Source organism: Hetaerina americana, unplaced genomic scaffold, assembly GCF_022747635.1.
Source record: "Hetaerina americana unplaced genomic scaffold, ioHetAmer1.1.p SCAF_27, whole genome shotgun sequence".
Taxonomy (NCBI): domain Eukaryota; kingdom Metazoa; phylum Arthropoda; class Insecta; order Odonata; family Calopterygidae; genus Hetaerina; species Hetaerina americana.
In genome coordinates this window covers 894,764-1,038,942 of record NW_027286841.1, presented here as the reverse complement: position 1 = coordinate 1,038,942, position 144,179 = coordinate 894,764, and the positions used below count along the sequence as shown (strand labels likewise).

The window sequence follows — 144,179 nt, the reverse complement described above, 5'->3', positions numbered from 1 at the left end:
CTGCTACCTGCAACGTTGGGTCGAATTCCCTTCCTTTTACTGTCTCTTTGGGGGGTTGAGTGTTTTGTGGTGCATTTTCATGTGGTAGTGATGTTTCACATTCTTGCTTGTTGTGTCCTGGCTTGCGTGTTTTAGGATGGCTTTCGTGCTGTATCCTGGGGTGCAGTTTTTTTGTTGTTTTGCGGTGTATGTGTTTGCATGAGTATTGGATGGAGGGAGTTTTGCATGAGTGTGTGCGCTGCTGGGGTGTAATTTTCCGTGTTGTTTTTTGCATGTGGTATTTTTCGTTTTTACGGTTGGTGACCTAACACCCCCCGCCACACGCCCTTGCGGCGGCTTGCGGGGTATTATGTAGATGTAGATGTAGATGTATCAGTTAACATAAATATATTTCTCATGCTTCCCGCACTTTTTAATGTTTTTTGGCGGCTCTGAATGTACACGGCTTGTATAAAAAATATCAATAACAGTTTTTTCCTAATATTTGTGCGTGAAGTGCTGCAATCAGACCGTCGGTTAAGTGTGCGTATGATCGCAAATCGTGTATGGATTTTGACATAAGATGACAGTGCACACACCATTATATTGCCGAATATTTGACGATGCGAAAGATCTGCGCAAAACTCTTCTCGAAGGTATTTGTACGGCCGAGGACGAGAGCGGAGTCGAGTGTCTGCTTCCGAAGACGTTCGAAAAAAGGCATCGCGACGATTTCCCAACCCCCTTACACTCCCGACCTGGCACCAGTAGACTATTTCCTATTCCCAAAAGTGGAATTCTCCCTCCCTAAAAGGACACCACTACCATGGGACTCTAAGTGCCGTCAAAGAAGCTTGCACGCTTGTACCCTTAAGGACCTTCCGCCTACCAGGGAGCGTTCGAGTCGTGGAAAAGCCGCCGACGTGAAAATCTGTCGACGCAGAATGAATGCACTTTGCAGATTTTGAGGCATTGTAGCAATATGCAAAATACTCGTAAACCTATTTTACCGAAACTTTTCCCAATACTTTTTATACAAACCATGTAATGCAGAGCGCTTCAAATTCGCCTGGGAATACATTACAAAGAGCGATGTCCTCACACTTATTGCGTTTAGATTACGTAAACAGACGTGTACACGAATTATGAGCTCCAGTAGGATCTGACGCAACAGCTTATAGATATGCCATCAAGAGGGCAGCAAAGAGTACAGTCGGACGGCCGGCCCTCGACCCCCGGCCCCTGGGACCGTGCCTCCTCCCAGGCTACGTGCCGCCGCTTCACAAACCCCGCCACTGGGTGTGGTCACTTCTGCAGCCACGCTATGTCACCATTTCCAAATGACACCCGATGACGAAACGCACTAACCGACGACGTTAGAGGTCGCCAGTCGAACGCGGAGTCTTTGCTTTCGTGAATCCGCGGCCAGAAGTAAGAACAAATGAAGAGACGCTGATAATTTAAAATGTCACCGCCCACGACTCGACCTGCGTCGTCGCCGCACCGCTGCCCAGCGGCGGGGTCACCCAGGGGCCATCGCGTCCTTCGCGGTGGTTTAAACTCTGGTTGACCCTTTGATGGCGGCTCACGGATTTGGCGGACGAGCAGAAGCGACACTCCCAAAGTAGAACCTCGACGGCTCCTTGCAAGAACGGGCCTCGTCTTCATCTACGTGCGTCCACACATCTTCATCGGACCTGCCAACTCCAGGGTGTGAGGCAGGGGGGAGTCTACGTACACCAGACATGGACAATGGTGTAAAAATGCTTATGGCTGACGAATTATGTAAAAATTTATTCACAAATAGAATTCGAAAGATATGGATAAATTTCGAAAGCATCAATTCATTCGCTTCACTATCAAAGTTTGAATACTAAGCTTACGAGGAAAGATGCTAGTAAGGATTGCAATAAAAATAAAGATAGAGATAATAGGCCGACTTAAAATAAGACAAAATACCTAATCTATTGTTTCATGAGCACCGTATATGGTAGTTAGTCTGATCCGTTGTACTGGGGCAATTACATTTTAAACTGTCGTGTTCACAGTTGTATCTATCTAATCTTTGGCCATACAATGCTTAGCTTATACCCGAGAATTGCCAGAGATGGAAAAGCAAGGAGAAATTATAATTCAACGGCATATTGGGGGAACAATTACAACGAGGAATGCTCAGACGGACTACAGCATTTCCGAAAACAATGACTGAGGTATTCACTGAGGTTCACAAAATATAAATTCTAAACACAGTATTCTCATTCGAAGTGCTGACATTTCTTTCCTATGACATTATACGAAGGATGTCCATAAAGTAACTTACGTTTCGGCCTATCGTGGCAGTGGGAAATCTTGGTGTCCAAACCACCCTACACTCAGTACCACGCAATCTGCTGTGGTAGTCTGTGTGTGCAGACTGTGGTTCTTCTTCTACTTTGCTCACATTTCGAGCTGTCAAAATGTGCGCTGCTATAGAAAATCCCGCGAGTTGTGAAGTGCGATCTGTGAATAGGTTTTCACTGGCAAAAAACCACACACCAATTGAAACCCATTTGCTACTTTGTGAGTTATGTACAGAGAAACAATACTGAGTGAAGGTGGAGTGAGGCAGTGGTGTATTTAAAAATGTTCACGCTCAGTTTAAAAATGGCCACGGCAACAATATTCGCGACGAGGACACCGCAGTGGTCGGCCTAGTCTAGGGGCAAATGAACTGACGGTGGAAATCAACGAAAACATTCGTGAAAATCCCCGCTTTATAATTACGGATAACTCGCTAAACGTGACTTACAACACAGCGCTTTGACAGTGACGCAGAATTTCATACTGGTGTAAACAAGTGATTGAAATGTAAGACGGCAGATTTTTCAAAGAGACGGAATTGAGAAAAGCTTGTGAACCATTGCGATAAATGTTTCAATTTGAATCACCACTGTGTATACAAATAGTTTAAGAATGTGCCTTTCAAATATACGAGATCTTACAACTTTTTCTGGTCAATATTTCATTTCAGAACGTAAGTTATTGCCTAGACAGCCTTCATACATGCATTCTTAAACAAAAATATACTTGTAGGACAGCTTCGAAGGGCTAGACAATAAGTGACAATTAAGTACACTCACTTTGAAGTAAAATAAGTACTTTTTAATTCTAAACTGGAATATATACTACAAATTTAATTAATTTTTTAATTTAATTACTTAATTAAAAAATTAAAATTTTAATTAATTAATATTTTTTTAATTTTTAATTAATTTAATTTCCCACCTCTTGGAGGAATCGTCAGCGGAATTATTAAAATCTCTTTCTTAACTCAATGCATAACGTAAGAGTCGTCTGCATCTACATAATACCCCGCAAGCCGCCGCTGGAGTGTGCGGCAGGGGGTGTTAGGTCACCACCCGTAAAAAAGGATAAAACCACATGCAAAACCAACAAAGTCATGCAAATCTACACCCACCGAGAAAAATGTGATATTCATGCAAAATTCTTTACAACTTACACGTAATCAAATAAATATACGATCAACTAACAAGCACATGAAACTACGAATAAATCTTATGTATACGCAGCATTTAATCTTTTCCTAACTTGTAAATCGAATGTATTTAATATTTCCATAGTGACTTTGGTTTATTGCTGTTTAGATTTCTGATCGTCTGGGTAAAGAACGAGTATTTGTATAGAATGAATATTTCAAGGCTTAAGTCTCGCTTGTTCTCTTCGCATCTCAAGTGGCTCCCAGTCTAATTTCCCTCAAAGGCCTGTCACGCTCTTATTCTTATTGTAACAAGTTTTTGGTGGATCGCGGTGTGTAATGTGCATGAGGAAATAGAGGGAATACATGTAGAATGGCTGGTCACCTACCACCCCCTGCCACACGTCCTTGCGACGGCTGGCGCTTTGTTGGATAGATTTCATGCTGCATCCTGGGGTGCTATTTTCTGATGGATGATGGTGTGTGTTTGCATGCGAGTGGGATGAAGGGATTTTTACATGAGTGTGTACGCACGCCACAGTGGGTGTAGTTTTGCGTGTATGTGCTGATTTTGCATGTGTTTTTGTTCCTTTTTATGGGTGGTGACCTAACACCCCCCCCCCGCCACACGCCCTTGCGGTGGCTTGCGGGGTATTATGTAGATGTAGATGGTTGTGCATATGAAGATGTAGATGAAAAAATTTTCACGAATATGGCGGATATTCTCCGGACTTAAATCTATATCTTTTTGACGTCGCCCCGAAGTAAATGGCGAGTGAGCAACCGTTCTACGTACTCCGTGGAGTTTTTGGATTCGATCTAATTGTCGCCAGTGAAAAACAAAACTTCTTATACATTGGAATGAACCGATTGGACCAGGACTGGCGTCCAGAGTGAACTTCCCGCCCCCCTTTCAGCCGCTCGCCCGAAGCGAAAGAAGGCAGTCCCCGGATTTTAAAGAAGTGGAATTAATTGGGGTTAATTCTGTTTTTGAGTCGCGTTCGGGGGAGTTGAACTGTTGAGATCTGGCTCGGGACAAAATAAATATCACAGTCTGGACTCCCTAACTCCTGGTGCCGCTCATTCACTCGCAAGGTCGCCGAGTCCGACCTATGTCAAGCCCGCCTTCCCCCTCAGACTACAGGGCACTCCCCCCCCCCCCCGAGGGTCACGGCGACAAATCATCCCATTTGTGCAGAGCGACGACACCACAGTGCCTCCGACTAGACTGATGGAAGTCCTACGAGCCACACTCCTTCCCACGGGCGAGGAGGGACACTGAATGTCTGAGAGGTGACGAAGGCGAACCCGTAAGAGCACCGCAAGCGAGACGAAATTTGCATGGATGACGTGAGATACGCAGCCAAGGGCACCGAGTCTTGATCAAGGCCGAGGACGATGGTGATATCCACCAAAGCAGCGGTCAAGTAAGAACCCCGGGAACTGAGTGCTCAAAAAACCCCTCCTCCGAACATTTATATTCCTCGCGTTCTACTCAAAATTCTCACGAAAACCACATGAATATTGATTATTCCGATTAATATGACGTATGATTTGGCGCAATGATTGCTACGAAAGAATATTTAAGTGAAATCGTATATAATTGTTTGGTTTTTGAGGTAAACTTAACGATTACTCTGAACGGTAATCTCAACAAATTTAAACAAAATGGATAGAATACCATTTAACAATATGAAACATGGCTAGTAATAATAGGCGAAAACATAGGAAAACTTTCGCTATCTTGAATGCAGGAGCTCAACAGTAGAAAGTTGTGAGTTATGAAAATAGATAGGGTATCTGCCTAATCATACATAATTATTATAATACTTAATACATACATATAAAATTACCGAATAACTAGAACCTACATTTAGTGAGTGTAGATTTGCATGAATTCGTTGGTTTTGCATGTGGTTTTATCCTCTTTTACAGGTGGTGACCTAACACCCCCTCTACATACCCATGCGGGGTATTATCTAGATATAGATATGAATTTAAATAGAATAGAGCTGAATAAAGTAGTTGTTTGGTGAAATATTTTTACAAACGAACAGAAATCGATGAATTATGTTTGGCAACCTGGATTGGGGGCATAGATGCACGAGTCAAACTATTAGATAAGCACAAATCATTCAAGTACAACAGAGAATGTAATTTTGGACCCTCGTTCTATTGGTCGGTGAGGTCACAATGAGAAGCTATAAGCTGTGAAGGGTCACAAACACTCGACTGATGTTCAGGGCGCAGTAAACACCACGTAGTATCACCTCTGCTTAATTTTTTTTCAAATCTCATATTTCCCCACATTTAGCTTGATGAGCCCTAGTTTCCTCTAATGCAGATGTCCCTTGTGTTTTTTCCCTTTTGTTGGGTCTGATGATAGTGTGGATCCGAAATGTAGACCTAGATTTAGATGTATTGAAAGTAATGTCAACATGTTTCAGTTCATAGCAGCCAAGTGGAGGTTCGTATGATATTGATGCCATATGAACTCTGACTGATGGGGGCCCACATCACGACTGCAGCTTTTCTTTGTCTGCATAGACGAATGCAGTGCCGTACACATTTGGCACAATGGAGGGGCACGAAGTCAAAATTTCGAAGGGATCCAATGCAGCCTGCCTTTATCGAACCCCATCATGATGACCCCATCTGCATCATTCAAGGCGGCCTTGAAAACATTCTGAGAGGAAGTCGTTAGGCCAGTTTCCATGGGGTTATTTATGGGCATTCCTGCATAAGGGAAGCGGCAGGTAGTCGGACCCTTTTCCGGGCCGCTTCCCCCCTTTCAGGACCCCTTATACTGCCCGAGCAGGTCCGGGGCCGAACAACTAAGGGCGCCACGGAGGTCACCAGGTGGCGAATCGTTGGAAGAAGCCTCTTTGAGCGTTCGTGTTCTACGTCCCTTCGGGTGTCCCACAGGGATGCGTCATAGGCCCCATTTTATTCATATTATATGGTACTTCAATGACTAAGCCAGTACAAGCAAGAGAAGGACTCCCCTGTTTGCTGACGACGCAGTGGTGCATCAGCATTTCGGCAGCCAGTCCGATAAGGATGCGTTCGTTTATGGCCTAAAGGCTATTCAGGAATGGTGCAATGTATGGCATTTCGTGCTAAATAGTTAAAAATATTTTGCTATGAACAAATGGAAACGAACCTGCTCTCTCTTAATTTCTTACAGCAATAATAAGAGCGAGTGAAAGGTAAACATTGCTCTTGAAAATTCTCATCACATTTATCCAAAACTATAATAATCAATCTTTATTTCCTGCCAGCTTGTACACGTCCTCCCAGTATATTACTCCAAGCAGCAGGATCGCGTGGTGCCAGGTGCTTGAGGAAATAGAGGGAATGCATGTAGAATGCTGGTGACCTACCATCCCCTGCCACGCGTCCTTGCGACGGCTTGCGGGATATTGGGTAGATGTTCCACCTAAGAGTAATCTTGAGTATTAGGGAAACGCCTAAGTATTTAATCGAGCCTACACATTCTATTCCGGTTTTCCTGATGCAGTAGGCGTTCGGGAGGGAAGGGCTTTTATTCCAAAAATTCATCACTACAGCCTTCTTTAAGCTATATCTTATTCCCTCGGGTCGCGCCATTATTATATTGTATTCAATTCATCTGCGAATACTATTTTATACAAATATCTATAAATGCCTCTGTAAACCACTGCGTTGAAGACAAATACATGTATTTTGTTATTAATCGCAGCTCTAATGTCAACAGCGTGAAAAAGTAAAAGAGAAATCCAACGATACTTCCTTGAGGAACACCTAATTTTACGGCGACTGTATTAATAACTACGCCCATCTATAACTATCCGTTTGTACACGGCCATGTAAAAATATCTTTTATCCAAACTGGGACATTTTTATCCCTGATTGAATTGCTCCTGCCGAGAAAGAGCATTTAGTTGCTAACAATGAATACCAAGCCCAGAATATCACCAAGCATTAAGATGGACGGTGACCCAATGCCAAATACCACACGCCCCCGTTGCTGCCTGCAGGATGCCACATGGGATTGCATACTATGCTCCCTCTCCCACCTCGCTTCCCTTCCCTTCTCGGGGCATCCGCCGCAAGTGCTCCCGGTCGTGGTCGACGGCGACAACCGCGTCGGCCGAGAGTCGGACTCCCTGTCGCCGCCATTCGTAACTGCGCCTCCCCTTGCTCTATTAAACGGGGAATCGGATCCGGGTATCCTTGTCGTGTTTGCCGGCTTGCGTGCGAGGCGTGGTTCCCAGTGCACCGTATTGCGCCATTCAAGTGTGAAGAGCAGGTCGCGGACACGGCGGCGGGCCAAGAACGGCGCCCAGAGGCACCCTCGGGGCCATCTCGATTGATACGCCGGGGCCCTCACTATTGTCCACGACTTCCGAAGGCAGTTTCCGCAAAACTTATACGGAAAATTGGAGAGGGGAAGTGGCGGGCGGAGTTGGTTCACCAACCGCCATTAAGAGAATAGGAGATTACAATTTTATTCTTGGCTGATTGCAATGTCTACCTCAATGTTTCCTCTAAGTAAGTGGAAGAGGATGCCTTATAAATCAGTCTGCTTGAATGCCAATTCATCTTATAACTTAGAGTTGCGGTATTTTCTTGATACAACTATGAGCTTCGCGGATGGAGTAAAATACTTGCCAGCATGGTTCACCATTGCATCGGATCTTTATTGGGGAAAACACTTGCGCACGATCTGTGGAGGGGCGCTAAAAGAGCTGGCATACATCAAACGCATAGTCGGAAGGTGTAGCGACGGAAAGGTGAAGGAAACGTGCTATTTATCTTAAGTAAGGCCTCACATGGAGTATTCGGTGAGCGATTGGGATCCTTTTCAAAAAACATTAATTAGAGAATTGAATAGAGTACAGAGAAGAGCCGCTAGGTCCCTGAAAAACTCGTACCAAAGGATACAAGGCGTCGCACATTTAATTCAGAATCTGGTGTGGGAACCTTTAGATGTGAGAAGACTGAGGGCTAGATTAAACTTGTTACAAAGATATAAAGCATGCGATCTTGCATCTGACATTGGAGACATAATTAGGCCCCCTAAATTACATTGGCTAGGCCGACAGTTATTAAAATATTAGAAAGTTAAATTATTGAATTGATAGATTCAGGGAATAGTTTTTCCCGCGCACTATTTGCGACGAAAATGAAAGCGGTACACCTAAAAAATAATAAGTACAGGCTGTCGAAAATAGTGGTTTACAAGACTAAATTCCCACAAAACACCATTCAAGTCTGGTGTCCTAAGGCCCCCAGCCGTGCGCCCTCGTGCCAAGTGGGGTGTATGTTAATGTATATAAAGTCTATTATATTTGTGAATTGTCCGTCCGGAATGCGTAGAATACGAACCGGTAATAAGCGTATGAATTGCATGGGTGCCTGCCCTCTTTTAACGTATTTTTATGTCCTCTTTGTGTAGGCATAGGAATAGCTGCTAACCATGAAACACTCGTGATATGTGTAGGCACGTTGCATGACTGGTGTTCGATCACCCCTTTTCCACGCGGTAATTTGGTGGATCGCGGGGTGCCAGGTGTATCAGGAAATATATGTAGCATGGCTGGTGACCTGCCACCCCCTGCCACACGTCCTTGCGACGGCTTGCGGGGTATTGTGTAGATATAGATGTGTAGAACTACAGAGATAGAACACTCTTTGTTGGACTTTTTTTCCACTCTTTTGGATATTTTCCTGGCGCACGATTGTGGTAAAGTATTCTTGGGTATTCCACCGGGCCAATGTTTCAGCAGCAGACGTTTCGATGGCTAAAACCAATATTATATATATATATATATATATATATATATATATATATATATATATATATATATATATATATATATATATATATCGTGTTCAGAGCGTTGAAATAGTCTGAGGACGCAATTGCAACGTCTGCAGCTGAAACCCTGACCCAGTGGAATATACCCGCGAATACTTCACCGCAAAAATGGGTTTGTTATTTAATTTACAAATGTGGGCATAATTATCTTGATACTGTTGATAAATATTGGCCGTTTTTCATCTACTCAACTAAATGACATCAGTAGTCTCGACGAACAATGAAATGTGACACTAATGTGACAGGAAGAATAGGCCAAGACGGGACGTGTAGGCCAAGAAAAGAATGGTGTTCGAATTTGATGTTAGGCCGGATACCTAATGGACCACATGCAAGCGTCCGAGGTAGGGGAAGAGAGGAGGTCCGCAGTCAAACGGTATTAGGGTGGATTTTGTCATGCTTCTAGTCGTTCTCTTTAAAGTATCTGTTTTTAGTCGACGCCACGGTAACAGTCTAAATAGAGCTATTTCGACATCGACATAAACACTCCGCTATCCACCAAAAAAGTGTGTGTGGCAGGGGGTGCAAACACTCGGTGGAAAGGTTGAGTGGTAAGGGAGGATACAGGGAGAAGAATGGAAAAGGGAAAACTATTCGTTTAAAAACTATCCAATAGCGAGCCACTTTGTAAACATGCTGGTGGAAGACTTAATTAAAAATAATCGTTTATTCATTCACCTAATAAATCAATTAGTTTTTATGCGATAGAAGAGAATAAAATGAACCGCAGGCCTCCTGCATAACGAGACAGGTCATGCAGAATTGGAAAGTAAGAGGGGGAAATTCTAGTGGTACGTGGACGAGCCCCTCATAGTCCCTAACCCTTAAGTCACGAGTAGGGACACACCGCTGAGGACAGCGGATGACGCATCCCTAGATATCTCCCAGTAAATCACCGAGCATCCTAATCTTACTTTTCACTACACGCTTCAAATCTTTTACAAACACATTTTTAAAATCGTTTTACATATTTGACAAAACAAAGACATTTCGCGGTAGAACGTTAACTACCCCATTACAAAAACTGGATGGCATAGAGTAAGATGCATCATGCTCTTTTTATTAAATACGAAAAACATTGAAATTCACCCTATTGTGTCAATATTCAGTCGGAGACATGCACGAAAATCGCATTAAACTGCCATTAAATCTTATATTTTGAATTCCCTAGGTGCGCATTGGCAATGAACATGAGTTTCAAGTATAGTGTCCATTAAATGGCTTCGTGAACAATCGTTACAACAAGAAGACAAGCGTGACAGGCTTTTTAGGGGAATTGGGCTGGGAGCCGCTCGAGATGCGAAGAGAAAAAGCGAGACAGACTTATAGAGCGGTTCAGAACAAACGAATTCGACAATGCCGCTAAAGGAATTACTATGGCCCCAATCTAATTAGGTAGATCAGACCACAAAGGGAGAAAGATTCTAGTACAGATCGATTCAAGTACTCATTCTTTCCTCAGACAATCAGGAATCATAACAGTAAGAAACAGAAGTCACTTAAGAAATATTAAACACATTTAATTTACAAGTCGGAACTAAATTTAAAATTGCAAGGATATCAGGTATATTTGTGGGTGCATGTGTATGTTAGTTGATCATATATTTATTTGTATGCACGCAAGTTATACAAGTGGCCGCATGAATATATAGGCATTTGTAGGCGTACATTTGCATGAATTTGTTGGTTTTGCATGTGGTTTTATTCCCTTTAACTGGTGACCTAACATTCACGCCACACACCCTTACGGCGGCTTGCGGGGTACTATGTATGTATGTGTATGACAGAGGCATTGGTGGTACGATAAGATCTAGTATTGTCATACCAAAACATTCTATTCAAGAATTAGATAGTTTGAGGCTTAACTTGGTGAAAATTCATGATCACTGATAAAATAAACTTTTTATTTTTCGAAGCCGTTTGTAGTATAATAGAGTCTTTTTTGTGTTAAAAATACTAAGTTTTTTCTTTCAGTAATTCTATTCAAATCCAATGGTCAATGTGATGAAAAATGCCGAAGAAGTGTACGTATTTCGGGTCGGAGCAAGTTTCCCGACGCGGGAGAATATCGGGAGGAAAACGGAACAGTGGACACTAAACGAAGCAGTGAAACGTAGAGAAGAAAGAGCACGTGGTAAGTAAGAGAAGACAGATACCACGGCGCATGCATGGGCCGAGACTAGGAGGCGCGGAGGGAAGAGGAGGAGAAAGCGAAGTGGTCAGCAGATAGGAGAACGAAGGGGAGGGGCGCCGACGCACGTTTATGAGATTTGCTGAACGATGACAATCGTCTCTGTCCAGGCCTCCCTCAATCGTGGACGGCTCAACGAACTTCCCAACGGAGGCTATCAGGGGCCACGGAGGTGACGGGGGGGGGGGGTTACCCCGGGCTAAAGTAATTAAGGAGAGAATTATTTTTAACTGCGAGCTTTCAAACGACTTTTCAATGCAAACACTTTCTCCGTAGACTAAAGTTTATAAAGAACTGAGGCCTAAACTGGGTCGGCAGAGCCCAGCGGGACTGTCGATTCCTTCTACGCCTAGAGCACTCGTGGAGAGTGAAAATTATCCGTGATCGCCACTAAACATCTGATGAAACAATTCTACACGAATGGTACCCTGCAAGCCAACGCTAGGGTGTGTTAGGGGGTGATTTAGTACCAGTCGTTCAACATGAAAGATTAGGATTTTCTTCATTTTTAGTTACAATATATACAAGGTTTGTTTAAAAAGTATCGGCAACATTTTTTTTCCTGACGTGTGCCATAAGTGCTGAATTCAAACCCTCGGTTAAGAGTGCGCATGGTCGCAGATCGTATGTTGGCATTGATAAGATGACAGTGTACACCATTATATCACTGAAAATGAAGTAATGCGACAGATCTGCGCTAAACTTGTCCCAAAGATCTTGAGCGCTTGAGGTTCCAGGGTAACCGAGTACCTGTTGAAAAACAGCATCGCGACGATTTCCCGAACCTCTTACAGTCCCGTCTTGGCACCATCAGTATATTTCCAATTCTCAAAATTGAAATCCTCCCTCCCTCAAAGGACACCACCATGGGAACCTAAGGACGGTCAAAGAAGCTTGCAGGAGTACCCTGAAGGACCTTTCAGAATCCGCCTACCAGGGAGCCTTTGAGTCGTGGCAAAGCCGCTGGCAAAAGTGTGCCGACGCTCAAGGGATGTATTTTGAAGAATTTTGAGGTATGGTACGAGCAATATCTGAAATAAATCTATTTTTCCGAGACTTCTTCCGATGCTTTTTATACAAACCAAGCATGATGAAAGAAGACACTTGGCTTTTCCACGTAGAATTTTTTTTATTACAACCTAGGTTTCGTTACGGCATAACATCTTCAGGTTTTCAGCCTGAAGGCTTCAGGTCAATATAAAGATGGTGCCCTGTGACGAAACATAGGTTGTAATAAAAAAATATTGCGTGAAAAAACCGAGTGTCTACTTTCATCAGGAAGAATTTCCATCATGTTATGCCGGAAACCTTGTCATTTAACAAGCCATGCATGTAAAATTCAATTGATATAGACCAAGAGGAACTTCAGGCACTATGGTATCTAAGGACTTTTAGTAAGAAGAAGGAAAATAACTAAGGTTAGATGAGTTGATGTCAACTTTCTGGGCTTCTTTGAATGAAAAAAGTAAAATATTTCCCCACCCCCTAGCTCGGACGGACAACGTTATTCTGGTCCCTTATCGTTCGTTTGAAAAATGGCATCTCAATGCACTTAAGCTCTCCAATTTTATTTGATGATCTCTACTACCATAGTACGATGATTTTAATGATACATTTTTAGCATCATCCCTAAAGGGACATCTTTCTAATTAACGCTAGAGATTTAATTAGTGATTTGACCCTGGCTCCGTCAATGATTCCCTATCTAGTTACTACAATAATCCAAGGGCTACGGATATCTCTGTAAACCATTGCATCGTCGACAAATAAGCGTGAATTGCTATCAACCGAAAATTCACAGTGACCAGAGGTACTCTAATTAACGATACTAAAGTATGAAGTATAACCTCCCCTGATTTAGTTGATTAACTTACCTCTCTGAAGGCATTCAAAGTAAATCAATGTAAGGTCTAAAACTTTTAAAATTATTACATTCCAATACTTTTCACCAGGAATTGAATTAAAGAAATCTTATTTTTGTTTTAATATTTATATGTAAAAATACTTATGAAAATTAAAATTGCCGAAATAAGTACTGAAAAGAATGCACGGTAAACGTTTTCCGAGGATCTAGAAATAGCTGTTTGCCTGAGAAATAATATTCCTCAGGCCGTTGAAATATAATTAAAGTTTAGGCGAAAGGCAGACGGTACTTGATTTATTTAATGATATGCCGTGGACGTCGTTTGGGTGCCGCAGTAGCCTGCAGGAAATCAGGGTGACGGACATGCGCCCAAAGACAATTTGCTCGACCTGAAAACCATCGAAATACAATTATGTCCTGGGGAAAACACATTTGTAAAATTTGCGGAATAGCTAATAAAAAGTTAGGATTCACAAAAATAATACTTGAGAATTGTAACGAAAGGGTCAAGGAACTTTGTTATTTCACATTAGTTAGACCCCACCTTGAGTATGCTGCAAGTGTATGGGATCCTCATGAAGTAGGCTTAATTTTGGGACTAGATCAAGTGCAACGTAGATTTGTGAAAAGTTGTTATGTAAAAGGTAGCAGTGTCACAACGCTATTGGAAGAATTAGGATGGTAGCCACCAGTTGACCGTAGGCTTAAATACAGGTTATATTTACTGCGAACATTTGAGGCAGGTCATCTGAGGCAGGTGTGGGCATCTGAGGATATTAAGGACATATTACAGGTCCCGACTTACTAGATCAGATCACTAAAGTAAAATCAGGGAGTAGCCGAACGGATAGATTTAAAATGTCCTTTTTTCCGCAAACCATCATAGATCTAATTAGATAGGATAGAAATCGCGTATGAGATAATTAGAATTGGTAGCGAATACATTTGTCGATATCTTGCTTGTTTCTTCCTGCATGTTATTCTTTTTATTTCGTAGATCCATCTTTTTAACAGTTCTACAGCATGATTTGAATGTACGTATCCTGTTTTCAAATATTATTGCATGAAAGTACTTTCTTCCGCGTGATTATTGTTTTTCGAGTGCATGAGCAAACTGATATTTGTGTAGAGGTAACATAAGTTGGTTTTTCGTGTGGTTTTGCTCTCTTTACGAGTGTTGACCTAACAACCCCGGCTACACGCCCTTGCGGGGCATTGTGTATTTTTTTTTAGGTAATCTACCGGTTAAGGTAGGTTTTTGGATGGACACAACTACCAAACAAATATTTTATTACTCCTAACAAAACACAAAATCAATCATCCTACTCTATATCAGGTCCCTCTTCATCTCTGAGTACTTTCTTCCTCCCTTCATCCCGTCCAACATCCCTATCCTGTTCCTTCCCTTTCCTCTTTTGCCCAACATTCTACCCTCTATCACAGTCTTCAACATCCCACTGCCGGTCAACATCCCCTTCATCCACTTTTCCTGCCTCCATAGGATTTCTCCCAACATACCCCTCTCTTCGCCCACCATACCAAGTACTTCCTCATTTGTTTTCTTCTCTGTCCATTGCATTGTGTATATGTAGATGAAATCCTTCCCCCACACTATCCACTTCTCCAGCCCAAAGCGTCGATTTACGGCACTCGCCGAGAAAATCCAGGAAGTTCAGTTCAATGCCGATGATATTAATGACTCGCTTATTACGTTGCAAAATTCAAGAGCCACCAAGAGATCTGGCAAGACCTTTATAAAGATGGAAATCATCCGAGTTAGACATGGCCTCGATGGAATCTTCGGACCCCCACATTATATACGTATGGGGGTGTTACAGGTAAGTTAAGTTGTCATTAAGCTTTCTTCAAGTCTTCATCCTTCCTCCTTTCATCGTGGCACAAGAGACTTCAAATCCCAACTCCTCCAGCGCACCCGTCCCGCACAATCTTTTCTCGTAGCGACATTTGAAAGAAATCTATGGATACGTATAAAGGAAAAGTTCGATAATTACAAGCAAAGCAAGTGGCCTGACCAATCACTGACATTCCAACTGTGAAAATATTATCGTGAAGTACCTTTTTCTTACTCAATTTACTCAACTCTTAAGATCACCTCATAAAGATCTTTTACTCGAGGTTACTTTTGTCTCTCCAACACTCGTCTCACGATCCACATACAGGAGGCCCTTACACTGACTGGGTAATCCAAATACAGCTCATACATTTACGCTCTTATACGTAAGATATTGTCTCAGGTTTAACTGAGTGGAATTTCTCCATATTCTAAGGAATGGTTGAAAGAACTCTGTAATTCTAGAATTCACAATTTATTTGTCACTCTCCGTGTGTGATACGATGGGATAAATAATTTGTGATTACTCAATGACTAATCTACGGGGTAATCACAATTCACAATTTATTTACTACTCTCCTTGCGTGATACGATGCGATAAATAAATTGTGAATTTTGATTACCTGTAGATTAGTCATTGAGTAATCTACGTCTACATGATACTTCACAAGCCTCCGCAGGGGCGTGTATCGGACATACCTGTATGCACCTACGGATATACCTTATGCCTAGTGTTTTTACTTGAATTCATTTTGCTACCTGAAGATCATGTAATACATAGAAACCCGGTCGTACTGTTAAACTTATATAATGGAACATCTTTTCTTTATTATGTTCGAATTCCACCACATCACGCCTGAAACTACTCAATTTATAGTGACTTTGGTTTCTTATTACTTTCTTCACATTTTAATACGTTTACATTCAAAATGCCCTCGCGCGTTTAGCATCACGATTTCTAAATCTCGAACTCGGTCGTGGGCGATGGATTTTCAACCCGACCACTCCTGCCGACGATAGACTACCCAACGACGATGTCTCCCGTGCGAGTTGAAGTCTCCACCTTTGAAACGGCGTGTTCACCCCTGCATGTCATATTCTATACACCTGTGCTCGAGGAAGAGTGAATATCTCGGACCGTTTGAACTCGAACGAGTCACTGCTTCCAGTCAATGACTGCATACGTCAAGTTTCCCGTGATTAACTTTGCGTGGGTCTTTGGGAAGTGGGAACGTTTGCAGGCATTTCAGTTGCTTTTTTTTAAATTTACGCAGGGCTAGCGAGGAGACAGTAAAGGTTTGATCTAAGGTTTTTGGTGCGCCGTGTGACTTCGGGTCGTGACTTGCAAAAAGATTCTCGTACTGACGCGATAGCACGCAGGAAAATAAATGTATGTACACACAAGGTTGGCACAAGAACTCTTTTCATGTTTTATCTTGTCCTCTTTGCGTAGACACAGAGGTCTGCCGCTAACCGTGTAATACTCGTAATATGTGTGGCCATGTTGCATGATGATTGGTGTTCGGTCGCCCCCTTTCCAGGAGGTTTTTCGGGGGGATCGCGGGGTGACATGTGCATGAGGAAATAGCGGGAACGCATGTAGAAAGTCCGGTGGCCTACCATCCCCTGCCACACGTCCTTGCTGGGTATCGCGCAGATGTAGATGTGAAGGTTAACAATATATCCGTCCCCTTGTGTGTGTACCTTAATCCTTGCGTACGCATACAGAACGGAGTGCTTGCCGCTGCTTAACATACGTTGCCGTCGCTTCAAATCTTTCCTCGCCACCGTGTTCCCTACCTCCTCGCAAAACCCCCTCCAGCTACTCACCCTCCAATGCGCCCCATCGAGGAAGAAAAGAACGCGAGGAACAACTCGGATGGCGTTTCTGAAAGGGGAGTGTAGGTGAGAGAGAGAGAGAGAGCAGGAGGGAAAAGGGGAGAGAGAGTTGTGGGCAGGGAGGGAGGGCGCGCGCGCGTGTGTGGGGTGAGAGGCACTCGGAGGAATGCCGAAGGTTCTGCTAGGCGGCGTGGTGGACGGAGTGACTGGGCGAGAACGCCCTGCCCTCTCCCCTCCGCCCCTCCCGACTCCTCCCCCGACGGCGACCACTCTTGCTCCCGTCGGCAGATTGTGCCGGTCCGGGCGACTGGCAAGACGTGCGACCGCGAAGGCGTAAGGCCCATGTCCTTCCGAGAGCGACTAGTACCAGTCTCATCGGCGCCACGGACCTCATCCAGGCGCCCCCCCACCGACCCTCTTTGACATACTCGAATCGGCGTGCGAGGGACCGCGAGAGAGGTCCCCGGAAAGGGGGCTTAAGTGAGTTTTTTTTTAAGATCGTTAGTTCCCACCCCCCATCAATTTACGCCGTGCGCCCTCGTGAATTCAAGATTCTTGTCCCCCCCCCTTTCCTCCGCCCGCACGGAGGCTTCAATCCCTCGAGAAAAGAGGGGGGGCGGGGTGGGGCGATCAGGGGGGGATGCCGCCCTGCAAACACTATGGAAGAAAGCCGGAGAGGGGTGTCCTCGTGTTCGTGTTTGTGTGCGAGTTTTGAGATATTTTTCGGGGTTGAATAGCAGAGCGTATTAATCTGGCAACCTTGCAAGGAGGGCAGCTGTGCGTCTTGCCGAGCGAGTGGAGAACGGCGGCTGCCGAGGGGAGTGCGAGAGGTGCACTCGCCTCTTTCATCAATTCCTCTTCGTCTCCGCTGTTGTTCTGCAAGCTCCCCCCCCCCTCCCCTTCCCCCAGGTCGTGTCGGTTGCCTGGGGAAGGGAAGAAGACGTTTATTTAAAACGTGCTTTCCAAAGGAGAGGAAGGGATTACACAGCGATCTTCAAGGTGGTGAATGAGAGAGAGTTCCGGGGTTCAGTGAGTGATGCTCGGTGCCGTGTTCCCGAGTGCGCGGTGAAAAGGAGCGGAGTCTCTTCCCGTCGTGACGCGGCGGGCCAAGTGTGTCCGCCGGGCGTGATTTACCTCGCGGCCGCCGCCTCGGTCGACCCCCGCGTTATGCGTCTCCCCTCACGCCCGGAGAGCAACAGATCGCGACCCTCCGAGCGCCGCATCTTGGTGGTACCATGGCCCCCCGCACCCTCCCCCTCCTCCTGGCGACGCTGCTGCTGGGCGTCGCGACGACCGCCACGACGGTGAACAAGTGTTGCGCGGAGGGTGAGATCCTGGACCCCTCCACCCTGGCGTGCAGACCGGCGACCGGCGTCAAGGAGAAGGAGGCTTCGTGGACGCCCGTGGTGTTCTCGCCGGCCAAGGGCAACTTCCTCGTGTCGGTGCCGGCCGAGTGGCTGATCGCGGCCCCCAAGAGGCCCTCCTCCTGCCGCTGGCCCTCCTTGCACCGCGCCGACCCCTCCGCGCCCTCCTTCGTCCTCTTCACCAACGGTTCCCTCGGCCCAGTGGCCACCTCGGAGCTCCTGCACCCCGATGACTACTGCCTGGACGCGGCAAGAGAGGCGTCGCCGTCCGCGGAGATGGAACTGGCGGCGCTCGTGTGCACCGGCGCCGCCGAGGAGGGTCCCGCGAGGGGCGAGGGGGACGACCAGGAAGAGGAGCTAGGTGAGTACGTGCTCGTTGCCAGACAGGCCGGAACCGAAGGTTCATTGGGTTATCCCAAACCGTACGAATCCCAATGAAACAGATATCGGGAACGTTTTCATTGGCACATATGTTTTCAGTTCCAAATACAATACTCTTCGAAGTTCCATCGTATTTGTTTTCGAAGAGCGTGCAAAATTACAACTACATACGTAGTGCCCCGCAAGCCACCGCAAGGGCAGTTGGCGGGGAAGTTAGGTTTTAACTCGCAAAAGAGAATAAAACCGCATGCAAAACCAACAAATACATGCCAATCTACGCCTACAAAGGCGTATATGTATATTCATGCGAACACCGTTATAACTTACACGCATGCAAATAAATATACGATCAACTATCATACACATGCACCTACAAATATATCTTATGTCTACGCAACGTTTAAATCTTGTCCGGACTTGTTAATTGAATGTTTCTAATATTTCTACGGTGACTTTGGTTTCTTACTATGATGATTCCTGGTTGTCCGAGGAAAGAACGAGTATTTGTATATATCTGTACTGTAATATATCTCCCTTATTTTATCTTTGTGGTCTGATCCACCTAAATTGGGTGGGGCCATAATAATTCCTTTAGCGTCACTGTTAAACTTGTTTGTTGTAAACCTTTTCAAAAGTCATGTCTCGATTGTTTTCTTCGCATCTCAAGCGGCTCCCAACCTAATTTCCCTAAAAGGCCTGTCACACTGGTCTTCTTATCGTAACAATATTTCACGTATCGTGCGGATTTTTTCTGGACTTGAGACTTATGTTTCAGAACTCGTAATTGATGAATAATATCGTTCTGAATAATGTTATTTTCTACCGGAGGGATTTCGGTGGGAGGGGGAAAACTTATGTCAACACAAATTGAGATGTAGCGTTTCGCTAAAATCAAATTAATCCCAAATGGTAATGCTTGTTAATTTGCAATGTGTTTTATGTGGCCGAATAGAAGAAATATCATGGCAGGTATTTCGGTAGGGGGCATGACCCATTTGGTATTGGATCAATGTGAGAAAGTGTTATTCAAAGATTTTGGAAACATTTCAAGCGAATATCCCTCTGATTTGCAATATTGCTTCGAGAAAAGGTGACGGTATGTCGAGGGAATAAGATGGGAGTCTCTAGTCACTCGAAGATAGCAGGGATGCCAGACTTTTAGAGGCACAGATTACCCAAATTAATTTGTGGCACCGGGTGAATTATCATGGCCCCACGTTGTATTGGTAGATTAGACCACCAGGGTACAGCAGAAGAGATGAGCACACGCAAAGACACTCATATATTTGATATTCCAATGCACAGAACATAATCATAACAAAAATCAAGCGCAACAACTCCCTGCTTATTTAATATATATTTTTAAAGACACACTCGGGCGCAACTGCATGATATAGAGAGGCGTGTATTTGTATAGTGCATGTGTATTTTAAATACGTAAATCATAGCATAGTTTCATATTTACATATAAAAGGCTGGTGCTTTAACAACCCTGCCACACGCCTTTGCGACGGGGGGGTACTACGTATATGTTGATTATTCGAATCACCCAACATTAGATGAGGAGAGTGAATGGTTTCAGATTTCACTGATCCCCCCGTGGTCCACGCCGTCGTTACCACAGGAGATGTCTCAACGAAACGATGCTTTATTCTCAGCTCTTTGGCCCAGTTGTACGTACGAGTAGGCAGTCACGTCTGGTTTGGGAGGAAGGGTTGCACTGTGAGCATCATGGGTGAACGGGGTCGAATTCGAGGAATGTTGGAAGTGACTGAGGTGGAAGAAATCATCGAGTTCTGTGTCACTTGAGGGAAAATAGTTAAAGGGGTTTCGTCCCTGAAAAAAACCTAAAATCAGGCTTTTTTGACAGCCTATGCCGAAAGGGGGCGGCATGAGAGGTGTGCAATCTGACATCTGGAAAATATGTCGCGTAAGATCAAATCATCTGCCTGAAAAAGAATATGTAGTTTCTCACAATCGTGAACGATATGATAGCAATTTGTTACGTGTTTATCATTATTAGCCTCCTAATGTAACTAATGGCCCAGCAGAATTGATATCAGTGACCAGATAACCATGATGCCTGCTAAAAAGTATTCAAATTTAACAGTATCTCGTGACAATGTATTAAATGGCGTTTATACACCAATTAACGTGAAAAATCTTAAAATATTTACGCTTTTTTTTTTAATTTATCAATATCTGCTGGTTGAAAAGGGCACGTTATATTTTTATTTAAGACAAAAGCGAGTGTAACTTTCACCATGTCAACAAATATCTACTAAAACAGTCATACTGATGATCCCTTGAACAATATGTATCTTGCCTTGCAAGCCACCACGAGGGCGTGTGGGAAGATATATTAGGTCAACAGCCATCGAATTACAGTAAAGAGCAGCTCTGAAGTAACACTGACTTGCTCAGTTTACTAAATCGTCATTTTGGAGTATCTATGTCATCAAATCTAGTTCTGAGGAAATTGTTACATAGTTTTATTTGCATGAGTATTTAGTTTAGTTCGGTTAAAAGACTTCTCGTAGCCGACAATACCGAAATGCGAGTAAAGGCAACTCTTATCGCTGGGAATTGACCAACTTACTCTTGGGAGGGAGGAAATGGAAAAATCGCTACACAGAAACGCCTCCATCTACGAGAGCCCTCGAGCACCTGGTGAGCCTGCGAGTGGCCATACCGTTGTGGAGAGGTATTTCAAAACAGCGACGTAAAGTCAAAACAAGTCTCCGGACCGGAGAAACACCCGCTAGAATATTAAGCTTGCAGAAGAAATCGCCCCTTACTGAGAAAGACGATTCTTTCAATCAGCAACAGAAACTCGCGATTAGAAGGTGGTTAATGCCATTCCTTTCCACAAATGTGGCAATAGATATGGTTTGTGAGTAATTACAAACCGATGTTAGAATATATGTACATTACTTTGAGTACCGTGATGCCCTGTCTAGGCCTTAGGAAAGTTAAAGAAGATCGAGGATTTCAACCCATTAAAATGCAATTGGTTTAAGTTATATTACTTGAAAACTAGGGATAGGGAGTAGACAGGTGGACCGTTGGTATTTCATTACGGAGGAAGCTAATATCTAAACTAAGTTCTCACAGCTAATTGACGCCGAAACTTATATTTCATCTTGTTGCTATACGATAGTGTTTATTCACTGGAATGTAAAGGGGTGACAACCGTTTCCGTTGACCGTTCTTTCCAGGCACGCCCCCAGCGTCCGCGTCGTCGACGGCTGTTGTGAGGAAGTGCTGCGGCGACGGAGCGGCCTTCAACGAGACCTCAGGGGCCTGCGTAGTGGCCTCCTCCCGGACGGGGGCCTGGTCCGCCCCCGCGCCCCTCAGGACCCTCGCCGGCTTCCCCAGCTGTCCCGGGAACGAGGGCTACGTCCTCATGCAAGAGGCCGAGGAAGAGTTCAAGGTGTCCGCGGAGGACGGTTCCCTCAAGACGGCGACGGCGGTCATCCCGGCGGGGGAGTTCTGCGTGGAGAGGATCGTGGGCGGTGCGGCGGGGGCGGTCGAGGGCGCCCCGCCCGCCCCGAGGATCTTTGCCTGCTCCCGGGCCATCCCCTCGGCGGCCCCTCCCGAAGTAGAGCGCCTGGACCACTTCGACCTGCGCTACACGCTCTACCCCATCGCCCTCATCCTCTCCGCCATCTTCCTGGCCGCCACGCTGGCCGCCGGGTGCCTGCTGCCCAAGGCGCACCACGCTCTCCACTGGAGGTGCCAGACGGGGCACGTGGCCAGCCTGCTCGTCGGATACGTCCTCCTGGCCACCACGCAGATCGCCGGATCCTCGGTCAAGCCCGGCCCTTGCGTAGCTCTAGGTGAGTCCGCCGCACCTCCGCTCGCATTCTCCCAGCAGACGGCTTTGGCGGTAGAGAGTATGTCCTACGCCATAAGCCCTGCAGTATTTGTTCACACGTTCAGATTTAGAGAAGCGTTCTGTGGTGTTCCTCATAAAGTTAAGGTGTCAGAAAATGATTGGATATGAGCTGCGTGTGAACAGAAAAAACACCGTTAGATTTGAATCTGTGACTTTTTCAATCAGTACTTTGATGCCCTCCCCTCTGGTCCATTGCATGCAGTAGTTGACCTGAAGATTAGTTAGATGGGCGATGGTAGAGCTCATCTCGTGCTAGGTCCTGCATTGCTGTAAAAGTCCCTGGTAGACAGTGAATAAATAAGGTTCCTTTCACTCTTTTGCCCATAGTGTGGTTTTCTAGGAAGATCAGGTACTCATGAAAATCATTGCATTTGGGCGAAACTGATGGAGACCAGAGTTGTCACAAAGAAATACTGAAGCCAAGCCCTACCATTGATAGCTGAATACTATAGCACTAGAGTTGAGTAGTTCATTCTGCTGTAGAGAAGTGTCTGTCATGCAGAAGACATCTCTTGAAGAATATCTTTCATGTTTAAAATAGTCATTAAAATAGGATTGAGCTAAAGAAACTATTCCATATTCTGCCATTACCACTGAATGAATATAGTATTAGTATTTCTTACTTCAGAGGCTCACAGATCCCTCGGAGGCCATTCGCTTGTTTGAAGGTACACAATCAGGAATAAAACTGAAAAGCATGTTTTATATCATCTTTTGTATAATGTCCTGAGATAGCTCTACCATCCAAAAATATATCTCTCGTTACTAGATCAATAATGTGTGTGTAATTAACTGTAGAGGACTTGTGAGAACCCAGTAAAGATTATTAAAGGTAGAGGATTTGTGAGAACCTAGTAGCTTTAAACTGTGCATACTTTACTGAGGTGCCAACTGAAATGTCGCACAATTATTTCATTTGTTTAAGAGTATTCCAAGGGTCCAACCCATTTATGATGAAACTACCTCTATTCTCCCACAGTTCCCCTTTGGTGACTATAAAAGCAATGCCATCAGCAAAAAACAATTTTGTTCAAGGAGGAAAAGAAAGGAGGTTGTCCATCATTATCGAAAAAGCATTGAGACAAATATTGATCCTTGATATACTCGAAAATTTTTAAAATTTTTGTTCTTTATCATATGACTGCATAATAATTTCATTTTCCTTTTTTTTGTAGGGGTATTCATGCATTACTTCTTCCTTGCTGCTTTCTTTTGGTTGAACACCATGTGCTTCAACATTTGGTGGACATTTAGGTAAGTTTTTAGGTTTTATTTTAGGCTTTTTTAAAATATTATTAACGAAACTGCTTCTCACCCCAAGTTTGGTTAAATAGGCGAGAGTATATTTTGCCTTTTGGCACCTTAGTGACAGTGTGAACCAGCTGGAGCTGACCAATTCATCCCGGTCAAGGAAAATGATTTTTACACTTTGAAATTATTGCATTGTAATGTGCATTAGCACATGACTCCATGAAAAGTTACCGCTGCAGCATCCCGTGCAGTTTCTTTGAATATGTGTATTATGTTATTAGCTGCAAGCAGGTTTCTTAGAAAGTTCTCAGCAAGAAAATCATTTACCAGGTAGTGTCCCGAGGCCTCCCGTTTTAACTTCAGATTAGAACCTGGAATTCCCCTTCCATTGCCAAATACTCCACCCATTGAACAACAGCTGCAGATACTCCATTTTTGAGAGATAGGGTGGGAGGGGAGGCATCCCAGGTATGGGACATAACCCTGTGGTGTAACACCCAACAATATAATTATGTGGTCAATAAACATTTTTCTGGAATATATTTTTGCTGAATAATGTTGGGTGCTTACTTTCTTGGTTATTATTCTCAGTTAATTACTTAGTAAATTAAAAAAGGAGTTATATTAGGTGAGTGTAAAATGAAGAGTGGTTACGGCACCATTTTGGTGCAGCTTTTAAAAATTTGTCTGTTAATTTTCATTTCTCCCGGGGCATTTAGAGGAATATTTTTCTCCTCAGCTCTGACTTGAAATTATTTTCCTATCATTCCTTCTGGTTCAGTGTACACTACTCCCTACATCCTCTAGGCTGTATCACTCCATTAGGCAACCATTGATTATTAATTAATGTTACCTTTCTTTCAAATCCATCATTTTCATACCTAATAAGTATCATTTCTCCATAAAATGTCTGAAAATCTGCAGTTGCGTTTAAGTATGCATTGCAAAAAACTACTGCAAAGGAGTCTAGTTCCCTGAAATCAGCCGGAAAATAGTTTCACCATAAATGAGAGCATCCGTAAAATTAACAATTATTGCAAATAATAATAATATACCATTTAATTCAACAGGGATCTACGCCCAGCTAGTCTAGACAAAGGACAAGAACTCTGTAGGTTTCGCGGTTACTCTCTATATGCCTGGGGTGCACCTTTGCTGATTTCAGGAATAGGATTGACATTGGATTTGGCAGCTGCAGGAGATAATTCTGACGGACCATTGAGACCGCGATTTGGGGAGCGACGCTGCTGGTTTTACGGTGAGCAGTTCCAACAGATATGGTTACAACATCAGTTGATGTAAATCAGAACTCAATAGATACTTAATCAAACATGGAATCACACATGACATATTCGTGATGTTTAGAACAGTACCACATTTCCCTATATTAACTCAAACTCTCTTCAAGGGCTGTAAGCATTATGTATACCCTTACACCGAAGAAATGGGGAAGGGACCAGCAAAGTTGGTAGTCATGAATGTATGGTTACTCAAGAGCTATAGTCCATAATATGGAAGCATTAGGGAGTCTAAAAATAGCTGGGTTATCACATGTGCAATGCGATTTACCAAAACCAATTGCATGTTGTTTGTTATTACAGGACAGATGATACAGAGACCAGAAGATTTGTCCTCGAGGAGCTCTAAATTATTGATCCCTAATGGTTTTGTGATTGTGTCACTATTTCCGCTAGTTTTGAACTTGTTAAACTATTCATTAAGGCTGTAATACCCTAGTTCTGAGTCCCTGAATAAGCCTCCAGTAGTCTAATCAAACCTGCCATATTTCTTGCTTTATATCTCACCATAGTATTGCTTTGCCTCCTCCATCAGTGCATTTCTCATGGGAATCAGATAAATATCTGCAAATGCAGCACAATAAATGACTGAAACATTGAGTGTCTTAACCGGGGAGGAAGGAGGGATAAATGGAAAAGATTCCCGTGTGTTTCCCACCAGTTTTTAAATTTTCACACTTTTTTATTTCACCATGGGCAGTTTGGACAAATCTAAGAAATGGAAACCAATGCCCAACAAGTACTTCTCAACACATTCAAAAGTAGAAGTCCATTTATCATGTTTTTTCCATTTCCCTATATAATATGCAAATTGTCTGAAATTATCAACTGGTTATCCCATTGAACCTGCGTTACAAACAAAGGATTTGCTTTCTGGAAAGTCTGTGACCGAATGATTACAGCAGGCCTTCCGATCAGTTTGGTGTTGCACTTTGCATAAAACTCGTGTACAATGCAGTGTTGCTTTGAAGAAGCTTAAGTACTGTCAGCACTTTGAATATTGACTTATACTTACATAAAACTGTTCAAACTATCCAACGTGAGATAGACAAATATTTTGCAGAGACATCTAGTCAGAGTGATGTGTTGAATAAAATAAATACTTTACTTCAATAGATAAATTTTTTAAAATATTGCAAATGAGTAATAACATTCCGACATGCCAAATTGTCTGTGGTTAAAATAGATGATTAGAAGTCAACATAAATTGCGAATGCTGATTAAAAGAGTAATCTGCGCTTTCTCATCACTTATTTATGCTACATTTTCTCTCTGCCTAAAACAGTTACCATAATTTGTATGTCAATCGGTGGAAATGTGGTGTGGTGCAACATGATTTCTTATTGACATGACATGGAGCTTAGTGACATGAGTAGGAAAGGAAATACTTTACTTTTCCATGCAATACTATGTTGAATACAAAAGTATTTTCTTTCCTATTTTTTTCTCAAGAAGAAAGTAAATTTGTTTTTTATGAAACCTATATGCCATGCAGTTTTAACTTATATTCATAGGTATGCAATATGAAAATACAGATTCACAACCAATGGCACCCTGATGGAATGATGACATTAGATGCTGATCCCTCAGTGGCAGTTAATAAAAAGTTAATTTTCTGTCTGCAGAAATAAGGAGGAGGTAAACCGGTCAAATGGTTAAGATTCGGTAAAAACGTTATATTTGTAATGGCTTTTGCTTATACTGACACATACGTGTGATGGTCCTCAAAAACAAACATCATTATTATTATTAGGTAATCTACCGGTTAAGGTAGGTTTTGGATGGACACAGCTACTAAATAAAACATATTGTGACTCCTAACAAAACACAAAATCCAGAATCCCACTCTACATCAAGTCCCTCTTCATCTCTGAGTACTTTCTTCCTCCCTTCATCCCGTCCAACATCCCTATCCTGTTACTTCCCTTTCCTCGCTTGCCTAACATTCTCCCTCAATTACAGTCTTCAACATCCCACTGCCGGTCAATACCCCCTTCATCCACTTTTCCTGCCTCCATAGGATGTCTCCCAACAAACACCTCTCTTCGCCCACCATACCAAGTACTTCCTCATTTGTTTTCCCTTTTGCTGTCCATTTCACCTTCTCCATTTTTCTCCACACCCACATTTCAAAAGCCTCCAATCTACGTCTATCCTCCTGCTTCAATGACCACGTTTCCGCGCTGCACATAGCTACGCTCCATATCAAAGTTTTCACGAGTCTTTTCTTAATATCCTTACTCAACGTCCCTGTCATCAACTCCCTCCTCCTCGTGAAAGCCTCTTTGCCTAGCGCAATTCTTCTCCTTACGTCCCTACTACTTTGACCGTGTTGGTCCAAAACACTACCGAGATACGTAAACTGTTCTACCTGCTCTAGTTTTTGCCCTCTTACTTTAATGTTCAGCTTAGCCTTTTTCTTTCTAGAAAATCGCATACCTTTGGTTTATTAATATTGATTTTCATCCCATACCTGTTGCACTGAATTTCCAATCATTATTGAAACTAAAATCATTCTCACAGGCCATTCTTGATTTTGTATAAATTATTCCCAAATTGTCAATTGGAGCATTTTCTCAATACTTTAAAGAATTTTAGGAATTCCATACTCTTTCCCAAAGTAGTGGCCACCTTTCATTCAAAACAATGGAATGGAAATAGCATATCTTGCTGCATTGAAACATTGACTTTTATGCATTAACCATTTTACAGTTCTTACATAATGAAATTAACTGATTTTCCAAATGGCTTGACTTTTTTTTCTAATACTCTATATATGTACTTGATTTTTTCTGGTAGGTGACATGGAAATATTTGCCTACTTCTATGGACCGGTGGGAGTACTTTTACTGGTCAATTTAATGCTCTTCTTGGCCACTGCAAGAGAGTTAACGTGCGGCCTATGGCGGAGGGAGGTTGCCAAATCTAGTCCCCATGGAGATGGAGCCGACAGGTTAGTAGGCTTGATTCATTTTGTTCTCTTGCAATTAAATTTATATGATTTTCTCATTTTGGTTGTTTTCCAATGAAGTGACTACTTCAGTATAATTTGACTAGGAAATTAGATGCAAATTTCCTCAAAAAAAGTACATTTTCAGAATAGTTTGTGGAACAAATATAATATGCATGCATATTACTGCAAAAACTATTTGCAAGGCTGCAATGTAGACATTTGGCAACGTTGAAGTGCCTGTGGACAAGTAGTGGACATTCTCAGGATTCAAAGCAGTTGTTTTAATACTTTTGAGACTAAGTCCTTCTAGCTTTTTTGTGAAATCATCAGCCCAGATGAAGATCATCAACCTAGACGAAGGTCATAAGCACTTTCTCCAAGGGTCATTTCTAGTTTATTGTTTGCCACATATTTCTGTTTTAATATTCCAAGTACTTTTTCAAAGATTCTTTACTTCTATGTATTCCCAAGACAGAACTAATTTGAATTCTTAAGCAATTTCATTCTATCTCCAAATTATGATGCCCTTTCTCTATGAACGATCGGTATTTTTAAATCAAGCTTAATTTCAGCGGCACAAGGTCATTCCTACTGAAGTTTGTACTTTTTGATAGTTCTGGTTTACATTTACAATGCATAAGATACAGCTTGTCAAATAATTATACCTTGTCAACCAATTTGGGGATGAGGTAGTCCAGGGGTAGAGCTTTGGACTACTTATCAGAAGGCCTGGGTTCGATTTCCGGGCACCCTCAACTTCACCTGAGCTGTCTGATTTGATGAAGTGCGAGAACTTATTGGAAACCTTGGGCCTGATGTGTGAATTTCACTCGCCATCGTGCTTAATACTGGGTCGACTCAACCAAGACCTAACAAACCTATTTTCAGGTTGATTACAGAGTTTATGTTTTTTATTTAGCAAAGTTAAGATTTTAAGTTGGATGGTCGCAAGTGGAAAAAATGATAATTTGGTTAAATTAAAAGGAACCTTAACAGTAATTACAAAGTTTGCCATTACTAACTACTATAATGTTGATAAGGATATAAGCCCATACCTAATACTATTATAACTCATAAGCGTTGCTATCTTTTCCAGGGCAACCCTGAGTCGTGTTTGTCTGAAGTTGGTGGTTGTTATGGGCGTTACATGGATAGCAGACATAATCTCATGGGCAGTTGGTGGTCCAGCACATGCATGGTACATCACGGATCTCATCAATGGCCTGCAAGGTGTGTTCATCTTTGTGGTTGTTGGGTGCCAGCCTCAGGTATGGGCTGCACTGAGGCGAATGTGGTGTTTCCGCAAGGTAGGAGGCAATGGTGGACTAAGGCGGAGAGAGTTGGGCAATGGAGTGGCCCATGATGATGATGACGACTATGATGAGAGTGGCGCAGTCGGCCAGTTCTGCCGTGGTGGAATGGGAGGAGGAGTGACATCATCTGGTCGTCCAGTGTCCACGACGACATCCGAGGCGGGGCCTTTTGGAAGCAGTCCACCCCACTCCTTAACGTGGGAGGGAGACATCACTCATAGTCAAAGCGGCAACCAAAGGAACATCATCACTGGCACTAAGTCCAATGAAAAAATAGTTGAAGACAAAGAGACATTGTGCTAAAGACTTTCGCACTTCTTTTTGAAGTAACAAAATTTCCAGTTCACCATGAGGGCTTGGAGAAAGAACTATTTTGTAAGAGATTTCCATTTGACTTCCTTTGTGTCTAATCACGGAAGGATTTAAGGAGTTATTTTATTGTGACAAATGTATTTTTCTAGCTATTTATTTACCTATTATTAATCATTAGGATAGCTCTGACTTAGGAAGCTGAAAGTGAATACTTGTGTTCCAAATATTTCATCTGATTAGCTTAGAAGAACAGCTCATGAGATGAATTTTTAATTGTTAGGGCCACTCAATATGGTAAGGGGAGATTAAATAGATCTGCTTGCATAACTGTTCATACAATGGTGACATACAGACCTTTTTAATTTCCTATAAGTGCTGTGTCCACATGTTGTCACATTGCGAGAGGCCAATGTGTACTAAGGATTTATCCATAGTGTTTTAAGAGTTCCTAACCTGTTCTACATCATGGATTTCATGATTTGTTAGGCTTAAAAGTTTCATATACAATAATAATGCTTTTGACAGAAATACATTTCATTATGTTTTCATTGCGCCATTTTATTCCATTACCATACCTTTCAAACATGCCAAATCACTCTTAAGATAATGTATTGCATGTCGATGAATAATAATTATTTTATGAAAGCTATGCATCACATTTCAGACTCAAGCTATAAAATTTCATTCCTAATTTTGGTAAAAAAAAATGTCACTCAATGAGAAGTACTGATATAACAAACTATGGTAATTGTTTACATATAGTCCAGAAACAGAAAAAAACATCTTGCAAAATAAACACAAATTAAACCATACTTTTAATGTGCAATGAAGATTAACTACCGATCAAAACAGTTCACCAGGAAAGTGCTTAGTGTTGTCATATTACATCACACAACTTCAACATAATAATTAATACACACAATGCACATGAATATTGGAGCACCAAATTACTTAAAAATTTTGTAAAAGGGAAGTGACAATTTTGCATGTATTCTGACATGTGAAAGTTTTCCCTAGCAAGTTGAATAGCATGTGAAGTGGAGCATTTGCATTTGGTGTGATTGCATCCCGGGGATGCAGGTGAACCTGAGTGGCTGATTGGAAGTGGGAGGGAGCCTGGTGGGAAACAAGTATGTGTTGTAACCCTGGCCTTACATTTACATGGATACATGAGAGAGATTGAAGCATGGACAAGGTACAAGGGTAAGGTGAAAGGTTCTCGGCCCTACACAGAAATGGCGTTCAAATCGGCGAACATTTAAGATTACTATCAGGGTGCACTTGTCTGTGTACTTCTTAAGACAAGTATCTACGAGTTCTGTAAACTAGTTTGTTTACACATATTGCTGCAGTAGATGTCTTTCATTTTTTTTCATTAAAAAACTTGAATTTCATGCAATCATAAAATTCTTCGTTTTGGATGGATTAACCCCCAAGGAAATCCATCTCAAGTTGACAGAAGTGTACAGGGACCACGCTCCTTCAATGTCAACCATTAAAATGTGGGCAGCTGTATTTAAACGGGGTTGCAAATCCCTCAAAGATGACCCAAGTGAAGGACGGCTAAAAGCTGCAAACACACTGGAAACCATCGAAAAGGTGCATGATATCATGTTGGACAGTAGGTGAGTGAGATAGCTAAGGCCATGGAGATATTGGAATAGAGGTAGCAAAAAATCCTGCACCAGGAATTAGGGATATGAAAGCCCTGCACCAGAAGGGTGCCCACACTTGCTGTATGCCGATCATAAGTAAATGCACCTATGATTTTCACAGCAATGTTTAGACCGATTCAAGAGAAACAGATTGATTTTGTGAGGCAATTAGTCACTATGGATCCACCACTACACACTAGAAATGAAACAGCAGTCAAAGCAGTGGAAGGGTGGAAGCCAGTGGTTGAGCATCAAAGAAAGCTAAGTCGATGGCATCGACCCGAAAGATGTATTTTAGGATGTGAAAGGGATTATGTCAATTGATTACCTTGAATAAGACAGACCAATAACAGGCTAATACGAGGTCTATCCAATGAATACGCCAACTGGTGCAATCTGGAGGCCATGACACAGATTATAGCCCCGCCCACAAGCGGCGCTAGTTGCCCGAGACCCAATGAGCCATCTTGTGCTTGGGGGATCATCGAGCTGTGCGTATGGTGCCAGCTATGTTTGTTTCTGTTGTCCTTGTTTTGACTGTTAGTCCAAAATGAAAATAGACAAATACACGGAGTAACAAATCAACAAAGTGTTTGGTGAAGTAAGGTAAAAGTTATCATGAAATAACTGAAATGTTGACAGCTCTTTACGGTGATAATGCTCTGAAGAAAACATCCATTTTCAAGAGGATTCAATCAAACCAAAAAATAAAGAAAAAGCCAATCGAAAATCAAAGTCATGCTCCTGGTTTTCTTTAATGTCGAAGGTGTTGTTCATCTAACATTTCTTCCTAAAGGACAAACAGTAAATGCTGAGTTCTACCTTAAGAGTCTGCAAGCTTTTGAAAGATCATGTGCAACCAAATTTGACTTGGATCTTTACCATGACAATGCACCTCCATATTCAGCATTGATTGTTCGCCAGTTTCTGGCAAAAATTCAATCACAGTCCTTGATAATCCTCCTTATTCGCCAGATATTACCCCCTGCCACTTTTTAATTCCCAGAATGCAAAAATGTGATGAGGGGACATCACTGGGAAGATGTGGACACAAAAAAGCAAGAAACGACTAAAAACCTAGAAAGCCTAACTGCCGAGGACTTCAAAGGGTGCTTCAAACCGTGGACAAGAAGATGGAATAAGTGCACAGCCACGAATGGAGAGTACTTTGAATGTGACAAAATCGATGTACACTATATTTTGCAAAATAAAGTTCTTATAGCCTCAATTCGCGTATTTATTGGACAGACCTCATATTACTCCAGCATTCTTGACTAGCTGGATGCCATTATTCGTCAGGAGGCATGCCTTGAAGAAGGGAAGAAATCATCTTTCACCAGGAATATGCAGCTGCTCACTAAGGTTCGTGGCGATGGGAAAACTAGAGATTTGGGATATGATTTGCTTGACCATCCTAACATCTCTACTACTCTGATTTAGCACCCTCAGACTTCCATCTGTTCCCAAACTTGACAAAATTTGCTTCTAGGAAGCATTTTGAATCCAATTTGGGAGGGGCGTAGATGGATATTTTCACAGCCTTCCACACTCTCACTTCCAGGAAGGAATACTGATGTTAGAGAAACACTGGACCAAGTGCATTGAAGTCGAGGGAGATTATGTAGAAACATAAAATAATTTTTCAACTGAAAATTGCAGTCTTTCACTGTCAGGCCGAGAACTTTTCACCTTACCCTCATAATGTCATTTTTTGATAACCTGATGATACTATTGTCATAAGAGCCTACAAGTCGTACAAGGAACCCTGATTGGCTCCAGGTGACAGTGAGAGTGTGACTGAAGGAAACACATCCTCCAAACCAAATGCAGCAGTTTGAGGAGAATTCAAAGGGGGAGGAAAATAGGTACATAGCACAGAATGTACATGAAGGTTTATTGCGAGGGGTGGGTTGTCATGTAAGGTGAAACAAAAATATAATTGCACTTTAGATTTGGTGTTTTGACAATGGTATAGCACAGAATGACAAAAATATTTCTATCCATGCATCAATATCACAAAAAAATACTATACAATTTTATTTTGTAGGGTTCCTTAGTTACATTAATGTGACTGGGTTGAATGCTCACTTGAAAAAATGATGAAGCAATTATGCACTAATAATCACCAGACGTGGCATGCAATGTCCCCTGATGAATATATGCTATGAATGAAACAGTTTCTGGCGTCACTTGGTGGAAATTCTTCATATTGAAATTAAATTTTAAATACTTCGCCTTTCCACATAAACCACTTTTATTACTACCTAGGTTTCGTTATGGTATAACATCATCAGGTAAAAATACAAGTCAAACACAGTATATATAGTCCTTGCTATAGCACAGTATATATACCAACTTGCAGTCATCTAATAAAATCCTAAAAAAATAAAAGACTATAAAGCCTTGCTGTCAATCAAAGACACAATTTCGAAAGAAGACCTTATTGTTTCCAAGGCAGACAAAGGTAATGCAGTAGTTGTCCTGGATAGAAGTGACTACGTAAAGAAGTGCGAAGATTTCATCTTGAAAAACAAAGCAATAGTGTTAACTAAGGACCCCACACCCGAATATCAAGAAGTGTGCAAAGCTTCCATCAACTCCTGTGAAATGATAATAAGCCCCCGGGAGAAACGCAACCTAATACAAATGAATCCATCAGTGTCCAGATTTTTTGGTCTGCCAAAAATCCACAAAATCAGTGTAAACAATCTGTGTAGCAGTGCTCCTATTCGGCCTGTGATTTCCAATGCTTTAGCCCCAAATCACTTATGGGCTAATAAGTTAAACGTCTTATTCAAAGCTTTTTCCAAATTTTCCCCGAAATTTGGAATAAAAAATTCACAAGAACTGGTGGATGTGTTGTCTAAAGAAATAGTAACCCCCAAGTGCATAATGGTATTGTTTGATGTTACAAATTTATTCCCCAGTGTTCCAAGATCAGAAGCTTTAAATCTTGCAGAAGTTACCCTTGTTAAAGCAAGGGTTCCAAACCCTGTAATTTTTTAATTGTGTTCTTCCTTAGAAATGTGTGTAGAACAAAACAGTTTTGTGTTTAACGGCAAAATTTACCAACAACAAGACAGCTTGGCTATAGGCTCTCCGCTTTCCCCGGACAATTTTGAGCAACTATTGTTGTCCTCAGAGAATCCCCTCTTAAAGAATATCCTTAGCTGGTATCGATATGTAGATGATGTTTTCTGCGTCTGGACGGGTTCTGACAGACAATTAGACAGCTTTTTAAATTTCCTTAATTCTAGAGATAAACATATAAAATTTACAAAGGAATTAGAAGCAGATGGATCCCTCAACTTTCTAGATTTAACTATTAAAATTAAAAACAATAGGTTTGATTTTTCCATTTTCAGGAAGAAGTGTTATACAGACAAAGTCATTCACCATAATTCTAGGCACTGCTTCTCTCAAAAATTATCAGCTTTCCACGCCACGGTACACAGAGCATGTTCTATCCCCATGTCTAAAGAGAACACACTGAATGAACTCAACATCATAATACAGATTGCGGTGAACAATGGGTATAGAGAAGGGTTAATTGATAAACTTTACAACAAGAAACTATCCCATTTAGCTAAGCTAGCCTTGTATAGTTCTCCCACATCTGCAGAATACCAGCCACAGTGGCGGAGATTTCTTTTTCTTGGCCACTTGTCATTATAAGTACAAAGAATCCTCCCAAAAGAAAAGGTGAGACCGGCCTTCTACAATAAATCTAAATTAATCAACCTGTTATGCCACACGAAGGACCAAGTAAAACCTATACACAAGAGTGGGGTGTACAAACTCCTCTGCAAAGACTGTAACTGGATTTACATAGGCCAGACGGGAAGGAGATTTGAGACGAGAATAAAGGAGCACCGAGCATGCTTTAGAAAACACATCTCCACGTCACTTTTCGCCAAACATCTGAGAGACTGTGGTCACAGCAGTGATTTCATCCCCGAAATCCTGTACTTTGAGAAGAAAGGCCACCGCCTCGATGTACTGGAGCGTTCCCCGTTATTGTATTTTCCTCGCCCATCTGCCAATTAAACTGACACCAAGCTAAGCTTTTTCAACAATGAATTAACTCCTCCCAGCCTGCTACTTAATCACCTAATTACCCAGTGCCGTTCGCAATACCCATTCCCCCACTCCTCTGCCAACTAATCGACGCCAAGAAGATGTATATATATATTTTTTTTCTCTCCAACAATATTTGTATAATTTTTTTTCTCTCTCAACAAGGTATATTTCTGTTATTTTATAGTTTCAACAATGTATCAATTCCCTCTCCCAGCCTGCTTATTTTTCAATGTTACCATTCCTCCTCCGCCCCCTCTTCCTACCTCAACCAATCCTCGCTTTCCTCCCTCTCTCCTCTTCCACTCCGTCCAGAATTATATATACTGTGTTTGACTTGTATTTTTACCTGATGATGTTATACCATGACGAAACCTAGGTAGTAATAAAAGTGGTTTATGTGGAAAGGCGAAGTATTTTAAATTTAATTTCACTATGCTATGAAATCAAATTTAACTGTCTTCAGGAACTATACAAGAATTGTTCAAGAACATTTAAATTTTGAGCTATGTACATTCTAACACAGGACAAAATTCTCTTCTCCCAGGAAAAAAATGCATACGTATAAAGTTAGCTCAGAAGATGAAGAATGCTCAGGAGGTAAGTATAGAGGCTCTGGGTAATTAATCCTAGTTTCCACAGCAATTTGAAGCTAACAAATACAATTTTTTCATGCTAAATTCTCAGTAAGGAATCATTGAATAAATCACTTGCATTTCTTCATGGAATAAAACACTAGCAAAAGAGTCTTTGGGTCATGCATTTGCAATACATAATAGACAAATGGGCAAAATATTTTCTTTAACATCCATTCATAAGCTACAACCTATCATGTAAAATCTATGCCCTCCATTCCATGAACATATGTTGATTATTATAATTTGGAATACTTGCAAAGAACTGCAGTAATATGCTAAATACAAAAGCACATCAATTTCCACAGATTAGAATCAAAACGGTTTTCAGATTCATGTCAAAATTTACTAACAGCTCACACATAAATTATGGATCTCAATTTGGAATAAAGAACTTCTGATCCCATGTAACTTTACATATGCAATTAAATAAGAAATTTGGGATTTACAGTCACTGTATGGCGGGATTAGAAAAAGTATTGATTTCATTTCTCCTAGCTGAGCAGTTTCATTCCAACCAACAGAATATTAACAGATTCTCTATCAACAAACTGAATCAGTAATTTTTTCCATTAAAGCATATTATTATTATACTTTTAACTAACCAAATAGAATAATAAGAAACAAAGGAAAGAGCTGTTATTCAAGGAGTAAATAACTGTCATTATAAAATAGCATAATCCATACTGCTACTTTATCCTTTTTTACCAGACAAAAAGTCTAGGACTATAGTCAAATTCAGGCATTCTGTCATCAACAGTAACTAATGTCTCAAAAGATATTTACGGATCATCAATTGAAATGGAGTATGTCATCACCTGAAAAATCAACATCAGGGCCAATGGAGGCCACATGAAATAGTCATTAACTATAAATTTTGTTTGGACACATGACCTTTTAATAAAATTGATCTAGACAGAATTATGAAAATCTAGAGTTAAAGAGTTAACACGGTATGCATAAAAACCTTTTACTAAATATACTGTATATGCTAGCAATTGGATTGTCTTCTTTCGGCCACAAAATACAGCTGAAATGCAGGGTGCACGTTATGCGCTAGTAGTCAAAATTATGAGTTAAAATTTGTGTTTGAATTTTCAGGTTTATAAAATATTTTACTGCCTTTTGGCATATAATGGATTGAAATAAATTTTCCCATAATTTTGTTTCAGTTCTGTAAAAATAACAAGCTCCAAGATATGTACAGGTATGTTGCTTCATTCTGAAAGAGGGAGCATTCAAGTGAAATGAGTTCAAATCCACCGACATCTTCAGTCATACTAGTATCTCGAATACATGCGTGTATGTGTCATTCATTGAGGGAAAACCTGATAAAATCATGTCTTCTATATGTGAATGGTGGAACTTCCAACTTTAAGCTAGGGGGTGCACCCTAGCAGTAAAGCTACTTTCTTTGTTACTGTTTGAGTTTTGGTAAAGCACTTGGTCCTTATCTGACTATTGTAGGCCAGTTTTATAATTCAACATTTAGGGAGTGATGCAGTAGCCACAATGACTGAGCCAATCGCACATGTGCAATCTTGGATAACCTCAATCATCCCACTCATGTAGCAACAAAAACATAGAATGAGCAGGATGTTATTTTGTTATAAAAAAATGTATTTTAAATGAAACATTTTATAACAAATCAAAGTTTTTTTGCACGTTGAGATTTCATGGCAGAGCATTGCTTAACTAAATAATGCTGATTTTGATAAAACATCAAATTAGAAAAGTAAATACATATCCCAAAGAACACAGAAATGGCAGCCGAGAAGAATTTTGAGTCACTGCCAAACACCAAAGATAAAAACTTAGTGAAGACGGGGAACGAGGAACTACAAAAAGCTATTTTTAGTAAACAAACTGAGATATGGAAATCCAAAATGGCCGGAAATAGAAGAATTACAAAAATGGATATGAAGCAACATTAGATTGGGACCTCCAGTTTTCACAAAATGACTACTCAACATGCAGAAATGATTGCTGTGAACAGTGTCTCTGCAAACAAATTACAACCCAGCATCCCTATCTACAAGCCCCTCTTCATCCCTGTGTACTTCCTCCCTTCAGTCCATCCGACATCCCTATACTATTCCTTCCCCTTCCTTATTTGCCCAACAACATCCCCTTTATTACAATCTCCATCATTACATAGCCAATCAAAATGCTCTGCATCCATTTTTCCTGCCTCCTTAGGATTCTCCCAACAATCCCCTCTCCACATTCACCCTTCCCAGCACTTCCTCGTTGGTTTTCCACTCGGTCCACTTAACCTTCTCCACACCCTCATTTCAAAAGCCTCAATCTACGCCTGCCATCTTGGTTCAATGACCATGTTTCCACACAATACAACAACAGGCTCCACATCAAAATTTTAATTATCCTTTTCTTGGAGAATGGATAAAAGGGGGATGGAGGTGAAGAGATAAAATGTGGGTATCCTGAAACCTGGCTAGCATGGATGGGATCTTTTTTCTTAAAAACAAACATAGAAAGCATCTTATATGCCAGCAAACATGGTACTGCACATTTCAAAGGTCAAAGAGATCCTAAGTAAGGACATCACTATTAAACCACCCACGAGTCCATCCAAAACCTGGCCTGTTTAACTTTCCACATTATCACCCCAGCATAGCTCACTACAGAGGTGACCATAATACCATCAAACGACTGTCACTTTTTAGTTGAACTAGAATTCTTCTAAATCAAATTAGAGTATGTGCGATTCAAAATTTTTATCCAAACCATTCTAATGTACGACGCATACTCACCAATTCCCAATAACTTTTGTGGTTAGCATCATCATCATCATGTATCACTATATAATAAGTTAATTTTCATTCATCCTTAAGACCATTTCAAAACTCAACAATAATAACTTCGACAAATTCCAAAGAAACTGCGGGAGATGCCGCAACAATAACTTTTAACGGAGTCATCCGCTAATGTGCATTTCAATGCAACTATTTCAGAGCGTAAAAATCATTCGCCTTGACTGGGACTCGAACCCAGATCCCTCAATATCCGGTCGAGTATCTAGTTCCTTTAAAAGCCCCAAAATTTCCGAGTTTAAGAGGACGCCTCGGTAGCTTAAGTGGCTAAAGCACTCGACCGGATATTGAGGGATCTGGGTTCGAGTCCCAGTCAAGGCGAATGATTTTTACGCTCTGAAATAGTTGCATTGAATAATAACTTCATTGGCAGATAGGCAAGTGATTTCTCTGCAATTGATGTGCCTCTGGGAATTTTTTCTAGATATCAACAGGGCTATTATAACTTCTAGCTTCTTCATCTGACTGTTCACCTCTTCATTCCTTAATAAGCCTGAATTATGACATTCAGTAAACCTTATATAAGGAACCATGTTAACTCAAGGAATTGAAGTAGACACCATTTAAAAATTGATTCACATGGACCACATACAGGATCTTTCATGTCGACAAACAACTCCCTTCTGAACATTGAATATATTGATGGCATGGGCACACAAACCCCACAGCACACTTTTCTTTGGCAGCCCACAGTAAATAAATTTCATCTTTAAAAATAGTAGTATGATTGACAATAGACTGAGTTCCAATTGTATGCAATTAGATAGCTGATATGAGCTTGGCATATCTCAAAATGGGAATTCTCACGAAAAATTCATTTGAAGATCCTGCAATTTTGCGAAGTTCACAAGTGGCAGAACATCAACATCAAACATAATACGATTACTTACATGACTTTTTTAAACTACAAAAATACTGCAATTAAAACTTGCATTGCTCAAACCACACCAGTCACCATGTTAACACTTTCTATTGGATTTCTCCAGTCTAGTTAAGATAAAAAACTTTGTATCCTCAGCACATATGAGATATATGCATGTAACAGTGCAAAAGTAGGATAAATCGCTGGCCTACACAGATCCTTAAGGTACACCAGTAATCAAGTTTGCAGAAAGATAAGCGATTCTTCAAACCATCCAAAAGGTGAGATAACAGACCCTAATTAAATTCACCTGATAAGAATGTTTTCCACCACTTCACTTTGGGTGAAAAAAATTAACCTTTTCTGACCACGCACATCACTTGTGTTTGTCATTAAATATTTACCTTTAAAGTCTTCATTCAGAGACAGTTTTAACTTCATCTGCAGATCACAGACCAAGCCTATTTCCATTTCACATTAGTATACTAAGTATAGGAAAAAGTGAGAAATATACTAACTAGCTATGAAGTTGCTTGAAATCCATACACATTACAAGCAAAAGCATGCAGTGCAATTAACTGGCTCATCTAGCTCCTAAAATGTATTCCACATCCTAGTAACATCAAAATTTGCTTTATTTGCCCAAGATGGTATTAATACAAGACTTCACTTTTCCAATAAGCGAGATGTTTTTGATCTAATCTGCTCCTATAAAAAGCTCATTGTGAAGTACCAAATGAATATATTGCTATTCAAGATGCTCACATGACCAATAAACATTTTTTAAATGAATACACACTTCATATTAATAGCTACCACCTTAAAAAATCTCTTAACACATGTCAGACTTGCATGCTTCATGTTATATTTACACTAACAAAATTGTTTTCAAACTACCACACCTCCATTCATAGTTGATTTTCAATTATAGAATAAATAGATAAATATATGTTTGATAGTCAAGTTTGCGTATATTTACATCAGCATCAAGTTGCAATAACTAATGCAATTTTAGATGCTTTGAAGTGTGACCTATCTACCAGAATTTTTAGATCACTTCTAATCAAAAATGAGTTTGTCACATTCTTAATTTTTATTTTTCTTGAAATATGGGTTGGTAATTCAGTGTACTTCACATTCATACCTGCCATTGCTAATAATTTGTATACTGCTGCACCCTTTAGCAACATCACCTGCAGTTCACACAGGGAATACTTTTACAGAAAACTTGCAAATGCTTTTGCAAAGATGTTACTTGGGAACTAAATCATACCAAATACATACGATAATAAATGCCCATCAGATGCCACTCTAGAAAATCGTGAACACTAAAATTACTGGAAGAAAATGTTACAAGACAAATAAAAGTAAAACAATTGTCAATGCAATAAAGACTTGTTCAAAATTTTTTTATTAAAAATGAGAAAAATTGAGATACATGCACTGCCACACCTAACTTTACTATCGATGACTAAGTGCAATGATCGATTCCAGAAAATAAACTTTCCTATGGTTTTTAATTTTCTTCTCAAAATCTATTAACTTGGTATCATATCCACAGGATATCCTCGTCAATACCTTATTCCATTAAAACCACCAAACAATGACTACTCTAGAATTATCAGTCAGTTCTAGGAGTATACGCAACCAATCATTCCACAGACAAAGTTTTAAAAAGAGTTTTATCTAATGTCTACGTAGACAAAATTTAACTTTCAAGAAATACAGGGTGTGGCAACATAACTTCCTTTTTTGAAAGGCTTCCTCACTTGAAAAAAAGAAGTTATGTTGCCACACCCTATATATTACTTCTCCATTTCTTTTGCTCCATTAAAATGAACATAATGGCAGTCTTCAATTTATATCACACTTTTAAATCATTTATCAAAGACCTGCTGAAAAAAGTTATTAATGTTACTATATGATTGACTTTTTTCACACAAAATTTAAGCAGGTAAAATTATAACGCATACAAACATATGATTAGTCTACACCACCAAGAGTTATTAAAAAATACTTTTAAGCTTAAATTTAAGGTAAAATCTAGTAAAGTGACCATAAAATGAACATTATTTACTTAGTTAACCATTCTAATTAAACTAAATTCAAAACACACAGGGTAATATAGAGCTTCCAATGGCTTAGTGGAACCTCAATTACTAGCACGGCTAAAATGTATGCCAGTGCTTATTCAGCCAGTCACTGATCATGCTCTCTCCCCAACTAAAGAATATTATTTCATCAAGCATGCCTTAATTTAATAAAGCTTGTTTCCACTTCTTGGATTAGTCCTAATCACTCCCTGATAATTTTATAGATAACCTCTTCCACAACTTACACCTTCCTTCAAAACTTATGTTATCCCTTTTTCCCTTTTCTCTCTCTCCCTTTTTATTTTTGTGAAATGGGTCAATGAGACAAAGCCTCATAGGAGCAGAATAGATAAAAAATAATAAGACAAAAATAACAAAATATAATTTCTTGTCATCTATTAGGAACATACGAAAATTATGTCCTGTACGTAACTATGTTGCTGAAACTGCAATCTCATGACTGGAACTTTCACCCGCTTATCAGTCTCCTCCTCTGTCCAAACAACCTAAGACACTGACAACTTCATCCAATCGAAGTTTTAATAACTGTGCCAAAAAAGTTTCTCCATAATCTTGCCATAAAATAATAAGTTCAACATGACCCCTTGTGGATGATGGTACAATTTCCAGTAAAAACATTTATGATAAGGAGGAATTCCTAATTTTTGACTGGCCTAATATTTGAAAGATTATTGTAATTAGAGCTGGTTATTGTTAAGTTTTTGTGACATAGTAAGCCCCTCTCACATCATACTGAATGACACTTGATTTCCCATATCTCAATAGTCTTGCGCTAAAGAATACCATCTTCTCTCAAATGTAATTACTTGGCAACCACAGACAATTTTCTATTTGACATTTAAATGACTTTTGATATTTATTATTAGTTGCCATAGATTAACTGTGTAGTTTCTATGAATTAGGCAAAAAATACACATTTCAGGACTAACTGCCAACAATATAAAACATTATTCGCAGACATTTTCAGGTAAATGCCTTGTTTCCAAAAAAATTCTTACTCTGCAACTGTGATACACAATATTTTCTCCTTCAGCAATGTAAGAGACATTATTTATTATTATTATTATATAAATACTGCTATTTTTAGTAATGAATCAACTTCAATTTGAAATACAAAGCAAAAAAAGATTATTTATATACTTAAGAGCTGCATCTGGGCAACAATAAACCACCTTCCCTTTTATATTTGAACCTGGGTAACACACCTGCACAATTGCCCAGGGAAACTCAAACCTCCATTTCCTGGGAATAAATCCTCACGGCACATAGGGGAAGCGACCGTGCTATGTGTGAATGCATCATAACAAATGTATGAAACATGAAGGCAAGCCACCCATCAGACAAGTTGCAGGCTGAACAATATATAACCACATAACCATAACTAGTCCCATTATATTTATTCAATTGGACTTGCATCGATCAAAATTGTCCCATAAAAATCAACCACAATCCAAGAAAATGAAAAGACTTCATGACACTTCAATGGGTTTATTTAAAAAGGAAACATTACATGCAAATAAGATGCAAGCGTAGCTGTACAACTTACCTTGATCAGGATCAGGAATGATGATCTCAGATGACCGTATAACTTAAAAAGAAACAATATGCCACAACATCCCATTACACTCCTACTCCCAGGCCACACAAGACCACGAAAATTTTATCAGAGATCAACTTTATCTCGTTAGGGGCGAGCAAAACTCGGGGGGGAGATTCGCAATAAAAGAATATGATCACTTCATGCATCTTAACATAGCGGACCCGATTTCCCCACAAAATGGCACATTGGCAAATTCTAAGCCACTTATAAAAGGGCAGTAAAAATAGCATTTCACAGGCATCCAAGGCCATATAAAATGCAAATCACTCTATCAACCCAACCAATGCCTTATCCTATTAGGGTTTTCTCTTTAATATGCACAAATTTCAATTACTTGTGACGTCTTCACGCAAAAATTAGGAAAAATGACCCATTATGTATCACTTCCCCTTAACTTACTGTCTTCCATTCAGCTTCAATCGACCAATTTCCATTACCAATATTCATTCTTCATTTCCTTCACGTTAAGCATTTTCAAACTTGCTTGTTTCTTGACTACTACTTGAAAAGGCAACAAAACTCTTCTATAAGTGACCCAGGCTGTGGAAGATTTTCGTTCTTGCGACTGAACAGCTTAAGATTTCTGATCATATTCTTTTTTGAGTTAGCTTCATTAGATGCCTTCATTTTTGGTCTTCGCTCATCCCCAAAGACAACTTGGAGATCCAAACAACTCCTACATTTTCACACTTCATACTTCATCCAATACCCCTCGCTTCATTACCTTATAAAAATAAAAACAAAAACTGTTAGAAGGTGCTCTTTCTTTATTAATACATAAACCACCTGCCTACAATGTTAAGAGCAAATGAAATATAATGAACTGGTAGAGTCAAATTCAATAGTAGTATCTAATGCAACATTCAAAACACTTAGATTAAACAAAACATTTTGTAATTTCTATGCAAATATGCATTCGTCTTATGAAAAATGAGAGCTTTCACCAAAGCCAAATACAAAATGAGCCAATGTTTATCTTGAATAACACAAATGTAGGCTAGCAAGTAGCTCAGTTACACTTCAAATTTTTCAAACTAAACAAGTCCAGTTTCTGCATGGCTAACTATCAAGAGTTCCTCTCACTTTGAATGGGAACCGATTAACATATCTCACATATGTTTTACACTTTGAAAATACCACCATCAACTGCAAGGTTTAACAGATTAAGTCAATCTGAGTTACAGAACTGTTAACCCAACAGTGGGGGCAAATTTATTTAACGTAGTTCCCACAAGACAATGTGAAGTTGTTTAGGAGCCCCCACAGTGGTGCTGTTAATATCGACCTGAAAAGGGATATGGCAGAAAGTACAGAATTTGTTCACAGAAGTTTAGAAGCAGTGAATGGGATCATATCACACATCACCATGGGTATGAGAAGGGCAATATGGTAACTGAAAAAACATTGCCACTTTAGTAAAGAGATAATCTTATCCCAAGTTTTTAAACTAGCAATTAAATAACACCATAATTTCCTGTACACGAATAAGAAACCAATTGGCATCAAAGCTAATATTTTCTAGCGTCAACTGACCAAGATGTAATTTCTAACACACCAAAATGAGGAATTAAAAATACTTGAATTTATTCACTCATAATTATTATTATCTGCTAACTCAGAATTCGATTGTTGACCTCCGTGTCTGCCATTTATTTCATCACTTAGAAGCACGGTAAAATTTTTGAAAGAAAATTTTAAACCGAACGGGTCCTTCGTACTTTAATAAGATGCACAATAAAATGGCAATTTGTCACAAAAATAATGTATTCATCAATTGAGGATAAACTTAATTACAGCATTTAGCAGTATTGTTAAATGAAAATTATGGCATTGAATTTAAAAGCTAGATCATAATGTCAAAAATGTAAGCTACCACCCATAGTGATGAAGTTTACCCAAAACTTATTAAACCACAATTAAAAAACCTGATTAGTTGCAAAAGTTTCCAAAGATATTTAAAAACCAGGATCTTAAGCAACACACGCGTTCATGGCACAGAATGAAATATAACGACGGAAATAAAATGTACTAATCATTTGAAGACCTCAAGTCGACTTGACTAGGCTTTGCCTCTGGCACATATCAGAAGGATATACAAATTTCCTCAACAATTACATTACCTCAATAATGGAAAATAGGTACCTGGAATTCAGTCGATCCAGAAATGTACAAGAAAATTAACTTTGAATAAAATTGCCAGAATCTTTCTTGCAGGAATGCATAATTAATCAATGTAAATTTTTTCAAATAAGGGTCTATTCTCAGCTGAATATCTTGTTTAAATTTTTCCAGGTTGTGATATCACTTAAAAGACTGCAGCAGAAAATAGCATCAAATTAACAGAATAGCAGGTTACATGAACACACAAAAAGATGAGCAAAAACATTTAATACACTACCTTTTTGAACTTGACTGAAAATGACCAACATACCAAATAAATTACGATGAACTTTTTAAAATAGTAACATTATTGTACACCTCTTTCTAACGCCGGTATTTAACTATTGGCTTCCTGAGATTTTCAGCGCGCTAAAAATTAACTTGCTCATATATATATATATATATATATATATATGCTAAATTTTTCATATATGATAACATGTTAGCTCAACTTAGCCGCAATTGTTCCATGAACCATGACACTGAACCATGAACTCTTCTCATTGTATCGTAGTACATAATCTAAATTAGTTTCACTTATGCTCAACAAATTTGCTTCGAGCTTTCAGAAATAACTTGGGCGAACCATAAAGATACTCTTGAATAAATGTATTTTACTCTATAATTAAGCCTTTACAGGTTGAAATTGGATTTCGAACGGTTTCAGGTGGAATACTTTTAGCAGAGGCACTTGAATAAGACATCAGTTTGAAACATGACACACTGCATACCTCACTAAAAAAATTCATCCCGAATAACTGGCACACAATAAATGCTACAATTAGTTCAAAAAGGTGGTGTAGACATATAAATGAAAAGACATAATGCTTTACAGCTAAGAGGAAAGGAAATAAACAGTACGAATGAAAACAGAAATAAAAGCACCGACAACTTTCACAAATAATCCAAAGATGGAATTGACTACTAACAGGAAAAACATGGCGCAACCCCAGACCATTTATGGTTGACCTTCAACTCGGCTTTTTAAACTCAAATAATCATTCATTACAGTAAGCCATTAAGGAAATTTCATTAACTCATATCAGCAACTATACTTGCAAAATTCAAAGAGATTTTCTTAAATTTGATGAAGCTTCCACTTACTACCGGGAGAAATTTCAAACCCTACAGAAATTTGCCACGTTACAAAATTTAATGAGTTTCTTTTTGGCACTAATTCCAATACATTACAGTCACACTGACTCAGGAAAGAAGTACAGCAAATGCTAGATTTTGCCTAACGTCTCGATTCAGTTACTTTTTAAGTCACATTGAGAAGTTTTACCCCTAAATAAAGCATGCCTTCAATTGGGAGATCCCAATGCAACAAAGCAGTTTGATTCATAAACAGTATGCTTTCTTCCTCAGTATCATTTACAAAACTAACACAAGTATGAAACATAACATTTCAAAAAATTATTAATTAGCCAAACCATTCTGCTCCCAATCGATATATTTGGGGAAAACCTATACATTCCAATCAATGCATAGAGAGAATTTAAGTTAGTATTAAGGACTAAGAATCAATGTGGAGTAGGAATATCAATGACGAATCAGCCATTTCTTCCTCTTCGAGAAATGCCATGCTAAAACAAGTGGAGCATCATTAAAATGTTACATCAAAGCTCTAAGTAAAAGATATTTAATGTCAAAAATGAATACATTGACCAAACCAATACCAAAATCTATTGAGTTTCCTTCTTAACTTATGGTTTTAATACTTTTTCCTTAACAGCATAATTGAATTAGCTGTGCTGTTTTAGGACAAATTGTCTTCTTTGGATTTATAAGGAAATCAACGTTTAGTTCTAATTATGTGTAACATGGCAGCTCTCCACAAAATGCTCTTCAATGCAATACTATCCATTATAATAGCAATGAGTCAATGCTTTATTCCCAGTCAATTATGTAACTTTACCTCATTTGATAACTAAAACCACTATCCTCTTGAAAAATAGACATTTCTAATTTTTAATGAATTTATTTTATGCGCAGCATGACTCCAAATACAATACGTACGGCACACAATTTGGATCACAATGTAATGACAAATACCTAAAGCAGTTTATTGCCCCATGATATGCACACACACTGGTTGTTTTTAAGTGATGCTCGGAGTTTCATCAGCATGGAAACCATTAAACTGTATCCATATTTTAAGGACAAGAGAAACTATTTCTCACCACACATTTGAAATCCTAAGGCATACACAAAGCCTTTCCTAACCCATATTTAGACCAATGCAGTCATTGCCAATTAACAGACGGGTTCATATTGTCGAGATCCAGACAATCTATTCTTTTTGCTTTATTTTGTCAGCAAATATAAGAGCCTATGATTAAGGTATTATAAATCTAATAGATTCATATGCACCCCCAATATATTAAAAACTTTCTCTTGAATAACAAACCTGGATCAAAGAAAATGATTGCCACCATAGCAAATAAATTTATCGCACTCTTATTAACACTATTTTTCAACTGATGCATTTTGTTCCTTGAAATTGCCTGCTTGACCTTCATAAAACTTTACACTGCAATCCCCTAGCAACATGTCTGCTTCCCCAGCAATGTGACACCCTGTGACCCAGTTAACTGGGTGAAGAATGCAAGGACCCTATCGCAAAATGTGTTGGCAAAGCCTTGCCTCAACAGGGAAGGTCATCGCCTTGATGGATGAATTTATCGCACGTGGACAAATTGCCTCTGGGATCTCATCCCAAACAATAATGCCTTTGCCATTGGAATAGTGCCCACCAAATGTGTGTGGTGACTTCGGAGTATACTTGCCATTGCAGGAGGTTGAACATGATGAATTCCAGTATTAGGAATGCTAATTGCAAATATTGCCCCAATAAATCAAAGACCTCTACAATGAAATTCAAAGTCATGATTTACTCCAGCAAATATATTCATTTTTAATTCTTCCCAAATGGCTTGAATTGCCATGTAATATTTACATATCATGAAGTTTCTTGGATGTACTCTTGAAAGATGTAACACCTTTCGGTTCACCAATTATCCCCACAAAAACTATTCCTTCATTTTATCTCTTCTTTGATCAGTTAATCAAAAATGTGAACATAGCATGCAATACAGCTGGAAAGAGCATCTTAACCTTAAATCTTTAGTGGTGGTGATTATAGGATGGGACATTGAACTGTGGGCCCCACTGTGCTTTTCGACTAGAGTTGGCTAACGCCCATGCCAGTTTCTCCCCACCCTTTCCCATCCATCCCTGATGGTGCAAATGACCTTAGCTGTTGGTCGCCTCCCATAAACCTTCTGCTTCTATAATAATGGTAGCAGAGGAGGATAATAGTGAAGGTTTATGGTGTCATGTTCCAGGAGTTCTTGGGATATCACTCCCAAGAATGGATGAGAGGAGGATTGCCACAATAATAGTTGTCTAAAGCTTGATGCCTATCTTACTTTTCTGACGACAAAGAACAGTAAATCATGCCCATTCTCCATAAAAATCAAAAGGAAAAAGTTGTTTCAGTCTTTCAGAAAGCACAGTATATACTAAGCCATAAACACAGTTGTCAACCCAAGGGTCGGTTTGAGACGTGATGGTAGAGTTTAACACCAGTACTAGACCCAACAATCAGTGAAATTCATACATTAGGGCAGGGGGGCCAGTTCCTTTTCCCTTGGTTTCCCAGGAATATTCGGCACCCAAAAATCTAACAAACAAGTGGAGCTGAGGGTGTCCAGAGAGCCTTGCCCAGGTCCCCTGGTCATTAGTCCAAAGCTCTTACCCTGGATTACTACATCCCCTGTAATAATACTACACAAAATTAAAAATTTACAAACTTTTGTAACAGTGTTTAGGACACTTCAAAGACTAGCCCTACCATACTATAAACTTCTTCCACGTCAATTCAGTTCAAAAGTACTTCCATGTTATCATGGAGATTCCAACCAATTGATAACTTCAGGGAGATAAAAATAGTGCGATGAAAAATGTATAATGCAACGGAATGAAGAATTAGCTCAATATGGCAATAAAGAAGAAACGTTTACAAACTTATTATCCCTTAAAATTTTAATCAAAACCAAAAATGTTTGCTTATATAGTAGATTATATGCATCGAGTTTTTCACCCAGGAGAATGTTATTCTTTAATGAAGGCAATGTGTTGTGACTTGGTACAGCTGAGGTGTATGGATAATTGTCAGAAATGTAAATATAAGTGGATAGTTACCAAGAGAGAGAGAGAGCTATTATCATTTATTCTAGTGACTATAAAGTGTATTAATGTGTAAAAATATATGCCAATAAAGAATTTTTCTCAGCTGGATATAACGCATGTAAGCTCAAGTTAATAAACATCTGACACTATTCAATCCAAAGGTTGCTTCGATAGGCAATCTTAAGAGCTTGCGGCCTATTAAGGCTACATTACGGAGTGTAGAATTCTCATATGCAGGGTAGAGAGGCAAGTTCTTTTCACATGCACTGCCAGGGGCTTACCAGGAAGATCTGCTAGCCGAACAACCCCACAGCATGGGCAAAGCTGAGGGTACCTAGGGGACTCACCCAGAGTTGAAGCTGGGCTCTCTATTTACCATACTATATAATCAATAGTCTGACATTCAACTTATTAAGCTACCATAATTCTTAATGAAGAAAATACACAATAATAAATGAATGAATCTAGGCTATCCAATGGATGAAAATAAGAATTATTTTACAGGGGAATTCCACACCATACAACAAAACAATGGTGCTTGACTTGCCCAGATGTAGACCACATTCTACTTGTTTGCGTCTGGTAGGATATATCATCACACCCAGAACTGTTTACTAGTCATGATGTTTAAGAGCATACAAAGTCATGACAGTTGCTGCCTTGCTAGACGATGAATGCATATGATTTCTCCAACGATATACACCTGGCCAGCAAAAGCATGATCATCTTGTGGAATTGAAAGGGAAAAAAGTGTTCGTCAGGAGAAATTGTCAGATTGGAAAGTGGGTGAATCACCTATGACATTTACTTTTATGGAGAATAGAGTGGGTCAAGCAGTGGACTGCCAGGTCAACACTAACTTTTGATTCACTCTTCTGCTACAACTGATCGTAAACTACACTAAATTCTACCCCTACCTCAAAGAGAGCTAAGGCTAAGTTTCTACTATCTGCACTGAGTGAAATATTATTTTACATTTTTCACGACGTAAACAAAAGGAAATCATAATTTTTTTGGAGTAATAAAATTTCTATAGCAATAAATGGTTCAACAGAAAAATGCCTTTAATGCATCCAAGAAACTTAGCAACATCCAAATGTTTAATGGAGTGTAAAGATGAACTCCCAATAAACAATAATTGTGTGTCACAGGAACAGACCATGGCACCGAATTCCATAGCAGACTTTTGGTAATTTATAGCACAATAAATCAAATTCACATATTAGCCAATAACATTTCCAACCGTCCATATATTCTCCTCCACTGCATTCATTGCAGCATGTGCATGTGATTGAAAGTGCAGAGCACATATGTTTAACATCCTCTCTCCACTGACGAGAAACAACTAAAGGCAATCACATATAATTGGTATTCAATCTGCCAAGAGCAAAGGATTTGTTCCACCAAAGATGAGATTCCAGAGCCACCCTCTCCGTGCACAATCACCTCACCAATCTACATAAGGCTGAACTAGAACTCTGGTCATCAGGTCCTTCGGCAACTGGCAGTCGGATAGCCCAGTTAGCATAGCCAAAGGGTTGTCACATCACTGGAGAAGTAGGCAAGTGGTAAGATTAAGAACCAGCCACAAAATGAAATTATATCCTGAGTAAGGAAGCTGAAAATATCACAGTGAGAGGCTAAATAACAATTGAACCACCCTTCAAACTTTAAATTTTGGGCACTGAGATGATGTCCCCATAATAGCAACAAAACTTGGTTGAAAACATTTTTTGGTCCACTTAAAGTATCTCCCTTGAAACAGCAAGCGATTAACTTAAATTACGAAGCTAATTACCAAGAGAAACATTATATACTAATGGAGTTTGTAATTTTCAGTTACAACTTCATATCTAATAAAAGTTTTGACCAGGATTTGCCTCCATTTTTGATGCACTATATTAAGAAGTGAACAAACTGAAGTAATGTGGAATGTTATTTGGAAATTCTTACACCAATAATACTACAAAATATAGGATAAGATTACATATAAGTAATTGTGAAAATATTAATGCAGAATGTGAAGAATAGAAAAGTAAAAATGCAATATGGAGCACTCCAAAGAAAAGAGGAACAAAATCAAAGGGGCAATCACACCTTTAAGCACAATGGATTAGTAATTACATAGCATAAGGAAGCAGATGTCAAGAGAGAAAAGTTTCAAGGAATTACTTATTGATGATCCTGCAGCAATATCCTTACTATGGAAATCTGCTCTTCAAATAAAGACCAAAATTGCAATGTTGTAAGTTGCAGTTATTACTCCCATACGTTAATAAATTCACCAAAACTTTTTAACTACAAATCATAAAATCACTAAATTTTTCGTAGAAAACATTCCCTAAACTTTTTAGTTTCATGGAATTACAATGAATTCCTTAAGCTGCAAATATTACTCATTGTTACCTTTATAATTAAAGAAAATTAGGAATGCCAAATTTATCCGCTCAAACCACAGTAATAAAAAATATATACTTCTGCAATGAGAATAAATCATATTACAAAAGCATAACTCGTATTCAATAGATATTCATTGGTAAAGTACCTAAATTCAAGGATGAAAGTCAGTCAACAAAGTCAAGACAGTACCATCACTAACTGTTTCATTCAAGTAGATAACACACTTGTGCAAACTCTAATCATCCCTGTTGATTATGAAACCTATGCTCATTCTACACACACCTTAACCATTCTAGCAAAGGGCCACATAATTGACATATTTAGTAAATTTGATGTGCCTAGTCAACTGCAACCAAGCAATGGGATTACCAATTGAGAACATACTTAGTACTCTCCATTCAGCACCAGATATACCAGAAAGTCTGAGCTCTCATGGCCAATGAAAACAGCACGGAGAAACTAGCAAGTAATGAAAGCAACCCTGCCATATTTACTAATACCAAAACTATCTATAAAGAGCTTTTACCTCCCAAAATATATAGCTCTGACTACCATGTCAAGATTTCATAATTGCAGAGAAGGCACATCGTCGCAACAGCAATGACATCAACCATTCCTATTTCCATCACATTTCCACGGCAATTCCATCAGCATAGAAAATTGATCCTAAATTAATACAGACGCCGAGACTTCACCACAAGAATACTTACGTGGAGAATACGAACGAGAACGGGATCTATCATAGCGCCTTCGAGATCGATAATATGGAGATGGTGATCGGCGATAACCTCCACCTCCACTCCCACCACCTCCACGGTAGCCCCCAAAGTCACTGTAATGAAAGGAATCAGCAAATTACATGTGAAAACAAAAGACAACCTCTCTGCATGAACTAGCGCCGAAGTATCTGCGAACTGTCTACAATTTCATTAGATACTGGAACACTGGTGGACCCAAGGTGCCTTCAGCCTTCAGACACACATCCTAGGGGATGAAATGTGTTGCAAGTATAATTCCTGCAAAAAGGAAGCCTTAATTTTCACCAAATGGTTTTACCTAGTTAATACTGACAGAACTAATGACAATACAATTATAAAACTTAAAAAAAGAGGACTTAGCTTAGGTCTGAACTGAGCAGTAAGTAACAACAACGGTGGTAAAAAGAAATGAATAAGTTATCAATAAAACTTATGAGGATGCTGCACATGTCTAACTCCTCATTTCAATTACAATTTAATTCCCTAAATGTACAGATGTTAAACTAAGCAGAGAGCAAAATTGAAAATGCAAACTCACCGATTTCTTCAATCATAAAAGTCATACAAAACACTATATACTCTTCTGCAGCTTTAAAAAGATAATCCTCCAACAACATATGGAATATTAGCATATTACATTTGGAATAATTCAAATAACTTACAGCAATTAAATGTAATAAGAAAGCCGATGAACCTACAGCACAGCAGAAACCCTTGGCTATAGGTAAGGCTTCTCAAAATCCTAGAAAGAAACTTTCAACACATGCACAATGTCATTATCAAACCCTTGTGACTAAATAAGTGGATTGGGTGCAGCCAGCTGCCAATATTCTCAGTCCATATACAAGTGGTGGCAAAAGTGAAACAAGCCAACTGCCAATTTACCAATCTTATGATGAAGTGAAACCCCATCCGGAGCCCTGAAAAAGCTCTTGAAATATTATCTGCAACAAAACCAAAACTATCTAATGAATTTGGTGAGGTGAGCTACATTACTCTTACTGGAAGCATTAATTTATTTAGCACACAAAAATGCTCACTGGAATGAATCTGAGTTAAAGAATCACACTACCTTTCTGGTTTAGAATGGCCACCATTCCACTGACGTCCTTCTGCCATACTGAAAAAGAATTGCTGACTCAATTCCATTCCTTAATAACAACACTAAGGCATAACAACTCCCCTAATTTTAGAAAAGAACAATACACTCAACATGTACTTACTAAGTTGGTTTCCCCATGTAAATTCCAGGCGTTGGAGTGTGGGCACGCTGTGTTATTGAGTAATCAACACGAATTCTGCGACCATCTATTTCCATCCCTGTGCACTGCTCTTTAGCTGCTTTGGCATCTTCAGTACTTTCAAAGTACACAAAGGAAAATCCCCTTGACCTTCCAGTCTGCAATTAGACAAAAAACCACAGTCAAAGAAGAAGCCTATTACTTCAATTACATATATATCTACATTTTATATACATGTACACACATATACACATGTTTATACACCACAGTAATCAACCTGAAGGTCAGTTTGGTGGGTGATGGTAGAGTTCACCCAGTACTAAGCCCAACGGCGTGTAAAATTCACAATCAGGGCAGGGGGCCAACAGTTCTTTTTCCTGTGCCGGTTATGGTTTCCCAGGAAGATCTGGTACCTCACAAAGCACATGCATCCCTGAAGTTGTCAATGAAATAAAGGGTTGACCACTAGCTACAGCGGTTATTTAGAGAATATGCTTATGTACACAAACATGCAGGTGGAAAAACCCAAGGGGATCCACTCTTGGGTTGCTGCCTAAAAACATGACGGACTTAGTGACTAAATGTCAAGTAAACAGATTTTAACTGCATGATGGAGAAAGGAGCATTTCTCTTGTCGTGGACTAAGTGCTGGTATAGCAATATTCAATGAACATCCTCTGTGGGCAGTAGAATATACTAATGTTACTGCTTAACTTTTCCCTATGGCTTCCATTATTTTGGCGTATTCAAGATGCAGGAAAATTCGTATGGTTTACTAGTGCTCAGTACAAACTCAAGACAGGAAATATTAGAAAAACAATTGCCAACTGTGATTAATAATTTAGGACCCATCAAACTGAGTTATTCTATGTATTCTATAGTAACATACTAAGGGGAAGACTGAAGAACCTGAAACTTGAAATGTGAAGAATGAGCCTAGATAGGGGGTCTGCTATCCACCTTTCGAGAAATCTCCTAAGTTTACCAGTGAACCAACATCAAACAAGTTCGTAATTGAAAAAATATTATCCACTTGCTTATAATTGACTGCAGGTATCAGAAACAACAAAAAGTCTGGTTTTAAATCTCACTGTGGTTCTCGGAGTGTATCATAGTGCAGGAAGTACATGTATACACATGAAGAACATTTCATATAAGAAGAATATTGGGTAAGCATAACATCATGATCAGAAATTCTCAAGAATTGCAAGTTATTCATAGTGGGCTGTCCCCTAAGTAACATGGATTTCCGGGAAAATCACAGCAATATTCCTAAAATGACAATGTTGAATGTTACTAACTATAATCAAGTGAATCTAATGTAACCAAAAGCAATTTGCAAACTGAAATCACATCTGCAAACAAAAACTTCCCGGCATTAGACAAGAGTGTTGTTCAGTAAAATAAGAACTGCAGTTGTGTTTTGCATGTTATCAGACTGTTTCCAAGTAAAATAATTATTATTCACCGTTTTGCTGCTGTGAATGTAACTAGTATTTTCGCACAATAGCCTGCTATGAATTATGTACCTTTTCACCTTCTGTGGTGCATCATCACACTTTAATTTTTTCCAAAAATTATGTACGTTACAATGCATTAATAAATATTTTCCATTGAATAAAAGGTGAACCTAGCTTATTTTATTTTTTGGGAGCAATTAAGGATACTTAGGACACTATACCCTCCATTTTTGCCACATACGAGATGTAGGGTTTTGAATAGAGAACCCCAACGAAAGAGCTAATACCTGGGGCATATTACTTTAAAATAATACAACTGAACATTGCACGATCTTCACCTATGAACAATGGACTTCATTATATGCATGGCAACTTCACTTATGCACAGAATAAAATGTCATTTTACTACAGAACGTTAATGATTTCATCAACTGATGTGGTCTCAATAAACTAATTTTAAATTGCTTTCAACTAAAGATGTGATTAAACAGGGAAATGATTGCACTGGGCCATATTACTATTCATTCATATTAATCCAGTAGTTTCTGCGGAATAGAAAAACAAGAACTTAGTGTCACATATGATTTCACTACGCAGGAAAACAATGAATGGCTTAGATACACAATTGGCATCCCAAATTAATGCATTACACATCCTCATATTATGTAGTTGGAAAATCAATTCAGCCTTAGGAAGTTATTTCCATTGGGTCGCAAGGCTGCCTTAGGGTACATACATGGTCTGTGTAACAAATGCACAATCTGGTGCAATCTGGCGGCCATGACGCAGACTATATCCCCGCCCATTAGCGGCGCTAGTTGCCTAAGACCCAATGAGCCATCTGGCAGATTGTCAAGCTATGCATATGGTGCCAGTTATGTTAGTTCCCGTTGTCCTTGTTTTTACTAGTCGAAAATGGAAATTGAACAAATCACAGTCCAACGAATCAACATCAAGTTATTTGGTGAAGTGGGGTAAAAGTTATCAAGAAATTACTGAAATGTTGACAGTTGTTTACAGGGATAATGTTCTGAAGAAAACATCCGTTATTTAAACATGGCCAACAAGACGCCATGAGTGATGCAAGGCCGGGACGACCTTCAGCCACCTGTATTGATGACATTGATTGTGTGCGGTCCCTTCTCACTGGTCATCAAAACACTGTCCAAATGATAGTTGATGAACTTGAGGAAAATCAATGGTGCGCACTATTTCAACTGACATGATGATGGAACCTTCACCATGACAGTGCACCTGCACACATTCAGCATTGATTGTTCACCAGTTTCTGCCAAAAACTTCGATCACCATCCTTGATCATCCTCCTCATTTGCCAGATATCGCCCCCTGCGACTTTTTCTTATTTCCAAAATGCAAAAATGTGATGAGGGGACAACACTGGGAAGATTGGGATACAACCAAGCAAAAAAAAAAACAAGAAAACTAAAAAGCCTAACTGCTGAGTACTTCCAAGGGTACTTTAAGAAGTGGAAAAGAAGATTGAATAAGTGCATAGCAATAAATGGATGGTACTTTGGAGGGGACTAAATCGATGTAGACTAAATTCTGCAAAACTAAGCTTTTATAGACCAGTTCGCATATTTATTGGACAGCAGTATAATTTATTTCAAGCCGTGGGCCTGTAGTTTGAACCACTCCAGTGTTACTGTGAAGTCTTCCTAATGTTTTATGGAACTTAAAATAATATTCAACAACAGAAAATAATTGTTATCCTTATAAATTCCAAGACTTTTTGTAAAATTGACTTGCTACAATGAGGAGATAAGTCGATAGTCATCACTAGGGCCTCCTTCCTCAGACTAATTGCTCTCCACAATGCACCTCAAGTTGGGATCCGGAAGACACTGAAAAATATCTACTGTCTCCAGGAATCAAGCCGGGGCCCTCTGGGTGGGAATTTAGTCAGGTATCTACATCCAGGCACACCAAGAGTACTTTAATTACTAGCAAGTTTTCAAAACTAAATTCCAGTCAATGGATGAACCCTGACATTGAGTACAAAAGGTAGTAATCATGACAACAACAATATCATATGACACATTCATAGTAATAATGGGATAGTCTCTAAGAAAATCAGGGACTCAAAAAATTTTGAGGCAAAAAAAAGGGACTGTTTCCTTAAGAATATAATGCCTAAATATGCATTTCTTATCTTTATTTGAAAATTTGTACAGGCAAGATTCTAGAAGAGTAAGCTGATGAAAGAGGAGACGATTGTGCCATAATGGAAGTTTTGTTACCCTACGTTTGTTTAACATCTACAAATTCTCAACATAGAACGGCTAAAAAATTGCCATAGAAGATCATTTGCATGAAGTTTCCTAAAACAAGAACAGCCAACTACATACTAATATTTATAACAGCAGGTTCTAAAGAAATGTTCTTGACTTTAGATATCCCATTTCCATGATTCATTCAAAATATTACAAAAGAAACAAAACTTAACAGCTGCAGTCTCTTCAACCATTGAAGGCCTTTTCTATCAAGATTAAACACACAAGGTAGCATTTCTCCTGGATTTTGCTCCACTAAATGGAGTTGAATAAAAAGAGTCTTATGCAAGGAAACATTCAAGTTTGATTTGCACCTATAACATATGATTAGAAAAAATTCAGAGGTCTGGCATTCATATGGGATCTTAGATGTCTTCAATATCAGGCATATGATCAATCCCCAAATTTTTAGATATCTCTGTATTCTGCATTTTTGAAGAGCTTGTTTCGATCTAATGTCAGCGACCTGGCTTTATATGGATCATGCTACATTAAAAATGAGACATATTCACAAAAAAAGGTGTTGGACCCCACAAAATTTGGGTACACGAAAATTTCTTCCAGTTGATGACAAGACAAACCACTCGATTCAATTATTAAATAAACATTTTAGAAATTCAATGGACAATATTTCCTAATGAATTAAACCAATTTTGATCTGTCCATTTACAAGCTTGAATATGACAATTAAATTCATTTTTCAAAATCCACATGCATTATCCCACATTTCTACTAATCTATCTAGAGTTAACTTAATCATTTAATTCACGGGTACCAATGAGTTAAAAATAATTTAATGCACTACAAATACCCGAAACAATATCAATCAGGACAACTATCAATCAGGACAACTTACACAAGTATTGTCCGGCCACGTTTAAAGGAAAAGGACACCACACACAACATCAAACTTCCCAGGCCTTATCATTACCCACTACTTGCAATTTATACCCTCCAACCAAATTGGTAAATTCAATTTCTAGAAAAGGAGCTGCCTATTGTGTTAACTGAGTAGAACCCACGACCAGAGTGGAGAATTACTTCAGGAAGATAATATGGTAGGCAAACAAACACTGTCAGTCCGAATGCTGGTAATAGATGTTTCTACATTGATGATTAAGGCAGATCCATTTTACAAAATTTAGGAATAGGTGGAAATTCCCTGATCCTCCATTGCAAACTTCAACAATGACTACCTCAAAACCTAATAGTACATCAATAAGAATCACTATTTCATAAGTATTATACTTTCAATTCCAGAGACCCTAAGCATTTCCTCATTAAATTCACCAAAACGGTCTCAAATGTCTACCTTAATTGTCAAACAAAAACTACTAGAATTTGAAAAAACAATGCTAGGAAGAATATATTTATTGTTACGCGAATTCACATATGCAGGAGGTTCAAACAATCGCCCACCGAAACAAAATACTTAGATCCACACGAATTTCCTTTTGTTTCGCCCTGCAGGAATTAACTTCATCGACAGTATTCCAGGGCGCTCGGAGTAACGAAATGAATTCATTGACGACTTAAAATACAACTAACTGAAGTGCCGTGATTCCCTCATAGCAATTCATATTTCGAGTCCCGAAGGTAACAAGCCAAAACTCGTATAATAAAGTACAGATTGTCGCTTAGAGCAGAATTAACTAGATTCGGCGTGGAAAATAATAGTACCAGCATGTGCTGAATAAAGATAATGCAATTTTATAAGTGTTAGGAATGATTACATACACCTTAAGTAAACTATGAATTAATATCAAAAGCAAAATATAAATACATGAATTAATAATAGTCTTGCTCACCTTTGCATCTATTACAACTTGCACTCTTTCCACGGGTCCATACTTGGAAAAAATGTGATGAAGTTGTTGTTCTGTGGTATAAATACTCAGACCGAAAACACCCAAACAGCGACTTGGATTGGGATTGTCCTGATGAAGAAGTAAGACAACATTTGAAGGAGAGCATGAAAAGGAAAGTCAAAACTTAGCTACACAATTTCATGAAATACTAACCCTACTCCCAACATGCCTCCTCCTATTAGACATGGGGCTTCTGGAGTGACTTCGGTAAAATTCTCTCCTTCGGTCACTATATCCGCAATATTTCCCGCGTGGACTGTAGGACCGTGACCTCGAATGAGAATACCTCGAGGACTTGTAGCGTTTAGGGGAACGTGAACGGCTACGTGACCTATACCGGCCTCTGTACGACATCCTCCTAGAGTAAGAGTAACTCCTATAATATTCAAAATGGATAATTAATATGATAATTAACTACAGCGTGCACACTCCACATTTTCCCCACCTGAAAACATGTCGACATACCTTGACCGTGAATACGAACGTCCTTGGTGATGTCCTCTTTGAGGGCTATTAGATCTTGACCGGCTTCTACTTTGCTCTCTAGACCTCGACCTTGTAGGCGAAGGAGATTTATCATTTGCTGGTGGACTATGATTAGAACCACTATGAGTCGGGCTGCGCTGTAATAAGTAATAAGGCTCTCAAACCACCATGAAGCATGGCTTTACTATTTTTACAGAAAATGCTTCTTTTCTCCTCAAATCTTGTCTATTTTAATACAGGGTGGATGGATTATTACATTATATCGCTAAAACATGATCTAAAACACGGAATTCACCGAATGCTCCATTATTGATCGCAGCACCGCGTTAACTGAGAAGAACATTTTTAAACTAAAGCGGCCCATTGCATACTTAAAAAAACTTTGTTAATGACAGAAAACCTTATGAGATAAATGTAATACTGACCTCCCTGTCACTCATGCCTCGAAAGGTTTCACGCAATCCAACACCCTTCCTTCGGGGACATATATTAGCCTTTTCTCAAAATGGCGATTCCTTGACTTCAGAGGAGAAGGCAACGCTTCTTGGGCGATTGTAGTGTCCTCTACGTGAGCTCCGATTGGCAGTTTCACGATAGTCGCTCTTTGGACTGTTTATTCGCGGTTTGATCAATATGCTCGGCGGATGGATAATGAATAGTAATCCCCAAGCTATTTCGTAGGATAAGTGCCGAATTGTTTCATTTCCTATGAACCTTATAGCATTTACATATTAAGTTTGTTCAATTAAGTAGTATCAACAACAACCATTCTTACGCAACAAAGAAAATAATTTCCATGCCATCATAATAATCCATTTCTTATTTACTTAACGATGATGTGTGTTGTGATTGCTGCAAAAGTATATTGTTTTGAAATTGACGCTCGTTCAGTTCAAATCCAGCCTAATTGTGTGGATTATGAAACAATGGGGATTCTTTGTAAATGAATAAAATTACTTGACTAAAGTTGCTTCCACTCCATTGAAGAATTCTTGGAGGCTTGATTTCATATCACCAGAGTAAAAGAATTTACTGTTCTCTCATATCCAATGTTTAATACATCAATTCCTTGGATCAATAAAATATAATACTTCTAGTTACAAATACCATTTAATGAGACTACCCTTCTGCGACGATATCACAATCTACAAGAGTTTATTGGTTTAAACGATTAAGAATGCGGACTATAATGTTTCGTATCTAGTCTCAATCGAGGAAATATTTTCCCTTATCCTGGTTTTAGGAAAAAAAACTTTATTTTGACTGTATTGATCTTCGTGAAATATGAAAACCACGAATGATGTTACCACATCAATAGAAAGAATTTTGAAATTGACTTCGCGCCCAAACACTTCCTGGTGATTCAAACCGTTTCAGTTCAACCACTTCCCAGATGTATCAGCATAGTCGCATGAATTTACTGTCCTCTTCAGGCACCCAAAAGTACTACATGAGTAACTTCGTTCTCTCCTGTGTTTTCATCCAATGAAATGTGTGGAGATTGATTTAAAAGCATTTTAACGGGAAGTTGGATAACGACGTTACGAAGCTGAAGCCCATAAGAACCTTAATTCAGTGAATTGGTATATTCGGTTGAGTGAAATACGGTTGAAGAGAAATGGCGTTGCAAAGATTAAGCAATATTAAAAAATTATGGCCCGACTTCGACATTACGGAATCAGACATGAAGGAACCTACCACAGAATTTGTTATGAAATTTTTCGAGAAAATTTTAGAAGAAATTGCTCTCCTGGAATTCGCTTTTGAGGTATTTTTAACAATTTTGCTGACTGCTGTATCAAGAGAAGACTTAAAAATAATAATACTTCCTTAGTATTTTATGTATAATATCAATGTACCCATGAAACACCCAAAAGTTGTGATTAAATTGTTTCTGCCTGGCGTTCTGACGTGTTCAGTCTCCGTGTTATCCAATTTTTAATGCATATACAAGATGCAGATCGCTTCGATGCTAGGGTGAGTGGTAAGGAATATCTCGAAAACAAGCTAGTCAAGTCGCTGCTGAGATAAGTATCCTTGCGTATTGTTTTGATTTGCAACTAACGTAAACCCACTTGCTAATAACAATTTTTATGCTCTTCTCTCATTATGATGTAGGGGGCCCTTGAGTATAAGTGATATGACTCTTATCATACCAGTTCACAATTTTTTAATCACACATCTGTTACAACTATTTGTTTCTTTTATCATTCCAAAGTATTTCAATCATCACCAATGCCATCATCATTGCAAATCCTTTTCAAACCAACATATATATTCCAATTATTTTTATTTTCAATGTGTGCGAATAAGCAAGTAACAGGTGGAAACCTGTCATTATAATACTTTCCTGAATGTCATTACCCATATAGATTCGCTCTCCGGTTTACTTATTTGAATTATGGGTTTCACATAAAAACGTAATTTCGGTCTCTTTTCCCTTTAGTCCACCTTTATATTCTCCATCAGCTGCATCATCTAACCGCACTCTCCTATCCAATCTCTGGATGAGTTGGAAAAACTACGAAGTATTGAGATCAGAGTGCTTGTTGACTTAAATTCCCACCCGATTAGCTCCAGCTCACCAGTTCCCTTTCTTGTCTAATCCCTGTATCTGTCAGGGTTTTAATTCGTCTAGCCTCAGTATCTCCCAGGTATAAACTTTCTTGTTGACAGTTATGGTAATGTCTTTATAATAGTAGATATGTTGGGTATTTTACTCTTGTAACCGACGTAGTATTGCTAGTGTTCCTTTATCTTAGTTTTAAATTTCCATCCTGTTTAGGAAATATAATGTGTCGCAGAGTGAGCGTTGCCGTTTTAACCTCTCCGCTCTTTACAAGCATGTCATCTATTTTCTCTGTACAGTAGAGTAGATTACCTAAGGTCTATTGGTTGCAAAATGCTGATCTCGTCTTTATAGGGTCGTAATCGCTGTGCTGGGATAAATTTTTTTAAGGTAGGAGAATCTCTGCTTACATTTATGTGCCATTCTTAATTGATGGTGCATGAAAAATCTCCACCCGGGCTGTTATGGGCTAGTTTTCTTGTGAAGAGCATGGTGATTATATTTCATTTACTACTACTTTTTCTGATATTTGATAAATTTTAAATAGTTATTTTTATTCAAGGAATGCATGAAACTGGGTGAATACTTGTTGAGAAGTTTATTACAATGGATTGTTTGATGTCTGCAGTGAATAGTAGTCCTAAGTAGTTATTTTCTGTATGCCATGTGGCGTACTATCAATGCGTATTTGTCCAGTTATTTAGCCATTTTTGCTCTTAGGAGATATTTTAGGGGGCTAGAATCACCAAATTGTCAGCCTCATGATAGGCTATATGAGTAACTCCAAAATTGTCTTTTGCCAGGTATTTGAAAAAGAATTCCATGCTCAAAGCTTAGAATAGCTAAACCGCCTCATGGAAATTAAAGTATTTACCACCACCATCTGAGTTCATTGTGCTATATTAACTAATGACCGTGGGCATTTGATATTTGAAACTAGAGATCAATTTTATACCACCCCATCGACTATTCTTCATTTGAAACCAAAGTTTGGGAATCATTGGAGAAGCCATGTATACAGTCACTTTCACTTAGCAATTCTAATTTGTGAAAAGTAGTCGAGAGTCTGCATTAGCTGTGCAAATGTCTGCAAATCATCAGGAAAAGTAATAGAGGCATTTTTTTTCCAAATATAGTTTTTATTTTTGCAAGGAGAATGGTATTCTGCCATGGTGTTTTGAAAACAATATGAGTCTCTCTTGGTTTTTAAATTTTTATGCCAGAAATTTAATTGGAAATGAAAAAATAGTGTGATTCCACTGAAAATTTATTATGATGTGATCCAGGTTTCGACGTTCAACGTCATCTTCAGGTGATATAGAACAGAACAATAAATTTTCAGTGGAATCACAGAGTTAATATTTTTTCATTTCCAATTTGAATTGATTCCATAAAGTTATGCCAAAAACCATCAATTATACCTGAAATTTAGATGTATTCTATATTTTAAAATTTTTCTCTTGAATTCTTCTTTGACAATCTTATTCCACTATCATCATTACATGTACAGAAAACATTGTTCTGTTCTATATACATGTATGCAATGTTTATTCTGGGAGTGGAATGGTAACTGAAAGAATAAGTAAATCTTTTAATGACAAGGGAGCTGTCAAATCAATGTGGTACAACTAGGGATAGGTTTTATACTCGTTGAGAAATTTTGGTTCCAAAATGTGATCAAATTTGATATTATTGCTTTAAAATGTCTGCATATATTGATTGCCTTTTCCAGGACCGTGCCTCAGGTCAAGTGCTGAGTCAAGCTGGATCAACAGATGGACCAAGGAAAGTAGTGGTATGTTCTATATTCAAGCATATATTTGCGAAAATCAAAGGGCCCCAATTTGGCATTGAAGATATAATCGAACCAGGTAGGTCCTGACCATAATTTCAAAACTGCTAGACTTCCACTGTTAACACAAAATAAATATACAAAAGCAGATGTTCTCCCGTATGAAACATGAGAAACAAATTTGCACTCTGAGATTTATAAAAAAAATTTTTATGTTGACAAATCAGATCGGGCGTTCTTTTTGGTCAGTATTGCAATATAGTGCTATTTCATTGCATTTACATGGCTGAGTAGTTTTTAGATGGTAACTTTAGAAGATACATTAGTATACTTTCATATTCCAAAGAAACTGCGGGAGATGCCGCAACAGTAACTTTTAACGGAGTCATCCGCTAATGTGCATTTCAATGCAACAATTTCAGAGAGTAAAAATCATTTGCCTTGAGTGGGATCCCAGTCAAGGCGAATGATTTTTACACTCTGAAATTGTTGCATACTTTCATATTTTTTAAGATAAAATTTATTTAAATATGTTGACAAATTCTTGAAGCCTTGTATTCAATTCATATTTTGTCTAATTCAAAGGAATGTCACTGGTATTTTCAGGTGCAAAACAGTTTGGAAGGCAAGTGGACCTTCTCCTGAATCTTGTAGGGTATCTTGATTTTTATTTTTCAAAAGTGTTCAATGAAGTGATGGAAGATATGGACCGACAATCAAAGCTTAAGGAAGATCTTCTCAAAGAAATAGATGAATTCACAGGGAAGCGAAATCAAATTGCCATTGAAAAGAAGATGTTGACAGATGACTTAGAGTCAAAGGCAGTAAGTGATGTCATAATTCTTTTCGTGTAGGTGTGCATGCATTGACTCGGTGGGATGGTTTTCTAAGCAGAATGTTTTCGATTCAGCAGGAGTGCAAATTGAATCAATTTTTCCCTTCAGTATTCATTGTGAACAAGCTGATAGAGGTTAAATCATGGCCAACTTTAAATTTCAGATTGGTTGGTGGCTGGTCATACAAAATGGCATAGTGCCTGTAAAAGAGTGCTATATTTACTCCCATAATGGAATAAAATTTTCCTTTGATCTGATTTACTTTGGTCATTTTAACATACTCTTTAAATTTTAACGCTTTTACATATAGATAGCCACTTCATGCCACATTTCTGCCATATTATTTTCTGTTGGTTAACCAATGCCTTAACCTTAACATATATGTAGTTGCTTTTTCGATCAATTTGCCCGTGGAAGGGTAGATAATGGGCATGCATAAACCAAGTGTAAATGTGTACAGGGTCTGTCCCAAAAAATAAGTAGAATAAATTGGGGGGAAAGTTAATGGCAGGTCAAAGTACAAATTACTAAAGCTCTTCAAAACAGCACCAATGTCAGCGCCTCTGCCAAGTTTCTGGTACACTTTCTGTAAGGCATCGATGAGAATCTTGTTCAGGCACCTAGTCATGGCCTCTTAGACATAATCCAGTGGCCCAAAATGGTACTCAAAGGGGTTGGGTCGCACTCAAAAGGCCCATGTCTCATCACCAATAACCACCTATTCTAAAATATTCAAGCCACTTTCACCGTGGTCCAAGAGGTCCTAGGCAAGATTGTCACACAAGCAGTCTTCAGACAGCACATTGGGGAGCATCTTGGCACACCTTTCTCATGGCTAAATCTTCTTTAAGAATGCAATTCACCATAGTCCTCTGAATACTGCACTCTTCTTCTAACATCCTGACACTTGAGGGTCAAACAGCATTTAGCATGTTTTTGCACTTTTTCATCATAGTGTGTTGTTGATGGATGTCCAGGGCATTCCTCATCGTCAGCCCCCTCTCTACCCTCCCAGAACATCCTGTGAAAGCACAAAACCATCATTCGGGACATTTCTCCATCTCCATAAGCATCCTTAACCATGCTCATGTTCTCCAAACACAATTTTCCAAACTTAATGCACAGTTTTATTGCATATCATTGGTCCGAGGAAAGTGGCATCATGAATTTGTGATGTAGCTCTCAGAGAGGGGCTCAGTCTAGCAGTGATCCGCAGACTGTAACGGATCGCAGACCGCTGATGTGGGTCGTGTTGCTTTCCCAAGACCTCTCACCATTTTTCCCGCCACAAATCGTCCTACTCCAGTCGTCTTCTTCGCCAAGAGAAATCGTTTTACTTACTTTTTGGGACAGACCCTGTGTTCGTGACCGTGAGTGGCATTTACATGGCAAATACAGCTTTTGTGGACCGGTAGTGTTGCATGCAAGTGATCTTGTAAATATGACTGTTGTAATTTAACTAGCAAATCTTTTTGAACATGCTCCAAGCCATTCGAATTTTCATTTATTTATCTTGAATTTGATGGAAAGAAATCTCTACACTCTCCTGGTAGTGATGAGTCGTCATAATTTTAAGAGAGAACTGGAAAAATGAAACCTGGCGTCAGTGACAGTGAGGTAATAGCTTGCTCTTCTGTTCCAGAGGTCATGGGTTCAGTCCCCGTATCGATTGAGTACCTTCGACCTAGGACTTGGGTGTTTGTCATTGTAATGATATGTCTGCCCTTTAATTTTTCTGCTAAGTGGAAATAAATTGTATATACTGGGAATGAAAAAAAATCATGGCTTGGATAGAAAGCTATATAGATGTGCAGGAATTAATATTTTTTTCATGTAACAAGCATATGAATGAAAAATGATTTCTGCTGCATGTTTCATATGGAAATCCTCCGCATGGTAAATTCACTTGTGTACTATATCGCTATAATATCCAAATAATTCTTTATATAATTATTTGTTGCTCACAATTTATTTAGTGAAGAAAAAAATGCAGTGCAGAAACAAAAAAATTACTGTGTTGATAATTATGTCTTAATGATGAATTGATTTGTGCTGAAATATGGTGCTACAGGTAATTGCTAAAGTTGAATTGGGCTATGAAAATGGCAAATGAGGAGATACTCAGAAGAGTTGAAGAAATTAGGGACATATGGGAACATTGGCGAAGGGAGGGGAGGATAGCATTGATTGGGCATGTGCTAAGACATCGAGGGCTTTTCCACATCATCATAGAAGAGGTAGGCAAAGGGGATGACCACAACAATGATACATAGGACAACTAATGGGAGAAACTGGATGCGGCAGACACACAGAACCAAAGGAAAGAGTTGTGGAAACAGAACATGGAGGAGAAGAGAATCGTCATTGACCAGCTGTGCAAACTAACTTTACGGTTGCATACTTGAAATAGGGAAATATGCTTTTGGGATTCAATTATTCTGCAAATTAAATCTTGAAATTCACAATTATTCCTTAATAAATTTTTTGTACACGAGAAGATATTCTTTCCATGCTCAATGAATTTCAAAATACGTGAAATCAGGATACGTGTATATCCAATTAATCACCTTGAAGTATTGTCAGCTGAAATAAAAGGTCTGATTTATACTTTGAGCCAACATAAGTGTAAATGAGACCAGTAGCAAGTAAGCGACCTTGCAAGAGGAATAAAAAAAACAGGGCTGTCACGACACGTAACGTACATTTGCATGTAGTGAGCGAAGTAATGGGGGGAGCCGAATGTTTACTGTATTGACACGCACACACACAGTAGGGCAGTACCCCTCGAGCTGCTGTATTTGGAAGTTCATGCCATTTTTTGTTTGTGTACAGTAGTGAGTCAAAATGAACAACACTATTGAAAATCCCACAGAATTTAATATCAGTTTAGTGGGTTTTTACTGGGAATAAACTTCAAAGCTGCTGACATTATTTATGAAATTTGTGCTGTGACCCGACTAAGTGATGAGTGTCAGTGGTGTTGTTTGTTTAAGAGTGAAAAGATGAATATCAATGGTGTCCAAGAACTGGGCATCTGTCGCAGGACCAATGAGGTCCTCGTCGTGAACATTGGTTATTTAGCCATTTTTAAACTGAATGCACCACTGCCTTAGTCCGCCTTCGCTCATTATTCTGTCTCCATACACACTTCACAAAATTTCACATCAATGTTAATTGGCTTGTGGTTTGTTGCCAATAAAACCTAATTACAGATCACACTTCACAATTTGTGGGATTAAGCGCACATTTTAACAGTTCGCAATGTGAGCAAAGTAGAAGAATCAAAGTCTGCACATACTACCACAGCAGGATGCGTACCGAATGTGTGGAGGTTTGGACTCCAAGATAGTGGCTCTAGTCCTACCCACCGCCACGCTAGGTCGAAACATATGACACTTTCTGGTCAGCTCTCGTATGCCCCTTTCATTCCTCTCTTCACCAATCTATCAAGTCCTTTTAGTTGGTTTCTTCTCTTCTTTCTCTCTTCTTCTGGAAAATTCTCATCTCCCCAGCCCTTCAAACTACCAATTCATTTGCCACTCTCTATCGTCGACTTATCTTCGTGATTTTTCTATAAAACCAAGTTTCCAGTGCCAGTATAATGTTTCCTTTTCTCGTCTTTGTATTGTTCATGGTTCACTTGCACACAAAGTGACACTCCACGTGTAAGGTCTTCAGAAGCTTCTTCATAACCTTGAAGCTTTTATTTTCCAATGTGAGCACGTTTTTATCCGTTTTGAGTTTGGTCTAATTCTCATGAATCACCCATAATATACATCCATGTATTTAGCACTTCCTCCATATTCTATGATTTCGATTCCCGAGTAGTTAAATTCTTTCATTCTTCAATGATATCATTGGCCATGCTTCTTTTGATTTTATTTTCTTTGTTCCTACTACAGACTTTAATCTTATCTTCTTTTGTTTGTGAATCGTGCAGATTGCATTTAACAACTCGTGGAATTTTTCTAGTGCGGTGCACATTTTAATAGTTGGAAGTGGGCAAAGTAGAAAGACCACTGTCTGCACACATTAATACCGTTGGATGCATACCGAGTTTAGGGATGTTTAGGTACCAAGATGGTGGCTCCAGCCGTACCCTCTGCCACGCTTGGCTGAAATAGGCTGGGCTAGGCTTGACAGCCCTAGTGTGTTCAAGGTCACACACCTACTTCACAAGTATTCCACAAAAATATTTCAAAGTCAACAAATATATCTGATATACGAGTACGGACTCATTTGGTGTCTTTCCTTTGTAATATTGCATCTTTTTTACTTATTTGTTTTGTTGTGATTAAGTGTGTATTAAGCAGCAAAATAAAAAAGTTAGAAAAGCACTGAAATTTCAACACTACACTTACAAAAATCCCAAACCAATCCTTCACATTGTTTACTGTGGTGATACCTAAGGATGATTACGGGGCATCTCCTCTTAGAGACAGAAGGGTTCATATTGGAATTATGCAAGTCCAGGTCTCTATACAGAGGTCTGTATGCTACATTATTGTTTGCGGAATACTCTTCTTTATTTCCTTAGATGCAACTGTGCTGCTTAAGACCCCATGTAATGTTTAATTCCTCCTTGTGCCTTTAGTATCTGTATTCTAAATCATATTCACACCTTGTATATTTGTGAATACTGGAGCCTGAATATGTAAAATGTTTTACTGCCGCGAGGGTTCCTTTGGGGAAATTAACTTTTCAATCTCCTGCTACCAGATATTGAGTTTTCTTCGTGTTGACTTGAAGTCATGCACCTTCAAAGGCTTCCAATAATTCGGTTATCATAAATTAAGCATCCAGCTGAATTTGTGCAATCAATACCTTGTCATCTGAAAAGGAGTAGAGAGTATGTATATTGCTGTAAGGGTATGTCCAAACCTTCTCAGGGTTGTTTCAAGTGTTCAAACACATTCTGCGAGTAAATTTTAAAAAGGTTTAGGTGCATGCCAAAGTCCAAGACTTTAAGATGTTCAGAAAAAATTGGAGAGCTTATTTTCGTACATGAACTTCAGCTCGGGACTGTTAGTATACGTGTATATGTTTTAATTAGTCATGCAAATTGAGATCCAATACCAGTTCTTTCCTCAGTTTCACTCATAGATTTACAATCGTATGACTTCTCAAGGGCCACAAATATCAAATGAACTCCCTGACCCTCAGCATATATCTTCTCAGGTATTTGACTGACGCCAATAATGTTATCCATTCAGGGTCATCCCAAAGTAAAGCCTGCCTGACCTACCCTTCAATATCGAGCAATGACATATTCTTTTAGAAAACTACCAGAAATTAGGTGAAGCCATCATATTTATCCCCCTCTAATTGTTTGTGTATTTTTTACTACTTTTATTATGCTTAGCGAATAAGTAAGTTAAACACCTCTCTTACAGTATTTCATCCTTCGTGAATCTGGTTGAACATTTTACAGAAAAATCCAAGTCTTTGCTGTATTTCGTGGTAAAGAAAAACATACCGCTATTCGACACAAATTTGTATTGAATAGCAGAGTGCTTTTCTTTCCTTCACATCAAAGATAGATAGATTTATTGGCCATAGAACAATACATAATTGTATGGGTTTCCTTAAGATTCAATTACATTTATAGGTGCATTAACAAACTTAAAAATTCATAGGAATAATAATGTAAATATATGAGTATTAAAGATTTTAAATACAGATTTCCCTGCATTGGATTTCTATGTACTCTTAGACACTATAAGACAACATTATTTAAAAAGAAATTTTTCAACATTTTTTTGAATTTATTTTCTTGGGGGAGTATTCGTTTGAACTCTTCAGGAAGTCGATTAAACAGCAGTCTTCCTGAAACTTCTGGGGTTGTTTGTAGTGCTGCTACTCTGCAATGGCCATTATGAAGATTATCCTTACCCCTAGGGTTGTACTTGTGAATATCCCTATTTCTGACCAGAGAAGGGCTTTTGGTGCAGGCATACAAAATCACATTATACATATATATATTACTCCCTGCAGGATTTTCTTGCATTTAGTTTAAGTATAACCCTTAATGCTTGTTTTTGGAGGGTGAGTATTTTATTGATGTTTCCATGAGCTGAACTTCCCCAGCAGACAATGCCATTAAGCTATGGACTCAAATATACCCAGGTATACTGGGATTAATAATTCTGTAGTACAATAGTTAGCAAGATTTTTTTAAAGGAATAGGGCTGTGCATAATTTTTACTACATTTTTCCATTTGGAACCACCAGCTTAACTTGTTGTATATTTCTTAACCCAGTAAAGTGGTATGTTCTAACTCAGAAATCAGTTGGTTTCCCATTTCTGCAGAAATATTTGACTGAAGGTGTCTATTACTAAATATCAAGTAAACTGTTTTTCTTGCATTTAGTTGTGAACTATTGTCATGCAGCCATTGAGCGACTGAATTCACCATAGCATACATACCTATTTCTAATTGAGGTGATTTCATATGACCTGCTATTAGACTTATGTCATCTGCATAGAGCACCATGTTATTATTCTCTGGAGAGATGGTTTTCAATGTCATTCACATACACCAGGAAAAGTAAAGGCCCTGATATGAAACTTGTAGGACACCATATTTAAGAGTTTTCATGGTTGATTTGCAGGTAGCACCATTTTTTCCGACAAGTTCAACATAGTTTCCTATTTTCCGAAAAATATGTAAGCCAGAGATGAGCTACTCCCCTGATACCATAATGTTCTAGTTTAGTTAAAAGAATGCTAGATTTTACAGAATCAAAGGCTTTTGATAGATCTATATTTACCCCTATAACATGCTTTTTAACACTTAAAGCTTGGGCAATTTTAGTTACTTAATCACTGCTCGTAGTTTCTACACATATTCTTCATGAAACCATGCTGTCACTGAGATAGAACTTTATTTTTTATGAGGAATTTTAATAGTCTTTCTTCCATCAATTTTTCAATTATTTTTTAAATACATGAAATTAGTGAAATTGGCGTGTTCAGTTGGTTTTTGGCTCCTTTTTTTATCTGTGGAATGATTTCGGTTATTTTTAATTCTTCAGGAAATTGCCCAGTTAGAAGTGATTAATTGGCTATATTTGTGAAAGGTAAAGTGAAGGATTCTTGACAAATTTTTATTAGATAATTTGATATGCCATCACGCCCACTGGATTATTTGTTTTTTAGTTACTTGATTACATTTCTAACTTCATTTTCTCTGGTGTGATTTAAGTAAATTGATTCACTTATGTACATTACTTTTTCTATGCTATCATATAGAACATTGTTTCGCCAATGATATCTACTCCTCTGGAAATTTCCTCTGAAGTCTTTTATTTTTATGTCTTTGCCATTAGGAGGATAAAGCAAAATATGCAGCGATATTGAGCAAAGTTAAAGGAATTTCCTTGGAGACAACAGCTGAGTATAATAAACACAAGAGGATTCGCGATAAGGTTGCAGCTGATATATCTGCACTGGAAGAAGCCATCCAAAAGGTAATAATGACATCAAATGTCAGAATGTAATGCTTAGCTTAGCCAGTTCTCTCAATAATTGTTTGCTTTAAGTCTCTTGTTGTATTATCATTGGATAATTTATTTTCTTAAGTTGTTTCATGATCATCTTGATCATCCTGTCTTCATAAAATAAAATTGTTTTTCATAAATAACAGAAATGTTAAAAGAAACGATTAATATATAGTCCTGGTAGCCCTCTTAAAATGAATAGCTAAATTGAAGCTGAGTGCATTAGCATATGAAAGAATTTTACTCTAGCACAACTGAGATGCAAAAATATTCTTGTGTAAGTATTGGGTTTAATGTGACAAATGGGAGCATTAGTTCCATTGGTAATAAAAACTTGTAACAAGTGGACTTTCATATAGGATGGTGAAATTGACTGGAACCAAATATACAATTTTATGATTACTATTAATGCTAGTTTCCAATTAGGGTTGGCTTCATTTGTGATGAACATGGAGACCTACCACTGAAACTCTCTTCTCAGCTCTGTGTGACACGATGCTAAACCCCTTGACAAACATACACCACAAGAAAATATTCCTCAACTCGTTCTGCATGCCACATGTTTACTGATTATCTACAGTACTGATAATTTTGTTTCAATGCTTGATTTGATGAGAGATTCTTTCCGATTTTTTAATTGGATGTACTTATGCTTGCACTGCAGTCAATGTCTTGTGAGGCATTAAGCCATATTAGTTACGCCTTAATGGAGGTGCAGGATATGGAAGGGGAAGGGAGATGAAACACTCGTGCAACACTTGCAACTCAACTCAGTGATGAAATCTCACAGGGACATTTTTTGGACAGAATTGTCTATCTGATTAACTTTATATTGATTATAGTTGTACGTATCAATCCCTTCTTGCTATATAATTTTATGATTATTTTGGTCTTTATCAAAGTTTAATTTCATTAGGTGAGAACATGTTAATCAATGACTTGGGAAATGGAATACAGATTTTCTTCAGTGATTTGAGGAAAGCAAGATTGAAATAATGCTTAACTGTTATGTGAATTGTTCAAAACTATGGTTGAATTTAGTATCTTGCACATTTGCCCTTACTTCAGCTTGAAGCAAATATGTGAGCCAAAAGATATTTTCTGGCATGAATGATGATTTGCGATTGATTTTGTTTACAGAAGTGCCCTTAACGGTTATGAATGTAATTATAGGGATGTGGCCAGAGATATGGCCAGTTAATGACCATAGTTTTAATGCTTTGTCCATTACCATATTTAATTACATGGTTGATGGGTGTTCTTTATTGTTGGCTTAGAATTGGTAACATGAATACTGATATGTATGAACTCAGTTCTCTCTTACAATTGACGTGAAGGTTACAATTAAAGCCTCCTGTAATTATGATATTGGAACATTGGTCATTTTGGAAATTTTTAAAAGCAGAGAGTTAAATTTTTCGAGGAAAGAATTCAAGTTAGTTAGTGGAGATTGGTGAATTTATACCATCAAGAATTCTGACCTTTGAAGTGATACAGTCATGATACATGATTCAAATAATATATCCTTGTTCAAGTACTCAAAGGAAATCTTAGCTATGTTGCAACTGTCCATGTATAAAAATCATGACACCTTAGTTTTACAGGCTGTAAAAAAAATCGGCAAAACAATAGTGAGGTAGTGATACTGAAATAACTTCTAGTTGTACTGAAACTGTTTTATTGTATTGTTTAGTTAACCTATGAAATGTCATTGAAATTTGGAAGATTATAAAGGAAGCTAAGTGTTCTATCAATAATCATCATGATTTCAAATTACAGGACTCCACCGGTAATGTTATTTCTGATTACTCTCAAATGGCATCCAACTTAAATGACTTCTACTTGTCCCACCAGACTACTACAAATACTCCAATTCCTGTTAATTATCCTCTAATCCCAAGCCTGTCTAATTCATTGTACCTGCTTCCTTGTACTGAACTGGAACTGATGAACATCATTAAAAAATTCCCTAACAAAAGTAGTCCTGGTACAGATGGTATCCCAGGGATTGTGATAAAAAAATCAATTAATTCTATCAAGGAACAGATACTCTTCCTAATTAATAAATCCCTACAACTTGGTGTTTTTCCTGATGCCATTAAAATTGCCAAAGTTGTACCACTTTATAAAGGGAAAGGTAGTGAGCAGGATATGAATTCTTACCGTCCAATATCTTTATTAAACCAGATAGGGAAACTATTTGAAAAGGTCTTCCATAATCGACTTACATCATTTCTTGAATCTTTTAATCTCTTGTCTGGCTCACAGAATGGTTTTAGGAAATGCAGATCTACATCTACAGCCACCTATCACCTCGTAAACCTAATACTTTCAAATCTTGATAATAGAATTGAAACCTTGGGACTATTCTTCGATTTTTCCAAGGCTTTTGACCTAGTTAATCATCAGTTACTCTTGTCCAAATTAGGACACTATGGCATCAGAGGTATCCCTTATAACTGGATCAAATCTTACCTCAGCGCAAGGCACCAACAGGTTATTTTGTCAAAGAACGGTACTAATTTTACTTCTCCTAGTAAAGAAGTTACATTAGGTGTACCCCAAGGCTCAGTCTTGGGCCCTATCCTATTTTTACTTTACATTAATGACTTACCAAAAGTTCTGCAGTCAGTTCCAGGAGCCGAGCCAATTTTATATGCTGATGACACTAACGTAATTGTATCAGCACCATCGTTAAACAACTTGACCTTGACAGCAGCTAGAGTTTCCGAAGTTCTTTGTGAATGGTGTTCACAAAATTCTCTGAAACTCAACCCTGACAAGTCTGTACTCATATACTTCTCTAATAAAAATAAAGCCCCTGCTTCATTGGCCATTGACCTAGGGGGAACGTGTGTACCCCAAATTTCTAGATCCAAGTTTTTGGGAGTTGTTATAAATAAAAATTTATCATGGGATGAACACATATGCAATCTTCGTAGCCGGTTAAATTCCATTTGCTTTCTTATTAGAAGTATTAGGAAATCTGTAAGCCTTGATATCTTACTTTCAATTTATTACGGAGAATTTTATTCTTTTATTATCTATAGTATTCTGTTCTGGGGTTCTTCCCCTCATTCTGATTCAATTTTTAAAGCTTAAAAATGTTTAATACGATTAATATGCAATGCTCCCTACAATGCACCTTGTCTTTCCTTCTTCAAAAGGTTAAATATTCTGACTGTTCCATGTATTTACATTTATGTCGTATGCATTTTCGCTAAAAGTAATATATCCAATTATATGACAAATGACAACGTTCATTGTCACCAAACCAGAGCCTGCAGAGACCTGCATCAAACTTATTACAGGACTTTAAATACATCCCTGGGGCCTAAATCAATGGGCCTCCTTGCACTGAACAGGCTCCCTTACGATTTTAAGTACGTAAAGGATCCAGTCCTGTTCAAAAAGAAATTAATATCATTTTTAAGGAAAGAACAGTTTTATTCTGTAATGGAATTCATGGAGAAAAAATAACCATACTGAATATGGAATATATTTTATGCAAAAAATTTATTATTGTGTCATGCTTTTCTGAATTTCATCATTGTTTAACATCTATATGTACATATGACGTGTCCTATACACTTATCTGATGTATCTATTACACTGTGTCAGTGTCTTCTGGGCAAATAAAGATTATTATTATTATTATTATTCCCATCAGCAGCAGAGTACTCGGGAGTCTTGCCGAGTCATTTATACCACATTTTTTGAGAACTATATCCCTTTGTAACATTTGCCTCTTTGAGAAAAATATTGATTTTGCCCTTTTCTTTCTTTTTTTTTGAACAACTTTCATTTTTATGTTGGGTACAAATTTTGTAGTAGTGACAGAAATGAATGTGTTGGTAATTCTTCCTGAATTATTTTCTTTGAAGTTTTGTCTTAGTAATCTTTGTCAAGAGCATTTTATTGCTTTAAGGGAAATGAAGAAATAGAATCATTAAAAGAAAATATAATACAATCGCCTGATGCTGTATCTCGCGAGAGGGTTGAGCTCATGAACAGGAGAAAGGAACTTGAGGAAAGGCTCACAGCTATCAAGAGCACAGCTGATGAGAAGAATCAATTCGCAATGCAGTCTGAACACCTATGCTCCACAATGAAGACTGCTCCTGCACAACTCAAAGACTTGGTGGAGAAGCATTTGTTTTCAAAGTACTGTTGAAATTCTATCATATTAATTTCTATTCTTTTGCTTTATCTTTACTTTTAGTACATATGCCATGTTAATGTCGTACAAAAATGTAATAATGGTATTTATAAATATCATGTTTTGTTCTCCTTGAGGCCTCAACTATTTTTGAAATTATTTCAGTGTTGCATAGTGCATGTTGATCTGTAAATACAAGTGTGATCACTTTTTGTGGCTTCAGATATACATTTTTTTTCTCCCCTATGGAATTATACATTTGATCTCATTTATTCTGTGGAAGCAAAATAGCAAGCAAGTGGTGTGGTCCTGTTCATTCTTTTTTTTATTCAAATAATTCACAGTAATTTTAATTACTGAATGTGGGGCTCCTAAGGCATATGACCAATCTGTGACGAACTTAAAAAAAAAGCCTACAAATATTGCATTTAAACTTTTCCATAAAATTACAGAAAAAGTTTTTTGCTTTGTTTCATGTGTGTCCCAGGTTAATCTTCAGTGTTATCAAAGTGGAGATATGCCATTTCAATGGAATTTAATTAATTGTGTGTACATATGGGTTGAATTGTTTTTATTGCATATGTTACTCATGTAAATATTTGTTTTTTTACCCTTATAACAAAAGGGAAAATTATGCCTTTGTCTTATTTTTATTTATTTTTAAGTGTTATGTTTAAGGTAAAGTATGCAAGATATTGTTTCCATATAAAGCCAGTGTATTGTGCTTGACACATTAATATGACGTTTAAACATATAAATATGGGTCATATTGATAGTTGTTAAATTTAACTTTTTAGTGTTATGCTTCCTCACTGTTATGTTTTATATGTAGGAATCTGGAAAAGGGATCCCATGAAGATGAAGCCAATTATAAGAAGGCAACTGAGAAATATGATGCGATTGTGAAAGATTATGAGAATACAAAGGAAGAATTATCCAAATTTAAAGAAGAAACAATAAGACTAGAAGAACAGCATGCTGTCAAGTGTAATACCTTGGAAAATGAATTCCAGAAAGCAAATCGGTATAGTATTTTGCAATATTCTTGAACTAGTGAAGAGTTGGTTGTCTCTGACATAACTATGGAACTTACGTAGCATATTGAAATGAAATTGTAGACTTTGTAATTCCTCACACTTTATTTAGAACACCGCCCAAGTTTTGACATTGAACGTTGATGATGGCGTTCAACGTCAAAACCTGGGTCATGTTCTAAATAAAGTGTTTGGAATTACAAAGTCAATAATTTCATTTTAATATAGTGAAATTTTGCTTGCACAATAGGGTAAAAATGCTCAAAAGATGATATTCACAAGTCCAAATGATATTAAGAATATTGCTTGTTTTTTATATTATTTGTTTAACCAACAATTCAGTGAAGCTAATTTTTAAATGTAGGGTGAATCTTCCCTTTTACCTTCCTTACTGTTGAAATTTCAATTTAACATTACCAAATTTTATTTCATTACATTGGCATATTGTATAAATATATTGTAATAACTAATTGAATCATATTTTTTTTAATTACTATACATTTAGTTCATGATATTTCTATGGGTGTATAAATATTTCTAAGATGCATGATGCTGAATTGAAATTTTGCTTTCGCCCCAGCTAAACATCAGCTGAAGTCAATGCAATACTACTGGAGGCTCATGTAGAGTCTCCTCTTCCCTGTAGAACAGCTAGGATATATAGCTAAAAATGCTTAAAGAGGGGACACAGTCAATTAAAAGTGGAAGGTGGGCCTAGAGCTCAGCACTACTCTTATGAAAGCAAATAATGCCCATAGTGATATTGTGAGGGTTCATCAAATTATGTTAAGGGCACTATCAGAAAGCTACAAGCGGCTACCTAGCCGCTATCAGAAATATTGCACATTTCTTTGGGTGCCACTGACATGCTGATAATAGAAAAATTGCACTTGTAATGATTTAACTTTTGGCAAAACTCCTTTATGGAAAGCATTTATCATAGTCATAATCAGAAGCAGTCATAGATGAACTTCTGATGGTTTAAACTTGTAGTAGTTGCCACTCAAGTAATTATGTAGTCAAATCAATGACACTTGTGCATATCCCGCATACATTACAAAATTAAGCTAAAAATAACATGAAATTGAATTTTTGTACAATGAATAATGCAAATAAGAATTTGATGAATAGATAGAATCTTCACTCTGTAGTGGGCAGCCCTTTCTATAGAATAAATGAAGATGTTAGGCAATAGTTTGTGTCCAATTCTTTGTTTGCATACATATACCTCTTGGTGGCACATAGATATGTTCATAGTAATTAAATAACAAATAGAGAAACCAAATTTTCTCTTTGTAAAATATATATTACTCTCTTAATTTAATAATATGTTTATTATACAGAACTCTGAGCAACATTCAGAATTATATTGTGGCATTAATTGACTGGGCAAGTGAAGGTTTCAGATGTGACCTTCTCTGACACATAATCTAAAATTTGTGTGTGCTGCTGATGCCAAAAACTGAAAAAGATCTTGAAGGGAAACAGATATTAGCCATAAAGGAAATGGGACTAGCTGTTTTCAATTTCTTTTTCAGATATTTGCAAGAGGTTGAAGAAGAGCACATCAAGAAGGGAGCCGAACAAGTACTGACTGCCCAAGAAATTCAAATTTGGGAAGAGAAAATTTTATCCTTGGATGAGCAAAAGAAAATAATTGAAGAGCATTTCTTTGATCAGAAGCAGCAGATTGATGATGAGGTGAAGTTTGTGCTTTCTCTTTAAATCATAATTGGATTCACTCTTATACACTCTTGTACTCTATAAATTGAGAAAAAGGCTTGCAAGTATCCCCCATTATTGCTTTGTAGGCCCAATACTTTTGAGCAAAATTGTTCAAAACCTCATGGGCCCTCATTGCAGGAAAAGAGGGGAGATGGCTAATTGCCTCCTCAGAAATGGATGAGTAGGGGGAAATCCCATGAGATACTATTCACTTTCATCCACTTCACCAAATGCTAATCCTTTTAAATAGATTTGCAGAGACCAAAGCTGATTTATGCACATGAGGATAAAGCTCTTATTCAGCTTCTTAAGTTGTAATGACTCAGTTGAGGTTATTGCCATGTGTGGATGCACATTTCAATGTGCACATGTGAGGCATTTGCTGTAGCTAGTGCAAGATAGATTGTGTATACACCCAGCAAGCAATAAGTTGTCATTGCCTGCCATCCACAGGAATTGTAATTCAGTTAAAAACGTTCATGAAATATTTCAGAATCTGTGTATCTCCTTTACTGAGGTTGTCGCCTAAACAAAGCTGGCTTTTTCCTGCCTATGAACTATCTTAGCTGTCAGCATTTTGGTGGAAACTTAAATCATCAGTATCTGCTACAATGGTGGGAAAAATAATCGGCAATAAAGGCTAATTAATATTTAGTGACGAGAGAATTTGTGTTATAGGATTGTTTGCTTTTTTCACTCAAAATTAGAAAAAATGCATGTTTAGTTTCAAGTTCAATCATGAAATTGTTTTACCTTGAGACCTCTAATTTATCTGAAATCAATGAGTAAGAATTAGGTGTGTCCTCAATCAAAATTCCAAATGAAATGCCAGCAATTATATCATTTTTGGGTACTATAAGCTGGTTGTCCCTCCCGTGAACTATTATCCTTGGTGCCCTGGAAGGGCTTGAATGATTGGATGAACCCCAAAGCTGTATGGGGATAATGATAGTAACTCATAATAGGGTCACTCATGTCAAATAATCCAAAGGATAGGAGCCAGATGAAAGGTTAATATTCTTTCTTTCTCAGATAGGTGGCTACCAACATATTTGATTTCCACGGGATCCCTATTAAGTTAAGATGGATGGTAAAAAACAGATAATGAATAACTGATCCAAGCAGTTTTCCACTTGATATCCTTGTATCCCGTGAATCCTTGCAATGACAGATCTCAGCCCATTAGACTGGGTAGTAGTAGTAGGTAGTTTTGAGGGGAGGCGACCGACAGCTAAGGTCATTTGCGCCATAGGGGATGGACAGGAAAGGATGAAGGGTGGAGAGAAACCCGGTGTCGGCATTAGCCTACTCTTTACGAAAGGCGCCAAGGGGTCCGCGGCTTAACGTCCCATCCGACGGACGGCGTACTCACTCAAAGTGCCCTCCAGAAAGCACCTCAAGTAGGGATCGAGATACCTCTGAAAAATATTCAACACCGCCGGGATTTGAACCCGCGCCCTCAGGGTGGGAAGCCAGTACGTTAGCCCCCGCACCATCTCGATCCCGTCCATTAGACTGGGCCCAACATTAGTGTATATAAGGCCATCAATCACCTCACATGAAATCCATGCACAAATGAGCAGGCAACAGTTTGATTTGTGTAACAATGTTTTCAACAATTCTGTTGAATTACTAATAGTTGCCTTTAATATTTAATGTGAATTAAATTTGCAACCTTTTCTTGAGATGAGATTGTATTTTTATCCATTATGAGTTTATTTTACACACACAAAGAATTCATTCGAAAGTTTTATTTTTAAATGTTTTGCATTTCAGGTGGATGTTTTTCAAATGAAAGTGGAACAAAAAGTTGAGCAAATTGAAAGGAAATTAGGAATGCCACGTGATTGGAGAGAATAATTTTTGAATGAATTGAGTGAATATTTTAATAACTTGTTTTTTTTTGTAATTTCTAAGTTAATAAAAAATGTATTAAATAATCAATTCCGTCCAAATGCATTTAAAAATAATAAAAATATGTACATAGACACTTCCTCAGAGCAGGTAATCAATGGTTCTGGTATTCATCAAGGTGACTGCTGCTTGGACTAAATGCTTGTCTTTCCTTCCTCTGCTACTGTAGAAGTTGAGACTTGGAAGAATATACAGTAAAAACCTGACTTGACTCAGCATCTGGGGCTATCAATATCAGTGTTATGCTAACTCAAGATATATTTTTCATTATAAATTAACTGTGATTTTCACACATGTATAGGCATACCTCGACTATAAGTCCACCCTAGTGGCCCCTGAAGTATGTTTGTTACTGGTGCAGATAGTGCTCCCAAGCTCAATACTTTATTTATTATATTGCTCTGTCAGCCAGACATAGGACTTAGTCATAAAGATATACAGAAAATCGAATTTGAACAACAAATGAAAGTACACACCTCAATGAATTACAGCGGTCGAACCCATATTAAATTTAAAAAAAATACATTGTAAAACTAAATGCATACCCTCGCATGTGACACAGCTGACAGTCACAAGTTGTCACTCAACTCATCCACAATGTGATAGCACTTCATTAATGGTTGCTTCTTAAGTTTTATTTTATACATTTATGGTGGTTATATTTCATATATTCATTGGCAATTTTTTAAAAATAAGTGTAGGAGAGTGATGATGACTTTTCTTAGATACAAGAATGCTGAATTAAATACATATTGTCTTTCGCGGGAGTGAAATGGCAATGTACTGATGACTTTGGTAAAAATAAAGATGGATTTTTTAACAAGTAAAACAGCAAAAAATACATACCAGTCACTCATGCTTGCAGATGTGCAGAATCATTAACCTCCAAAAATTAATCACGAAAGCATAATTTTGAAGTTTCATCTGCATATAGGATCACTTTACTTTAGGGAGATGGGGCTGGAGGTCATATTGACATAGTTTAGAATACAGAATGTTTTGGTATAAAGAGTTAAAAGCCACATAAGATCACAATTATCTTTCTCTGGTTAGATAGACCCAGAACAAGTTCGTTAATAAGTAGGAAGGCAGCAGACATGGTTGACTTCCCCGTAATGAAGCCATGCTAGGAAGAATGTAGTGGGTTAGTATTACATAAATAATACAAAGTTATTTACATTATCTTTTACATGAATTAACCAATGCTGTATGCATCTTTTAAGACCGTCATCACTCTCAGTAGAATATTTGAGATGTGCCTATTTTGCCTTTTTCCAAAATCGCCTAAATTATGGCCTAAGGCTTTGGGGACATGCAAGTGACTCAAAAGCTCTGATTGTGTTACAACAGAAAGTAGTAAATATTATAACCAGCTCTGGCCATCATGATAACTGTCGTCGCCTATTTTTCTGGCTAAGAGTGATGAGAGTCTTTAGCATATACAAATATACCGGTGCTTAATTCATGTAAAAGATAATGTAAGTAACTTGGTATCAATACTCAGCCATAATACAAGGTCAAGAAATATTTTATATATTACCCAATGTAGATTGTCCAATGCCTTCAACCAGTCAGATAACCTTGCCTTAAATTTTCATAGCAAACTTCCCTATAAATAAAACAGTTTCTGGTGTGACTTGATGGAAAATCTTTATATTGAAATTGAAAAATAAACAACTTGCCTTTTGCATTTAGAAAATTTTTATTTACAACCTAGGTTTCGTTTTGGTATATGGTATTTGACCTGAAGATGTTATACCATAACGAAAACTAGGTTATAAATAAAAATTTTCTATGTCCAAAAGCCAAATTGTTTATTTTTCAATTTCAAACTTCCCCATAGAGCAGGACTGACTGGCTTTAACAGCTTCTAAAATGTAATTGAGAATTGGTTGATTTCAAATCCCTTGTATTCTTTGAGTGGATATTTTGAACTGCACTTCTCAAAAGGGAAATTATGAAGCATGTGTTCATGTATCTCTTCACCATGATAATGAAAGTATGTATTCTTTGATGAATAAAGACTATTATTATTATATCTCAAAAGCTTCCAATTTATGCAAGTCCTCTTGCCGCAGTGATCAATTTATTCCAAACTGTACTTCGTATTAAATTTTTCAGGACTCTCTTCTTAAAATAAGTGCTTAATGTGCACCCTGTAATTTCAATCTTGTTTGCATAAGTTTGAGGTTCTAATGCTGCTATAAATTAAATATGATTCTCTTATGGCCAAATGCAAATCATTAAAGATGAAATTGGAAAAATGTTGATCAGTGCCAAAAGTAAACATGGTAACAAAATGGTCAAACCACCAAGTTCTTCCAATATCTGGACGAGATGGAAAGGTTATTGTGTGTGTAGCTAACCTGACTGAGTGTTGTGTAAATTTTTCTTGCCTCCCCATATTACATTCTAATTAATCCTGCTCTCCCAAACGAGTCCACTAACTTTCTTAATGTGTGCACACACTGCCATCTTCTTATCTCCCTGACTTTCAAAGTTAAATTACAAAATCTAGGGACCATACTTAGCACCAGTATTGATGGACTTCCCAGTTGTATCATCAAAATACCTTTTCCACTCTACTATCTTCTCTTTTTCTAATGAATGGCATCTGGTGTCAATTGCTTCACGTTAATTAAGCACAACACTCACTGATTTTCCACAAAATTTTAATTTTTTACAACCTGTGTTTCGTTGTAATGCAGCATCATCAGGTGATGATGTTGGGTCGTACCAAAACCTGTTTTTTGCATCAATATAAGTTTGTGGAGAGCCAAATGAATTTTCTGCTTATGTAATATCCTCTTGTTTCTCATAATTGTATGTCTGAAACCAGGTAAAACCATTGAAATTAGGAGGCCTTGATAACCCATGGCTTCCTAATCCTTTCCCTTTTTAGTATTTACCATTCCTACTGTTTTGTTTTCAGCCTTATTCATCCCCTGTTTGAGACATTCCCATTTTGTTCTACTTTTCCCATCGCCTTATCCTCACTGAGAATGCGATCAGCTGCCTCCTGCCAGATGTGCACCACCACCTAGCCCAGATACTCCTTCCTTTTTACCCCTCCAATTTCTACTTTCCATTTTCTTTTGCTTCTTCCCTAACTCATTCTCCTAATTGCATATATTGTTACACTCTATGAGCTCTAAATCATGATCCCAATATGTGTTCACTGGAGGAAGCCTGCGCAAATTGATCACACTTTATAAACCAATGCCTATTATGAAATTTATAATCTCCCAGCCTCTTTCACATGTGCCTACATCTGTTTTGGTGTTTAAATCACCATTGGTTATAAACATTGCTTATGCAAAATTCTATCATTCTCCCAGTATTAATTTTTATCTCCTGCCTCAATCTCATCTCTCTCCTACCTCCACATTCCAAGAGCTCATCCCTTTCTATTTTCTTCCAGGCATACTCATTTAATTTTTCTAATTGATCATATACTCTATCTTCCTCACTATGTATTATTTTTGGCATGTACACCTGGGCCAAGTCTGCTTTCATTTCTGCAAATCATAATCTTTCATTCCCCCCAGTTCCATGTTCACTGCACTTCTCTCCAGTTTCCTCATGAGTATTACAGTTGCCCCACATTGACTCTCATCTTCTCCGTTATATATTACTCAGAAATATCACTCCAATGTTCACCACTGTCTTTCCGTCCCATCTCTCATAGCACTTATATGTCTGTAATACTTTCTACTCTTGCTAGATATTTTCTAACCTCAACAAGTCCTAACTTTCCAAGCCCTATAGAAATTACATATCCAGGCATGATGTGGTAGAACTGTTTCATGATAAGAGAGATGAAAGTACATGGGCCTAACAGGCAGAGACTTCCAGAGCGGAGTAAATGAGTGCTAAAGGTGTCTACAGAAAGGAAGTTTCTTCCATGGTCGTGAAACAATTGAAACCGATCACCAATGAAGCTTCAAACCCCAAAATACTGTACGTCAAGAAGAAAGGGAAGAAATTAGATGCCCTAGAATAATTAGAAATCTTTCAACACAGGATCCTAATCAACTAGTCATTAAATGACAATTTATGTCAGCCTCACTCCCCATTAATTGCAATTTCATTCCATTGATCTATCTCTCACCTATTCATCCTCGCTCAATTAACACACAAGGACACGCACCCTCCATTTCCCCTCACACCATCCCTCTAAGCAGTGTCATCTCGAAGACCAACCAAAGAACAAATCCAGGGTTTACCCTGACAGGGACAGACCTTTCTTCCTCCCTTTGACAGACCCTGAGAGCAGTCCCTCACACAGTGGCTTAGACCCAAACTAGTGATGAGGAACACCATCCTCTTCCTACTCCCTCCAGCCACAAAGTGAGTAGACTGTTGGCAGCCGGAGGATCCCCAGCAGAGGGATCGGGCAGCAGACCGGCCAAGTCCCACAGGACACTATCCTCCCCCACATGTCATTGGGACCCCAGATAAAAGGAGAAAACCATCTCATTGCAATCGACCGAACTCTGCAATACACTTTTGTCTATCCTTTTTTCCCCAAATCCTTTGGTAGGTCTTCAATGTTGTAACTAACTTATTATTCAAACAGGGTATTATTTACTTGTACACCGAGTGCTTTAGTTATTTCTCCATTTATTTTTCCAACCCCTGGTCCTTGGTTGTACTTTAGGTCTTTCACAGCTTTGTCGAATTCACTTCTCTGTTATCCTAAGGCTTGTCTACCTTGTTTTATGAAGAAATATCTTTGTGTTTAATGACCCCCAGACCTAATTGATATGTTTGGTCAGTGGATAGCAAAAATATTATTGTCTACTTCTATCATACTTTTTTATGTAAAACCATAAACACAGCAGTCTACCCTAAGTTCGGTTTGGTAGGTGATGGTAGAGTTCTCCTAGTACTAAGTCCAACAGCGTGTGGAATTCATACATCAGAGTAGGGGGGCCAGTTCCTTTCCCTGTACCAGCTATGGTTTCCGGGAAGATCTGGTACCCGAAAAGTCACACAGCTTGGGTGCAGCTGAGAGTGCCCAGAGACCTGCCTGGGAATTGAATGCAGGCCCTCTGGTCAGCAGTCCAACGCCCTACCCCTAGACTACCGCAACCCTATAATTTTTTATGATGCCATATTCTCTTCTTATCTTACCATTAACATTGCTCTTTTTTAGGATTTTGTTTTTTCTTTCTCAGAATTGTCTCCTCCAGTTTATAAGTGGTTTCACTGTTACCCTTCTTTATGTTGATTGTCATTGATTTCTTCGCATCAGGTTTCTATTCACTCTTCCTTGATCTTGTTGCACTCTCTTATGAATTGGTTACACTGCTTTATGTAAAGGATTTCCTCAGTTCAATTATGGAATTCTTGTCTTTTTTTCTTCCTTGCATGAATTTTCTTATTTGAGCTAGTATCTATGGTCGCTTGGATTTAACCATCTTACCAGCTGCTCATTAGCTGCTTCAGATATTACATTCTTTAAATCCTTCTACCTAAGCTTGTCTCCAATATTTCACCTATTTTTTTGTTAATGACTGCGGTGAAATGTTTTCTTTCATTTCCTCCGGTACCTTTGTGTTCCATCTAGGTTCCTGTTTCTTTTTTTTTTACCTTGAATCGCATTCGCCTGTTCGTGACCACCAGATTGTGATCGCTATTTATATCTGCGCCGCAGTAGATCTTACATTGGAATTTAAACAATTAAAATCAGTGATTAAATACCCGCTACAGTATGGCCGCAGGCGCATCTGTGACAGTCGAGGATCGGTTATTCGCACGGAAAGTGTTCGTATGATTATATGTGGTATTATTATTTTCATGTAATTTGAATATTATTATTATTTGAATAAGTGATTAAGCCTATTTTATTTTGAGGGCGTGATTTGTGATTTATATTTATTACTCAATGACTATGCTCTTGCCACAGTTTAAAGTAATTTAGTTTTAGTGCCGGCTCCTCACCATTTTAAAAAAAAAATACTGATATTTCATTCGAAGTTCGAGTGGCGTTTCAAGATAGTGTGGATTCGAGGCGTTTATCAATTTTGAATAAATTGCCATAATCATGGAGTAATAGTTGATTATATTGAGAATTTACTTGGTTAACTTCACCATGTTTATTTGTGAGTATTAAGAGCATTCTTCTCGATATTTAAGAGAAACACTTGATATTAGAACTTTATTGGTTTATTTTGATAGACAATTTCGTACAATGGTTTTCCCATTTTCAAGAAATGTCTCTATTGTTTGCAGTGAAGTGTGTTGGGATTGCAAGAAGTCTTAATAGTAGCATTGACTTGCTTCCTTCTGTAAGGCACTATGCCGCCAGGAAAGGCTACCGGGAACTAGCTAAGAAAAAGAAAGTAAAAGTTGAAGTGAAGAAAAAGGAGTTTATTCCTCATAATAAACGCAAGCTCCTACAGTAAGTCATCTATTGCTGCAAACTTGACTACTCCTTTCCGCCCCCTAATTTCGCCTGTAGAAAAAACATAATTTGACGATTTTGTTGGTGTGGTGGCTAGTGTACTGGCCTCCTAAGCCGAGGGTTTGTATTCGAATCCCAGAACCGTTGGAATTTTTAGAGGTATCCCGAGCCCTTCTTGGGTGCCTTATGGGTAGCACTTCAGGTGGTGGTCGTTGCCCGTCTAATAGATAAGACTTGGATCTGTGGACACCTTGGCTCCTTTCGCTATGAATGGGCTATTGTCGGCGCTATGTTTTTCCTCTCTCCCCATCATTTCCTGAAAATTGTATCACTACTAATTACCCACCTATTCGAAATGTCATAAATAATGTCCACTGTCACTCACCTCCCCCAATAACTACCGATTTCATAGTATTGTCCCCACCATAGTAGAGCTCAATTCAAATGATGCAATATCACAAATAAATTGTATTTTGAAATTTTAGTGATTTACAACTTATCACCAATGCTGTATTAAATGAAAAATATACATGTATACAAATCTTGTTCATTGTATTTGCTAGCCACCAGAAAGAGATACTATTCACAATTTTATGAAAAACATCCATTTTTTTAGTATTTCAGTTGGTGGCTGCAATTAGATAACATCTAACTAAATTGTTTGCCAAGGTCAACTAAGTTAAACGTGTAGGTAACTTTTCCTTGTGGAATGACAATGATGACATTGTGTGAAGAGACCGAAAAGATTTAATGAAATAGTGTTAAATGTTCATTCTTGTACTGATAATCTCTCCCAAAGAACTACCATGCTGATGTCGTGATGACCCCTAGGGCTGTGCTGGTGGGGCAATGATGAGTGCTCCTAATAGAGTCACCAGTGCCAGACAGGTGTAGAAGCCAGACAAAGTTAGTATGCACAGTGTGACATTTAGAAAACTATTGAGGAAGGCAATGGGAAACCACCTCAGTTATTTATCCCTAGGAACAATGATGGGCGTAAACGTGAGAATGAGTTCTGGCAATTATGGGATTCAGTCTGCTGGGGAGTATGTTGTGCGTGGCAGTGGGAAAGGCATGGCTTGAGGGGTTGTAATCTCACGAAATCCTTACAAAGCAAAATCGACAGCAGCAGTGCGGAAGATGCAGAAGAAGATGAAACCAGTCAGAAGAGGGACTTGGAATGTTAACACTATGTTGAGGAAAGGGAAATTAGTAAATATGAAGCAGTGTATGGAGATGTAAAATATAGATGTATTAGGGCTTTGCAAAGTGAGATGGAAGGATGGTGGCTATTACAGGAGGAATAGTAATAGAGTAATATACAGGAAAGGAGAAGAGAGGGGTGAATTGTATTACGGAATTAGGTGGGAAGAACCATAGTAAATATAGAGTAAATGTCTGATATTAGTAGTAGAATCAAAAGCTGAACCAAGGAACTTGGTTATTGTTCAGGTCGACATACCACTAAGCAATAATAGAGAGGAAGAAGTCGACAGGATATCCAATCAATTAAAGGTCATAAGTGTGAAAGTATTAAGTATTACCTGTATTATTTCAGGTGCTAATAATTTTGATGGTTAATTTTTTCAGACATATATAATTCCCCATTACCTACTAATATGTTGAGAAAAAGGATTATGTTCAGGGAAATAGAGTAATTAAATCAATTTGAAATGTGGCTCCATTGAAAACTAGGAAATAGTAATTTTTCAGAGGCTATTACAGAATTATGACCAGTCAAAGGTTCAACTTAGTTCTCTTCCCTTAAAATGTATTGAAATGTATCAACTGTGGTTACACGTCTGGTATATCATCATCAAGACGTATAGGACTGCCTTGATGATGACAGGCTAGCTTAAAAGCTACCGTCAAGACTTGTCAGTAAAGTTACCTACAGCTGTGATTCCCTTGTCTCTCACACACAACCTGATAGTCATTGCTATAATAAACCCTTCTTCTATTCTACATTCATTGAGGAGGGAATCAATGACAGATAAGTTGAGTAAGGATATTAAGAAAAGATAAGGGAAAACTTTGATATGGGGCATGGATTTTTTATTGTGTAGAAACTTGGTCATTGAAGTAACATGGTAGATATACATTGGAGGCTTTTGAGATGTGGGTATGAAGGATGGAAAAAACAAACAAAGAGGTACTTTGTGAAGGCTTCCACGTTGTGTAGATAATAAAGGTCTAAGTCTTCCACGGAGTAAATCCCAGAAGACTTAGATCTTCTAACAAAGAGGTAGTAAGAATTGTGGGGAAGGAGAGGGGATTGTTGGGAGAAAACCAAAGGCAGTAGGTAAGGTGGAGGATTTTAACTGGTGAGGGAATTGAAATGTAATGAAATAATTGACTATGTAATTCCACACACTTTATTTAAAAACACGACCCAGGTTTCGACGTTGAACATCATCATCAACGTCGAAACCTGGGTCGTGTTTTTAAATAAAGTGTGTGGAATTACATAGTCAATTATTTCATTACATTTCAACATGTTATGCAAATTCCACAAAGTTACGCCTGAGACAACAAATTTGGTGAGGGAATGTTTGAGGACTGTGATAGAGGGGAGAATGTTGGGCACACAAGGAAAGGGTGGGCAAAGAATAGGCATTTGGATGGAAAGAAGGGAGGGAGGAAGTATGAGGAATTGAAATTGGGTTTATTAAAAAATAGTGCGCCAGGTTTTTTTTCTGTAAGGTGGGGCAAAGAAACGTAGGGTTATTAAGTTTCTGTCCATCCGAAACTGACTTAGAATGATATACTACCAAGTAATAATGATAGCGACCTCGTCACACTCTTCACCTTTGTTTAGGTTTAATACGATCCAATCAATTATCTTTCCTGAAATTCACATATTTTTCCATGATGCTCTTATTTTTATTTAAAGGAAGAGTTCTAATGTCAGTAGAAGACGTGATGACAGCATGAAGTCAGTTGCCACTGATGATGTGTATATTGTCAAGTACTACCAGGCAAAGGTTTATGACTTTGCCGAGGCATTGCGGTGTCACCGTCAAACACATCACCCCACAGTGTACAATGTTCCTGACTCTCCCCTAAATGTCACCATTGAGTTGGACATGAGAACAGAGAAAAAGGTTGGTAAAATCTGAGATGCAATCTCCAAAATAGCTAAATTCGTTTTAATTTATTATCAATGACAAAAATATTCTTTTGTACCAATTATTTCAAGATAATGTTTTTGATAAATTTAATGGTATTTGGTATATATTTGCCCTACCTTATCATAATGCTGTTAGTTAAATAATATTCCACCTTTATTGCTGATTTTTTCATTGATCACTATTTTATTTCTGTTGAATTCAAAATGTTACTCCTTGGAAGATGTAGTTCTTAAAGTTCTCTTTTGCATGGTTCAAAGTCTTATTATTTATAGCTTATACTTAATAGCTATTCAAGGAAACCGTGGGAGATACCGCGACATTAACTTTTGATGGAGTCATCTGCTAATGCACATCTCAATGCAACAGATCGATGCATTCTTAATTGCTATTTTCATGATTGTTGTACTCTAATGAATTCCTATCTGCATGGTTATGTAATATAAATTAGAAATACCATGGTGTCTTTATGAATTAAGGTACATTTTAAGATAGGTGTGGCAAAATTATGAGAAAAATCATTTCACCGAAATCAGCAAAGTGGTCAAATCTTGGATTATTTTGCTAAGAATTTCCTTTGTGACGAGGAGAAAAATTACTATTGATTTACTTTTTGGTCTACCAGGAAACCTTTGAGTCATGGAAAAGCTACTGGAAAAAGTGTATCAATTTTCAAGTGACGAAACTTTTCCTAATACTTTTTATACAATCCTTGTACCACGGAATATGGATAGACTCTTTTGGCAAAACTGTCATCAGTAGATATTTGTTTGCATGAATCCTCAAGAAATCAATTCACGCTCTTGAACATTCTTCCTATTTCCCTTGTTAAACACTATTAGGTGTTTGTGTGTTGCATGAATTTTCCCTCGATACCATTTTATTACCTATCCAGGGCCTCCTGTAGATTCTCTTCTGACTCTTAGCAAGCAGTACTACATTATTATTGTGTGCATAAAACTTATAATATTATTATTAACCTTTTGTAGCAAAATGCAAACATATTGTGAGCTTATCTGCTAGTATTTCAGTAAACTGCAAACAATTCATCGCTCCTATTTGAAAATGCCGTCTAACTATTCCAACCTTATCTATGATAGAATTAGCGTGATGCCTTTCCTCAATCCTCCACTGGACAGCCACTGGAAACGATTGGGCTGACAATTGCCTCTAGTAAGGGAATCATACTGACTTTAGATTGAACAAAGGCCATTACCATTTAACTAAGTATTGATCATGCAGCAAACTCTCTTTTAATAAGTATATGTACCTCCAAATGCTTAATCCTCAAATGAAATGCACCCATCCTTACCCATATTCCTTCACTTCTACCTGACACACACCGAGCCTATTATTCTGATGAGGACTGGCAGGCAGGCAACCGTTGAGATGATTTGAGTCCCCAATGAGGACAAACTATTGAAATCTTGAAATTTTCAACCAACTTAATTTATTAAGGCACCGAAACATTTTCCCAATCCTCTAGCCCATCACCAATTTGCATTTCCTTGGAAATAGAATCATGCATATCAGCATAGATTGATGTACTTCATGAGGTGAACTCTTGCAGAAGCATGTACATATTAAGTCTGTGCTTAAATGCTAAATTTTCATCTCTTCACTTTTGATCTTGTTCTTCTGTGAGGCATCATCTTTAATTTTTTGCAGACTAAATTTGTAGAAAAATTCACTAGAATGGTTGCCATACCCGAGCCTTTCAACCATGGGGAAGAAAGAAAAATTGTGGCATTTTGTAAAACGCCAGAGCTCCAGAGGGTGGCCCTGAACACTGGTGCCGTGGTTGCTGGAGGATCTGAGCTAATCAAAAGTTTTCAGGTAAGTGTGAATCCAAAAGTTACACCCCAGTCCCAAAAGTAGCATGATGGGATTCTGATCTAAGGACCGTGAAGCATAAAAATCGCGTCAGGTTACTTTTGCAGGTATTCATAACAGAATGTCATATGTATGTGTTTTTTTGCTAAAAAAATTGAGATTTAGTTACATCTGCTAATCTTTAATCTTGTGTCGCAGAGAATTGTTTTCAATTGCTAATCTGTGGGTGGCATTTTTCAATCCTTCCTGTAAGCAAGTTTTTTATATAACAATTTGTTATTATTTATTTTAATTAGGGGTATACCTATGTATAGTGAATGATGTATTATTTCTTGAACCTGGTGGTGATCACACAGAGTTCTGTTGAATTCAAGATCGCACAACATACCTAATTTTGCATATTTATTTATCAAAATTATATTTTTGTTCAATAAAATTTGTATAATTTTATATGGTTATAGTTTTATGTGGTTTTATGCATTATGAGGGAGGGTGGGTTTATGAGCAGGAAGAGGGAAGGAGCAGTGGAAGGAGTTTCACGTTTGGGTGGGGTGGGATAAAGACTGTGGGACCCTCCCTGGGAGCTTTATTATAATGAAGATGTTAAAGTATACAATTGTTCCCGGCTCAACCTTGTGGAATTCATTTTAATTAAATGAGTAATACAATGTATCTTTCCACTGATCCCAACTCCATTTTCTTTCACCTCCTTCTCCCCCCCCTCTCACCCACCCCTCCTCTCCCTCATGATTGGTGTATAAGTGGACTGCTACTTGTTTAATTTGTACCTGTTGATGACGCTTGAGCGTTGAAACCGGTTGTACGCTAATAAAGGACAGTGGAAAGATACATTGTATTCTTCATTTAATGTTAAATTATGCCTTATCGCTTTTTGTAAATTAATATTTTTGTTTAATTTCAGACTGGGGAATGCTCAGTGCATGACTATGATTATTTTGTGGCACATGTTGACATCTTGACAGAGATAATAGCCCTCAGAGGCTTGATGAAAAAGAAGTTTCCGAATCCTAGAAGTGGTATGATGCTTTTTTTAACCTTACAATTAAAATATTAAGCTTGTTTTTTAAAAATATAATTTAAATATCCATTATATGTAGATGAGTGATAAATAATACTTATGATGACATCAGTGCAAAATTCTCTCTTAGATAGGACTAATTTAAAAAACAATTCTTACCCCATTAAAATAAATATAATTTGCTATAGTTGTATAATACTAAAAACCTGGATTTTATATAATATTTAGTGTGGTATATAACATATGACAATAAATGCTCGCTCTCTCATAGGCTAATAATTTGTTGAACATTAGAATAATTGCATAGCACAAGCCCAAGGTATTAAAATAGTTGTTTGTTGCCTTAGAGCAATGAGCTTGGAGGAAACAGGCCTCCCAGGCTTGGACTGTTCGGGAGACACTTCTATGGACCATATCAATTATTATTGTTTGGGTAGTCATCCAAAGGCATCTGAAACTACATTGAATCCTTCTTTAATTCCACATACTTCCTTCCTTCCTTCCTTCATTCAGTCCAACATTTCTTTTCCTAGCCCTACCTCACTTGCCCAACGTTCTCCCCTCCATCAGAGTCTTCAGCATCCCAATATTCTTAGACTACAATCAAAATGCTCTTCATCCATCTTTCTTGTCTCCTTATGATTTCTCCCAACAATCTCGTCTCCTCCCCCACCACACCCAGAACCTCCTCATTAGCTTTCCTTTAGGTCCGTCTCACCTTCTCCATCCTTCTCCACACCCACATTTCAAAAGCCTCCAATCTACTTTTATCATCCTGCTTCAGTCACCATGTTTCCAGTCCGTACCTAACTACGCTCTGTATCAAAGTTTTGATGAGTCTTTTCTTAACCTCCTTACTTAGCGTCCCTGTCATCAATTCCATATTCCTTGTGAAAGATTCTTTGCCTGATGCAATTCTTCTCCATATGTCCCTACTGCTTTGATCATTTTGGTCCAGAACATTTCGGAGAAAGGTAAACTATGCCCCCCGCCCTTGTTAATAAACTCCTATTTTATTATTTAACTCAGCTTCCTCATTCTTGAATGCTACAATACCATTGTTTTGTTTGCATTTATTATTATCCCTTAACTATCGCATTGACTCTCTAATGTGCTTAGTTATGCATTTAATCCTTAGGCTGACTGGCTGAATTAAGCTCAATCTTCTGCAAATGTGACTTTATGAGCTCTTCACTGACTTTCATTTCTATCTCCAGTTCTTCCCATACTTCTTCAACCATTTCCTCCTCATATATGTTGAAAAAAATGGGTAAAAAATGGGCAACCCTCTCAACTATTTTCCTGAGACTGTCCATTCCAACTCTCTATCCGCCACTTGCACCTGAATAGCCTGAGGCATGTTCTTGTTATGCATAAGTTTCCAATTCCTCCAATCCAATCTACTCCTATTTCCCTATATACATTCATTAATTATACCCAATTTCCTCTATTCAGCCCTCTCTCGAAATAAATGAACCAGATAAATATCTCCTGATTGTACTCCTATGTTCCTTTCAATAAGTGACCTCATAACTACATGTATTGTCACCTCTCCTTTTTCTGAACCCACCCTGATCATCCCCAAGTGACCACTACTATCTTCTCCTTACTCTTATTGATAACCCTAAGTATTTCCATAGTCCTCGCATATGGTGGTCTTTCCCTTTTGGAAATGGAAACGATCACTTATCTGACAAAATCTTGTGGCCGATTTTCTTCGTTGTAAATTCTCTGAATTGTATGTTTGGTTCCCCAGAAAATCAGTGAAATACATATTAAAAGGCTATGTAGAGTTTCTTTTGGAAGTGATCTATTTGTAACCACTTTTACAGCTTATTCATGTATGTACTTTTATTGACTTAAAAAAGTAACTTTGTTACATATATCATCAGGTCTTCATTGGCTCTAATTATTACATTTTAATAACAAATACTGAGAAAGAATGTTTTGAAAATTCTGCGTATCCAGTTTCATAGGAAAATATGTATAGCAAGACTTCCTTTGCTTCCAGGTACTTTGGTTGAGGACATAGAGAAGTCCATCAAAAAGTTCAGCACTGGAATCATCTACAATGCCCAAAGGGATGAGTTTGAAGAAGATTATGGCTGGATTGATGCCTGCATAGGCACCGTGAGTCAGCCAAATTACATCATCATTTTATTGAAATATTTATATATTTCAATAGTAATGTAATATTAGTGTTTTTATCTAGTTGATCAGTCTCTAATTTGTCCATAAGTTGTAGTGTCTCTAGTTTTTTGCTGAGAAACTTTTCTTACTCTCTAACAAAATTATTGCTTTGTTGTATCCAGTGTAACTTTATGGAATTAACATAAAATATTGGAATGAAATCGGTAAACCCCAAACTAGCCATCTCTGCTGAAGAGTAATAAATTTGAAATGAAATAAACACTTTTGTAATTGTACACACTCTTTATTTAGAGCACCACCTGGGTTTCGACGTTAGACGTCGTCATCCCTGATGATGAAGTCTAATGTTGATCAGGGTTGATGACATCTAATTTCTTCATGTTCTAAATAAAGTGTGTGTGGAATTACAAAGGTGCTCATTTCATTTCAAAATTATTGCTCTCCAGTAGAGGTGGCTAGTTTGGGGTTAGACGCCTGTATCAGCTAAAGAAAGTGGACTGAGATAAATTACTTCTGGAGTCATGGATTCAGGGTGATTTATATACTCTAGGAGATGACTAGAAGATGGGAGTAGATGCTTCTGCGAAGAAAAAGCAAGAGACGAGGGTAAGAACGGAGTGGAGAGTGAAGATTGAACTTGGGCATTGTAACTAGAGGATTCCAATGGTGGGAATGGAAAATGAGCCTTTGGGCACAGTGGCAGTGCTGGGCTTTAAGTGAAGGTCCAGCCACATATACGAGGTGGAATGCGAGCAACGAACTTCAGTCCTCACTCTTAAAACATTTATATAAAATAGAGCCTCAGCATGATAGTTGACTGGAATGCAGTGGATGGGGAGAGCAAAGAGGGAAGTAGCATATGGCATTTGGGATAGGGAAATACCATGCCAAAGAGGAAATGCTCTAGGAGTTCCACAAGGTGAGGCCAGATGAAATTCAATTTTGAATTCCTGCCATTTCACGTGTAGAGGTTGCCATTGGCACCCTAACAAGCTTGAAGTATGTACTGAACAGTGATAACTTCAAAAACAGCTGCAATGCTGAGAATAACCAAAGAGCCGCGATTATTGGAAGTGTATGGGATGGTTGCTCGGTGAGAGAAATTATTTGGTTCTTTGAGTACCCTAGATCAACGGTATAGCATGTCTTCGCAAAGTATAATAAGTCAGAAAAGTCCGAAAATGGTTTTGCCTCACCGGTGAGGAAAACTCACTTGAAGGAGTGCATTGTCAGAATGCTCGACGGTTGTCTGGGTGATGTCATACCACTGCATTTTGTTAACAAAGGGGAAAATATGAACAAAGCATTTTATTTGCGTGTTCTGACAAATGTAGTGAAGCAGTGGCTGTACATTTGTCAGCAGGATAGTGCACAAGCGACAGAAATTATTCAGTTCTTCGGGTATTAGAGATCGATGGTATAAGATTTTGTTGAAAAGTATGATGAGTCCAGAAAGTCCCACAGAACAGTGTGCCAGCCCATACGAGTCATTTGGTGCAAAATTGGTTGTCGTATAACGTCAATATATTTTGGTCCAAAGAATTCTGGCCTCCGAAAAGCCCAGATTTAAATCCAATGGACTAGTTAATGTGGAGCATGGTCAAAAGGGTCACCAGGAAGTCCAGACATCCAAACAATGCATCATTGAGAGCCATTATTAAAATGAAATTTGCCGATATGGACCTAGGTACATTAAAATGGGCCTGCAAATGCTTCAGACCGAGAATTTTGGCCGCATTTCAAGCAAGTGGGGGATAATTTTGAATTAATTTGTTGTTTATGATCATACAAACAATTTAGTGCAAAATATTTTGTGCATATTTTCATTTTTGTAAAACAGGTAAATACACCTGTAAATAATGTTGGGAAACATTGTTTAATTTGGTCGTATTTTTGTGCCACACCCTGTATTGTACGAAAACATTGAAGTGGTGGGCAAATACTTCAAGCAATATGGTTGTACAAAATGCACGTGGAAGATGCCAGAGAACTGAGTCAGATATCAAATCAACTGCATAGGTATATCCTTCTAAGTTAGCGGGATGTACAAGAAATTGACAGTATAGGCCTTATTTGACTGTTCTTGAGTAAAGTGTTCTTAATGCTCATAAAATTTATTATCTCTTGCTGAAGGAATTAGAAATTTTCTCAGAGTATGAAAAAATTATGATAAAATTTATTTGGAAATGAGCATGCATGTGCAAATTTCTTTCTAAGAATACCATATGGTAGGCAGAATATATTGAGAAAAAGTGGAATATAGTAATAAGTAGAATATTTACAAAAAGTAATTGATAATTTAAAGCAACTAACGCCACCAAATGTTCATTTAGACATGCCTGCATGATAGGTTGCAATTGCCTTACGGTCTTAAAACTTGGAATTCATTATTCATATTTGCATCAAAAGAAAAAAAAACTAAAATTCAAGAAATCTCAAGCCACCTTTGTAATTGGGTATCACATTATTCATCAAATCATTTTTTTATCCCTCTGCATTGTCCTTATTTTTCTTCCCCTCTGTCCACTTGTCCTCGTTGTTAGTGGGGGATGAAATAACAAGGCATCCCCTAGCATAGTCCTCATGATTGATTCAGAGGGTTTCCTTTTTAAATGAGAGTGTAACTTGGTCATTTGACCGTAATGCAACTGCAGTGGTCTTTCAGAGTTGTGATCGTAAATTGTTGTCTCTCTCTCTCTCTGTACACAGCTCGACATGAATGCAGAAGGTTTGGAGGGCAACCTGAAGGCTCTCCTCCAAGACGTGAACACGATGAAGCCAAAGAGGGAGAATCCCTTCATCACCAAGTGCATCTTAAGCACACCCCACACTGTCGAAAAACTTATGGTCAACCACATTGTGTACGTGGGTGAGAGCATGAAGAGTAGTCCTGGGAAGGCTGTGGACGATGACGAGTCGAGTGATTCTGATGAGGAAGTCTCAAATGTCTCTGCATCTGCTCAAGCACGATAGCATTTGCCAGTTGCAAATCTTTGACCAGAAATAGTTGATCCCATGTTCAGTGAACTTCATAAAAAAAAAAACTAATCTTAGTGCTGTGAAAACATAAATGGAATGAAAGAAATAAAGTGGAATAAGAATAAAAGAGTTGAATATTAAAAAAAATATGTGGTACTTGTTTTCTGTGCCTTTAAAAATTGGCAGTCCCTGCAATGATGTCAAATTCTGTTTTTGTGATGGTGATAAGGAAAGCAGTCAATTCTGGGCTCAAATTTCAGGGTCGCCATGTGAAAACTGTGAAAATCATGGATTATGGGAATCATGAATTAACTATGAATTCCATTTTCAAACCTATAATTTGGCAATACAGTGGCACGTTTAACTATTTTATCCTATTTGAGGTGATGCGGAAATCATTTTAATGTCATCCTATGGTGGCATAAAGGAGTGCTCTACCCAGAGGTTATGGAGTATGCTATTTACATCATGTTAATTTTGCTAATATTGTGTTTTATTAAGTTGCGATTATCTTTACAAAACAGGAAATTAGTGTGCCTGAGGTCAATAATTTTACATGATGTTGTATGTGATTACTGTGCCTCCAAATATGTATCAATGTCAACTATTGATATTGAGGATACCACTCAGAGGTGATCACACCAATCAAGGCATTTGTAGCTACCGCATTAAGAAATTGTGGCATTATTCTTCAGTAACTAATTTCATGCACTTTTTTCATTGATTTTTACATAACTTCTGAAGAGGTAAGCGTTTAAACACTTCGATTAATGTGAGAATCACCTTAATTTCATGCATGGAGAAAGATTTTGGACATTTATTAGACAAGTGTAACAAATCATGAGCTGAACAAATAAGATTTACTCTTTAACTCAGTTTCCAGTTTGTTAAGGCTGAGCTTTGGTTGAGAACTATTACATATGTCGTGTGTACTTCATCTTGTTTGCCCTATGTTATTTCCTTCTTCAGTACTACATCTGTCGTACCTGCTTTTATAACATTCAAATGTCTTTATCTTTTCCTTCCTTCCTCCCTGCTAACCCAACCTTTTCCACTCTTTCATGGCCTTCAACATCCCTCTGCCTCTCAATGTATCCTGCAACCACTTTTTCTGCCTCCTTCAAATTGCACCTTGAAGCTTCGTCTCTGTGTCCACCATAGCTAAGACTTCCTTATTTTTACTGGGCAATCTACTGGTTAAGGTAGGTTTTGGATGGACACAACTACCAAATAAATATTTTGGGTCTTCCAAAAAAACTAAACCCAACATCCTGCTCCTCATCTCTGTGTACTTCCTTCCTCCCTTCATCCCGTCGAACACCCCTATCACCTATTCTTGCCCCTTCCTTGTTTGCCTAACATTCTCCCCTCTTATCAGTCTTCAACATTTCACTGCCGATCAATATGCCCTTCATCCATTTTTCCTGCCTCCTCATGATTTCTTCCAATAATCCCCTCTCTTCACCCACCATGCCTAGTACTTCCTCATTTGTTTTCCTTTAGTCCATTTCACCTTCTCCATCCCTTCTCCACACCCACATTTCAGAAGCCTCTAGTCTACTTCTATCAACCTGCTTCAGTGACCACGTTTCCACGCCGAACATGGCTACGCTCCATATCAAAGTTATTACGAGTCTTTTCTTAATATCCTTATTCAACGTCCCACTCATCAACTCCCTCCTCCTTGTGAAAGCCTCTGCCTGGTGCAATTCTTCTCCTTACATCTCTATTACTTTGACCGTGTTGGCCCAAAATACTTCTAAGATACGTAAACTGTTCTACCTGCTCTAGTTTTTGCCTTAATATTTTATTGTCTTGCTTAGCCTTTTTTCCTAGAAAATTGCATAACTTTTGTATTATTGACATTCATTCTCATCCCATATCTATTGTACTGAATTTCCATTATATTCAGCAATTCTTGCAACCCCTTGGCTGTCTGACAAACTAATGCTTGGTCATCAGCAAACCTAACTGATTTTACGAATTCCCCTCCGACATTCATCCCTACCTCCAGTTCTTCCCATGCCTCTTCAATTGTTTCCTCCACATATTCGTTGAACAGCAACGGTGATAATGGGCAACCCTGCCTTACACCTCTTCTTAACACTGCCCATCCTGAATCCCTGTTCCCCACTCGCACCTGAGCAGTCTGAGACATGTACAGGTTGCGGATTAGCCTCCTGTCCCTCCAATCTAGTCCTATTTTCTGTAATATACTCATTGGTTTTTTCTAATTTACTCTATCAAATGCCTTTTTCAAATCTCCGAAACAGGCAAATATGTCCTGATTTTGTTCTATATTCCTCTTGATTAGCGATCTCATTACTGCAGTGGCATCATGCATCCCTCTCCCCTTCCTAAACCCAAACCTAAGTAATTATTTGTGCTACTCTCTATCCTTTTATTGATGATCCTGAGAACAACTTTAGCTGTGTGGGAAATTAAACATCCTGTTCTGTAGTCCTCAAATATTGTACCTTTTTTGGAATAGGAACTAATACTGATCTCACCGTCTTCTGCTAGATTCCTTCTTCATAGATGCTACGAATCAGTCTTTATGTAGATATAGAGACAATCAATATAGACTCTTCCACTCACATTTTCTTTAACCTCATAAATTTCTCATGTTACCTTCAGTGCAGTTAATTCAGACAAGTAGTAGTTGTTTTTAGGGGAGTGGCTGACAGCTGAGGTCATGTGTCCTTTTAGGGATAGGTGGGTAATTTCTTATGGGTAGGTTGAACAGGGAATGAAGGCAGGGAGGAGAAAACCCAGCATCTGCGTTAGCCTACTCTTAACAATACGTGACAAGGAGTCCACAATTTGATATTTCATTCAGTAAATGGCATACTAAAATTGCTCCCCTCATAGGACCCCAAGCAGAAATCAGGATACCTGTAAAAAAATCTACTGCCTCAGGGACTACCTGGCCTTCCAAACCCTAGCAATCAGGGTAGGAAGGCAGTACAGTTCATTCCCCACTGCACCACCCAGAACCCCCTTCAGGCAAACACCAGTATTATTCATGGAACAAGCTTAGCTTACTGTATTTTGTGATAATGCATTACAACATTATCATTAAATAAATTTGTAATGCCCTTGTAGCCACTGCTTTATTAGGGTGATGCTTCTCAATGTACGATCCAACATTCTCCCATGACCTCCATATTGCATATAGTCTGCCCTTCTGGACTTTATACATTTTGAAGGGTTGTGCAGTTTCTGAGTGGTAAACTATCAGTGTTTAATTTTCAAATTGATCCTTGTGTTGGCACAAAATAGCAATGTGACATGGTCTTCCTTTGGCTCGTGACCAGGCATTGCATTCTCTTCTGCTTAATAAAGGTTCACTTGGGCATCTTTTTCTAGGGGAGACTGGTTTTGTCAAAATTAAGATCTGTTGTGGGAGATAACACTCGGAATCTACAAGGTTCTTGAATCACCAGGGAAGTTCTCTGCTGCCTTTTGAGTGCGAGCTTGCTGCACTACCATGCCTCACAATGATGTGGACACCAGTTCTCTTAAAACTTCTTGAACCACCCATGGCTTCCCTCAAATACTTCTTCTTTGGCCCTTGATGTCACTGGAATCTTCTTAGCAAAGTCGGTAAAAATCACTTAAGCCCTCTCGCAAATGATGTTCTCATCAACAGGGTCACCATCTTTCTCCTTAATTTTGTCCTCGTTCTTTAGAGTAATGCAAATTACTGATGTCTACCAGTTGTATGCTTTTGCAAGATCAGCCATGGACACACCTGGTTCTCACTTTTCAATGATTTTACTTTTCATTTCTACTGCTATTTTTACTCCTTAATGGGCTTCCTTCTTGTGACTTTTTCTTTGGGGACATTTTTAAAACTATACAAAAAATAATGTTAAACATTGCACAGTAAAATCACGAATAATATGTCTGAATGCAAGTTTGGAAAAATGTGGGACCACAAGCAACACTTGCAGTGCTAATGGAGCAAGTACTAAATGGAAACTGAAGCAGCAGGTGTACACTCATTCCAGGAATCCCCCTCTCCTCATCACTAGCTATATGTAAGATGCTCATGAAACAAGATTCCACTATACAGCAAAAAATTAATTACCATATTCAAAAGAAAACACTAAATATGGATAAAAAACTTGTTTTGCATGAACTAATTTGAATCAAGGATAAATAAATGAACCTACATCATTATACAACAGTGACAGTTCCAGTAATAAGAAAGTAGTTAGTGGCTTTACTCTTGTGTGCACAAATTACCCCCCTTATTAGTGGAACTAGTATTTTTATGATGAACATTAATCTGTCTGTACTTGGTTCCAATCAGTTTGTTCCATGTAAAACGCCTACTGTTCCATGCTTAAGTGTGTTCATTCCATGTTTTTTGTTTTGACTAGGCAATTAATTTTTTGCAGGAGTAGTTAGTTCGTTGAGCAATGAAACTGGAGAAATAAATCCATCTGATAAGATGGAGAGATGAGTGAATTGAAGGTATGTACCAATTTTAAGGTAAGGGATCTCTGGGCGACAAAGATGGCAGTCAGGCTAATGTAATGAAGGTGAGTTTCAAGGATTATGGGTAGGAACATGAAGAAAGAAATTGGATTGGAAGTTTTTAGCTCTGTGGCGGACATTAATGATTTCTCAGTGGAGCAATTCATGGTTAGAGACAGTATAGTACCATGGAAAAAGGGAATCTCAAGTTTGGAGAGCAAATTGCAATAAGTAAGTACTTGAGGGAGGGGACACAATGTTGGGCTATGAATTAGAAAAAAATTAGGTTCTCAGTTTAAGATAAAGGGGGAACAATATTCAAGTATGAAAAGAGGTCGGCTGGAAATTGGTGGTGATATGAAAGTCAACGGATTGCTGATTTTAGTTCACCGTATGACCTAGAGAGTTTCCTCTAAAGCTGTCTGGAGGAAACTTTTTTGATGTGTGGTAAAAAGTTCAGTTTGGAATAAAGAGGTATCCCAATGTCAGTGTGAGATCAAATTCTCTGGATCGGCTTCAGATCAGAGATGGAATTCATGGTATGAACATATAAAGTAGTCATAAGGGTCTTAGATTTATTAGGGCTTATTTTGAACTTCCAGGAGTAGTTCCAATGTGAGATGGGTTTAAGGGCTCTCTGGATTGCTAGGCTGCCAGAACTTTAGTTGACTCTAGTGGCAATTTTGACTGGTTAGAATACGTAATAATTTTCGGGTGTGCATAAGAACTAGAGTTAGATGTGATTTATTCAAAAAATGCAAACACGAGAGCTCAGAGAATTACTTTGGAGGAAAGCAGAAGTTATGCCCAAAGAGGTGATCTAACACCATGGACTGTTACCATTTGAGATCTTTTGGAAAGAAAATCAAAATAGAACTATATATTAGTGAATGAAATATAATGATACATGAAACACTATCCCTAAACTAATATTATTTAGATTCGATTAAATTGATTACCTAAGAAGAAAGAGACAACAATTTACAAAAGTATTTTTCAATTTATCATATATATCATCAATATCATTTATTGCAAATGTCAGAGAGAATTGGAAATTGTCTTGGTCAAAATTATATCAATTTTGTTGGGGAAATTTTAAATTCCAACGGCAGTGGCACTTCTTTGGGAATATATATAAAAGACAAGAAGCAATAATAATATGCTCTTGTGGCAAACCGGGCATTTACGTATCTTCATTTCGCGCCTTAGTTATCGATAATTTTGACGCCAAAGCGATTGCAACGACACCGTCTTGATAATGGCATCTCTCATTTGGTTTTTGGGAAAATCTGTATTTGGTATTTGGACGACCCGGTTATTTCAGCACAACCCAATTATTGATATCATTGCTATCCATTGAAAGTGGAACGTACCCTTGGTTCAGGTTCATAGTGGTTCAGCTATTTCGAGGGAAGGGGAAGTGCGTTTATTTGGTTTATTATTGCTGCTAATTGTTGTTCATAACATAATCGTCACGAAATGGATCTGAAAAACAGTGAAAGATTATGCAGACTATGTCTTTGCAACAGTAGCAGGGTTATTGATGTCTTGGAAGAAAACGGTGATCTGGGGTTTGCCGTGGCCAAAACTATTGAGGATTTACTTCAATTCAAAGTAAGATGCGTGTGTTCCTGTGGAAGTCATTTAAATCTTTAAAATATTTAATTATTCCCCGCATTGAAGTACAGCAGTGTCATCTCTTCTAAACTCCACTGGTGTTAGATTATCGCCCAATAACGGTAGAATTTGTCTTACCTAAGTTATGGCACTTTTCAAAACATTACTGGAGTTTGGAAAGAATATAAAACCCAAAGCCGTACACTTAATTGTGTACGGCTTTGGGTTTTATATTCTTTCCATTCACTCGGCCGTAGTACGTTCTTTATCTATTTATTACTGGAGTTTGTTTGATCCGCACGAGAAGAAGCATAATAGTTCACGTTACTCTTAAAGTTGCTTACTGATTAGGTAATCCATGTGAAAATCATTTCATTCATGGTTAAAGATAGATTTCTTGTATATGCATGGTAGAGTTAGTTGTTACCCATTCTTCACTGTCAAAGATCCACTATATTGGTATTTTTAGATCCCGTGATCTGTACTATGCAGTTAAGTGATTGCTTTGAGATAATTCCACATTTGGTGAATATTTACGGTATGCTATTTAAGTTAAAATATTTTACTCCAATTATGATTTATTGTTGCTAAATTTAAACTAATTTATTGCAGGTGCGGAAGTTGGGAAACTACTCATGGCTGGCCTGCTCCACTTGTCTGGAAAAGCTGATTGAGTTCAGACTCTTCAAAAGTCGATGCATTGATTCTAATATAACATTCGAAAAAAGATTCTGTCAATTCCACAGTGATCAGTTTGGGCCAAATGATGATATCCAAGCGGTTGGTTTCATAGTTCTTTATTCAAAATGTTTTTGACATCCATTTAGTATTTCGAATGAGGTTCTCGGTTGATTTGTTATATTTGGCATATTTGGCCCTCAGTTAAGTTTTCATCGGCATTAAAAATATAGTGTAGCAATATCTTATAGATCCATGATATTATGCTAGAATATCTCAAATCCTGCTGAGTGTTGTACTACTCCCTGACAGGATCGTTACTCTTCTATGTTGCGGTCACCACTCTGTGGTTTTCATACCCGAAGGATGGAATCTATTCCATCAAAGTTTGTGCATTGAGTTTCTAAAAAGTTATATTCATGCCATGATTCCTAAAGATACCATTAAATGTTACGAATTATATGTATATCATCCTTAAATAAGCACCAAAAACAGGTTTAAGGTAACTTTTCTAAACCAACTGATGAATAATATGGTCCACTCCTCTTAGCTGTTATGTTATATCCTTTAGAGTTCCTACTCATTCCATAAGGAATGATTTGATATTGTATACAATTACATTGCCCAAAATTATGCCTTACATTCTCCTATTGCTCAAATTGTGAAAGATGGGGATAACTGTAAGCAATATTTTCTGTATATCTACCTCTCATAATTAAGTATTTGATGACAATACCAGAAGTGACTCAGAAAATGCATCCAGCTGATTCAAAACATTTGATAAACCTTCAACTTTCTACAAAATGGTGTGAAAATTATTAACCTAAGGATAGTTTTTTTTGGTGTCCTGAAATCAAGCATGATTTGTATGTCATGATGAGTATTTTTGTATATAAATTGCATATTTTGTATTTTATATTTTTTCTGAGTGTCTTTCCGTTTTCAGCCAGCATCTCAAATGCTTTTTGCCATCTATAGCAATATGATTGTCACAATTTTGAATTAGGTAAATTTCTCCCCCTAGTTTCAACGATGATTACACCCTTCTAGGTGGCGCATTGTTAATTTGGTAATTGAAAAGAATTAGGGTCCTTAATGTGGAAAAAAGTCATAAATTGTATTAATCCCTATTTCTTTGAAATATTTCCATGTGGTTGTGGGCACACACATGTATTTTCTTTCCTCATGGACTATAGAGTTGACATGGTGGAAGGGCTTGTGCATTTCCGATGACCCCTTGAGCTGTGCTGGTGGGAGCAATGATAATGCTCTGGTAGGGTCACCCACGCCAAGTAGGTCGGATGTTAGAAGCCAGATGTAAGGTAGTCCATGCAGCATCTGTTCTTCAGTGTGGCGGTTGCCAAGGCATCTGACCCCAGTGGGGTGGCCATTGGGTATTGGTGTCACATTAAAAACACTATTGAGGAAGGCAACGGGAAACCACAAATGAAAGCCGTGTGTCGTGCCCGGCAGCGGGAGAGGCAAGGCCTCCGCAGTTGTCATCTTACAAAACTCTTGCAAAGGAAAACCAACAGCAGCAGCAGAGAAGATGCGGAAGAAGAAGACCAAATTATTTAGAATAGGAACTTGGAATATTAGGACAATGTTGAGGACAGGAAATGAGAGAATATAAAGCAAGAGATGGGTGTAGGAAATATAGATATTTTATGCATAGAAGAATGGTGATGATGTGGGGGACTACAGTTTAGGAACAAGGAATGACGGCTGTGAGGAAGCAATGGATTTCTGCAGGAGACAGGGGCCAATCATCACGAATGTATGGTTTAGGCATCTCAAAAGGCATAGGTACACATGGAAAATGCCTTGGGATTCAGGAAGATATCAGACTAAATTATGGTTAGGCATAAATTTAGGACTATCAAAATTAATTTGCACAGTTCCTGGGGAGTGGATGCAGATTCAGGCCATAAGTTAGTGTCTATTTCAAAAAGATGAAGCAGGGAAGGCATTGTAGGAAATGAGATTTGGAAGCATTAACAGGGACAACATTAACAAGGAGCGAGCATCTTTAAAGAAAATAATGGGTGGAGACGAGAAGCTATGTAATATAGAGTAAAAATGGGAACAAGAGAGTAAAAAATGGATATCGAAAACCACAAATAAAACCATAGGAACTGCTAGAAGGACAAGGAAACCATGGATCACGGATGAGAAGATTAGAAAGATAGGTGAGAGAATGAAATGGGAAAATGTAAACACAGAGTTAGGCCGAAGGAAGTACAAAGAGTTAAATAATAAATTGAGACAGGTAACAAAGAAAGCAAAAGAAGCATGGTGGAAGATGCAGTGTGATGATATGGAAAGTTTGCAGAAGAAGGGTGAAATAGGTGCCCTATACAAGAAGCTTAAAACACTATCGGGAAGTAAGAAGGGGAGAGCTGCGTCAACAGTTAAGTGGTTAATAGTTGAAACAGAAAAGATCCAAGAGAGGTAGAAGGAATATGTAGAACTGTATGATAAAGATAGGCCTGCATGATTAGGTATACAAAAGAGAATATGGCACAGATGGGGATAGCATAGATCCAGGCTTACTCGCCGTTGAAATAGAAAGGGAATTAATGGATTAAAAATCAAATAAGGCCGTGGGGGTTGACAACATTCCTGCGGAAGAACTAAAAGGTTTAGGAAAATTGTGGGAGGAAGAGTTTGTATGGACTAATTCATAGCATTTATGAGAGAGGATTTTGGCGGGAAGACTTTGTCAGGTCAGTGTAAGTTCTTATTCAAAAAAAGGGAAAGGCAGCTATATAAGAGGACAACAGAACAATAAGTTTAATTTTGCTCACAGCTTAAGTGGTTCTCAGGATCATCAACCAGGGGATAGAGAGCAGGGCAAATTATTACTTAGGGGGTGATCAGATTGACCTCGAGAAGGGACGAGGCATGTGTGATGCCAAAATGGTCAAATTAGTAGGGACATAGGGAGAAAAATTGCATTAGGCAATATTACCGGTGCACACTACTAACAGTTTCAGCACACATGCGACATCATAATGTATTTTCATGCTTGATGATGTCAACTCTGTGAAGAAAGCAGTATTTGGAAACATTTGAATTCAGGGAGAATGTTAGGCAAACAAGGAAGAGTTAGGAATAGGGATGTTGGATGCAAAGAAGGGAGGAAAGAAGTATATGGAGATGAAGAGGGATTAATCATAATGTTGGATGCCAAGTTGAGTTTTGGTATGCGAGGCAAGGGAATTATTGCTCTACCGTTTGGTAGCTTGTGTTTATCCGAAACCTAACTTAACTTGGTAGGTTAAGACCAACAATAATAATATCTATTTTTATGATTGATGTTGATATTTTCTAGGGTTCAAACTTGTTGATTTACTAATAAAATGTTGGGCTTGTATTTCATAATGAGTGAAGGAAATATCTTTTTTGTTTATATAAAATGTTTCATATTTATGTATTTTTGAAATTACTTTATTCCTTTGTTTTTCATTTAATATGATTTCAATGCTTTTGTAACTCTTTGGATTGAAATGCAATGTACTTGTGTGTGCTGATTTATTTTTTTATGGTTTTTATACCGGCTTTTAACCATCTAATTTTTTGTAAATAAATATTTTTTGTTCTCCTAAGTTTAGTTTCCCATGAATAAATATTTCAAATGAAAATCCTTATCGAATCAAATTTAAATGTAACCTGGCTAACTACTTAATGACTCTTGTCTCGGTTAACTTTAGTAACTCTTCCGATATTATTCACCTTCCCTTTTGTGCAAATTTGAATACCAGTTATGTTGTGAAAGAGTAGTAAATGGTATTTTGGAGAGAGCCTAATTCAGTCAGCATTCTCTTAGAAGGCTGACTCTCAGTTTAATCATAATCATATTTTTCATGGTACTTTTTGATCAAGTTGATGTTAATGGCCTCCTCATATTGCTATAAGTGTACATTAAAACAATTTCAAAGTGTAAAAGTCATTTGCCTTGACAGGGATCCCTTGATGTCCAACCAAGTGGTTCAGCCAGTTAAGCTGCCGTGGTGGCATCCTCTTGCACTCAGTATCCTGGTCAAGGCAAATGATTTTTGCCCTTTAAAATTGTTACATTGTGTTATTTTGCATTAGTGGATGACTTCGTTAAAAGTTACCGTCATGGCATCTCCCACAGTTTCTTTGAATTAGCTATCAGTGCAATTAAAGGAGAAGCTGCTTTTTTAATGTTATAAATGCTTAGTACTTATGCAGCAAATCCATATTTATTTATTTAATTTGATATTTTTTCTTCTGTAATCTTCTGCATTTTTATTTTGAGTTTATGTGTTGTCATGTAACTCTGGCATGCAGTTTAATGTATTTAGCTGAGGCAAGCGCTTGTCATTGTATTTAGTGAAGGCTCTTGAGAGAAGGTGAAGGTATTTAGACTTGCCGTCTCAGAGAATCCATGTGCTGAAGTGGCTGAAGCCATATACTGCTCATTTTGGCAGTATCTGATCTAAAGATTATTATGTGTTAAACACTTATAAAGATAAAAAGAAACTTAGCTAGTGATGCCATGCTTCCAAAATGTTTTAAATCAATACAAAAGAAGCTATAATTAGCTATATTAAGAAGGATAGGGGCTGGTAAAAGAAGTTCTTCATAGAACTCTCCAACTCTGTCTCCTCTTGTGGACATGAGTTGTTTCAGCTGTGGTCCTGCTCTGTAGGACAGCCAGTACTGAAGGACCAATCTCATTTTTTATCTCCGAGTTCTCCGATTTAAAGATTGTATTAATTGCAGTTTCCCATATACCTTCTTTTGATTCCCTAATCTTGTCATGTCCTGCCAACTCATCCACCTTAACACCTTTAATTTTTGGCTCAATTTTTCGGGTATTTTTCCTATGTCTTCCTTGAGGAAGCTCATTTTTTACCTTCAAATTTCTATTGGTAATTGATGTCAATGGTCACTAAGTGACCAATTAGTGTAGATGTTTGAGCTGCTAGGGTCTTTAATGAATGCAAAGCCGAGTGAGGGAATGATAGTGCAGTGGCTGTGAGGTTGTTTGCTACTGCTAGTAAGCCTAATTAATGACATGCAAACATTCGCATAATTTTATGCGCTGATTTATGGGGAAGGGATCCTAAACCAAGGTTTGACTCACATAAGGCACCAGCAACATATTTGTACCGGTAAGGCACACACCCATGCACTCTCCTGTGGTTATTTGCAGGGAAGGGAATTCCTTGGCCACAAAATACCCTACCATTTTATGATTTCTCAAAGGAGTGCTCTAGGGAGCCCTCATTTGGGAAAGCCTGCCAGATCGCAGACAGACTAAGTGGTTTTGAGTACAACCTCCCTCATGTTAAGATTGTTAAAGAGAGGCTCGAAAAGATTATTTAAAGGTTTGATTAGAACTTCACTCATATGAGAAGTTGACAATGTATCAATGTTTGTCAGATTTTTGCAAGTATGTGCTAATGAATAAAATGACCTTACTGAGAACAATTCTTCATGTAGAGTGGCCTTAAAAACCATCGGCTCATAACATAATCCACAAATCATTTCTTAAAAACTTGGGAAAATGGCCATCATATGCCATGAAAATAATTTAGTGGGAAAAAACTTCATGTTCAAATGTTTGGTGGCATTTTTATGGTTTCCTTTTTGGTGATCCAATGCCAACTCAACCAATGTTCCGCATCAACCATTTTTAATTGCCATAATTTTCTCCATGAATGGCTTTGAACTTAGCCCAATGCAAAATATTTTAATCACAGTATGAATGCTTTATTTTAGAGAGAGCATTGCATCCACTTCGGCACAAATTGAAAATTGTCCCTAATGTAAATCCAAGCAAATTGGGCTTATTTGTACGCCTGTAAAAATCAATTTCAAGTAGTTAAAACCGGCTATGTTTATTCAAAGAACCGCACAAAATGCCATGAAAGTTTATTTCACTGACTTCTGTGCTTATATGTACTAAAATGCAAGAATTTCACTGTTAAAATTATTTGCCTAGGTTGTGAATAATGTTTTTACTAAAATTTTAATTTTTATGAGAAAATCTACCCTTAATATCCTAAAATAATGTGAATATCATTAAATTTTTCTGTTATAAATATTCAAACGTGCGTTTACATAATTAAAACAAAGATTAATTTTAGACACCTATTGCAGAAGTTATCAAGTGAAGGCCATAAAAAACTGCTGGAAATTTATGCATGATAAACATTTAAAATGGTACCAATTTTGGATGGACATTTAGCATATTTTTTAATGAATTAATTAACTGCCGGTCCACACACATTGTTTTATTTCAAAATGCTGATTCCCCTCAATAACCAAATTTTACTAATCAAATTTAACATTCCATTGACCAATGGAACTATGTCGGGTAGTGATTCAATTATCATTCACAAACAGAGTCGTATTGATAGGCCTAAGTTAATGAAGAGTATCTAGTTTTAGATTAGTTCAGGACTATTATAAATGCAAGAAAAGTTATAATATCGTGTGTATAAAAGTTATAACATCAAATATACACAGCTGATTCCCCAAACTATTTCTCCACCTGTAAACTGATGTTTCACTTTGCTTGATGGTGGAAGGCTCAAGCTTGAATCATTGCCTTAGGGTATTCCCTGAATGACTCTCTCCCTCGGCTATAAATGTCAGAGTCACACTTTGCTCAATGGTGGTAGGTCATAGACCTAACTACTTTCTTTTCTTAATTTTATTTCAATACGTGTGATTGGTGGGCCCCTGACGCAGAGGGAAACCTCTCGTAAGCCCTGATAGGGTGAGAGTGTATGCGACTAGCAAGGATCACTGCTGCATAGTACATCCAAGCTAGAGAATGCGTGATTAATTTTCACTTTTTTAGTTCTAAAAGTTTTTTTAAGTTTAAAAAAATTAATTATTTTTTTCCCCCCCTCCATTTCATTGTTCTAACCGTTTGCGGTATTTAAATATTTCAATTATTTTCAGTTTTTTACTATTGTTAGTCTTATTTTCAGTTAATTATTTAATTTTATAATTTTTATCGATTTACTGTTTCTATTTTCTCCAATATCCCCCACCCATCCTTTGCCCATTTATAAGAGTACGGCTGGGGTGAACTCTTCCCATTATACTTTCTTTTGTATATTTCTTTAGCTTTTTTTTTCGCGGTGTTGTGAGGAAGTTGAGGAGGTGAATGTCTGTGAGAAGGGAGGCTTAACTCACTGAAATATCAAGTAGCTGAATGAAATTTCTTTATGTCAGCAAACTGTCTCCCATTGATTTGTTATTTTGCGCTGTAATCATTCCTTGAGTCTATCCGTGTCTAGTAGGTGTCATTTGCTTGGATGAAGTGCTTCCTGTGGTTACTCATTGATCCATTAATTAATTTGGGGATGGAGGTATACTTTTGTACAAACATGTGTTCCATAGACAAAATTGTCTGTTGTGTAATTCAGGAGCCAAATGAACCTGGGACCAGTGAGACATGGCGCAATAGCAATGAAACTGTGGATTTGGTGATGTCTCGGATTGATGCTGATGAAGAGCTGATTTCCTCCAGAAGAATTCCAGGCATCAAGACAGAGAATGCAGGTTTGGAAGGAGTAAGTATGTGCATCTAATAATACTGAGTGGGCGCTCAAAGATTTCATCCATCCATCTTGTATTCATTCTGTATCACTATAATTTTCAATACTACTTTTGCTTTGCAGGAAAAGATTGTGGAATTTAAGAAGGAGACCCAAGGGGCAGAAGAGAATGATTTAATTAATCCTGAAGAGGTATGTAGAGGGTGAACTTCCATCATTGAGTACACTTTTATTTGGAAAAGAAATTGTCCAGACCAATACCTTTATTGATTCTCAGTTGGATGTGAATTCTAGAGAAAAAGAAGTAATGTTCCCTCCACAAATTTCATCAGCAGTGGACATCAATTAACTCATTGGATTTCTGCCGCTCCTTAAATGAGTAATTTTTGATCGATTTCCAAATCGTTGAAAGGGGAAAAAATACCATTTTAATTCAGTAAAATTTCTTTCACTTGAGTTCCTTTTTTATTCAAGAATTACTATAGCAATGGATTTTCTGTGAAACTTTTTTAAAGTTTCGATTGGGAAAAATAGACTGTGGTCCAGTTTCACCGTTTTGACTTAATTCGGTTGGTCGGCATTCATTTCTTTTTACTAATTAATTAAGTGATACTGAGTACTTATCACCTGTAAAAAAGAAAAAATCTATAGCAGTACAATATAAATCAAGGAAATACAGCAGTAGCTTCCATTATACAAGGTTGTTTAAAAAAATGCATTTAAAAAAAACAAGGCACTTGGATAAAAAACATCCTGCTAAATGGGATCAATTAGATGAGTCATGGTTTATGGCATTCTTGAATTTTCAAATTTGAGAATGAAAAAATATCTATTTTTTGTGATAATTCATTATTGCCGCTCAAGTTTTAAATAATGACATATAAAAAGTAAAATTTTTGGACAAATAAGGAATATTAAATGTATTAGGTTCTTCTGTTACTCTGAGTTGTGTGCAAAATTGTAGTTTTTCCATAAATAAAGGCAGTAAATTTAGTTATATAGCCAACAATATGAAAACATTTGGCCCAGCAACTTCCCTTTGGGTGGGAATGAATCAAGTTGAGTTCTGATAGTATCTCAACTAATACCGAAAGAAGGGAGGCCGAAACCACGTAATATCATGTGGGTCAATCGTAATAAGGTGACCTCATTGGGGAACAATCCTCAAGTGTGGGCCTGATTAGAGAGCAAAAGAAAGTTCTTAAATAACTATGTCCGGGAAATCTTTGCTAACACTTAAAATGCAATCCTAAATCCTCTTAAGCTTTCATAACTATGGCGTGAACATGTCCTTTAAATTTCAATTCTCTGTCTCAAACAATACGCCAAAGTAAGAACATTCTTCTACTCACTTTAAAAGACTTTTACACAAATTGTAATCATACAGAATAGGGGACCTTTTATGACTGTATGTCATGATAGTTAGTTCAGTATTTAGTTTGTGTGCTTCTTTGTTTTTTTGCACAATTTTTGTGTAGCCATTAATGTATTATATTGTGAGGTTACTTTCACCGGCTTGAGACCCTTTGAGTTCACCTTTTAACATTTGGAAATTCTGCTGCTGGATCGGAGCATGGGCCAGTGCTTTGGGGATGTCATCTGAACGGGCATATCACATTTTAATGGTGGAATTGGAAATGAGAAAAGAATCTGCTGGATGGGTGCTGCTACTCTCGATGCAGGATCATAAATGCATCAGAATGGAAATTTTATGAGCAATATTTGACCCATTTTAAGAGCAACCAACAAGATTTTCTGCACCAGTTTGTGACGACAGATGAAACTTGGGTCCACTAGCAGTCAAAGCAGAGGAAACGTGTTGATTCACCACCACCAAAGAAAGCGAAGGCAATATGGTCGGCCGGAAAGGTGATGGCTTCCGTTCTCTGGGATAATAAAGGGATTCTGCCAATGGATTATCTTCCCACTGGCCATCACTAGCCTTCTGGACCAACTTCAGCGAAACATACACGAAAAAGGGCCAGGTTTGGGAAGGAAGAAAGTCATCTTTCATCAAGACCACGCACGCATGTGTCATTGCCATGGCAAAAATACATGAGCTAAGATACATTGTTGCCACACCCACCTTATTCGCCTGATTTGGCTCCATCAGATTTCAATCTCCGCCCCAAGCTCAAAATTTTCCTCAAAAGACAGTGATTCTCTTCAAACAAAGAGCTAATGGCCAAAGTAGACAGGTATTTTACGGGCCTGGAGGAATGTAATTTTCAAGATGGGACCAAGACATAGGAACATTGCTGGACCAAGTGCATTAGTGTACCGGGAGACTATATTGAAAATTAAATAGTTTGATTAAGGTAAGTCGTTTATTTCTATTCCATTCTGAGAACTTTTCAAATTGCCCTCGTTAAGTTTATTCCTTATAATTTCTATTCACTTTCCATGGCTATCCATGGGGCACTTTGTCCTTGTTATTCAGGGATACTTTCTGGTCTTCTTGATTCTCTGTTGTCACTGCAGTGTTTACCATAAAAAGGTACATACATGCTGATTTTGTCCTCATTTGATGTAACTCCATTGATATTCATTCCTTTTAATTATGCTATTGCTTCATCCAGAAATATGTTGATTGCTCTGGTGCAAGGTATCTTTGGGCAGTTCATATCTTTTAGCACATATTTATTTATAATGCGGTCAAAAGCCTCTTCTACTTTTGGTAAATAATTACTTTGGTCATTGCAATCTATTGTATTCTTTTTCAGCTGGTTGGACTTTTTGTTCTACTTTGCATTGTTAAAGGCCTTCTCAATGTACACTGATGTCACATTGAATGACTCATTGATGTGCATCATTTTTTAGATTAGAATTCTTTGGCAGGGTGTGGTTTTCTTAGTGTCTTCTATATTTCTTCTGTATGCAAATTGATTTTCTGAAGGGGTTTCTTCAATATTTGGTGAAAGTGCCTTAATAGCCCCCCCTCATATCATTCTAAAAATAAGTTAAAAGTCCTATGCTTTCAATATTTAAACATCAAAAGCAAATGTTTTTTTATGAATTCTATAATTAATATAATTTTTATGTTTATTTTCTTAATTCTTTTCACAATAATTTTATTTCATTACAAACCAATAAGGTCTATTAAAAAAACTTGTGACTGTTTGAATAAATTCTTGATTTAATTAGTTGCCTTTAATCGTGCTTATTGCCTTCAAAATACAGCTCTTGACTGCCAATGCATTGCTCCCGACATTTTTTCCAGCTTTCGAATGCTGCCTGCAGTGCTTCTTCTGGGATAGCCTCTTAGTCTGTGGTACAATTATGTTGGATATCCTCAAAAGTTTCAAATCGGCATCCTTTCAAGGTGGATTTCAACTTAGGAAATAGCAAAAGGTCTGCTGGAGCAAGATTCGGAGAGTTCGGTTACTGTGTGATCACCTGTGTGCTGTTTTGGCCATAATCTCAGTAACAAATCAATGATGTTTGCGCTGATGCATTGTAAGTTGTAAAAGTGGAGTTTTTTCTGGCTGATAGGTATCTAACAATGTCAGCTGTTCTTGCATATAATTTAAAAGAACACTACAAAAAGTAAATATATATATTATGTCATACATCTTGGAAGCATATTTAGCCTTGATAACAACCATACTTGTCAGTACCATTACAATTCTTAAGGAATTATAATGGTACAGACAAATATGGTGTATCTCACACCCAATATTTACAAACCAGGATTAACATATCCGCCATTGCTTTTGCACAACAGTGGCCATTAGAAGGAATTTAAAAAATCTGTCATTCTCACTACTGCTTCTTCACCTAATCCCTTGTATTTGCCTATTTAGTCTAATGATCTTTCTAATTGGTGACATCTATTTAAATAAAAGACCTTCTCTTGTGAGTTCATTGATTCATTAGGTCCCTGTAAATTATATTCAGGCTCTCTTTTTTACTCTTTCTGTCTTTTTTAATTAATTTGGGGATGGAGGTATACTTTTGTACAAACATGTGTTCCATAGACAAAATTGTGTGTTGTGTAATTCAGGAGCCAAATGAACCTGGGACCAGTGAGACATGGCGCAATAGCAATGAAACTGTGGATTTGGTGATGTCTCGGATTGATGCTGATGAAGAGCTGATTTCCTCCAGAAGAATTCCAGGCATCAAGACAGAGAATGCAGGTTTGGAAGGAGTAAGTATGTGCATCTAATAATACTGAGTGGGCGCTCAAAGATTTCATCCATCCATCTTGTATTCATTCTGTATCAGTATAATTTTCAATTCTACTTTTACTTTGCAGGAAAAGATTGTGGACTTTAAGAAGGAGACCCAAGGGGCAGAAGAGAATGATTTAATTAATCCTGAAGAGGTATGTAGAGGGTGAACTTCCATCATTGAGTACACTTTTATTTGGAAAAGAAATGTGAACTCTTAAGAAACAGAAGTAATGTTCCCTCCATAAATTTCATCACCAATGGATACCATTTAAAGTGTCCCAAATGACAAGACTGAATCCACCATTTCTTTCCTACAAAAAAGAAAATGTAAATGTAAAGTTTAGAAGAGGCCTATGATATGGCAAGGGAAAGCCTGCTGATAAATAGCATTGTGTTTGTCGTCATAATTAATGAAATGAAGATAAAGTGATTCTGTTTTCAGAAGATAGTTGGACTTTTGCGAAACATCCTGAATGAATTTGGCATAATCGGTAGGTTTCCTGGACTAGAATGTCAATTGTTTCCAAATTACTCTCTAAGCCATAAAATTGCATTGGCGATGACTTTAAAAACTTTTGTGGAAGAAGCTGCCCCAGATGTGGGTTCCTAAGTTTCTGGCGCAGTGTGTACCAAGCCAAGTAGCCAAGGCACAAGATGTCATTTTCAGAGTCTTGGGTTTCGCTTAAAAATTACAGAATACACCCCAATTAAAGTCGAAATTATTTCCATCCTGTAGGGAGTGCATCTTGAGTCATGTGCAGTTTTAGAATGCCAATGAGAGGTTATAAATAAATGTAATTGAGTACCTGCTAGTGAAGATCTTCTGCAACGGCATCGCGATGATTCCCCAACCCCCTTACCATCCCGACTTTGCATAACTGGAACCTCAATTAACTGTGCTTAATTGGATTGAATGCTATGGTTTGGTTTGAGTGTGTCTAACACCTGCCTGTGTGGGAGATGGTTGCATGTTGGTTTCAATATCACCATCGTAAACCCATATTTCAACTCATATTTTGATGATTTTAAAAAGCTTTCATTACCATTTGTATTGGCAAACAGTTTCTGACAGATGTTAACATGGATTTCTTTTTGATTTTCAGTCAAGCAATTTAGCAAGAAGTTAGCAATGATTCAATACATCTGAATTTTTTCAGCAAAATTTGCTGTCAGGGTACATATGTACTGATACCCAAGTCCTTTGAATGATGATTTGACCAATCACAGTATGAATTCTTTTAATATAGTCATTTTCTATCAATATGGTCAGTGAAACAGGCCTGAGGTCTTCACCAACTGACATTCTGATCTCTAAAATGTTGAAACCTCTCATAGCTCTGCATTTTGCTCGTACATCATATTTGTATGCTTGGTTAAGCAAGGTTATCACTGTAAAATATTAACTGAGTTTGCAAAAAATGTCATTCATGCTGTTCTTAAATATTTTACATCATAGCTAACCTGATGCATAGCTTGTGCTCTTTACACTAAGTGCTGGTTGAAGGCCAATGTTCATAGTGGAGTGGGACCAATGGCTGTATGTTGTTAGCAAAATCAGTAGGCCCCCTTGCTTGCAGAAGGTTCTGCTGGTTTGTATGCTAGCGGAAAAGACTACTTTTTTAACTCATTTTGTGTATACTCTATGAATAAACCCCATGTTTTCTTTTGATTCAGGCACCAAATGAGACGGGTATCAAGGAGAGCCTCTTGAAAGGGAACAAGGAATTTGGCATTAGGCACAATGGCCCCAAGATGGCAGAAAGGAAAATTTCAGATAGATTGACTTCTGGGAGGGCATGGCATAATAGCGATGAAACTATGAATTTGGTGATGTGTCGGACTGATGCTGATGAAGAGCAGACTGCCTCCAGAAGAGTTTCAAATGTCAAGCCACAGAGTGCAAATTTGGAAGGAGTAAGTATATACACCTCGAAATATTCAGTGGGTGATCAGTGATTCTCGAACCTGATTGTGTATGCTGCATCTTTGATTAAGATTAATGATAATTTTATGGATTTTGACAAACACCTTTACAAAAAATACTCATATAAATTAAATGCACTTCTTTTCATTAATGAGGTGATGTAAGTTGATGACTTCTTCAGCAAAACCTAGCCAGGCATATTGCAAAATTTCCATGGTAAAAGTATGACATTCTTTCTTTTCAAAGATTTTATTTAGTTTCATGATGGTGCTTGAATTCATTCATTTTAGAATATTTTATTTAAGTAATTTTGCAGGATTAATTCACTTACATAGTTTGTATAAAAGGTATCGGGATAAGTTTTTGAAAAATAATTAATTTCAGGTATTGCTAAAAGGCCTCAAAATTCTTCTAAGTACATCCTTTGAGCATTGACACACTTTTTCCAGATGCTTTTCCTCATCTCTAAGGCTCCGTGGTAGGCAGATCCCAGAAAGTCCTTAAGGGTACAAGCGTGCAAGCTTCTTTGACGACACTTAGGGTCCCATGGTGGTGGTGTCCTTTGAGGGAGGGAGGATTTCACGTTGGGAAACAGGAAATAGTCTGCTGGTGCCAAGTTGGAACTGTAAGAGGTTTGGGGAATTGTCGCGATGCCTTTGCAGAAGATCTTCACTTCACTCGGCTCTGCCCGTGGTCATCCATCCAAAGACCTTCGGGACAAGTTTAGTACAGATCTTTCTCATCACCAAATTTTTCTCGATGATTGTGTGTGTATTGTCATCTTATCAATGCCAATACACGGTCTGCATTCATGGGAACACTTAACCGTCGGTCTGAATTCATCACTCCACGCACACGTCAGGAAAAATTGTCAATGATACTTTTTATACAAACCTTAAAGATTATTATTATTATCGACTTGCATGCCTTCCAGGGGTCAAATGCAGATTTGGAACACAATTTAGTTTTTATGACATGCTCTTTCAAACTCATTAAGATAAGGAAGGGAGAAAATGCCATAACAGTATCTTGAAGAAAAATTATGAATTACTAAATTAGAATAGGAATGAAAAAAGGTTGGGGAAAGGCGGCTGGATCTTAACAGTGAGATTGGGGAAGCTGCAAGAAAATTAGGAAACTATAGATTATGGGAGGGATGCTTAATAAGGTGGATGAATAAGAGAATGGATAAATGAAGAAAATAGAAGAATAATAACATGGAAATGGGTAGGAGAATGTCTGAAGAGCTAAATTATTACCTTAGGTAAGAAAGTAGTTGGGTGAAGGAAATTGTGGTGAAAAGATTAGTGCAAGGATATGGAGAAATGCCTGAGACAAGGAGAGTAGGAGCACTATGTAAGAAAGTAAAGGTAAAAGTAAATAATCATGATGTAGTTAGTGAAAAACTACACCGTAAAAACTAAACTGTGAAAAAACTACAGTGAAAAACTAAACTGTATACTGAACATGAGAGATGAGACAAGAACATCCTCTTTGGGGTGAGAGGAAGTATTATCTATGAAAATGGTGCTATCTGGAAATCCTTTTTTCTCATAGTACTATATGTCAGATGCATGCTATATGCAGTACTATATGTCAGATGCATGTACTCTCTGAAAACGAATTTTGTCATGGAGAAATTAAAAAATTTTGGAGTTCACCCAATTGCTTCCAAGTGCTCTTTAATTAACCATTGGTAAATTTGTTTCCAATCCTTTGGATGTGTTTTGGTTTTTTGACCTTCCCATCATCAAGTGTTTCATTTTTTTATCTACCCTTCTATCTTTAAAATACTCCCTTTCAAAGCCCTTTCCCTCTAGAGCTGATTTTTTTATTTTCTACCATAAGCCAGCATTTTGTTAGGCACTGCCAGTTTCAGTGGCGAGGAAGATTTACTCTAGAAGGATTTTTTTTCTTCTAATAATTGTCGAAATTCACTGTGACATTTATCAGCTGATTCTATATCAGTACTTTAATAATTTTCCCAAGACTTCTGCATTGTCTTAGGAAGGAGGGATTTCCCCTAAAAAGATTCCATACCATTTTAAAAAGTGCATCCACCACATGTTGATGGTCCTCGAAACTCTCCCGCAGTCCGTGAAGAATGGTGGAAGTGCTATGCTTTTTCTGCATAGAGCTTCCAGAATAGTACCTGAACAGGATTTTTCCAACTTTCTTTTGAATAAACCACCGGACCTATGGTATCTAAGTTCGATGTACATATTTGCATACAAGAGGAGATGTTAGTAGCAAGAATTACAATAACTAAGGTTAGATGAGATACTGGCAGCATACTAGGCTACTTGGAATGAGAAAAGGAATTTGCTCTTTCCCCCCTAGAACAGTTGGATAAGGTTATTCTGATCCCTTAATGCTCATGGGAAAAATGGCATCTCAAATCTAGCTGTGGTACACTTAATCTCTCTGATTTTATTTTCATGATCTCTCTTACCATAGCATATGAAATTTCAGTTGTAGACATCTGTTGACGGAAATGATTTAGAATTTAATGAGTAGGCCTTCTCCAAACGGCTGGTTACTCTTTTGCTCTTGCCATTTTTGAGTGAATTAACTTTGGACTTATTTCCCCCTAACCTCCCCGACGTAGGACCAAAATGCTTTCGGATTCTCATTTGAATTTTTAGCTAATATTTTCCTTTTGAATTCACTTAAAACTTTCTGAAAATCCATCTTGTCATTCGCTGTAGATACACATATCTCGTTATTGTAAATTATATCATTCTGTTTGTCTGTCTTCTGCATTCGGATTTGAAAACATGGAGTAAGTGGAGGCACGGGAGTGGATGCTCAAAGTCATGGGCTCAAATTTCTCGAAGTGATCACCACTTTTTTGTCATTTAAATTATTATTAAACTTTAGATTAAAAGTGTGTTACAAGACTATGTTCCATACAGTTTTCTTTTTATGACATTGCTGCCAATAATCTATGAGAGAAGTAAGTTTTAATTATTTCTCCAACTGTCTTTCACTTTCACTATCTTTCACTATCCGTCCCCACAAGCTAGCCCGATGTCTTGCACTGAGGGATGGGAATCCAAAAAGAACCTGATCAGTGCGTTATCCTTGTTCTCTGATTATTCACGCACCCTTGAATTGACATGGAAAATTGGGAGTTTACTGTGTATTTAAAAGTTAATTTTTGTTTTTTCTTTGTGTTCCCATCTCATCTTTCTTTATCCTCAAGACATTTTGTGCAATGCCATTTAGACTGCTTCCATCAGCATATAACCTACATATATTTATTTTCGACCTTATGGAGTGAGGCAGATATGTATTGTGAAATATTCAATTTCAATGATTTGAAATGCTAAAAATATATATATATATGTGGTTAATTAGACTATTCTTTTAGTGTATGGGAAATAGCCTAGACATGTATGGATTATGTACGTTCAAGCTGCATTGGCTCTAACATAAGGGTATTGTAAGGGCAATATGAAGGATCATATTCCAGTGATGAAAATGTTGTCACTCAAATTTTGGAATTTAAAATTAGGAGGAAGTTAGGTTACTGTGGCGGCTAGCTAAATGGCTTCCTACCCCAAGGTCCTGGGTTCAAATCCTGGTGGTGGCAGGATTTTTCAGTGATATCACTACTCTGTTGCCACCTGGAGAACCCTTCAAGGGGAGGAAGCCAGCGGCTATTGGATGGAAAACTGTGGACTCGTTTGTAACTTTTGGAAATACTACCTCAACCAAACTAACCATCTGTTCCTTTTCAAGGCAAATGTCCTCAGCTGTTGGGTTGCCTCCCCCCAGTATTTACTTCTACTGCTCAACACAAGGGCAGGCCGAAAAATAATATACACACGCTTGTAGAGCACGAACCAAAACAAATAGCAAGGTCAGGCAAAAAGTATTTTAAAGCGCAATTCTTAAGTTTCAAAATCAGATATTTATTTTGCACGATAGTTACCGTATAAGACTAACACATTTCTCCCAACGTGTAACAAGTTTTTTCATTCCGTCGCTGAAAAACTCTTCCGACTTTTCTCGAATCCAGGACTTGACAGCTGCCGTCACCTCATCTTCCGAGGTGGCTCTTGAGTTGAGGAAAAAAATAAAAATGGCAAGTTGAAAGGTTGGGGGAATAAGGATGGTGCGAATGGTGGGCCTCTCCAGTTGCACGCGAGGTGTGTGGGGGCGAGCGTTGTCATGTTGCGAGATTATTGGCGCCAGGCTGCCTTTAACACGACAAACTCGACCAATATGGCTTATGTTACGCTTTTGTATAATTCTCTGGTCCTTAAAAATCAAGTCTTTGACAAGTTTGCGATTATTATCATCTGTGGTAGTGATTGGACGTCCACTGCGTGTTTCATCAACAATTATGTCTTTTCCAGGCTCGCAACCACGGAATTTTACTACCCATCGATGTACAGTAGATCTATCAACAGTTTCATCTCTATAAACAGCCTTTAAACGACGACGAATCTCAGCAGGAGTCACTCTTTCAGTAGTTAATTATTTGATAACAGCACGCTGTTTAACTTGGGTTGACATAGCACTAGAACACGTCTCCATACTTCCGCTTCTCAAAATACACTGGATGAATGAAACAGCCCCAAATCTGTGCATATGTGTTGAGGGGGAATGTTACTTCCACATACCACCAGGAGTGCTTCTGAAGGCCATTTTGTTTGTGGTCTACAAGCATGTGTGCATTAGTTTTTAGTCTATGCTAGTATGTAATTCTTTTCTCTGAGGGCATCCTTGGAAAGTTAAGGAAATTGTCCAAGTAAGAGGAGTAGTGTTTTATTTATGTGGTTCTTTCTAAAGTTGAATGGAATATTCGATCGAATTACCATATTTTCACACATTGATTAAAACGTTAAAAAAAACCTTGGTTTTCAAGGCACCGGAGAAGTTTGGTGATTCAGCACTCCACCGTGAGAGCCAGCTGCTAGATTCTCGTTTCCGTGGGGTTCATGCAAGTGCAAATGGTGGAAATAAAATGCTGGCTGCCGGTGAGGGCATGCCGTGTAGTTCCAGCAAACAGTCATCGTATGAGCTGGAAGGCGGACGCTTCAACATGCGTGAGAGACTTCGTTGCATCTACTGCGATGCTGTCTTCGTGTCAGAGAGCAGTTTGCAAGTTCACGTGATGGAGCATCAGGAAGGAAGGCTGGGGCGGGACAGCGGGAAAGCACATGCACCCAACGCGAGTCAAAGTGATGAGGAGGGGGACGGCTTGAATGGGAGTTCTTCTCCTATGAACCTGAGTATGAAGACAAGTGACAGATCAAATGCAGTAACGGCACCAGGTGACTCAACGCCCGCGCCTCTTGAGCAAAATGACCAGTCCTTTGAATGTAAAAAGTGCTTCAGGGTGTTTTCATACTTTCAGACTTTCAAAAACCATGAAATTTCATGCGTGGACACGAATAAGTGCTATAGGTGTAATAAATCGTTTGCCAAGTCTTACTTGTACCTGCACATGAAGGCAAGTAAATCAAATGAGACATTTTCCTGTTCAAAGTGCAAAAAATCCTTCAAGTTCAAATGTGAGCTGATAGCACACCGTCAAGTTCACACAAAAATATTCATGTGTAAGGATTGTGAATGCTTTTTCAGTCGGTATTATCACTTGAGAGAGCACATGATGGTCCACTGCAAAGTGAAGCCACTCGTTTGTAGGGGATGCAACGAGACATTCATAGGCAGCCATGCTCTGCGGAAGCATAAACTGGAAGTCCACAATGGCAGGTAAAACTATAAATATAAGAATTGGTGTTCGCTAGCGGAATGATTCCCTTTGTATAAATATGCCACTTCCATGCCTCTCGCATCACATGGGATTGAAGGGTGCTCCTCTCTACGGGTGTACAACTTGGCTCCTTCAATTTGAAATTATTTGTTTTTCTATTAAAAATGGTCCCTGTTGATTCTTCAAATAGTTTAATTTCCAAAAGTTTGTCATTCAAAAAGTAATTACGTTGGATTTGTGAAAAATTAGGCAAAGGAATCATTTATCTTTTAAAATATAACTTTGAAAATATTATACTTGGTCAAGGCTTCACAGATGTTAATGTATGCTCTTCAGTGTGAGCGATGCTCAGTGATGCATTTAATTCCACATCTTAGTCCATGTGTCATAGAGTATGTAGAATGAAATTGTTTGCCTTGACCCTGGAAGTCTGTGGGCCTAAGGTTGTCTTCCATGCAGTGCTGGAAGTATATAAGAGACATCCTTAGGTCACCTTACGACACCTTCCTCTTTTAAAGTTTCCATTAAATACTCTGCCACATTGACTAACAGATCATGATATCAACTATTTATTGCACTGTACATCCCCCTACCACCGTCCAATGAATGTTACTTTCTCTTCACATGAGGTAATGCAACTCAACTCATCCTGAAATTATTACAAGAATTTTCACTGAGAATTTGTTGCATCTTCCATCAAGGGTGAAGCTTCAAGTATGCATGCTTGTTTCCCCTTTAGATTATGTAGTGAGTATGAAACTCACCCTTATAGGTATTTTGTCTGGAACAATGATTGACACTTAACTCTTCTGAAGTGTGCCACGTCAAATGGTGATCCAATATAGTCTTAGTAAGTTATCATCCATTCACATAGATAAGAATATCTTGGCTGTAATTTGGTAGAGCTAAGCGTGACTACCCTGCCTCCTGACATCACAAGTGAGCACCATGTCATGTTGCCAAATCTTACGACTAAACTCGCAAGGAATTAAAACTGCCACTTAACGGTGGCGCAACCAGGGGTTCTAGTTAGCTTACTCTAGATTATGACTTCACCGTCAAGATTTTTTGAACCAATGAATAAAATCAAATCAAAGTCAAAGAAATTGGTGAAACAATTGCAAAAATCAAGTAGAGTACCTCAGAGAACAAACGTTGGCAGTAATGCTAAGATATTTTAAGTAAGAGGGTCTGGGGAGGGAGGGTGAGGTTGGGGAAAATTGGGAGGGGCAGTGACCTCCGCTCCGAGGAAAGGGCACAGGTTTTTTTCTGGGCAAATGCACCACAGCAAAATTTGTAGTGGATCTGATCTTTGCATGTGCTTTAAATACATAAGAGGAGCAATATATATTGGGTTCTTGCATAATGGCATGAGTGAGTGACAATCTCTTAACTCTCATGGAGTTTACTCTTTGTTCATTGAGTCTCATAGAAGATGCAGTCAGGTGTACACTCACAAAACTATTAAATTTGAACTATGGAAATAGCTTGTGAAATGTTAGTTACTTATATATGTGGCATTTGATATTTGGTCATATTGTGTAGTGGATACTATAGCTATTTTTAAATAGATCTACTTATGACAAATGTCAATATGCTCAATTCTTTCCTGTGGCAAATGTTTTGAGTTCTTGCTCCTTGCTCTCTTGTGCTGTCCTGGACACCCCTCCAACTCTTCTTGTGGCTATCCTCCAGGAAATGCACTCTTTTTTGTGAGCCTAAAGCAAATTGCTGGGGAGTTTCAGAGCTCTCACACATTACAGTGGGGCACAAAGAGTTTGAAAGTGGTACCGTGATGGGGCAGTTGATCAAATGAGGTACACCTCAAATGCTTTCCTGGCAAGCACCAACTGTGCCATCACATTTATCCTTGGAGAATGGGAGAAACTGCCTCCCTTAGTGAAGTCAAGCATGTCCACACTCCTCTTTCTCAGCCCTTTGGTTGTTTGTGGTTAAAAAATATCAAATTCAGGGGTGAAAAATATGCCTATGACATACATGAGTATTGAGGCTAATGCCATTGTTAAAATTTGAAGTACAAGAGTGATGGCTACCCAGCATAGTTCGTCTATTCTTTTTTACTCTTGTTACTTAGGCAGATAATTATTCATTTTAAATTAAGGTAGACTGGGCTATGCAAATAATTCATTCTCAAGGGGTCGGGAGAGAATTTTCAGGGATGCATTTATTCATGCATCAAAGAATGCAAAATACAAAAGGTTGTCTTGATGTTGGGAAACAGTGGGGCCAAGTTATGGGTCATCTCTATCACAGTGGTAGAAGTGTTTATGAGTCAACCTTTGGTGATTCTATCATGAAGTTTATGTCATTTTACCCTGCATCTGCTACAGCCAGAATGTATCCCTGATATAATTGGAGGACTGGCTGTTATGCATGTATATGTAAATCTCTCTTCCCCATCTAATTACATCTGTTTCTCGATATTTGTTTCACTTTGCCATAGTCTTAAATCATGATGAGCTTTATCTTTTCATGTAAAGACAATGGTTATTAATTATTACTTAATAATATTTGTTGAGATCTACATGTAATCAAGTCTACCAAGTAAACTCAGAATGATGCACTGCAATATGATATCTTTGCAGCACTATTGTATTTATATAAATTTTCGTCATTGTTTTTGTATGAATTATAAATTTTATGATATGTCATTGTGTAAATTGAATTAGTTCCTTTATAAAGATTTTTATCTAATAAACTGTTGAAAAATAACCTTGATCGAACACCATTTTAAAATTATCTTCCAGTTATGTTGAATAAATGAAAAACTCCAATAGCTGTGAACATCATAATTGAAACAAGCTGTTTGCAGCCATTAGAGTTTTTCATTTATTAAATACTACCAGTCATTAGAGCTCAATTCAATCAATATTCCAGTTATGTATTTTCACTAAAAAGTTAAATAATTATTTTTCTTACAATTTTGAGGTGCATGTAATTTGCTCAACGTAATAATGTAAGTTCATAAACAATTTCTCTGAATTACAAAATTAGAGATTTGACGTGTAAAATATATTTTTGTGTACTCCTCAAACTGCAGCAATCAACTTAAAGGAGTAAAATGGATGAGGGCGGAGCCCACCTGGCACCGAGGCTAAGAACATGCAAAAATGACATGATTCAGCTTTAGATGTGAGTTCCTAATTCTGTGTGTCGTCCATCTCTCACTTCTCAGGAAGATCTGGGACTAATGGCAATCACGTATCTTGGGTGAAGCTGGCAGTGGCCAGAGGAATCACCCTGAATTGAACCCTTGGTCATATGACCAGCTGCCCAGCACTCAGTACTTCACTTTGCCCTATTTTTTATGCGCGATATATGAAATTATATTTTGTTTGAAAACTCCATAGATCACATTTTATGCACTTTTTGGATCAAGGTGGTGGCTATAATTTGATATTAAAGTGATAAAATAGTTTAATTCAGTCTCTTTGAATGCAAACACGTGCAGGAAATCCTCTGTTTTAGAGAGATAATTTACTAAAAAAATAGTTCATCAGGAAACCAGTATCATGGAGCTGACCTCAGGGGTAATGGGGTCAAGCGTCCACTTAAATATTAATCAGACAGAAGATGGAAACTAATTTCAGAATGGGAATTTAAGTTAAGATTGTGTAGCAATGCATAAAATTTATTCGAGTAATTTCCCGTGAACATTTAACAGAATATGTCACTGAGTACACCCATCATTAGCAGTAGTAAAGGGGGAGTGTCAATGGGTGGGAATCCTCAGAATGCAAGTTTCTATGAAATTACAGTTGGAGCGGATGAGATGTGTAGGACTAGTGATGATTGGGGTGGGGGAAGAAATGTATTTGGATGGCACCGGGTAAGGTAGAGTAAGGTGAGATGGTTTCACCAATCGGTATCTAGTTAATTTCAAATAAATACCTTACAGTTGGAAATGGAAAAGTTGAAACTGGTTTCATTTATATGTATATGTAAATAAATAACTGTATGCAGTTGAGTTTTTTATAGCAAAATATTCTTGAATGTAAGTATGCTGTGAGTTACATAAAATTGAATGAACTTGTGCATAACATTCTGCCTTCTACAAGAATAGGTGAACTAACTACTGAAAATAGTACGTGTATGCAGTGATGTTTTAAAAGAACTCTAGGTCGATCCAAACTAAATTTTGGATTGGGGTTTCTTGCAAAACTGCAGCCAGTTATCACTGTGAGTAAAATCTCCACCAATGCATGTGTGCATACTCTGTGATTTCACTTGGGACATCTCATTAAATGAAGAGCACAATGTATTTTTCCACTGTTCCTTATATTGGTATTTAGCTTAGGCATCATCATCAGGTACCAATTAGTGTTCTTGTGCTCTTCATTTAATGAACATGAACTTCCACAAAGTTGAGCCAGAAACCATCTAGTACAGGGACATCTTAGTCAACGACAATAGGGAGTCATGTTATTGAGGGGTAATTAATGGCTCAAATGGCACTTATGGAGCAGAAGATTGGGTGGGAGTTGATGGTTTCCATCTGTGGTCTTCTTTGAACGTTTGATGAGGACAGCTGTGGGATTTTTGCTGGCTGGTTTAGTCAGGTGAGTAATGCAACCACCCACCCTTTAACCCACGAGTCAGGAGTTCAAGGTCCTCCTTGGGCGTGTGGATTCTGTTAAATGAGGTTTTTTGGCCTTTGGGAAAATTATGGCAATTCAAGGGTATTTGATCACCATCAGAAGTGCAGATGGTCCTCGAGATTCATCCAGAGAGCAATAAATAATGTTTTCTCTTGATTATCATAGTTGTTATCCATAATTGAATTGTACTTCTAAGTTAAAAAAATATGTCATTGAAAGTAATGGAAAGAGACATTATGGTTTAAGGCATATTTATAGCCCAGCCGTTAAAAAGTTCTAATTTTTTATTTTTTTGATCACCATTTGCAGTACATGAATATGCTTTTTGAAGGTTTCTGATGATAGCAGGGCTGTTTCCTTAAATGTAAATAAAATGATAGACTATTACTGAATTTCTCTTAATTTTGTTAATAATAGCTATTAACAATAAAATCATCAAATATAAGGACTACTTTTTTTAAATATAACTGTTGGATGTTATTGGTTGGTACAAAAATAGGCCAGCAAGCTTAGGCATAGAGAGAGAATATGATGTAGATGAGGATTCTGTAGGTTCAGGCTTGCTCGAATGTGAGACAGAAAGGGCAATAAGAGAACGCAAATCTAAAGAGGCTAGGTATTGACAACGTTCCCATGGAAGTACTTAGAGGTTTAGGAAAAGGTGGGAGGAAGAGTTTTTATGAACTGATTCATAGCATTTATGATAGAGGAATTTGGCCGGAAGACATTGTCAGACCTGTGTAAGTGCCTAATACGAAAAAGGGAAGGGCAGCCATATGTGAGTTCAAAAGAAAAGGCATTTGATTTCTCTCATAGCTTAAGTGGTTCTCCGGATCATCACCAAGAGGATGGAGGCCAGGGCAAATTATTACTTAGGGAATGATCAGGTTGACTTCAGGAAGGGGAGAGGCATGTGTGATGCCATAGCAATAATGAGGTCACCAATAGTGAGGAGTTTAGAATATAATTATGATGTAATCGTCCATTTCATAGAATTCAAAAAGGTGTTTCATAGAGGGATTTGGGTAGAATCGATGAATTTATTGCAGAAAATAGGAATAGATTGGAAGGATGGAAGACCTAGCTGTAACCTGTACATGTCTCAGACTGCTCAGGTGCAAGTGGGGGATGGAGAGTCCAGATGGGCAGTGTTAGGAAGAGATGTAAGGCAGGGTTGTCGATTGTCACTGGTGTTGTTCAACATGTGGAGGAAATGATCAAAGAGGCATGGGAAGAACTGGAGGTAAGAATGAAAGTTGGCAAGGAGTTCTTAAAAACAGGTTAGATAATGGTCAAGTTTTAATTTGTCAAGCAGCCTATAGTTTGGAAACGTTACTGAGCACACTAGAAAGCCGGGGTGATAGGGATTGGATGATAATAAATGTAAATATAACGAAGGTTATGTGGTTTTTCAGAAAAAAAGGGCTAAGGTAATTGATGAAATAGGAAGACAAAAACTAGAGTAGGTAGAACAGTTTACCTATTTTGGAAGTGCTTCGGTCCAAAATGGTCAAAGTAGTGGGGACGGAAGGAGAATAGCTCTAGGCAAAGAGGCCTATCACAAGAAGATGGGAATTTATGACAGGGACGCTAAGTAAAAATGTTAAGAAAAGGCTCTTCAATACTTAGATATGGAGTGTGGTTTGCTACTGCAAGGAAACAGGGTCATTGAAGTAGGATGATAGGCGTAGAGATGAGGCTTTTGAAATGTGATAATGGAGAAGGCTGGAGAAGGTTAAGCAGATATAAAGGAAAACAAACAAGAAGGTACTAGGCATGTTGGAAAGGGGACGGAATTGGTGAGAGAAATCCAAAGCAGGCAGGAAAGATGGATACAGAGCATTCTGATTGGTGCTGAAATGTTGAAGACTGTGATAGAGGGGAGAATGTAAGTGAGGAAGGGGAAGAAATATGATTGGATTGAATGAAGGAAGTACATGGAGATGAAGAGGGGCATATTTCATAATGGCATATATTTTGTATGGATTTGTTAGTTGAGACAAGGGAATAGTCGCTGTAGTGTTTGGAAGCTTATGCCCATCCAAAACCTATCTTAACTGGTAGATTACCTATGATAAAAATAATAATTGGTTCCTTGCTAGGGCATGTGCAAAAACCTCATTAATTGCAAAATCTATGAGCAATGGGTATCTAGAAAATTTTTAGTGCGTTCAAAAAATAATTAGCAATTAATAATGCGAAAAAGGGGAATTTCAATTTAAGTGATTCAAGTGGATATTTTTAAAGAGGAAATACGTTAGGATATGTTGATTTCGGGAAGCATAGCATCAGATATTAACAGTATACGTGCAGCAAACCTTCCCTTTATTCTCCCAAGTCATGAAAATCACAATGAAATCATAAGAAAGATGCATACAAATAACTGCCTAGGTATAGACCGATTTATAATTATGGTGGGCGGATAAACTCATCAACATAGTAATATTTAATTGGACCATTTACAGAAAAAAATTCAGAAAATAATCAATATGATTTTCGGCGATTTGTGGTTCTTAAGAGGGCATTTGACAGGTTAGCTTGCACAAATTTCAGGAAAGTATTGAATGAGATACGAAGAGACTAAATGAATATTTCTCTTGTTTTGAGATATGTGCATTGCGGAGACTAAGAGAGACGAGCCTCTGGACAGTGATAGCCATAGGAATTATTATTAAACAGGATTGATTATTATCACCCAGGGTTTTTTAAGGTTTACGTAGAGGAAATTGTGAGAGAGCTATGAGAAGGATTGGAGGTAGGAATTAAAGTAGATGGGGAACTAATCAAGTCGAATTTCCGGGAAACTTTAGTTCACCAATCTACCAAGCAATTGCACGTTTATACTGAGCACATGACGGAATCAACGTGAGCACCATAATTTTGAATCAATCGAAAGAAAAAGTGAAATTATTTATGAACGTTTGTATTGTCTACATAGGTTTAGAGCGAAGAGACAATCCTGGAAAGCTTCAGTTATCCATTCCTTGTAATTTTCGCTGCGGATGCAATTGCTCACGATCCGATCGCCCCTGTCCTTCATCATCGTCTCGTCGAGGTTCAGGGGCTCACTCGACGACTCCTTCTCCGCGCCGATCACTTCGTCGTTTTCCCCCAGGATGATGGGCAGGTAACCCGTGCAGATGACGCGGGCGGCGTCCCGTTGGCAGTCGCACATCTCCAAGAGCTTCCCGAACGGCAAGAATCGCTCCAGGAAACCCGCCGGCAGGCACTCCCCGAGGGCCTCGTGGTAAAACTTGAGCAGTTCCTCCAAGTGGCGCTCCCGGAAAGCCCTCTTGGTGCAGACGTGCAGGAAGAGAAGGATGTCGAAGGCGGGTGGAGCGTAGCGGACCAGTTGAAGGTCCACGAGCAGGGCGTCCAGCTCCCCCTTCTCCTCCGAGAACATTATGTTGTTGGTCCACATGTCCCCGTGGCAGAGGACGTTCGGGAACTCGTCGGACGGCTGAGCGGCCTCGAAGACCCTTGTCCAACCTCTCATCATGCCCTCCATCACCGAATCCCTGCTCACGCCCCGGAATAACTCCGGCCACATCGTGAACGAGGCCGTGGTGAGGCTCTCGGCGCAACGCTTGGCCCACGCGTATCCCGTGTGACCCTCTTTTTGGTTTAGCAGGAAACTCTCCTTCACCCCAGCGAAGAGGTCCCTCCTCGGGTCGAAGTTCGCCGGCTGGGCCGCCCTGCAGGACTCCTCCAGAAGGATGGACGATGCGTGGAGCCTGGCCAGGGCCCTCAGAGCCGCGCGACAGTGCGGCACGTCCATGGGAGGGAAATTCTCCAGGATTCGGTAGCCCCGTTGCGTCACATCCTCCAGGATGATGAGTTCCTCGTCCGCGGATCCCGGGATCGGGATCGTTCCCGGTCCCGAAGCGATCCCGCGGGTGAAGAAGCACATTGGCACGGGCAAGGCCATTCCCTGCGGAAGGCACGAGATCAGTCTCGGGACGAGCGTGTCGTAGGCGATCATTTCCTTTTTGAAGAAGTCAAGATCGACGACGAAGGATCGGTGACTTCCACCGGTCGGGATCAGCTTGGCGAATAACCGCAGTTGCTGTACCACGCCGCCGAAGCGGACGGAGGCGGTCAACTTCAAGTGTCGGCCCATGAAGCCCATCGTCTTGTCACTCAAGGGTTTGAATTTGTAATCCTCGAGGACGAAATCGGAGGACTTGATGAAGTTCCTGACTGCCGCCTCGCAATCCTCCCTCCTCAACACTGTAGCCATGCTGAACACGAAACCGCTCTAATAAAACGAACAGATTCCAACTCCCCCTTTGTTGCTTTCTTGACTACACTCGCGATTTTTATAATTCTACGTCCGTGCGTATGTCTTACATCAGTAGTTTACAGTGGGACTACTTAGGACGTAAGGATGTTATTGTATTGCATAAGCATTGTTTTCCTCCTAATGATATTTTTCCCGATCAATGCCTTTGGTGCACTTTTTAATGTGCATAGGAGTATTGCGTAGGCTTGCCCGTCACAAAAGCACAAATTAGGTACACCGATATTTCTTAGTTTTCAAAAATACAAATGATTTAATTAGTCACGTAATACTCCACCGCGTACTGTTAAAGTCGACTAAAGCGAGGTGCCCGAAGTGAAACGTGGGGCCTCATTCATGAATGCGGAATGGAAAATAACTTCTCACTCCTTGCAGACCTTTATATATTTTCCAAAGAGGAGGAAGACATGGAGGAAGCTGCGGATATAGTTCTTGCATAAGGGAGTGTTTGAATGAGTTATTGGGGCAATTTCACGGTGACCTTCCTTCATTTCAAGGCACATATCGGGGGAGGATTGCATATCGATCAACCATTGCACAACTTGTGGTCGTCGCTATTTCGTACGGTGCCTTATTATTCTCCACTCATCTTCAATTATTTCGGAATCTTCTTCTATTTTTAAATCGTCGAGGGAGAATGTGAGCCAAAAGCGTCGATTGCTTAAATATTGTAACGCATTAGAATATGGTAAATTTTAAATATCGACTGATTAGAATTTTCATTTTTACCCTTGAAATCTCCGAGTTCAAATGCGTTAAAAAATTATATCAAAAAAGTTTCAGTAGTAGTAGTAGTAGTTTTTAGGGTAGGCGACCGACAGCTAAGGTCATTTGCGCCATAGGGGATGGACAGGAAAGGATGAAGGGTGGAGAGAAACCCGGCGTCGGCATTCTCAAGTTTCAGCATGTCTCGAGTGCATTTGAAAATATGCACATCAAATGACACTTAAATTACCCTGGGTACATCAATGGTACAAGTGATTTGGGGAACGTCGATCATTGACTTGTTGTTTTTGGGGCCCAAATTTATAGACTCCCCCCCCCCCCACCCTGGACTCCCCCAAAGAAATGCTCAGCGTTTATTTCTCGCCCCCAGCATGCATCGCGCGAATTTAATCGCTTCGTCAGCTTTCTATTACATTGTGCGTGAGAATCGCTTCGCTTATGTTTTGCTCTTTGTGTCCCTTCGTGTATGACCAGTGGTCGAAGCGATTGTTGGAATCCTTGAATTCATGAGCATAATTGTCTGGGGTGTTGGTACGTGACACTAGTTGACCGTGGAACTCAAGGTCATCGATTATTTTCTATGGCCTCGATGGATATGTAAATTATAGCTACATATTAAAATTGGATTTAGAGAGAAGCAGGCATCGTAAACATCTCGCGCAGCTTACATTTTGTACGGCCAAAATTAACAAACTATCTTGTGATATTTGGTGCTAAACAATTGTTTTACGGAATATATACATACGCAATATCTACACCTGTATTTAATTACTTAATTTTAAGGGTTTTTTTCCACTTTGCAGTGGCTCTCCTGTGATCCCATCCATCCTAGGTCGTCGCCCTGTGATCCCATCCATCCTCATCCAAGCCTACATCATTAACGCTATTTTTACTCTCTATGTTTTATCTGGCGGTCCACGTTTCCTCCTTCCTGGCGGTGATCATTCTAACATCGCCAACGTCCATCCATCCTAGTCGATCTTCCAATCCCGTCGTAGTTGTTGCGATTTGGTCAATTTGTGTTTTTATTTTAAACTCCCCTGGAGTCGAAACTGTGCAGACTATTCATTCCGCCGATGTTGCTGTGTGCGAGTGCTGTTGTAGAAAATTTAACTGCTCAAAAAAAACTCCTACTGAGATTAATCGTCGTTTAAAGGCTATTTATGGTGACAATGCTGTTGATAGGTTTACTGTAAATCGATGGGTAGTAAAATATCGTGGTTGCAAGCCTGGAAAAGTCATACTTGTCGATGAAACACACAGCGGACGTCCGATCACTGCCACAGACGATAAACATCGCAAAGTCGTAGATTTGATTCAAAGTGACCAGCAAATCATCAAAAGCGTATCGCAAACCATATTGGTCGAGGTTCTCGTGTTAAAGGGAGCCTGGCGCCAATAATCTTGCAACATGACCACGCTTGTCCTCACACCTCGCGCGCAACTGGAGAGGCTCTGCATAACCTGAAATTTGAACTGATTCCACACCCTCCTTATTCCCCCGAGCCTTGCGATTTTGATTTTTTTCCTCAACTCAGGGGACACCTCGAGTGTAATCATTACACACACAAAAGTTCATTGACTGCCCAAGCGGGCAAGTATAAACCGTCCCGGTGAGTGAAGTCCCACCTTTACCGGTCATTGTACATAAGAAACGCATGGCATTGAAGAAAGAAACATGGCTGAGGTGGAAGTGCGGTTTGCGAGAAAGTGAAGGCGAAAATTCGATAACAGCACGCTGTTTAACTCGCGCTGGCATGACGCTAGAACACGCCTCCACACTTCCGCTTCTCAAAATACGCTAGATATATGAACGACCTCAAACCTGCGCATGCGTGTTGAGGGGGAATGTTACTTCCACATGCCACCAGTAGTGCTTCTGAAGGTCATCTAGTTTGTGGTGCACAAGCATGTGTGCATTGCTACCCTCGTATTTAGGCATTGGTTACGAACATTATCGATCTTCATGGCAGTTATCGGACTTTGTTCAAAGGCATTTGGTAATCAATGGAAGCAATTAACAGAGACACCCGTCGGAAAATGATCGCAACTGTAGCGGTAATTTTGTGCAGATTTTCCTTTTATCTTGCCGAGGGCGCTTTCATCTTCATGCAGAGCGCACACATTCTCGGATCCCCGTCCTCCACTCGCACCTGAGCAGTCTGAGACGTGCGTATACTATATGTTGCGGATAGGTCGTCTGTCACTCCAATCTACTCCTATTTTCTGAAATGATTTCATTAATTCAACTCTCCTTTCGACTACATGAAACGCATACTCGAAATGTACGAAGCAATCAAATACAACATAATTGTATTCTATGTCCCTTTTGATTAGTGATTACTAATTTGGTATCACGCGTGCTTCTCCCATTTCTGAACCCAAACTAATCATCCCCTAAGTAATCATATGCCCCCCTCTCCATCTTCTTATTGATGATCCAAAGTCCCACTTTTGCTCCCTGTGATATCAAAATTATTTGCCTATAGTCCTCACGTACGACATTTCCTATTTTGGAATGGAAATTGTTTGACTATTATGTTCACATGTCGACTAATATGGACATAATATCGAGGAATTAGTGGTAGTAGATCTAGGGGAGGCGATCAACAGCTCAAGATGGATGGGAAAGGAGGAAGGGTGGAGAGAAAACCGGCGTCGGGATTAGCCAACTCTTAACGAAAGGGGCCAAGGGGTCTTACAGTTTAACGTTCCATCCGACGGACGGCGTACTCACTTAAAGTGCGCTCTCCAAAGCATTTCAAGTAGGGATCGGGATACCTCTGAAAAACATCTGCAGGCTCTAGGATTCGAAACCGGGTCCTCTGGGTGGGAAACTAGTACGCTAGCCACCGCATCGTCCTGCACGTTTTGTCTGTTAGTCTTCCCGATTTCATAAATACATTATATTGACTCATTTCGAAAATAAGTGTGATTTTTTCTAAGCCTCTATGTAGTGATATATTGCATTTTTTACGGCAATACTCATTTTTTAACTCTTGCATATTTTGATCGGTATTTGTGCTTTCTTCTCGTTCACTGTCGTTCGAAATTTAGAATGTGACAGTGCAGTTCATTTTGTCGCTGTTGAGGAGATATCAGTGTTCATTTTTATGTGCTGTTTTGTGTGATACTAAGAATAATGCGAAGGTGTAATCGATACCTACTCAGGGCCTTCATCTCATGATGCGAGTGTTTAGTTTACCATTTGCACGCTAATTGGAGTTATCAGGCGTATCTCACCAACCGTTTGTCGATGGATTCAAATCAAGGCATTATGTGCCTGTAGTGAATTTTTTTCCTAAGTGCAGTTTTTGTTGTTGATATAGATTTAAATACCATTCAGGAAACCAAAATTTCTTCTTGTCTGTTAATTAACAGTTCTGAGATCTACATTAACACAATTCTTCTCTAACCGTCGCAAGGGCGTGTGGCGGGGGAGTGTTTAGGGCACCAACCATACATCGTTTGTATAAAAAGTATCGGGAAACGTTTTGGAAAAATAGTTTAATTTTAGATATTGCTCTAATGCCTCCGTATTCTCCAAAGCATATTCCGTGAGCGTCCACACAATTTTGCCAGCTGCTTTTCTACGACTCGAAGGCTCCCTGGTAGACGGAAGGTCCTTAAGGGTACGCGTGCAAGCTTCTTTCTTAAGCTTGACTTAGGATCCCATGGTGGTGTCCTTTGAGGGAGGGAGGATTTCACTTTTATAGGGAATAGGAAATAGTCTGCGTGCAAAGTCGGGACTGTAAGGGGGATGGGGAATCGTCGCGATGTCGCTGCAGGTCTTCGCTAAGCTGAAACTCGATCCTGCTCTTGGTCGTCCGTCCAAAGATCTTCGAGAGGACGAGTTCAGCGCAGATCTTTTGCGTCGCTAGCTTTTCAGTGATAATGGTGTGTGCACTATTACTGTCTTGCCAATGCCAATAATACGAGCTGCGATCATGCGCACACTCAACCGACACGGTCTGAATTTAGCACTTCAAGCAATGCACGTCAGGAAAACATTGTTACCGATACTTTTTATACGAACCTAGCTCATGAAGAATAATTAGTTGTCTCGTGCACATAATTGCCTCTAAATATCATGCAATAATTGTAGCACTTGGCCAATTCAACAAATGCAAATATTCAAGCCAATTTCATTTTTCCGGGCTCTTGTGATCGAATTTGTCATGGTTGCGTGTTTTGCTGGGGAAGAATGAGTACTGAATTCTTGTCTATTACTGTGTTGGTCTTTCTTATTTCACTATCCAGATAGTCGAATCCATCGTTGCAATGAGGTTCCAGAATAATTCCCTCGGTGTCTCGGCAAAAATTCCTTTCCGGAAAACTACCTGTAACCCTGAACCTTTCCAGGAATCTAATTCTTGCCTGCTGTCTTTAAGAATCGAGAGTCTCCCAGCTAATTCCTACAGCATACCCGTGACGCTAACTCGCTTCTCGCAACAATTTATAAAGGCCCCAGCAGAATTTCCTCTTAATCTTGTCTACGAAGGCTATACAGAAAATAAACTCCGTTATGGTATAAAAAATACATTGGAATACATGTATATACAGAAAATTTATCATTTTCCTCAATTTCCTAAATTACAAAATAAAAACACCCCATCGTCACCGTGTAATTCCGTGCAAAACAGTGAAATGCATGTATCGTATAAAAAGTATCGGGAAAAATAAATGTATTTCATAGTACATCCCTCTTAGCGTTGACACCCTTTTGCGAGCTGCTTTTCCACAACTCGAAGGCTCCCTGGTAGGCGGATTCCGGAATGTCCATAAGGGTACGCTTGCAAGCTTCTTTGATGGCACTTGGGGTTCCATGGTGGTATCCTTTGAGAAAGAGAGGATTTCAATTTTAGAAATAGGAAATATAGGTTGCTGGTTCCCAGTCAGGGGGACTGTAAGGGGGTTGGAAAATATTCGCGAAGACGTTCCAAATGGTTTTCGCAAGCAGACACTCGACTATGTTCTTGGTCGTCCGTCTAGGCCTTCGGGAGGACGAGTTAAGCGCAAATCTTTGGCATCCCCAAATTTGCAGCGATAATGGTGGGTGCACTGTCATCTTATCAATGCCAATATACGATCTGCTATCATTCAGGCACTTAACCGACGGTCTGAATTCGGCACTTCATGAACACCTCGGGGAAAAATTCTCACCAATACTACTTTTATACAAACCTTGCATACGCGACGCGAGCTAAGCCCCCAGCAGCGTGCCTCGTGGACCACACTCCAATGCGCCCACTGAAAATTCTCCTCCTGATCGCGACGAGTAATTCCTTGGATATCATCTAGTGAAGCCTTTTATTGATTAAAAAAATGACATTGATTTCCATCAACTTTGCGTTTCGAAATATTCCGAGGTCATACATGCATAAGGAAAAACATTTACGCTTCAGTACTCCCGTGAATTGCTCTATATTATATCTTTCAAAAATAAAACACTACCGAGCATGTTTTGAATCGGCTTCCGGAAGAATTATGGACCGTGCATTCCTTGTAGGTACCTTGTCGAACCGTTCTTTCGTTATTGATTATTCCCTGGAAACATTGCGTCGACGGCATTTTCATGGGTATGCACATGTTTGAGACTGAAATATTCATTAATTTACTCCTTGCATTAGAAAATCTCTTCGGCAAAAGCTGATTATTGTTCCGAGAACGTGTTCCCTTAAGAAAGAGTAAAAACGTAACGGTTCCCTGTCTTTTATATGCAGCAAGACATAAGGGTCGCACCCAAAAGTGGTAGGACTGATTTTCTCTGGAGAAAACGGAGCGGAGGAGGGGGGTCTGCTGGCAGGGTAAGGTGGAGGGGGCTCTTAGTAACAGACCGACACCAACCTCAGTCGCCTGCGGGCTGTCGTTGAGTGAGGACACCGTTTTTAGTGAAGCAAGTTTTTTGTCCGCGTCGAAAAACAAAATGAATCTGAATTTAGAGCAACGTTATTCCGTGAAGTTTTGTGCGAAACTCGGGAAGACGGCAACTGAGACCCTCGATATGATCAAGCAGGCTTATGGGGACACTGCCTTAAGCCGTTCCACAGTATTTGAGCGGCACAAGTTGTTTAAAGAGGGTAGGGAGCTAGTTGAAGACGACCATCGCTCCGGACGGCCGTCAACGGCAAGAACCGACACGAATGTGGACAGAGTGAGGACACTGCTGAACACAGACCGACGCTTAACCAGTGAAGAAATTGCAGACCAGTTGGGTCTGTCTGCATCCAACGTATAACGCATAATTTCACAGGATTTGGCCATGCGCAAGGTGTGCGCCAAGATGGTGCCGAAAATTCTGCCATGGCGCGCTCGGCGTTGCCACGGCAAATACGGCGTTACCACGTTGCCGCACCCGCCCTATTCTCCCGATCTGGCACCACCGGACTTCTTCTTCTTCCCCCTGATGAAAAGATGAAAAGACAGCTCAAGGGACGACGTTTCGACTCGATAAAGGCCGTTCAAGAGACTTCGACGAGGGTCATCAACGGCATCCCCAAAGAAAATTTCCAGCGGGCGTACGGGGAATGGGAGCAACGTTATACTAAGTGTGTAGCAGCTCAAGGAGCATACTTTGAAGATTATTAAGTCGATGTAAGTATATCGTCAATAAAAATCTTGTAAAAAAATCAGTCCTACCACGTTTGGGTGCGACCCTGTATTTTCCCACCGAGATAGTAGAAGTGAATAAATATTATTTCAAAGCGATCTGTTTCCATAATCTCCAAGGGGCCAAGGGACTTTTCTTTATTACCTAAGGATTTAGGGGGATTAGGTGCATTTCATTGCCTCTCTTTCTGGGGTTGTGGGGGAGGGGTGGGTCTAGGAAGAATATTACAAGAAATTTTTCAACTCATTATTCCAGCAATTGGTATCAAAGAAAACATTTTAATAATTCTAGATCACTAAAGGGAACGTTTCGCAAATACTCACCGAAGAAACTATCGTTTCAGATTTATTTAAGCTTTTACTAGTCGAATAATGTCCAAATAAAACACTCATGGAAAACCTGTGGGCTTACAGAGTTTTTCTTTTTTCATTAGGATTTACGAAGCTTTATTTTGGAACTTTACTTATCTTGGAACAATTCCACATAGTTACGCCCGGAAAGATTAATTACTTTTACCAGTCTATTAAATGAGATTCAAAATATGTAATTCATTTTACAATATGTATTCTAATATCACAGAGACAAAAAAAACAAATCTCTCTAGGCAGTGTATTTTTTAAGTTCAAGTGTCTAAATTAACTCTAAAGTCAATGCAGGGAAAAAAACTTTCTTCTAAATTTAATTCCATTTCATATTTTGTTTATGGGTGCTTGTTTGCTGTACTGACGATTAAAATTACTGGAGCCTGGGGGTTGCCTTAGGAATTCCTAAAAAAGGGTATTTTTTGAAAAAAATCCGAAAATGCCTAGAGTAATTAAAGAACGGCTATATATATATATATATATATATATATATATATGTGTGTGTGTGTGTGTGTGTATATACGGGGGTCGCGGTAGCCCAGTGGGTAGAGCGTTGGACTACTGACCGGAGGTTCCCGGGTTCGATTCCCGGGCAAGGCACTCTGGGTACCTGCAGCTCCACCCAAGCTATGTGATTTTTCGGGAACCAGGTCTTCCTGGGAAACCATAACCGGCACAGGGAAAGGAACTGGCCCCCCTACCCTGATGTGTGAATTTCACACGCCGTATAGGGCTTAGTACTGGGTGATCTCTACCATCACCTACTAAACCGACCTTCCGGTTGATTACTGAAGTTGATTACTATATATATATAGTAATCTATATATATATATAATATAATATATATATAATAAATATCCATATATATACATGGTTTAAAATAGAAGGGCAAAAACTAGAACAGGTAGAACAGTTAACTTATGTCGGAAGTCTTTTGGAACAATACGGTCAAAGTAGTAGGGACGTAAGGAGAAAAATTGCATTAGGAAATGAGTCTTTCACTTGAAGGAGGGAGTTGATGACCGGGACGTTGAGTAAGGATATTAAGAAAAGACTCGTTGAAACTTTTGGGTGAAAAAAGGTCAAATTGTACTGGGTATGGTGGGCGAAGAGAGGGGCTTGTTGGGAGAAATCCTATGGAGGCAGGAAAAGTGGATGAAGGGGGTACTGACTAGCAGTGGGATGTTGAAGACTGCAATAGAGAAGAGAATGTTCGGCAAACGAGGAAAGGGAAGGAACAGGATAGGGATGTTGGACGGGATGAAGGACGGAAGAAAGTACTCAGAGATGAATAGGGACTTGATGTAGAGTAGGTTGCTGGATTGTGTTTTGTTAGGAGTTACAAAATATTTATTTGTTAGTTGTGTCCATCCAAAAACCTACCTTAATCGGTAGATTATTTAATAAATAATAAAAATATATTTTTGGTTTATATAAAAAACCATAAAATAGTAATCAACCCGAAGGTGGGTTTGATAGGTGATGGTAGAGTTACCCACATGGTTTATATATACATATATATATATATATATATATATATATATATATATATATAGTACAATACACAGTAGTACATAATATAGAAACACAAAAAAAGGGAACACTCACACGTATTTTCTTGATATTTCGACGGAAACAATCCGTCTTCCTCTGAAGATGTAGAAGTAAGAAGTAAGTCATTACTTCTACATCTTCAGAGGAAGACGGATTGTTTCCGTCGAAATATCAAGAAAATACGTGTGAGCGTTCTCTTTTTTTGTGTTTCTATATTATGTGTTACTGTGTATTGTACTATTCGGCACTTCCGTGTTACGTCTATGAAAGCATATATATATATATATATATATATATATATATATATATATATAT

General features: G+C 38.5%; 6 protein-coding genes across 11 annotated transcripts; 4 read left to right on the top strand and 2 right to left on the bottom strand.

The window, feature by feature from the left end:
* Window positions 1–17,354: 17,354 nt before the first annotated feature.
* On the top strand, window positions 17,355–30,381 carry LOC139689680 (probable G-protein coupled receptor Mth-like 1). Its single transcript, XM_071586870.1, has 6 exons — window positions 17,355–18,788; window positions 22,027–22,647; window positions 23,882–23,960; window positions 25,028–25,215; window positions 28,055–28,208; window positions 29,305–30,381. The coding sequence occupies exons 1-6, from the start codon at window positions 18,299–18,301 to the stop codon at window positions 29,822–29,824; spliced, it is 2,052 nt and encodes a 683-aa protein (XP_071442971.1). The 5' UTR covers window positions 17,355–18,298; the 3' UTR covers window positions 29,825–30,381.
* A 13,101-nt stretch (window positions 30,382–43,482) lies between these two features.
* LOC139689687 (transformer-2 protein homolog alpha-like) lies at window positions 43,483–61,030 on the bottom strand. Of its 5 annotated transcripts, none has more exons than XM_071586879.1 (8): window positions 60,897–61,030; window positions 60,451–60,608; window positions 60,139–60,361; window positions 59,926–60,054; window positions 54,346–54,521; window positions 54,195–54,242; window positions 53,075–53,196; window positions 43,483–44,334 (listed from the first exon to the last, which is right to left on the bottom strand). In XM_071586879.1, the coding sequence occupies exons 1-8, from the start codon at window positions 60,909–60,911 to the stop codon at window positions 44,309–44,311; spliced, it is 897 nt and encodes a 298-aa protein (XP_071442980.1). In that variant the 5' UTR covers window positions 60,912–61,030; the 3' UTR covers window positions 43,483–44,308. The 5 variants fall into 5 exon arrangements, with proteins under 5 accessions (XP_071442980.1, XP_071442983.1, XP_071442984.1 ...); XM_071586882.1 differs by having other exon boundaries at window positions 60,139–60,343; XM_071586880.1 differs by lacking the exon at window positions 43,483–44,334 and adding an exon at window positions 44,351–44,895.
* An 899-nt stretch (window positions 61,031–61,929) lies between these two features.
* On the top strand, window positions 61,930–82,233 carry LOC139689695 (probable DNA double-strand break repair Rad50 ATPase). The gene is made up of 8 exons (XM_071586897.1): window positions 61,930–62,239; window positions 64,773–64,911; window positions 65,439–65,656; window positions 72,998–73,138; window positions 77,097–77,332; window positions 78,160–78,351; window positions 79,900–80,062; window positions 81,863–82,233. The coding sequence occupies exons 1-8, from the start codon at window positions 62,090–62,092 to the stop codon at window positions 81,944–81,946; spliced, it is 1,323 nt and encodes a 440-aa protein (XP_071442998.1). The 5' UTR covers window positions 61,930–62,089; the 3' UTR covers window positions 81,947–82,233.
* A 5,512-nt stretch (window positions 82,234–87,745) lies between these two features.
* Window positions 87,746–99,667, top strand: mRpL1 (mitochondrial ribosomal protein L1). Of its 2 annotated transcripts, XM_071586872.1 has the most exons (8): window positions 87,746–87,788; window positions 87,983–88,107; window positions 88,238–88,406; window positions 91,303–91,513; window positions 93,206–93,373; window positions 94,293–94,407; window positions 96,421–96,539; window positions 99,270–99,667. In XM_071586872.1, the coding sequence occupies exons 2-8, from the start codon at window positions 88,098–88,100 to the stop codon at window positions 99,531–99,533; spliced, it is 1,056 nt and encodes a 351-aa protein (XP_071442973.1). In that variant the 5' UTR covers window positions 87,746–87,788; window positions 87,983–88,097; the 3' UTR covers window positions 99,534–99,667. The 2 variants fall into 2 exon arrangements, with proteins under 2 accessions (XP_071442973.1, XP_071442972.1); XM_071586871.1 differs by lacking the exon at window positions 87,746–87,788 and having other exon boundaries at window positions 87,825–88,107.
* A 5,621-nt stretch (window positions 99,668–105,288) lies between these two features.
* Window positions 105,289–126,874, top strand: LOC139689691 (zinc finger protein 485-like). The gene is made up of 8 exons (XM_071586891.1): window positions 105,289–105,638; window positions 106,254–106,421; window positions 113,735–113,881; window positions 113,990–114,058; window positions 117,870–118,016; window positions 118,125–118,193; window positions 119,716–119,955; window positions 124,842–126,874. Exons 1-8 carry the CDS (start codon window positions 105,504–105,506, stop codon window positions 125,694–125,696), a joined length of 1,830 nt encoding a protein of 609 aa, XP_071442992.1. The 5' UTR covers window positions 105,289–105,503; the 3' UTR covers window positions 125,697–126,874.
* A 6,349-nt stretch (window positions 126,875–133,223) lies between these two features.
* Window positions 133,224–134,552, bottom strand: LOC139689661 (uncharacterized). The gene has a single exon (XM_071586850.1). It carries the CDS (start codon window positions 134,550–134,552, stop codon window positions 133,224–133,226), a length of 1,329 nt encoding a protein of 442 aa, XP_071442951.1.
* Between the last annotated feature and the right edge of the window lie 9,627 nt (window positions 134,553–144,179).

Coding starts and splice junctions, on each gene's coding strand:
- LOC139689680 (XM_071586870.1), top strand. CDS start 18,299: ATGGCCCCCCGCACCCTCCCCCTCCTCCTGGCGACGCTGCTGCTGGGC. Junction 18,789..22,026: donor CGACCAGGAAGAGGAGCTAG/GTGAGTACGTGC, acceptor CGTTCTTTCCAG/GCACGCCCCCAGCGTCCGCG. Junction 28,209..29,304: donor CATGGAGATGGAGCCGACAG/GTTAGTAGGCTT, acceptor TATCTTTTCCAG/GGCAACCCTGAGTCGTGTTT.
- LOC139689687 (XM_071586879.1), bottom strand. Junction 54,522..59,925: donor AAGTTGTAATAGATGCAAAG/GTGAGCAAGACT, acceptor GTCTAATTGCAG/ACTGGAAGGTCAAGGGGATT. Junction 44,335..53,074: donor TTCTCGTTCGTATTCTCCAC/GTAAGTATTCTT, acceptor TATTTTTATAAG/GTAATGAAGCGAGGGGTATT.
- LOC139689695 (XM_071586897.1), top strand. CDS start 62,090: ATGGCGTTGCAAAGATTAAGCAATATTAAAAAATTATGGCCCGACTTC. Junction 73,139..77,096: donor TGGAAGAAGCCATCCAAAAG/GTAATAATGACA, acceptor TATTGCTTTAAG/GGAAATGAAGAAATAGAATC. Junction 80,063..81,862: donor AGCAGCAGATTGATGATGAG/GTGAAGTTTGTG, acceptor TTTGCATTTCAG/GTGGATGTTTTTCAAATGAA.
- mRpL1 (XM_071586872.1), top strand. Junction 91,514..93,205: donor ACATGAGAACAGAGAAAAAG/GTTGGTAAAATC, acceptor AATTTTTTGCAG/ACTAAATTTGTAGAAAAATT. Junction 94,408..96,420: donor GTTTCCGAATCCTAGAAGTG/GTATGATGCTTT, acceptor CTTTGCTTCCAG/GTACTTTGGTTGAGGACATA.
- LOC139689691 (XM_071586891.1), top strand. CDS start 105,504: ATGGATCTGAAAAACAGTGAAAGATTATGCAGACTATGTCTTTGCAAC. Junction 113,882..113,989: donor AGAATGCAGGTTTGGAAGGA/GTAAGTATGTGC, acceptor TTTGCTTTGCAG/GAAAAGATTGTGGAATTTAA. Junction 114,059..117,869: donor ATTTAATTAATCCTGAAGAG/GTATGTAGAGGG, acceptor TGTGTAATTCAG/GAGCCAAATGAACCTGGGAC.
- LOC139689661 (XM_071586850.1), bottom strand. CDS start 134,552: ATGGCTACAGTGTTGAGGAGGGAGGATTGCGAGGCGGCAGTCAGGAAC.